Source organism: Erpetoichthys calabaricus, chromosome 14, assembly GCF_900747795.2.
Source record: "Erpetoichthys calabaricus chromosome 14, fErpCal1.3, whole genome shotgun sequence".
Taxonomy (NCBI): Eukaryota; Metazoa; Chordata; class Cladistia; order Polypteriformes; family Polypteridae; genus Erpetoichthys; species Erpetoichthys calabaricus.
The window spans coordinates 72,045,726-72,189,904 of record NC_041407.2 but is presented as its reverse complement, the minus strand read 5'-3'; positions in this window follow the sequence as shown (position 1 = coordinate 72,189,904).

The following is a 144,179-nucleotide window of genomic DNA, read 5'->3' as shown; positions in this document are numbered from 1 at the left end:
GGCCAGAGGTCCACATGACCATCATCGTCTAATTCTTCCATGTGAAGCCTGTAAACTATGAGGACTGATTGACATCATTGATGTTTGGCAGAATGCCCAGTGGGGGGCTGGGTGGTCTTGTGGCCTTGGAACCCCTGCAAATTTTGTTTTTTTTTTTCTCCAGCCCTCTGGAGTTTTTTTTGGTTTTTTCTATCCTCCTGGCCATCGGACCTTACTTTATTATTTGATACTTAGTATACCTAATCTTATTTTTATATTCTTCTTTATTCATCTTGTAAAGCAATTTGAGCTACATCATTTGTATGAAAATGTGCTATATAAATAAATGTTGTTGTTGTTGTCACATCTGCAGTGTCAAGCGAGAACAGGACAACAAGTGAGTGGCAATGGCTTTCAAGACTATGTAGACTACTCTAAGGCTGTATTTCTTTTGCATTAGAATTCTGTTTAAAAGAGTGTTTTTCCTGTGTCTGAAGCTGTGCCAGGGAAGAGGGTACAGTGCTGAAAATTTCAATACGCACACAAGCTCGCCCCTACAATGTCAAACAAACTCAAACTTGCTGGGGCAAGTCGCAGACTTTTTGGACTGAGTCGCTGGGTATGTCAGACTACACGACTAAAGATCACAGGTGTGCACCGACAAAATAAGATTATGTAAATGAAGTCTGTGACTGAAAAATCTCTGAAGTCGTAATGTGACATGGAGTTACATTGAAAATGTATAGATGATTGATGGCAGCTTGTAACTGGATGTTAAAAATGACATACAGTACAAAAGTTTGTCTTTTTGCAGGATATTTTGGAGAGCAGTAAAAAAAGACAATAAGCTATTAATAATGAATTTTTCAGAACATGTTCATTTCAATAGAGAGTCACAAAGCCAGAGTCTATAATTTCTGCAATTTGCATAACTCATGGAAAAACTCCTGGCTGGGGCCCAGTCCATTATAGAAAAATTAGTTCATGTAATATTTCAGGGTAATGGGGAACTGTAGCCTCTCATTACCAGGTGCGAAACAGGAACCAGCCATGCAAAGAGCACCAATTAAAAGCTAAAATGTACATAAGTAAAGAATATTTAAGCAGTACAGTGAAGTTGGTGAACTGCTTAAGAGATAGTATTTTAACCTGAGTTAGCAGGTTTCTTTCAGAAAAAAGAAATAATAACATAGTTATAATGAAAAAGTTTATAACATGACAGCGAAGAGGTGAGCCTTTAAGCAAGATATGATCGACCGTCACAGACACACCTAGGGAGAGAATGTCGGAGGACAGGAGCCACAAAGCTGAAAGAGAGCTCCTCGGGAGTTGCAAATCAGTTCTTTGGCCCAACATTAGCTGTTTGACACTTGATAAAATACAGGTAAGAATGATAGGTAATCTGGAATATTTAAATTAAAAGATCTGTAAATCTGAAGGAGGGGTTTGAACATTATCCAGTACTTTATGGATAGTCTTTTTAGTTAAGCCAGATGAATAGAGCTGTGCTTATTGTGTTTGCACTTTGAACTTGTTGCAGTTAACTGACACCTTGAGTAGTAAGACTGCTAAAAAGAATTAAAATAATCTAGTCACGAGGTGATGAGGACAAAACTGTGTTTCTGAAATAGAGAAGGAGAAATGAATTGACATTTTTGATGTCTTGTATTTAAACAAGCCTTGTTTTACTGAGCAGTGCTCATTCACACAGTTGTTTTGTTCTCCAGTTCAGGGTTTCATCTTCAACCTTGACTCTTTGCGTTTAAACTTCCAGGTTAGTTTAATGGCTAATTTATTGATTGACTCTCATGGTTTCTAACCATTTTAGCACTGTCTCCCATGCGCTTGTCTGCTGCCACTGGATTCAAATTAGACCAAACTCTGATCAGAAATCCTTATTAATTCAATCAGTCATGTCAAAACTTCCTAAAGTTCAAGAAGCTTATAACATATGTAAAAAGAAGATCTTTAAAATCTGGTGCTGGCGTAGGGATTATGTCATCACTTAATCACCACCACATGACAAGAACAATATTATCACCATACTTCATTCTCTGTAATATGCTTGTGCCACAGCTAACAAAAAAAGAAATGGGCAGGGAAAATATTTTGTAAATGAAAAAAAGTCATGAGACTTCTCTATAAAGGAATCCCAAAGTTGATGTCTTTATTATAACAAGCTTGAAGGAATTAACTCAGTGCACTCTACCAGTTCACTGTAGACAACTGATTTAAATGACAGATGAGGATACCATATTCTAATTGCTTACATTTATACCAACCAGCACACAGATAAATGGTATATCCTATTGTCATGCTTATTATGTATTTAATATTATCTAAAGGTCCCAACATAGTTAGCATGTTAGAAGTCTTTGACACGCACATTCATCTGTAAAGAGAAGCTTCTTTTTTTTATAAATTCTTAAATATATTTAATTGTAATTATCTTATCATTCCTCTTGTTACTTGTTCAGTACACAATGGGTATAGAATATCTTGGTTTCATAGAAAAGAACACACCCAAAACACTTATAAATACACATAGAATTAACAGACATGGATACATTTTTGTCTTTTTCTGCTACAGCACGTTCTAAAAAAGTTTGTGTTTGCAAAATTGGTGTTAAATTATTTTTTATTTGTTTTTTAGGAAGTGACATTTGTCTTAATACCAAAAACCAAATTTTGCAGATCTGCAATTGACAAGTTGACTGCCAAAGTGAAAATGGGTAAATTTGTTCCTGATGTCATTGTAAAAGCAGGGTGTTATTTTAATATACTAAATTAATTTTGTTATTGAGTAAAACTCACAATAAAAATGCATTTTCTCTTAAAAAAAACATTCAACACATTTACTCATAGTTGACGCTTGGAATAGAAAATTCTCATAGTTGTCAGTCAACATGTTCATATTTAACTGAAGTTTTAATAAAATTAAAAGGTAAAAGCAACAATACAGATGTATGTGCCTTAAAATAATTGGTAAGAGGAAAAGGTTGATCACTTGTTTACATCATTATCATTCCATACTTAATACACAATGTGTTTAAAAGCAACAACATTACTGAAATGTAACTACAGTCTGAATAATACATCTTTCATACATTGCCTTAAAAATGCAATGTGGAAATATATAAGGAAATATTTACATTGTTTTGAACATGTAATACCCCAAATGAATGAATACTGAATTTCAGTTCCTTAGCATAACATCTGTTTGATACACAAAAGCTACTTCTTAGTAATACTACTTAGAAGGGAATATCTACAATAAATATGGCACTAGAATGGATCTCAGGATCTGAGAGTGTGACAGTTTGTTCTCAAGGAATGCTACAAAGATCTGACCACACAATACATTATTCAGTATCATCTATTTTTGCTTTTGAGAAGATATTTATTATTTAAAGTCTTTCTAAAAGAAATATTTTTAATAATTTACTTTTTCCCTTCCAATCAATGAACTAAGAGCTTGTCAGGACTATACACACTAGCTTAAAACACTGTCATCAATGTAATATTTAGTACAGCTTTTGATCTTTCCTTATTTCCCTTCTTTTTTCTCATTCATGAATTTTTGAGAATTTATGATCGAGTTACAAATTACTGTATAATTATATAAACATATATAAAGCTACATATCAATTTTCATTGAAGAAATGTATGATCTAACATTTTAATGTTTGCAGTATGTTGAAAGCAGGTTACATTTATTTCTGAAAGTGCAAAATACAAAAAATAAATCTACAATTTGTTTGATAAAACCAACATTACTCAGTTCATTTTCTTAACAAATTAAAATACTGTAACACTGAAAATTTTAAGTGGGTTTGAGGATGTTATGCTATGTTATATACGACAATGTAAACAGGCAACATAGGCTTTGAAAGAATCTATTTTTCCATATTGTGAGATATAGTTAAAGGAATATTTTTAATTCCAGCTTTAAATTAGCACATTAATAAATATTGTAAGTAGAGAATTTGTGATTATACTTTGCTATATAGTATCTCAAATATAACCATAAACACATTAATAATTAAAACTTTGATAGGTCTTAAAAATAAAAAGCCATCTTTGCCTTATTGTTAAAGGAATAGTACACTCAGAATTCAAAGTTTGTCAGTTTCTTTTATTTAGGAAGTGTCTTTAGGTATTTTGAATCTACATTTTTCATTAAAGTTTACTTAATTTTTCAGTATATTGTACATAAGGGTGTAATAAAACCCTGCGCTCTACAGTTGAAGGCTGTGAATAGAATGTCAACAGCTCCATGAGGCCCATCCAAAGTCAAGTTTTTCAAGGTTAATTGAAGAAATAATATATTGTATATTTCAAATTTAAAAATAAGTTGGAAACACATCATTTAAACTGTTTAAAAAATAAGTAACTTCTCAGTGTTTACTATGTGCGGGAGCCGCTTCACTACATCATATTTTGTCAGGCTGTAAAGTCATCTTGAGCCAGGGCACATACATGTGGAGACATAACAAAGTACTGGCTTGTATTGCCACTGTGGAGGAGGAGAAAAGGAAAGGAGGAAATTTGGTAGGCAAGTGTTTGTTAAGGGGGGAGATCACATGAAAAATTGAAGTACCGTATATACTCGCGGATAAGTTGGGACTTGATTTTACAGTATAATTTCTGGTGTTTTATAATGTCGGTCGTATAAGTCAAATGCGGAAAACACACGCTATTGGTAAAAGAGATTATGATATGCTAACACCACCTGAGAGAGTAACCACGGAGCACACTTCCATTTTATTCTATGTGGGCACGGCAATGCGCTATATCAGCGTGTGCTCCTAACCTCTCTTTCTCTCTCTATCGTGCCTGCTTGACCACACGGTAATACCCAGACTATTCCGAAGCAACGTTTGCACTGATTTGTGCTTTTTGTATCTCACACCCTTATGCACCTTTATCGAAAGAGCATTCCTTATCTACGATATGAAGTTGGTTTTAAATTAAACATCATTGAAATAGTGAAAGAAATTGGTAAATGTGCTGCTGCAACAAAATTTGATGCTTCTGAGAAACTGATGCGAGATTGGAGGAGGCAAGAAGATGTAAAAAAAAAATGTAAGTGTCACATTTTTCAACAGTCGTATAAGTCGGAGTCTGATTTTATGATCAATTTTTCGGGTTTTAAGACCCAACTTATACGTGAGTATATACAGTATTCAAATTTGGCAGCTGAAGCCAAAGCGAAAGGTTGGGTTGCGCACGCGCAAGCAGTTGAGATAAGTTGCTGTGGCTTCATAGAAAATCAATGACATCGCTAATGTGAGAATTCAGCTTTTCATCAAGATAGCTTAAGAGATTAAGAAACTGAGTAATGTAGTCGAAGAAGCTAGGCGCTGGACAGGGCTAAGGGGCCATAATATGGAGTGGAGAAAATACTGTTAGGTTTTTCATTAAAGTTATGTTTTTACTATATTTTACTGAGTTTTAACAGTACCTCTGAATAGCTATGGTTTTTATAAGTTACATGTGGAATTCGTGTTGTGTGACATATATTTTAGGATTGTATGGTTGTTTTAGTTTTTTTTTTTTAAACAGTACTATGTTTTAGGATTTTATGGTTATTTTAGCGTTTTAACAGTATGTTAAGATAGCAATAATTAGCTATTTTTTTAGGTTCATTGTGAATGCATAATTTGCGACATACATTTTAGGATTTTGTTTTATTTATTATAGTTTTTAATTTATTGGGTAGTAGAAGGACAGTAATAATATGAGCGAGTCCGACATGACTCCGATCTGAGTTCACCTCAGAGGTTTCCGGGATGAATCATAGTATGAGCCTGTTTTGTGCAGCTCCGATTAGAGTTTACATCTGAGGCTGGTAGAACAGGCTCATCCAGGAAATAAGTAGGTTGGTTTTATGTATGGATTTTATTTTAGTATTCTATAAAATGATGTTGAGCCTCTGTTATCAGGAAAGGGTGGTGCATGTAAGACATCACACTCACTGTCAAAACCTTTTTGGTGTTGTGGGCCTTAAATTTAATGAAACACCATTTAAGAGAAGGGGACCCACCTGTTGACCTTGGTGATTTTCCTGTGAGGCAGATGGTCAGGCAAGTCACGAAGCCAATGTAAGCAACAGCAGTATGGGAGGCTTTACACTTATAGTTCCATTAGGATATGGTGGACAGGGGTTCCTCTGTGTCACCTGTTTGGTGCAATGCACTATGTGACTAAATTAACTATGGATGGTTTACATCCCATCTGGGACACAAACACATGTCTGATTTCTTTACACTATTTTAAACTTATGTAAAACACTTTACATAGCATATTCGTCTTTCAGCTTCTCATTTTTCACAAGTATGAATGAATTCTTATAGTTTTAAAAGAGATCATTGTCTTTGTGATTGCTGAAAGACACAAAATTGAATAATAACATATGGAAGCTAATGTTTTTTAGGTCAAGAGTATACTTCTAAAAGCAAAATAAAAAAACATACAAAACAAAATATTAAAACCCATGAAAATAAAAAACAAATTGTGAATTTCCCCTTGGGGATCAATAACGTATCTATCTATCTATCTATCTATCTATCTATCTATCTATCTATCTATCTATCTATCTATCTATCTATCTATCTATCTATCTAATGGGCCTAAATATTTTAGAACTACAGTTTGTGTCTATTATTATAACTTAACAGAGTAATATATATATATATAGATATAGATTTGATCAAATTTTGGGCTCATTATGTGTTAATTCCACCCTGAGTTGTGGGTTGGTGCTGTTACTTAATGCTACTTCTTCATTCTCTCTAACAGATCTGATGACCGGCAGCATCAATTACATCACTTGTGTCACAAATCCCTGAGCCTGTCTATTCCACCTCAGCTACCTTTTAACGCTAGAATTACCAAAGCCTACAAAAAAACATGTAATCCCAGCCCACCTTAAATCTGTTTGCACCTCTGCATCAGTGTCTTTTATCTTGTAAATGTGTTGATCAACACAAGCAGCAAGCAGCCTGCTATCACATCCGTTGTATTATACTTGTACCTTTTGTGAAAGTGTTTATTTGATATTTGGACTTCAGCCTTAAGACATTATATAGTTTATGTCTACATTTTGTCATTTATTACTAAAACATGAAAAACGTTTCTGTTTTAACGATGTGCTCACATAGATTGTAGTAGAAACGAAACACACATGAAATGTAGATATTCCAAATTATGATATATTTTTTACCCTCTACAACTCCATGCAATTCACTCCAAGATAAGGTTCTCAGTGCTCAGTGTTTCTTTGTGAATTGAGCAGCATTGATGCATGGGGGGATGAGATAGCAGGCTGCTTGTGTTGATCAACAGATTTACAAGACAAAAGATGCTGATGGAGAGCTGTGAACAAATTTAAGGTGGGCCGGGATTATGAGTTTTTTCGTAGGCTTTGGTAATTCTAGTGTTAAGGGGCTCCACCACCTTCTTGAGTCAGTCTAGATCTTGACTCCCACCTGAAAAGACGTCTTTTGCTAATACTAACTGTTTTGCTTTTTTGTCATCAAATATAAGGGGTGCACCTTCATGGTGCCACAACACTTTACCATCTCATTGTGCTATTCCTAATATATATATATATATTCATGTGCGTGTATACATATATATACATATGTGATTCAGATTACGAATGCCATGAATGTAATTACCCCGATCTACATGCTGTCAAATGAACGAACCACACGCCGTGGCGCAACGTTAGGGGCTTTGCCTCTAGCGCTGACGTCCGAGGTTCGATTCCCGAGAGGAAGTGCAGTGAGTGTGTACGCCTGATGAGCCCAGAATTAGGGCGAAACATGAGTCGCGTACTCTTTGCATTATTTGACAGTAAAACTATTTTCAACCATTCTATGATCTGCTTCTCGCAACTGAAAGAGGGCACCGTGGCAGATGTTAGCCGACTTGCTGACCAACCACAAGCGTTACCTGGTAGATAACCACCCATACAATCAGATTGAGATTCAGACTAGAAATGCCATGAAATATATATATATATATATATTTGTGGGACTCCCGGAAGGATGGATTAGACCATGAGGGGGTGACTGCCCTGGTGGCTATGGGGACCATGGGAAAGGAACTTGGAAGCTTAATCCTATAGGGGCCCGTGGTCACCGCCAGGGGGCGCCCCGATGCCTGAGGAGCCCTGGCCCTCAGCACTTCCGCCACACCCGGAAGTGCTAGGGGGAAGAAGACCAGGGACACGTGGAGTGCTTCCGGGTGCACAACTGGCACTTCTGCCACACTGGGGAGGCACCTGGAGCACATTCAGGTGGATATAAAAGTGGCCACCTCCCTCCATTCGATGGCTGGAGTCAGGAGGAAGAAAGACGGACGCTAAGTAGTGTGCATTGTACTTACTGAATGCAGCGTTTCATTTCCTATGTATCAGATTAATTATTATTTAATATGTCATAATTCCACATCAAATGTGAGCACAAGGAGAACATGGGAACAGGTTAAAGTGAAGTACAAGAATATACTTCAAACTGGTAAATATTGGTATATAACTATTTAAAGAATTGTTGACATAAATAATCATATATAATATAAAAACATTAATTTTAAAGCTAATAAGAAGGCAGACAAGAAAAAAACAGGTGGAGGTCCACGCGGTCCAGACCCAAACCCAGTTGAAGAGTTGGCTCTCCAGCAAAATGCCCATCACCCTGTTTCTGAGGGCATTCCAGGGGGAAGCTCCTCCCCAGAACCAGTGGCAGGATGCAGTGGTCACTTCATTTCAGGTAAAGGATGGTCATTGCATATATTTGTCCTCAATGTGTGCCATAGGTATGTTCCATATAGCCTTCTTTTTTGTTGGGTCAGTTGCAGGGAATGTCATATCCCTAGAACTTGTGTCTGACCAACAAGATATTGACAAAGGTCAAATATTTGATGAAGACACTGTGTCTGATTATTCATCAGGAGGAGAGGTACATTTTCCAAATAATGTTTGATAAAACTCCACTCTGATCAGTCCCATGTGCCCCAATCACATTTGGAAATCCTGGGTAATGAGAATGTTAGGCTGATTGTGAGATTCTTCATGGAACTGTGGGTGTTTTAGCCTGTGTATTACCTACCTGCAATGGCATGAAATGCTCTTTTATTGTCTGCACATGCAGGAGTCCAGGAAACACTATGAAAACCCAAACAAAATATTTCAGAGCCAAACAGACTTTACGAATTGTCTGGCAAACTACACTTTTAGATAGATTTTCCGCATCGCCTACAGTATATTAAAAAAGTGCCGCTTGCAAAAAACCTCAAAGCAATGCATACTGTCTGTGTGGTTGTGAGAGCCCGACTTCGCCTAGTTTGACTTCGAATATAAGGCGGTAATAAATCTTTGATGTACAATATTCCCCCTCGGCTAAAGCGGTATCTTTCGAAAAGAATTTCCTCCGGAAGCAATAAAGGATCTTGCCAATCATGCAAAATCCTCTCTATATGAAATTCTCTTCTTATAATTTGTGCACCAATATCAATTGGTTGCTCATTCATTAACGGTGAAGCCATGACTGAATGAATTCCATGCATGGACACTGATTAAGTGTGTGAGCTAATCCTTGTTTACATCGAACAAACCTGCTCCGAGCAGGTTTGAGGATTTGGATGTGCTGCTATGACAACACATCCAGCAAGAGTTTCGAAAAACCGACAGATCCAGGATCAGGCCAAATCGTCAACAATTACATCTGGCTAAACGAGTAATCCACATACGAAAAATACCCCCCTGGAGAGGCAATTCTCTATATTTGTTTGATTCTATTACTTAACTAATTGGAAGTGTACTTTCCATTTGTGCTTGTACATATTTTCTTTTTAAACTATTGAGAATGCATGGGTTATTATCTACCACTTTTTGCTTGGGCTAAGGTTGTTGTCCTTTCTTTTTTTTAACTCACTGGTGTTTTAATGCTCATTTAGGAGCTAGTTAAACTAGGCTGGTGCCCACACAAAGTGTGTAAATCAAGATCTTAAAAACTCTATTTAGTTTCAGTGTCATTTAGCTTTCTTTTTTAGGTCAGTGATAGAGCTGGGTAGGTTTTTAGGTGTAACAAAATGTACTGGTTTCTGAATTTTTTATCTATGTCATTCCTAACATCAAGACCAATCAATCCTGTATTTTATAAAGCCTCCTGAATAATTTTTACTTTTTCAAATTTCTTCATGCCAGGTGAGTTGATGAACACCTGAAGTATGCTTTTTTTAATTTTAAAAGCACTTTCAGGGATTAAATTAAATTAATTGTTGTCCTGGGATACCAGGGGAAAAATCAATGTAAACACGGAGAGAAAGTGCAAACTCTGCACTGACAGTGACTGGGATTTGAACCCAGAATCCAAGAACTGTGAGGCCAGAGAACCACATTGCCTCTATTACTGATTTGTTAAATGCTAACATGTTTTTTACTACCTTTGAACACACAGTTTAAGCTAACATTTTGGTTAACAGTTCAAGGATCTCAAGTAAGTTAGGACCTGCTATGATTTAAATATTTTCAGAAGTCAAGTACAGCAGTTGTAACTTATACACACCACTCCATCCACAGATATTTCTTTCTTTTGGATTTGTCCAGATGCCCTCACTCCCTTCAGAAAAGTGAAAAATAACATGAATAGACTTGACAAGGTAAATATGACTTTCTAGAGCCGATTAAGATCACAAAGAGATGTAATTATATCAAATACATGGAATAGAGCTATCTGAATGATTCATTTGATTCTATATTATCACTGTGAATAGCCTGTGGTCACAGAGACCCATTTCAATCCCTGTTTGGGATCCCTGCTATCATTAAGTTCTAACTCTGTTAACTGAAATGTTCACCTGACATCCATGTATCAATATGTTTCGGTGTGGTTGACTTGAAACTCTATCAGTTATTGGGCTTTTTATTGTGCACAAATGATGTAAGCACAGATTTGTGATGAATTTGAGTTACAGCATAGAGAAAGCATTTGACTCACAAAAAGGTAGAAGAAATATTGTTCTAAACATGAAAGTAAATTTTTTACAAGATGTTTTAGTTAAACATTGAACCTTCCTGGTAGTTCTACCTCATCAAGGCACCATGTAGTCGCTACATTGATGGATTGTAAACCAGAAGAACTGATTTAGATCATTTATGTTAGGTAGAATGCCCTGTGGGGGCTGGGTGGTCTCATGGTCTTGGAACCCCTGCAGATTTTGTTTTTTTTTCTCCAGCCCCATCGAGTTTTTTTTTTTTTTTATGTCCTCCTGGTAATTGGACCTTAGTTTATTCTTTGTTACTTAGTATTGCCTAATCTTATTTTTATATTTTTCTTTAATCTTTCTTCATCTTGTAAAACATCTTGAGCTACACCATTTGTATGAAAATGATGCTATATAAATAAATGTTATTGTTGTTGTTATATACCCAAAATTATACTAAGGCAACCATAAACTACATATAAAAAGTGCAGTACTTATTATCAAAAAAGGTGGAAAAAGACTTAGATTAAAACAAATGATAAAAGAAAATAAAATCAAATGTTATCTGCCACAAAGACGTAGCTCTTAGGTCTCAGCTCCAGTATGTTCAGTGAGACAGGTCACTAAATAGCCCACTTTCAAAGTACCACCAAAATATTCCTGCTTTTTCAATTCCCAACTGTCTCTTTCGTATCCCTGCCCCTTTATTCCACAACAGAGCTGCCTGCCCCAGGTTCTTCTCTGGAATCCAAACTCAAACTCCCCCTTGAAGGAAGGAAGCTCTTTCTGGGGTTTCTTCAGAATTCCTTCCAAGCTAAGGGATTGTTTTTCTTTGCCACCAGAATTAAAAGCATGTTGCCCCTTGCAGTGGTCCCTACTATCCCTGGATTCTGGTTTCTATTGTACTAGGTGTTAAAAAGGCAACACACTTTAGTTACCACTCTTCCAGTGTGTTGTCACCTTTCCAGCTGAATAGTAATGACATGTCATTTGCAACCTGATATTATGACCTCTTACCATCTCTTCAGGGCATTCCTTTTGCATTTCTTTCTTTGCATAGAGGGTCAGGTATCCCAGATGGCTGCTGGAGTTCCACAATTTCTGTATCCCTCTAGTGTACCTATATAAAGTACCTCTGCCATAAGCACTATGTTTTGCACCATCTTCTTCTTCTCATATACTTGTTGATCACCTGTCTGTGTCCTAAAGGTGTCAACCTTAATCTTGAGAGGCTCCTACCAGACAGGTGATAATTGAAAATGGTCTTCAGTTCATTTCAAAGTTATTTTCTATATATTTAAAAAGGCAAGACACGTTCTTGAGTTGATTGAACAATACAAACTTTTCATATGGTGGCTAAAATTTTGAGTTAGGGAATAATAGGAAAAACTGTGGCATATAAAGGTTACAAAAAATGTAAAATGTTGTCTTAATAAGAATTACATTATGCAGATGAAATGTGTTCATCCCTTTTTTCATGTTAACATCTCTCACATACATTACATGCTGATCTCTGCCCAAATCCTCTCACAGCAGCCACACCCCTAATAAATTATATTAATAGTACAGGTACCTTGAGTTATTAATCTATATTATGGCTAAGAACCAAATTTCAAAGGCAACATGCTACTCTGTAGGTGAATTGGGGCTCAACAATTGGGTGCATTTCTATTGGGAGATAATGTAAATATTAATTTTACAAACACTTTTAATAGTAGTAATCATATTTCATTTTTTCATAATATAAACATGAATTTACTGAATTGCTTGAGCAAGGCCCTTAACTTGTAATTGCTTCCTCCTGCGTATGATGTTACCCTGCATGCAGGTCCTTCAACATAAAGGGAAAACTTGGGGGTTGGTTGGCGGGATTGGCACTCCAGCCACCATAAAAAAACTCACACTTTTCCAGTGTGGTGCCAACCTGTCTCTCTCTCTCTCTCTCTCTCTCTGTCTGTCTGACTCTTGTTGTGATATTTTTAAATTGCAATATAACTGTAAGGTTTGGTTCTTTTGGTCCTAGGTGTTTCAGTTCCACTCAGTGATGTGATCATTTCACACATCTAGAAATATTATAGGGATATTTTTTCACCTTTGTTTTCTTTCTTCCAAAGACATTACTAAGTTGTTGCTGCTGTCACATTTTGTTTATGCTTTCTCTCAGACTATTTTTGCTTATAGAAAAATCAATAAAGCTTGAGTTATCAAAAGCAATGCGTAGTAGGGAAAAGGCAGAAAATCAATGCTGAAATATTGCCTTATTTAATGGCTGCTGTAAATAGTTCTGTTATGATGTTTAGTATTGCTGAAATTATAAGGAGGACAGCAGAGGTCAAGATATGGAAAAAAGAAACGTTTAATGCTTGCAGCATATGCTTACAGAGAAAAAAATTAAAAACTGGTGATTAAATGGAAGTTAAAGACAGTGGATGCTAATTATACAGAGTAAAAACCATGATGATGAAGCACAGGTAACAATAAAAATACAGTAAGTACATACATGGAACAAAACCTTGCCACAGATTACTTTATTTCATTTGGCACTATTTATATGATTTATTTTATATGGTTATTAAAAATTGTGTTTTATACAAAATAAATAGCTTTTAGTAGACACTTTAAAATGGTAGTTATATTACAAATTGTAATTAGCTGGTGTGCTGTTTGTACTTGTCTATTGCCTGCAACAGTAACAGGCCCGGTAATGAATGACGAGAGATTCTAATATTTTAATTTTTTGAAAGAATAGTAGCAGAAATTAAAAGTTTTACAAATCATCAATATACATTTTATATGGTAATTGTCTTGAAATAAAGAAATGCAATTGTATATTTAAAAAGAAACTACTTTGGTTAGTGATTTTTGCTTTGTGACAATTAAAAATTAATTTAATTTTGCATAAAATGGGGTACTCAACCTGTGTCTTGATGGATGTAGGTTTATATTCCAATCAAATTCTTTGTTAGAAAACAATTGTTAAGATTTCCATCCTTTCTATATTTTCTATGAAAATTAAGTGGATTACAGATCTTTTCATTTTTTTTTCTTTTACCATATATAAAATATATACTGTATATACTCATGTATAAGTCAGGTCTTGAAACCCAAAAAATCAAACATTAAATCAGACACCGACTTATATACCTGTTCAAAAATACGACACTTAATTTTTATTTGTTTTTACATCTCCAATCTCGCACCAGTTTCAAAGACGCATCAAATTTTGTTCCAGCAGCACAGTTACCAATTTTTTTCGTCACTTAAGCGATGTTTAATTTAAAACCAGCTTCATATTTTCTTCTGATCGAATGCTCCATTGTAGATAAGGGATGCTCTTAAGATAAAGGTGTATGAGGAACTGAGATACAAAAAACACAAATCAGTGCAAACGTTGCTTCAGAATAGTTCAGGTATTACTGTGTGGTCACATAGGCACAATAGAGAGAGAGAGCGAGAAAGAGGGGTTAGAAGCACCCGATGATACAGCGATTTCTTTTGCTACTTCAATGACTATGAATTTAAAACCAGCTTCATATTTTCTTCTGATCGAATGCTCCATCGTAAATAAGGGATGCTCTTATGATAAAGGTGTATGAGGGCGTGAGATACAAAAAACACAAAATAGTGCAAACATCGCTTCAGAATAGTTCAGGAATTACCGTGTGGTGACATAGGCACAGTACATAGAAAGAAAAGGCAGTGTTCGCTGTGGTTACTCTCTTAGGTGGGCATTAGCATATCATAATCCCTTGGACCAATAGCGTGAGTTTTCCACATTCAACTTATACGACCGACGTTATAAAATATTGGAAATTATATGGTAAAATCAAGCCCCGACCTGTCCGCAGGAGAATTTAAACACAAGTATATACAGTACATAAAAAGGGCACCATTTTGCTAATTAGCTGTTATCTCACTTGTTATTTTAAGAGTTATTATTAATAACCTTTGGTTAATTAAAAAAATAAACAAAGAAACAATAAAAGGCTTTTAATTCTTTAGCTGCAAGCAAATTACAATGAGATTAAAAGGTTGAAAACTAGCTAGTTAATGTTGAGTTAAAGACATCAACGGTTGTGGGAAGTGGGCTCAGCAGAGATACAGTACACACACATACGGGCCAGGTTAGAACCACTGGACAACATACTTTACATTTCCACTCCAGGTATTAAAAAAATATTATTGTGTTCCTTCTGGATATGAAGGTAATTACAATCTGTTATCTTTCATGATCATGTTATCCTTAAGCCTTACTATTGTAACTGACATTTCTGAGAATGTTAAGAATCCTGAAGAGCCGAAGAAGTTCACTTACAATGCTGGGAGTAGTGAATTGATGTTGTACCTGACAAAAACAAGAAACTTTACATATAAAAGGACAGCTGGGGAGAATATTAGTAGCACATCTTAATCCATCCAGAAGCATATTTTGCATGGAGCCAAACCCAACAATCATAAGAGAGTGTTTTAACAATTTGTATGTCCTATTGTTTCTTATCAAAGAGTTGGTGATAGCTATGTTCTTTTATTAGAGGAATAGATATTGACACCATAATGATTCAAATTAAATTGGACTAGATCAAAAGATTACCATTTCAGTTTGATAAAGTAATAGTAAATTACATTTTTGGCCATTCAGTGTATGCATGTTTAAAACAACAAGAGTTTACCAAGATACCAGCCCCTACATCCATTATTACAAGTCTCAAACTGGTATCGACTTCAATTCACATGGCTCCTTGTGATATGTGGAAGTGATTTCAGGAGAATATTGCACTTACTGCCTTAATAGAGCCGTTCCTCTCCTAAAAAAGACGTTTGAATTTGCAAAATTTCATGTCACATTGGCTGCCAAAAATAATGTAAATGACATATTGAAATTGAATATTGAAAAAAACAGAAGAAAATTAAAATGTGCAGAAAAAGGTTGAGTTCTGTTTAATATCCAAGGATGCCAAGCACCTCAAAGTGCCGATTTTATCAGTGTTGATTTTTGCGAGAAACCCTTTGCCAGCTGTGAATTTGGGACATGCATGCATGTGCTCTCCTGCCATCTAATGCTATAAAGCCATTTGAAAGGGTTAATATGAAAGTATGCAGTTAAAAGATTTTGTTTTTCAGACAACTACTGAAATACTTACCTTTTTACATGATGGACAATCATAAATTCCCTGGAGTCCTTAATATCAGACTGACTTTTGCTAAGTGAATCATGGCCTTGGAATATTTTAATTTAGTCCTAACAACAGAAAACACACCTGAAAGATCACATCTTTTCATTACCTGAGAAGACCTTTCTCTGGGCTATACCCTGTTTGACTTTAATCTAACACCAGACCAAGAGTGGATCATTTTTCACTGGTAATAATGGAAATATGAGATTTGAAGTACAATTCAGGATTCCATTACCCTAGACAGTGTGGCAAGCGGCTGCGGGTGGCACCCAGCCGGGATGCCCAGAAGGACCGGAGTAGGGCTTATGCCTCCTCCAGACTACGAGGGGGTGACCACCCTGGTGGTTTTGGGGACCACGGGAACAGAGCTTAGAAGCACAACCCTATAGGGGCCCGTGGTCACCGCCAGGGGGCACCCCAGTGCCTGGAGAGCCCTGGTCCTCAGCACTTCTGCCACACCCAGAAGTGCTGGGGTGAAGACAACCAGGGACACCCGGTGTGCTTCGGGGTATGCAGCCGGTACTTAAGATTATCGGGAGGCACCTGGAGCACGTCCGGGTGGGGATAAAATGGGCCGCCTCCCTCCATTCGTTGGCTTGAGTCGGGAGGAAGAGAGAGAGAGCGCGGGAGGAGAGGAGTGGAGGCGGCCTGAAGAAAGAGAGGCATTGGAAGGGCCTGGACTTTGGGGAAGTACTGCGGTTGTGTGTGGCACTTTATTATTGTAAATATGAACGGTGTAAATAAACGTGTGTTGGGTGATGACAGCCATTATCATTTTTTTTTTGTAATGATGGCTCAAGACACTTCTTCATTTACTGAGAATTTACCCTAACACTCATCAATTTTTTTTCACACATGTCACTTAAGTGGCCCTATAGAAAACTTTGGAAAATAAAGCATTCTGCATATGTCAATTTTCATTCTTGTACCCACTTTTTAATTTTTTTATGCAATCTCTGTATTTGGCATTTTCCTCTTGTCTATCTAGCATAAATCTCATTTAGAAAGTGGAGCCATTCTTGTAAATATTATATTGTTGCTGTGATTGTCAGACTGGCAAAGCACACCCTGAAGTCACTTTTTAAGCCTTTGGGTATTCAAATCATGGTTCACTGGTAACATACTACAATTTTTTATATTTTTTTTATTCTGCTAAAGGCCAGTTTTCTCCTCAGCATGTTTTAAAAGTCAAGATCTTAATCGTTAAAAAAGTAATAATAATAATAAATGTTAGCAACTGACCCTGCAGAAGTATATAAATTTATTCTGTAGTTAGACAGCATAAGCAACCTGAACTGTTTGTATCTTCTGGGTCAAAGCCTTAGCTAGCTCTTTGCCATTGGTGAATCTTGGGCTGAAGGGGAGGAGAATGTAAAACAGGGAGGGGTGTAAGAGGGACTATGAAATTCTGCAGGTCCTTTTAAAAGTGCCATGGAAGAGCTGCAGAAAGTGGAACAGAAGTTGGCAAAAACGTTTTCATAATTTACAGAAGAGCTGCACAAAGTCATCGGACGTGTCATGAAGAAGCTAAATGTGATGGTGCAAGACGTTTAATGGAGATGTTTGAGGGAGTCTTTTGACAGGGTGTGTGCAGGGAGTTCTGTAATGAGAGAGATAAAGGTCAACAGCTGTTAAAGGTGCATGAGCAAGTTGCAAGAGAGCATTGTGGGCAGTTGCAGAGAGACAAAAGTTAAAGGATTCTTGTTATGAGTCACACAAGTATTACTAGATCCTAACTATTTATTTGAGCCGGCAACGCTGCAATGACAGTTGAACCATATGTGCCTGTTTTGTATATATGTATACGTTTAGCTTTTTTGTTGCTTTTTTTTCACTTTGAATAACTGTTTTTCTTATTTTAACGTTATATTAATGTTTTATGACTGTGGATTTTGTTTATTATTGGTAAATGATGTACTATTTCTTTAACTTTCCATTTGTTCCTTGTGCTTTCTGGGTGGTTCCCCATGAGGCGGGACCACCCTGATGGTATGGCTGCTGGGTCCTCCTTCTGGCTTTATATTTGAACCAGAAGCAGGAGTCAGCAACCAGGCATGTTGTTATCTGTGGAGTCATATGTATTGTTATTTGTTGTTGTTGGACTTTTCTGGTTCTCTTACTTTATCTGAGGATTCTGTTTTATGGATAAAGTAATTGGATTTTGTTTATACAGGATTATCTTTTAGGTAATTCCTTTTTGCCTCTTTTTTCTCAGTGCAGCCTTGACTTGTATTTTTCTGTTCTTAAATCCATTAATGCATCTTTCTTATTATAAAGCTCATTTTATTAACTTTTTGATTTTTTTAAATATTTTTTTGAAGGCTTCATTCCATTTTGGGCCTGCTAGGCCTGAGGAAGCCCAGTTGGAACTAGGATTAAAAGCTGTTGGGGTGAGGCCTTTCCAAAGCAGGCAAACAGTAAAGCTGTTAACTGGTGCATTTTGGAGGCCTTACACCCCTAATTTGCCATGTTTGCATCTCCAGTTCCCAAAAGCACCTAAACAACATTGTCGGGTGTAGGCCAAGCTACCCTGAAGAAAGGAAACTGCCAAGTATAATCATGGGTAGAAACACACAGCCTGTAGTGGGTTCATAGCAGCAAATACCTCACTATAAGTGTAGCAGCATACATGGAGAACATTCACAGTATACAGCTGGACACAGCAGTAACTAAAGTCTGCGATCTTGCCTCATTGCTTATTACCTAGTTGTCAGGAACTAACATTTATTGTGAAAGTGAGATAAACAGTGCATGTCTTAGTTTATAAAGCACAAACAACTCAAGAATGATGCAGACCTGCAATGGTTTTTATTGTTAATTGACTTTGTTTATACATTACAAAGTAATGTAAGGCTAATAGGTGTAAATATAGTTTTTTTTCTTCCAGAATTTTCTTCATGGATTACATGTTGCTTTTGTTTAACACATACATACTTTGTAAATACAACATGCATACTGCAATTGATAATGTAATGATTCTGCTTAGCCTAACCAAACACAAGGCCCAGGTGTACTCAAAAACTGGACACAAGACTATAAATATTACATAGTTACAAAGTTCAGCATGCCCTCAAGCTCAAGAAGCAAAGGACCAGAGTGAAAAACGTATGTATAAAAAAAAATGAAGGACAACCATATATTCTTTTGTTCCTAATTAACAAAAGTAAAATTTCTTTATATTTTAAAGAGTATATTAACAATAGTAAAAAAGGGATATGCCTACAGTCAGAGATCAAAAGGGCTGGGCTAGGAGTGGTCCCACAGCTGTGACATCAGGATGGCCTGTCTGCCCTCCAGGTTTCATATTCAGAAAACAAGATACATAGAAAGAAAGTCTAATAAAAACACACTTAACGTTATTCAACAAAATGATACTATTAGAACAGTGGTGTCCAACTCCAGTCCTGTAGGGACGCAGTGACTACGAGTTTTAATTCTAACCATCTTCTTAATTGGTGACCAGTTTTTGCTGTGGATTAACCTATTTTGTCTTAGTTTTAATTAACTTGACTCAGACCCCTTAGCTGTTTGTTTTTCCTTAATTAGCAGCCAAACAATAATGAGACACAAAATGAGCAGCCACATGACCACCTAACTACAGTGTCTGAAAATAAAGAATGGTGAAGATCTCACTAAGGTTGGTTAGCTGAGGTCACCAAAATGTTTTGATGGTGTTCTTAGACAAAAGAATAATACACATAATTTAAAAATGGAATAAGAATGTGAAAATCTAACATCACATTAAAGTTTGATAAATTCTGAAAAGAATGATACCAAACATATATATGTAGGTTTTGAAATAAGCCCGGTTTAAAGCATGACAAAAAAATGTGACAATAAAACGTCACATAAAATCATTGCACATTTAGGCTTAGGATTTTATATACAGAGAGTATATATATATATATATATATATATATATATATATATAGGGTGGCACATTTGCGCAGTGGTAGTGCTGCCTCGCAGAAAGGAGACCCAGGTTCGCTTCCTGGGTCCTCCCTGTGTGGAGTTTGCATGTTCTCCCCGTGTTTGCGTGGGTTTCCTCTGGGTGCTCCGGTTTCCTCTCACAGTCCAAAGACATGCAGGTTAGGTGCATTGGCGATCCTAAAATTGTCCCTAGTGTGTGCTTGGTGTGTGGGTGTGTGTGTGTGTGTGCGCACCCTGCAGTGGGCTGGCGCCCTATATATATAGTGGCGTACAGCCGGGTCCCATGCCCGGCAGGAACGCCCCTGCTGCATCTGTTCCAGGGGAGCAACCATGGGCAGCTCAATACCTCCCCCGGGTGATCCCCCAACCTGTCGCATGGCTCCTTGGGAGATGGAGTCTTCCACAGCCTGGTTGGGGTCTTGGATGGCCGCTAGGGGGAGCTGCATGGAGTCAGCAGCCCGGCTGGTCGATTCTTCAGCCCCACCCGGAAGTGCAATTAGGACCAGGTGGTCAAGCACCTGGAACACTTCCGGGTGGGCTATAAAAAGGGCCAGCCACCACCACTCAGGAAGCCAGGGTCGGGAAGAGGAGGACTACGCTTGCAGAGGAGTTGTGGTAAAAGAAAGGTTGTTGTTGTGTTGGACTTGTGCTTTGTGGGACTATTTTGTGGCTGGAGGGATTACGGGGAAGACGTGCCCTCCAGCTGAAGAAAAATAAAAGTCTTTGTTCATTTCATACGTACCTCTGTGTCCTTCTGTGTCGGGTCAGGCGCCGATATAGCGCCTTGTTACAATGTATATATATATATATATATATATATATATATATATATTCATAGCATTCGTAGTCTGAATCACAATCTGATTATATGGGTGGTTACCAACCAGGTAACACTTGTGGTTGGTCTGCAAGTCGGAAAACATCCGCCACGGTGCCCTTTCAGTTGCGAGAAAAAGATCATAGAATGTTGCATAGTTTACTGTCAAATAATGCAAAGAGTACACAACACATATTTCGCCCTTATTTTGGGCTCATCAGGCGTACACACTCACTGCACCCCTCTCAGGAATCAAACCTCAGACGTCAGCATCAGAGGCAATCTGCTTCTCGAAACTTAGAGGGCATCGTGGCAGATGTTTGCCGACTTGCAGACCAACCACAAGCGTTACCTGATAGGTAAACACCCATACAATCAGATTGTGATTCAGACTATGAATGCTATGAATGTAATTACCCAGATCTCCAGGCTGTCAAATAAAAAAATTAACCACATGCCGTGGCGCAACGTAAAGAGGCTTTGCCTCTGACACTGATGCCCGAGGTTCGATCCCAGAGATGGGTGCAGTGAGTGTGTATGCCTGATGAGCCCAAAATAAAGGCGAAACATGTGTTGCGTACTCTTTGCATTATTTGACAGTAAACTATGCAACATATATATAACTAGCAAAATACCCGTGCTTCGCAGCGGAGAAATAGTGTGTTAAAGAGGTTATGTAAACATATATATACATAAACATATATACTTATATATACATATCTACATATACACATATCTACATATATACATATATATATATACATATACACATCCACATATATATACATATATCAACATATATATACACATAAATATACACACATACATACATACACACACACATATATATATATATATATATATATATATATATACACATACAGACACATATATGTACATATACATATTTACATATCTACATATATATACACATATATACATATCTACATACATACACATCTATCTATCTATCTATCTATCTATCTATCTATCTATCTATCTATCTATCTATCTATCTATCTATATATATATATATATATATATCTACATATATCTATCTATCTATCTATCTATATATATATATATATATATATATATATATATATATATATATATATATATATATATATATATATATATATATATATCTACATATATCTATCTATCTATCTATCTATCTATCTATATATATATATATATATATATATATATATATATATATACATATATATATCTATCTATCTATCTATCTATCTATATATATACATCCCCGTGCTTTGCAGCGGCGAAGTTCTGCTTTTAAATTTTTATTAAGAAGAAAAGAAAACCTTTTAAAACTGAGGGAAAATATACCAATAACAGTTTGTTAAGGATCTGTTTTTTTTGTGAAGCTGCCTTCACTCGAGTGATCACTTCGAGCTTTAAGCCTGAGAAATCACCCCGTAAATGCACACGTTTAATTGCACATCTATCTATCTATCTATCTATCTATCTATCTATCTATCTATCTATCTATCTATCTATCTATCTATCTATCTATCTATCTATCTATCTATCTATCTATCTATCTATCTATCTATCTACATCCCCGTACTTTGCAGCGGCGAAGTACTGCTTTTAAATTTTTATTAAGAAGAAAACCTTTTTAAATTGAGTGAAAATATACCAATAACAATTTGTTAAGGATCTGTTTTTTTGTGAAACTGACTTCACACAGCCTCTCCGCTGTTTTATAAACGAACGTCATATAAGGTCTTCCTTTTTTGTTGCTTTGCCAACGGAAGCAGCCTTTTTATTTAATCCTGTTTTTACGATTGTTCTGTTTGTATATCACGTTGTCAGTTCAGCACTCCGGTTGTAATATGACCAAGCCGTGCAAGCACACTCTTGAGAATGCAACGTATAGTTGTACAGGAGAAAAGCAATCTTGCCTGAAATCAGTGGCAACCTTTTGTAGGTCTATGAACTTAATTTAAACTTTAGGTTTACACGGTGCTTTCTTTCCGAAGTACCTGCACTCATGAATATGTCTGTATGCGTCAGTCACTCAAATCCCTGCGGTTCGTACCGGCGAAGTTCTGCTTTTAAATTTTTATTAAGAAGAAAAGAAAACCTTTTAAAATTGAGGGAAAATATACCAATAACAGTTTGTTAAGGATCTGTTTTTTTTGTGAAGCTGCCTTCACTCGAGTGATCACTTCAAGCTTTAAGCCTGAGAAATCACCCCGTAAATGCACACGTTTAATTGCACATCTGTTAATATGTATGCTTACAAAGTATTAAAAGACACTCAACAATTACACAGTATTAAAAGACACTCAACAATTAATGTCATTTACCTTCGTTCCCGCATATGACTCGTGCTGTAAATCTCTTCCTTGTTTTCACTTCACGTGATTACGTAGGAGGCGTAATACGTGATGACGCGATACGTGACTCCGCCTCCTCCATTAGAGTATATGGACAAAAAACAGGTTCCAGTTATGACCATTACGCGTAGAATTTCAAAATGAAACCTGCCTAACTTTTGTGAGTAAGCTGTAAGGAATGAGCCTGCCAAATTTCAGCCTTCTACCTACACGGGAAGTTGGAGAATTAGTGATGAGTCAGGCAGTCAGTCAGTCAGTCAGTGAGGGCTTTGCCTTTTATTAGTATAGATATATATACGTACTGTATATAGTGGAGGGCGGCCCAGAGAGTGGAAGGACCAGGGGAGAGAGTATTTCTTACTCTTTCTTACTCTTCTGGGACAATTTCTCAGACAGAGGGCAGCCCTCTTGGTTTCCAGCAAAGCCATGGGTCATTAGCATGGGAGCTCAAACCTGTTGGAACCCATGGCCACCACCGGGGGTGCATGTACCTTTCCATGGCCTTATTTGGCCACACTCCTGCCACAAAGCAGTGTACTAGTGTAATGATTTATGATTTGCTTTGCATATTATTGGCTTATTATTGGTAGTTCTGGTGGTGGAAGATTCTTTTATGCCTTTTGTGATCATAGTGCCTTTAACAATGACTATGAGGTTCTCTCTGTGTTCATTTAGGAACAAGTGGATTAGCGCAGTCATTCTGTCTGCTCAAACTGATGCGGATAAGCACATCAAGTCCAACTTAAGGCATACCCCAAAACTAGGCCACAAGACTATAGATACGGCCTAGAAACAAAAATCAAACAAAACAAAACAAAACTCTTTCATGCTCAACTGCAATGCCTTAGAAAACTGAACTAATAAATAAAATGTACCTGTTTTCATTGTTTTGTCTTCCTGTTGCTGTTCAAAGCCTTGCCATATTAGTCGTATAGTTTGTGATTTTTTTTTAATTTCATGTGCCTGTGTTTTAGCCTTTGTAAAACTAGCTTGTTCCTTTTTTTATTGTTTATGATACTTGCCATTTTGGACGCTTTTGAACTCGTGTATGTTCTTATGATTGTTGCCTTACTCTTGATGCATTTGCCTGTATTTTTCTCTACAATCCTTTTTTTTACCCAACTCCGTTCCCTTTATTTTAATTTGGACTAGGAATAAAAATAAATGTTTCCTACCTGAGTCTCTTCTTTTACCTTCCATTGAGCTGCTGCCTAAATGTGTCAAAAAGAACATGTATTATTGATTAAAGTTTTTTAGTCAGAATATACTGGGCATTAAATGAATTATCAGAAATTATAAAGTAAAAATTATCCTCTATTTCGGTGATGTTTCTTTAACAATGGAAGACAATGGAATTGAACTAGGCTAAAAAATGCCAATTATTATTTGGCCAAATCTCTTATTTTGTATGTTGACTAACCAATGTCTGTGTTGTATTAAATAATAACTAATTTTTTTGTCATTTTTTTCTACTTTGCAGTATTCACAGTATTTAAAATGTTTGCACAAACCCCTACTGTATGATCATGTTTGCCTGGTGAGGGATTTCTTTAAATTAATTTGTACTTGAACATGAAGCATAATTATGCCATAACCAATTGCTGTCTCATTTATATTAAGTGTATTATTTGAATTTGTAACATTTTAAATATGTTGTTAAATACAACAGTTTACTTCTCTGATTCTCTGGATCAAGTTGATTAAAAAATCATTAACAAGGAGAGTCAAATTGATGACATCTCCATGTTCTATAACCTGTGTCAATATGTGCTGTTGTTTTATGTTAAATGTTGTCTATAAATTAACTTCTTACATAGGACTTTTGTTTCTGCAGGGGCTCGTAAACTAAATTTAGCATTCTAATTACAGCAAGCTCTCCCACGCCTCCTAGTCCAAAAGGTGAACTGGAGATTTATCCAAATGTCCATTTTGCTCTATTAGTATGTGTTACAGTCAATGATTAGTGCAATGCTGTTGTCTGTGAACAGACTGGCCCATAAATACACAGATAAATTGATAGATAGCACTTTATTTGTCCCTAGGGGGAAATTTTGCTTTTCACAGAAGAACAAAAAATAAATACGTATTTTTATATTACGACAACCAATAATAACCCCTCTCAGATAGACACCAGAATGACTAAAATGAAAGCTATGGTTTTGAAAATGGACTTTATTGTAATAGTTAATCCATTGTTTGCTTGCTCAGGTCAGAGCTATAAAAGTATATGGAAGTGGAGATACTTTGCTCTTCTATAATCAGGGTTACATTAGAGACTTTTTGAAATATCACTGGTGTTTGTAAATGTGAACATAATAATTATGTGTGTGCTAGGGCAATGTTTGATATGTTAGAATTTATATGATACAAATATGATACGACTAAGCAAAAGCAATACATACAGTACTTCTTTCTACCCAGTAGTTTGAGCTGAAGGATGCTTAAAAAAATAGAGTGTACCGTTAAGGAAAATGGGAGACCTGCCAACATTTGTAGGAAAGTCTATCACCTTGAAATAATGACAATGTTTTTGCTTTTTTTGCTCAGTTCTGCTCTCTGCTTAAAGAATCTCTCAAGCATAATCCAATTGAAGAGAAAAAATGGACTTTTAAAAAGAAAGCATGTTTTTCTTCTTGAAACAGGCTTGTTGCAACTGATTTTAAGAGATCAACATTAAAAAGAAAAAGGCTAACTGCAGGTTTTCATTTTATTTATTTATTTTTTTAGAGTTTTATGCCTTTTTGCCAAAGGGCAAGAAAGAGACATTTTAGTGTTTATTAACGGAATACTGTCCTTTAAAAGAACTGAATTCTGAGGTTAACTAGCATCCCCTGCTGGATGTAGTATCTCTGAAATGGTTAAAGCATTGGCACCTTGCTACTCCAGATTAAGTGACGTTGTATTCATGGAATTCAAAATTTCTTTCCATATCTGTGTGGGGTGTTCAATCTGCCTTTTATTTGTAATACTTTATAAAGTTTCCATCAAGGCTGGTTAAGAAGAAGTACAAGTTGTAAAAACCTGAACAAGTAGAAGGCTAGTGCTTACAAGTGTCCTTCACAAGTTGAATCAAATAAAGGCTATATTTTTAGAGGAGTGAGATCTATGAGATGTTAAAGTTTGAAATGAATGGTGCAAAGTCTTGCACAAATAAAGGAAGAACATATTCTGAGTTGCATTCATTGCTTGATAATCTAATTGCAGCATTCCATTCTCAGCACTGTTTCAGATTATCTTGAGATACTTCCATTTACTCTGCCTGAATGCCAATCATCGGAGCAGTCAATTGCCTGAACATCCATCCATCCATCATCCAACCCGCTATATCCTAACTACAGGGTCACGGAGGTCTGCTGGAGCCAGTCCCAGCTAACACAGGGTGCAAGGCAGGAAACAAACCCTGGGCAGGGCGCCAGCCCACCGCAGGGCACACACACCCACACACCAAGCACACACTAGGCACAATTTAGGATCACCAATGCACCTAAATTGCCTGAACAACTGCCACTAAAAAAAAGGACAGTGGCTGTTTTTACTGCACTGGCTGTTATGCAGAATTATTGCTCCTGCTGCTTAATGCCTTCATTTCTGATTGTTTATGCAAAGATTTATGCAGTACAATTAGTGATGTGCGAAACAGCTGTAAGACACTAGGGGTTGCTGTTGCCCCTTAAACCCAACTGAGAGACGCTCAGGACACAGGGTAAAAGCACTCAGAAGTATTTTATTACTTTTTCTTCTTGAACCCGTGCTCTCAAGCACCACAGCCACAGTAAACAGGCAATTATATAAACACAATAAACACAATACTCTCCTCCACATCTCCCAGCAAGCGTTGTCCACCTCCTCCTGATGTGCATGGATTGAGCTCCAGGTTGAACTGAACTGGTGGTGGAGAAGATGGCAGTTTTAAAGGGTGAGACCGGAAGTGATGTCATCTAAGGCCAGAAGCCAGAAGTGACGTCTTTCTTGGTACCGGAACCAGAAGTGATGTCTGCCTTGGCGCCGGAACCAGAAGTGATGTAATTACCTCCACTTGGCCCAGTCAGCTTCCTCCTAGTTGCACGTGTGTGACACCTCAGTGTTTATTTTAAGAGAAACAACTTGTTTTGAGACGTGATATCATAAACGTGAATTGTGAAAATAACTAAAGTGATTTTTTTTTTTGGTGGGGGTGACATCTAAAGTTGCAGGAATTTGCTGGGATGGAAGGATGCTTTCAAAGCTGACAAAGTGGGATCTCAATTAATACAGCAACATTTTCTTCTAATTTCATTTGGACTACTTCTTTTGTCTAGGGATAAAACTGTTTGTTTTGTTGATGGTTGTGTTTTGCCATGTTGAATTCCCAGAAGACACTGCCACACACTTGCACGTAAGGAAGTTTAAGGCTTGGGTGATGGTATTTCTCTGCCGAAACACGGGTTGGCTGACTGATGTCACTTCTGGGGTCCGCCCACCTGGACCCGCCCCTTCTCATAACCAGAAGAGCTGCCATCTTGGACTGTCTGAGAGGACGCAAGTCTGAAAAAGGCTTGTTTTGTGCGTACAATGTGTTTTTTTTCCCCATTTTTGATCATTCAATTATATAGGGTTTGCTGCAAGGTGCTGTAATGCGCTGACGTTAAATTTGTCTTGTGGTATAACACTTATTCCTTGTTTATTTTCATTTGAGTCTTTTTCTGAGAAATTTATGGAGCCAAAAGGACTGTACAGTGTTATCAAACCCTTAAGGAGCAATATGTTCTTTTCTTTCTTCCCCTAAAAAAACATTTTTAGTAAGTTTCATGGTTGTATAATCACAAGTGAAATGAATTCTAGAGTCCATTTTGTGAAATGTCCATTTTTCATCACTATCTGTTATATTTTTGTGAGGTTGTATTTTATATGCCAGACTGCCAGACAAGAGCAGTGGTGCCTAGGTGCATGTTGGTCAAATGTGCAGATTTTTGCTGCATTTTGTACTCTACACTTTTTTTTTTAACATTTTTAACATTTTTCAGCATCTTGCAATGTTATAAGAGGTCTAACTTTCACTATATTTCTTAAGTGAAAAAATGCTGTCCTAGAAATCTGATTAATATGTGATTTAAAATTCAGGTCAGAGTCAATAATTACCTCTAAATTCTTTACCTCCATCTTGACTTTTAATCCTAATGCATCAAGTTTATTTCTAATAACCTCATTAAATCCATTATTGCCAATCACTAAAATTTCTGTTTTCTCTTTATTTAGTTTGAGAAAATTACTACTCATCCATTCAGAAACACAAGTAAGACATTGTGTCAGTGAACCAAGAATGTCGGGATTGTCAGGTGCTATTGGTAAATACAGTTGTGTGTCATCAGCATAGCTGTGGTAGCTCACATTATGCCCCAAAATAATCAGACCTAACGGAAGCATGTAAATCGAAAAGAGCAGTGGACCCAGGATAGAGCCTTGTGGAACACCATATATATATATAATTCACTAAAGCAGCTGACCATGGGCAGGCAAGACGCAAGACAGAGCCCCGCCTGCCAACTCACCGAGCCCCCGCCCACCAACAATTCACTAAGCAGCCGACCATGGGATACGCACGACAGAGCCATGCCCATGGCAGGCAAGACGCAAGACATAGCCACGCCCATAATTAACTAAGGCAGCCCAAGCAGCCGACCATGGGCAGGCAGAGAGAGACACACACACAGGCACGCGAGAGAAAGAGACACACACACAATGCAATTCACTAAAGCAGCCGACCATAGGTAGGCAAGACGCAAGACACAGCCACACCCATAATTCACTAAGGCAGCCCAAGCAGCCAACCATGGGCAGGCAGAGAGAGACACACACACACACACAGACAGAGGCGCGTGCGAGAGAGAGAGACACACACACACACACAGAGGCGCGCGCGAGAGAGAAACACACACACACACACACAGGCTCGCGAAAGAGGCACACACACACAGGCGCATGAGAGAGACACACACACACACACGAGAGAGACACACACACACACACAGGTGCACATGAGAGAGAGACACACACACACAGGCGTGCGACAGAGACACACACACACAGGCGCGCGCGCAAGAGAGAGAGAGACAGACAGACAGACAGAGAGACAGGCAGAGAGACAGACAGACAGGCGATAGAGAGGGGACTGGATGCATATGGCAGAGAAGGCAGTTAAAGAATGCACCGGGCTTGATTTGATTTCACTTCTGTTTACAGCGATCGGTTCGTAGCATGCATTGTTGCAATGTTACTTTTCTTGGTAGTTTATTAAATTACAGATTTTTCAAATATTCATTTTTTTCCCTGTGATTAAAACTCATTAAAAAAAGTGTTTTTACCGAGTGATTCGTAGCGCTATAGCGCGAACTCTTGCAATGTTAAGTTTTCTCTGTTCTTCAAGGTTTTCTCAGTGTTATTCAATGTTTTTACATTTAGTTTACTATATGCTGTGCATTCTATGGTGTACTCTTCTATCTATATATATAATTCACTAAGGTGGCCGACCATGGCAGGCAAGATGCAAGACAGAGCCAGTTTTCAGTCACGGACAATGGTATGTTGCTCTCTCCAGAGTTCCATCTTTTCATTCACTCACAGTCGTATTCTCAAACCCACCCCATTTGGACAACTGTGGCTTTCAGGAAGTCTTCACACATCAATAAATAATTATGCGGCGTATGCTACGCCGCAGGTTGGCTAGTATAGAATATCATGTGTCTTCGAAGTATAATTACCACAACTAACAAAGAATTCTCAAACCAATTTAAGGCACTGCCTGAGAGGCCCACCCACTGACTAAGGTGATTTCTAAGAATATTGTGATCAATGGTGTCAAATGCAGCACTCAGATCTAAGAGGATGAGAATAGATACACGGCCTCTGTCTGCATTTACCCACAAGTCATTTACTACTTACTGTATGTGAAATTTCCACATTGAGTTCATTAAACAAAAAAAAAAAACTTTGATCATGGATTATATTTTAGATTGTTGCACGTTTTAAATTAAGCACAGTGTTAATATCAGGTATACAATACCAGATTCTTTTTAGTGTGATATTAAGAATGAGTGGAAATGGTAGCGTGTTCTTATCTTATGGGGACATCACCCATAAAAATGCTTTCCTGTCCATGGTATCTACTGTGACCGTGAGTTGAGTATTGTAGGGGATATGCAGTAATTCCATATACATTATAAACTTTGCACAAGATTTTGTAGAATTTGAAAGTGGATTGTCAACGATTTTTTCTTACTTTTTCTTGATGTTTTCAGAAAAAAAAAATCACTTTAAATGAATGAACATAAAATGTACTGTATATTTAGCCTTTAGGGATTATCACATTTTCAACAACAAATATGTTTAAGCTGTCTTTGGGAGTAGAGCAGTAAATTTTGAGGTTTAGAAAGCGAGTGAGACTAGGGACATAATTAAAAAAAAACAGTGAGCTAAAAAACAAGGAAACCTGGTCAAAGCAGAGAAGTCAAACAGGCAAGGATTTAGTTGCTAATGCAGACGGCAAAATCAAGTGAAAGAGCTTGCCAGAAAAAAATTGCACAAGTGGATGTGGTATGAGAATATTTAATAGAGCTACTCTGTAATAGGAGTAGGACCCAATATTCTTGCCCTTAAGCTGCTTTATAGGGAGGTTATAATAAACCATGACCAAATTATCTCCAACAATAGGCATACAGTGGATATAGTTGACCCCACTTTTTCCCTGTAAAAAGCCAAACATCTGTAGTATGAAATGTTGTCTATCTTGCAGTCTCTTGTGGTGTATTACAAACATACAATGGGGTCTTCCAGGAAAATTTCTCTTTTGATTAGTACCATTAGTACTTTACCAGTACAAATTCTAATGCTCCCTAGTGGCCCCTGTGTTCCTTTAATGCGATACAGAGTTGCATTCTGACTCCCAATTAGACTGCATCTTTCTCATGGAGGTCTGTGTTCTGATGGTCCCCCTGCACCCTGACACCTTGGTGGCATCCATGTCCTTGTTACCCTTTACCAATGCAAACAGCCCCATACAATAGTTTTTTTTCTTTTACTGACCTACAAAAATATCTTAATTATTTAAAATAACCAATTTTTTAGACTGCAGTGACTACTTTTTTTTTTAGAACGTCTAAACCGTATTTACATCCTGTATGTTACACCCTTCCTCCCACAGTCCAAAGACATGCAGGTTAGGTGGACTGGCGATTCTAAATTGGCCCTGGTGTGTGGGTGTGTTTGTGTGTGTCCTGCGGTGGGTTGGCACCCTGCCCGGGATTGGTTCCTGCCTTGTGCCCTGTGTTGGCTGGGATTGGCTCCAGCAGACCCCTGTGACCCTGTGTTTGGATTCAGCGGGTTGGAAAATGGATGGATGGATGTTACACCCTGAACCTTATTTACGTCCTCTACATAAAGGAATTACATTTCACGACCTAAGCGAAGGAGCTCTTCTCTGTGGTAACAACTGCACATTAAACAAGAGTGATAAATGCGCAGTATACATAAGCATTGATTGATGATAACAAAACACATTTTAGACTTCTCTTCCTTACCACGAGGTTGCAACTTAAAACCCAGTTTTATTTTGTTCACAGAAACACAAAGAGAAAAAAAATACCAGCAATTAGAATCTCAGCTCACATCATGGAATGTAATTAGTAGGAATATAAGTAGTTTATAAAAAGAAAAATGTCCTTTCTAATGAGAATAGCAGTCTTTTTTTGGAAACAAAGAAAGACTGCCACAGATCTTGGTAAGTAAATAAAGTTGTAATCAGCATGATTAATTTAGGATCGCAGAATGGGATACATTAGATTGATGCTTCAAAAGTTAAATGACTCTCTAAGGATCTCAAAAACTCAGCTCACTAGAAGGGATGTGGATGGCTCATCAATTGCAACCAACAAGGTAAAATATAAAACTGACAAAATGTTTGGCACACATAGTCATTGTGCAGAAAAGATTTTTATACTTAAATTTAGCATAATAGGCACAACAGATTAAAATAAGGAAGCGGGAAACAAAGTAATCCTTTGTATTGTTAAAATATTCATTACTGTATAAAAATAATAATTGCATTTGGTAAAACTATAGTTGATATGGAACAGTCATTCTTTAAGCAAAATAATTCATTTTAAAGTTACATTGAGAACAGATATTGATTATTAGTGTGTTTTTTCCATCCATCCATCCATTATCTAACCCGCTGAATCCGAACACAGGGTCACGGGGGTCTGCTGGAGCCAATCCCAGCCAACACAGGGCACAAGGCAGGAACCAATCCCGGGCAGGGTGCCAACCCACCGCTAGACACACACAAACACACCAAGCACACACTAGGGCCAATTTTGAATTGCCAATCCACCTAATCTGCATATCTTTGGACTGTGGGAGGAAACCGGAGCGCCCGCAGGAAACCCACGCAGACACGGGGAGAACATGCAAACTCCACGCAGGGAGGACCCGGGAAGCGAACCCAGGTCCCCCGGTCCCCCAACTGCGAGGCAGCAGTGCTACCCACTGCGCCACCGTGCCGCCAGTGTGTTTTTTTCTAAATCTAATTCTTTTAATATTCAAGCTTCCAAAATAAATTTTGCAACTCTTCACAATTTTAGGGGTTTCAGTTATAAATTAAACAATAAAACAATATATTTATGGTTAAAACCATTAAAAAAAAATAATAATAATATAACTATACATACCATATTTTAAAAATTGATATAGAATTTGTTCTATTGCCCCAGCAATTGGCTATCAAACAAGTACAGCTAAAGAAAATATTGGCAGAAGCTTTGGGGGATAAACAGTATACCTGCTACTTACAGAATTTCTACTTTATAATGACTTTTGGAAAATGTCTGTGAATTTCAATAAGTTACATTCACAATGGATATTAGCAAATGTTGGCTAAGCATTGTCTTTACAAAAGTAATGTGTATTTTGCTGTGTAGGGGTTATTGTGAGGTGATCACAAAGGTGATTATTTTCATCCAATGTATGGAACTGCTGGCTAAGGCCTGTGTAAGTGTGGCCTATACGGTCTACTGTATATTAGCATCCAGAAAGTTACCAAAGAATTGCCTTCTTAAATGTGCAATTTGTATATTTGAATAATTTCACTATTCTATATTCAGTAGATTCTGAAGGTTTTCTGACCCCCTTCACTTTCTGCACACTTTATTGTGTTGTAGATATAATTTTAAGTGGATAAATTTCACATTTTGCCCATCAATCTATACTCAATAACCAATAATAACAAAGTGAAAACAAATTTTCAGAGGTTTGGCAAATTTATTAAAAGCAAAAAACTGAAATCTCTCATTCGTATAAGTATTCAGACCCTTAATTCAGTACTTTGTAGAATTCCCTTTGTTAGTCTTCTTGAGTAAGTCTCTACAAGCTTTGCACCTTTGAATTTCGGCAGTTTATTCCATTCTTCCTGTCAGATCATCTCAATCTCTGTTAGTTTGGATAGAAAACATCTGTAAAATGCCATCTTCATATCTCTCCACAGATCTTCTGAGTTTTGGCTGGACTACTCAAGGACACTCAGAGACTTGTGCAAAAGCCCTCTAAATGCCATCATACAGTTTGGTCCATAAATATTTGGACAGAGACAAGTTTTTTCTAATTTTGGTTCTGTACATTACCACAATGAATTTTAAATGAAACAACTCAGATGCAGTTGAAGTGCAGACTTTCAGCTTTAATTCAGTGGGGTGAACAAAACGATTGCATAAAAATGTGAGGCAACTAAAGCATTTTTTTTAACACAATCCCTTCATTTCAGGGGCTCAAAAGTAATTGGACAAATTAAATAACTGGAAATAAAATGTTCATTTCTAATACTTGATTGAAAACCCTTTGCTGGCAATGACAGCCTGAAGTCTTGAACTCATGGACATCACCAGATGCGGGGTTTCTTCCTTTTTAATGCTCTGCCAGGCCTTTACTGCAGCGGCTTTCAGTTGCTGTTTGTTTGTGGGCCTTTCTGTCTAAAGTTTAGTCTTCAACAAGTGAAATGCATGCTCAATTGGGTTAAGATCAGGTGACTAACTTGGCCATTCAAGAATTTTCCACTTCTTTGCTTTAATAAACTCCTGGGTTGCTTTGGCTGTATGTTTTGGGTCATTGTCCATCTGTATCATGAAACGCCGCCCAATCGATTTGACTGCATTTAGCTGGATTTGAGCAGACAGTACGTCTCTGAACACCTCAGAATTCATTTGGCTGCTTCTGTCCTGTGTCACATCATCAATAAACATTAGTGTCCCAGTGCCACTGGCAGCCATGCACGCCCAAGCCATCACACTGCCTCCACCGTGTTTTACAGATGATGTGGTATGCTTTGGATAATGAGCTGTTCCACGCCTTCTCCATACTTTTTTCTTGCCATCATTCTGGTAGAGGTTGATCTTGGTTTCATCTGTCCAAAGAATGTTTTTCCAGAACTGTGCTGGCTTTTTTAGGTGTTCTTTAGCAAAGTCCAATCTAGCCTTTCTATTCTTGAGGCTTATGAGTGGCTTGCACCTTGCAGTGCACCCTCTGTATTTACTTTCATGCAGTCTTCTCTTTACGGTAGACTTGGATATCGATACGCCTACCCCCTGGAGAGTGTTGTTCACTTGGTTGGCTGTTGTGAAGGTGTTTCTCTTCACCATGGAAATGATTCTTGTGACTTGCCCACACCTTCCCATGAAATAGCTTTTGAGTCAATTGTCCAATTACTTTTGAGCCCCTGAAATGAAGGGATTGTGTTAAAAAAATGCTTTAGTTGCCTCACATTTTTATGCAATCGTTTTGTTCACACCACTGAATTAAAGCTGAAAGTCTGCACTTCAACTGCATCTGAGTTGTTTCATTTAAAATTCATTGTGGTAATGTACAGAACCAAAATTAGAAAATAGTTGTTTCTGTCCAAATATTTATGGACCTAACTGTATGTCTTTTACACAAGAAACCTAAAGATTTATAATCTATTTTGTCATAAAATCGTATCACAATTCATTCCTGATCACATCTGTAATGTTCAGTGGACTTGCATGAACCCATGGCATCTAGATAACAGAGGCCCTCAGAAGCAGTTTCTCTATAGTGAGAGCAATAAAAGGACTTTTATTCTTGGCCACTTGGAGCAAACACTGTGCGGAGTGCTTCCTGATGATGTCAGCTGAGCTCTCCCTCACTCACTCCCTATCTTTCTGCACAGCGCCACCACTACACATAAAGTATACACCCCAGAGTCTTGTAATATGGTCTTCATTCTCTGTCCAGATGGCACCTTTCTTAGTTACTGGGAGTGTCCAGAGGCAGACTCACAGAAGCTTGTGTTGTTCTCAGATAGAAAAGGAGATCCTCTCGCCAGGTTATTTTTTGCTTTCCATCTCATATCTATTAGGCCTGCCCACCCTGTGAGTGTGGAGACACACCTTCTTGTTATCCATATTATGAATGAAACTTTAAAAAATACTCAGCAAATAATCATCAGTCACTCATTTTCTAACATGCTTATTCCTGAACAGGGTTGCAAAGGCTACTGGAACCTATCCCAGCTAGCATAGGACACAAGGCAGGAACAATCCCCTGGACTGGGCTCCAATCGATCGCACACACCAACCACAGACTAGGGCCAGTTTAGTTTAGTTTTTACTTTTTTATTTATTTAATAGCACATTAAAACAACTAGAAGATGACCAAATTGCTTTACACAGAAAAAGGTAACAGTATGAAATAAAAGCCAGATAAAGAATTATTAAAAAGAAAAACAAAAAGGAAACATTATACATACATGAACACACATATAGCAACACACAAACATAAATAACTTGTATAAAATTTAGCAAAATAAAAACACATACATAAGATGAATACAGTATTAAAAATATAAATAGATTTAACCACTCAAACTCACTAGCTAAAAGTGAATAAAAGTGTTTTTTTTGCAAAAACTTAAAACTATGAAGTGTGGGAGCCGACCTTATTACAAGGGGCAGACTGTTCCACAGTTTAGGACCAGCCACTGCAAAAGTGCGATTTCCCCTCAGCTTCAACCATGTGCATGGGACAGTAAGCAATACCTGATCTGAAGACCTCAGCTGCCTGGCTGATGAATATGGAACAGTAAGATCAGCTAAGTACAGTGGAGCTGACACATGTAGGGCTTCAAAAACAAACACTAAAATCTTAAGTCACCCTGTAAATAACAGGGAGCCAATGAAGAGAGGCCAACACCGGAGAGATGTGATCCATTTTTTTGCTGCTGGTCAAAACTGTAGCAGCTGCATTCTGCACCACCTGCAGGCGAGACAGTGTTGTACGGGATACCCCAACATACAGGGCATTACAGTAATCCAAATGAGGCATAACAAAAGCATGAATAAGCTTTTGTAGGTCATTGAATGACAAAAATGGCTTAGCTTTATTGATCACCCTAAGGTAGAAGAAACTCCTCTTTACCACAGCATGTATCTGTTTATCGAATTTCAAATTTGAATCCAAGATCACCCAATGTGCTAACAATGTTTTGTGTAACAGTAGGTTGACTAAATAGAATGACTTCAATTTTGACTCATTTAACTGCTGGAAGTTAATTGCCATACAGTGTTTTATATAATTTAAGCAGTCAAAAAGCTTTGTCACAGAATCAATTTCACCTGATTGTAAAGGGAAGTAAATCTGGATATCATCAGGGTAGCAATGATACAGGATGTTATACTTGTTATACTTGTTTAGTAAAGAGCAGGATTTAGCCTTGCCAATTCACCTAACCTACATGTCTTTAGACTGTGGGAGAAAACTGATGCACCTGGAGCAAATCCATGCAGACTTGGGGAGAATATGCAAACTCCACACAAGAAGATCCCTGGACATGAACCAAGGTCTCCTTACTGCGAGGCAGCAGCACTACCACTGCACCACAGTACCGGTTTAGCAAATAATTCATATACAAAAACAGCAATCAAATGATTGAACCTTTTGTGGGATAGTAGAACAATCAATTGTTCAACCTTAACCAAATTGAATAACTATGCTGAAACAAAAGCTAATTGTTAAACTGCAGCCTAGTTAAGCAATTCTCATATTGGCAGTTTAGGATTTCAATCTATACAGCAATGCTCATGTAATTAGTCCTGTGAGAATGACTTGATTCAGTTATAAATTATGAACACTTCCAAAATTTTCATCCACATATCTCATGCAAAAAGAAGATAACTGGATTATTTTAATTTTGTAAGAAATGTTTTGACTCTATATATAACAGGGAGAGATCCTACATTTCTTGTACTCTTGATACCTAAGTACATTTATTACTGATTTTCTACAGGCAAGGGTTATTCCCTGAGTTAATTTAATTTCGTTATTATTGTAATTTTTGTATTTTTTGAATTATTTTTCAAGTTATTTATAAAGTAAATTTTGGTATTATTGTTACGTCTGTTATTAGTAGTTATGTATTCTCTGTTTTCTTATGTTTCTTGTGTTTTGAGGGTGGCACCCCAAGAGACGAAACCACCTTGATGTCTCTGCTGAGAGAGTATTTGAGTATTTACAGTATTTGAGGCTGGCTAGTCGGTCCCTCAAAGGTTCATTATTTATCATTGAGTGATTTTTGTCTCTGTGTAGAGCTCTCTGGATTCTTCTGGTATTGCATTTTTGCTTATTGTTCTTGCATTCTAATTAGTGAATTGTGAATTGGACTTATCCGTAATGTACCTTTTTAGGCAAACCCTTTTTGCCTCATGTTTTGACTTTTCTATTTTTTCCTTATTTTTGTGCATCTTATAAAAATATAAAAATTATTGTTTGTCTCATCTTTCATGTCAGAGGTTGTATGGTTTAGCCTTTTTTGTGCTTTTTGAGTATGTAATTTTTTGAACCTTAAAAGCCATTCCCCCACTTTGAACCTGTTGCAGGCCAAAGCCTGTCTATTGAGTTTTGGGGTCAGGTTACCTGGAGTGAAGTCTGGTTTGTGGGTCTTTTTGGATGTCTTTCACCCTGTTCACCATATTTGTGTCACCAACTCACATCAGAATCAAACACTTAAAAAACTTCTACTTAAGTAGTTTTATCCTGGGTAGATATTAATGTTATTTAGATTACTTTCCAGTGAACTATCTGTACTTTATATAACACTGACTAGAAGTCGAGTAAGTATGGAGAGTTTAATTTACAAGGCGATAAACAAAACCAAAGGGTGAAAACCTTTTCTGACTTAGTTACAAAAATGACAACTAAACCTATTTAAAAAAGAAAAATCAAAGATTATATTAGAATGTCTTAACTTTAAAGCAAAGAGCAGGCACTAATCATACAGTTATATCTTAGGTAACATGGAGACAATGTCTCAAAGAGACATGCTTTGACATAACAGGGACATGTTTTACAGTGACAAAATATAATATTTTAAAGGCAAATATTGGTTGCCAAAAAGCAGATTGAAAATTGACACTTTGAGTATGATGTCCTCTTACTTTTGTGATATCACCTGAATTATAAACATACAGAATAAATCATTATGTGAATCAAAATGGAACTATACAGATGACTATTATATCACTTTTTGCTTTCTTTTTGTTATCATTTTGTTTTGTATTGAATGTGATAAAATGGCATACAAATGAGTTTGTATTCTATGTCATACAATGACAAAATATGTATACAATTTGGCAGACTTTGGTGAACAAAGCTATTTCAATTTCATCTTAGGACTAATTTAAGAGAAGGCAGATGTGCCTGATATGCCTTAACAGGCAGGGAAATATCCTGTAGTTCAACAACAACAGAAGGCTAAGTAAATAAGTGAAATACAGGAAAGAAAGAATGAGCAGTAAGGATGCACTCACTTTATACAAGTCTCAGAACCCTCCAATTAAGAATAAAAACAGTACCTCCTATATAACCACGAATGCTTCCCACATTCAATATTCTGAGCACCTTTTTTTGTGCTGCTGACTGTTTATGTTTTGTGTAAGGCTGTTTATCCTATTCTCTTTGTTCTGTTTTTACTGCTGTAGTATTTGTAGCCATTAGGGGTTGGTTAAAACTGTGCAAAGTAAGATCATAACAATAGTTTTGACAAGAATGTGCCTTTGAGACCAAGACAGCTCATCTATTCCTATTCACCTAACTTTTCAAAATATCATGATTGACATTTAAAAGTCACAAAAGTACTACTGCTTAATACACAAATTCATGTATGAACGGTTCTCAGTGTGAAGGAAAACAGTTATCTGAAATTCATTCTTAACCAGCTTCCATCTTTGTTGTTGATTTTGTGTTGAAAAACGTGTTCAAAATTAAGGCTGGCATCTTTCCTTCAAATTCCCCTTGTAACTTTAAACCCTTTTATCATGTCATCCCTTAATCTCCATTTGTTTATGCTGATGGGATTTAGCCGTGTCAATCGGGTCATACCCTGATTCCCTGGAATAGGTCTAGTAGCTGTTCTCTGGAATTCGGAAGGAGTATAATGTACTTTTTATTACACTGAGACTGAAAATACACATATATTCTACTTGAACCCTCACAAATGCATTGTATAGCTTAAGAATGATCTCCTTTGTGCATACCCATTTTCAAGGTCACTGAATTCACTTTTTCCATTTGTTTTTTTGGCTTCAACTGTATTAATGATGTTAAATTGTTTTTGTGCCTTCCTGTGACGGCACATTAAGTTTAATGGCCATTGCCAGTTTCTATAGGTTTGTATTCTGGTTGCTATGAGACTGACATGAAATTATGTATGGGGCTCATGTGCTGTCGCAAATAATTACGTATAAAAGACGACAACCATGACCTTTTAGTTATCCGAGGTAGCAGAAATAAACCTAAAAAACTTCCAAGTTTTTGCTTGCAAATTAAATCTAGCGTCTTTTTTTACAGTAGAGATTTAGGGGGTTGTGGGGGCATTTTAAAATAGAGAACCAGGGAGGAGTTCTTCAAACAAAAGTTTGGTGAAATCTGAAACAAACTACTGAAGTGGAAACTATGACAACTTTTTTACCATATCTGACTGGGATAGCAGGAGAACTATAACTATTAGCTAAGAGGATGAGCATAAGGCGCTCTCATCTTGTTTGTTAAACATCTTGTGTTCTTTGATCCATTTAGTGTTGTCTTATTACCTTGGAAAGATCAAAATGTAGCAGGCTCTCCGTCATGTTTGCACTGCCAGGCTAAAAACACTCACTGTTACAATGTAGCTGTGTTTTTTTTAACTTTGCCTTCCAGTTCTGTTTCAGGTTTAACTATAGATTTCTTTTCAACTTCTCGGTTATGACCTTAGGCTACATTTGGCTTCTGTTTTCCCCATCCTGCTTTCCTTGTCCTTGTGGCATTCCTTTTCTTCCTTAAAACAACTCTTTGATTTGTATTTTACTACATAAACCAAAATTCTAGTAGCCCTGCCCTCAAGGTTTACTTTCAAGTGGCAGACCGACCCACTGTGTAATTATATTTAGTATTTTTTATTTCTGTAATGATTTTAATGACTGTGGAGTATCCATCATTCAATAAATCTTAATGTCATCTGAAAATGTAAACATTTTATTATTAACTTTTACTCTTTGAGATGATCTTAGAAATCATAAGTTGCCCCAGCACTAATCCCTGTGGGATGTTTTAAAATCAACTACTTTGAAAAAATTCCTTTCACCATAAAACATACGTTTCTGTGTTTGATCCTGTTTTGCGCACATGTGCCAGTCTCATTTTATATATAGTGGAACATATGTTAGCTTCGACTGTTTGTTTTTCTAGAATGCCTAATTTCTGAAAAATACATAAGGTGTAAAGCAAGCTCAGTGCAGAGCAGTTGTTTAATTATTACATTCAGCCTACTTTTAGGGCTTGTTAAGTTTTATGCAGCCATGTGGTATTTTATTTGTTTGAGTCTTTGTGTCACTGTGCAGATTCAAATAAATCAGTAGAATATTTGGTGAGACCAGAAAAAGAATACGTATTTTAACATGCCTAGGACGGCTAGTGTATATATATATATATATATATATATATATATATATGTATACACTGTTGTATACAGTGTTAGTAAAGGGTTGGGTCATTGTTCACATTCAAAGAAAACTTATAGGTTATTTTCACAAAAAGAAAGTAAGAGATGCAACATTTTAGTTGTATTGTGTGTGCACACTTGATAAATGCTATACAGATGAAGCATTGTGTCTCTTACCATAATTTGCTTTCAGCACAGAAACTACCGTTTAACTTTTTTTTTTTTTATCTGTGACACTAGTATCCATTGCTTTAACTGTACTGGAGTTGAACACAGAATTCTAATGATGCTTATTTTGTGTCTACAGCATATTGATCTTAAATTTTATATTCCTCAGCGACAGATATATATTTTTACCTTTCTGTAAGGATTGGTGGTCAGTCAGGCAAATCACAACACATTCATGTAACATGTAATCTGCATAGATATGACTTTACTGGTTACAGTGGGTGCAGGAAGTGTGTAAATCGACAGTCCTTTCTTCTTAATCCAGGTAAGGTGTTCTTTAAAATTGTAAGTTTTACTTCTTTCATATCAAAAATGATGCGTCTTCTCTCTCATGTCAAAAGCTGTGTGTGCCATTGAGTACTCTTTATTAACAGGGCCTTTGAAGCAGATTGCAGAATTTAGTTACACCAGCTTAAGTCAGACAACTGAAAATTTCCCATTGTCTGCTTATTTGTCAGTTAATTTACTTTTAGCTAACTATATGAAACATATTAAATGCAAAGACCCAATCCAGTATTTCACATCTTCTTACAAGCACACTGGTTAATTTATCTGAGTTTAAATATATACAGTAAAACCTCGATTATCATTCACTCAATTAACTGTCAGTCTCCATTAACCATCAGGGCCAAAAAAAAAAGCATTGTGCACGCTAGCGCCTACCTATTACTGTACTACTACTGCCATTCAGCATGCTGTGAGCTTTGTTCATTGAAACAACTTTCCCTTGTGCTGGCACGTAGTGTTCTTCCCTAGCACCACACTGTCAGTTACATACGTTCAGTTTTAATAGCGTTTTGTAACTTTTTTCTTTTCTTATAACTAATCTGCTATAAATTACTATTTCCAATAAATGTGTGCCTGTTGTACTGTCACTCCTCACTTTTCCTTTCTCTTTCTTCTTCACTCTGACTATTTATCCCCCCATGATACTCCCCTTCACCTGAGGCCTCTCCAACCACTTCTGTTTTTGGCTACAGTGACACAAGCCCAGCAGTCACTAGTGGCCCTAAATACTTGAATAGATTTAAAATGGCCATGTCTCTAAGGCAGTCGTGCTGATGGCAGTTTTCTGAAAGGAGCAACCCATTCCCACCCATCTCAATCAGGCACTGTGGCCTGCCTTCTGAAAAAACCTGAGTGACAATTCCTAACCTTCTGCCACACCTGCCTGACCTCATCTTTAAAAGGCTATCATGGTTCACCCATTCTAGCGACAAATTGCTGCTTCTTATCATCCAAGAGGGTGAATGGCTTCATGGTAAAATCCTCACTTTGTCCATATATAGAAGGACTGCCCACCCTGTCTAGTCCCACTCATGTTCTTAATAAAAATGTGGAATAATGGTGTGTTGCACATTATTGATGTGGCATGAAGCATCACAACTTTTATGGAATCATAGAATTTTGGCCAACATATGATAAGCATTTGGAAAACACTGTATGTATATTTTTGGAGCTTTTTATAAAGTGCCTTTCTGTTTATTTGCTACCGATCTTCTGTTTATATGAACTAACATTTTAAAGTATTTGCTTAATGAGAAGACTGTTAGTTTCTCTGATTTTTATAAAACTCTATAAGTTGTAGCATCTTTATTTTCCCCCAAAAGCATTTCTGATACTATAGCATTTACATTTTTTTTCCAGTAAGCATTCAAGCTGAAATAATGGCAGTCTTAAACAACAAAGAAGAAATACTGCAGGCATGGTAACAAAAATGCAAATGGCAGTAAATTTATACTGCACTAAATTAATTTTGAATTAAAGACGGAAGCTTCTATTTTTCAGCAGATGGATAGATGTTTTGTAAACCTCCATTGTCATATTATGTAGTGCTGTAAATGAAGTTATCTCTAATGTTACAGTACATTTTTATGTTGACTTCACTGTGTGCAGCACATCTGTTCCTTAATATTTCATGGTCTTTAACCAACAGAGGTGTAATCTGTATTAATAATCCTGTGAGACAAAAATGGACCCGTGATTCAAGAAGTTACAGTTTCAGCATTACCAGCAAAAGCCAACGTTCTGATTATTATTATTCTCTATTTATTTAGTGACTTGTCATATGTATAGATCTTCTCAAACATGAGCACCACAATGTTCTGTGAAATAACAGATCTTACAAAATATACATTTGCAGTGCCAAGAAAAGTTTAATTAAGCCAAGCATTACTCCTTGGCAGTTTGGATACAAACCAGAAATTCTCAAAGATGAGCATTTCTTCTTTTCATTGGGGCATTTTAAACTAAGGTCAACGCATAAAGCTGAGTTAATATAATAAAACTCTTGTGAAGGATTTGAATTGATAATATTCACATTATAATACTGTTAAAAGCTCAGTTGCATTGCAAAATTTGGTGTATTATTTATTAAATGAATTAGGTTTAAATAATAAAAGAAATTACTATTGTTAGCACCCTTTTTTAATTCAGAGGCACAGGGCCATGCCCCACCATCCCTGGGTGTAAGTCAAGAACCAACCCTGAACAAGGGTTCCAGTACACCACAGGATCCACTCATGCATAGATGGCCAATTTGTACCCAACAGTTAACAATATCATTTTCAATAACTCACACAGACACAGGAAGATCTCGAGATCTTCACACAGACAATGCAGTGTTTCAGAATCCAATCCTAGGACGTGGTGAGGCAGCAATGCTAAGCACTTTGCTACCATACCTTCCTAAAATAAAACAAGTTTATTATTAAATCAAAAGATGCTCCTCCTTCGGGCTAAGTAATGCTGGTTTAATTGAGATCAATGTGAACAAAATGCATTCAGTAGCATACACTTTACAAAAAGTACTTTTTAACATAAGTGTTTGTTAGTTAGGTACAGCTGCAAATATATGTATACTCAAACATTATGCAATTTCATTTTTACTTCCTATTTGTTCCACTTTTATTCACGTGAGGGTTACAGCAGTAGTAGGTCTAGCAGGGCAGACTCGGCTTTTCTTTCCATTTCCAGCATTTTCCTTATTAGCAGTTTGGCATCCCCTTTGTCCTATCACAGCCGCCATATGTGGCAACCATTCCTTTTTTTTAGAATAACATGAGCCTACCTGCCATGCAAACTGTACAAGAGTAATTGACTCCCCACTCTCATTCACTGAAGTTAATGCTAGTTTAATTAATCTCATCTACTGACGCCCCCATAACAACTTGTCAGAGGACTTTTTTCCTCGTCACTTCCTCTTTGAAATGAAACTAATTTAAGAGAGTATAGCACTGCCACCTCGCAGTCCTAGGTTGATGTTTGGGTTCGAGGAGATAAACATTATGTTAATCCGGAGGAAACAAGGAAGCATCCAGTGAGTCCATCTGGGTTAAAGGTTTAGTTTTGTTTATTGGGTATGTCATTTTTTTTATAGAAAAATGGCAGCAATTTAATTTAAAAAATATCTGTGTGTTCCCCCTTCTCCCACTCCATAACTTTACATCCACATTGTTAGCTGCTAACTTCTATTACCTGTTTAAATCAGAAGTCTTTATTTCAAACTGCCATACAAAATTTGCTGATTAATGCAAAATCAAGCATATGAAAATATAGGTAAATTACAGAACCATCAAGTCCTAGAGACAAACCTGACCCAGTTACTATATTAATACTTGAGTGCAGAGTGTGCACTTTTGAATTATATTTCAAGGCAGCTAGTTTAATCATTTCAGAGTCTGATTTAAATATAAAACTGTTACCACTTAGAATTATAGCACTGCTCCTGAAAGTTTGGTTGCGCAGTTAATGGAAGTGACTTCAGGAACGCATAACACATAAAAACGGCTACAGTGAATTCAGAAAATATTCAGATCCCATCATTTTCAACACACTTTAATGTCTTGTGGATTTAATTTTAATTACGTAAATTTGTCATTTTCTACTCTGAATAACCCATAATACAAAGTGAAAACATGTTTGTAGAAATGTTTGCAAATTTGTTAAAAAATGAAATCTTTCATTTATATAAGCAGTCAGACTCCTTGCTTTATCATTACAAACTGTGGTCAGGTGCATCCTGTTTGTTTTAAATTATCCTTGAGATATGCTGAGAATTTGATTGGAGGCCACCTGTGGCAAACAGAATTGATTGGACATCGTTTAGAAATGCATTCCTCTGTGTATGTAAGGACCTACAATTAACACTGCATATCACTACAAAAACCAAGAATGAAGTCCAAGGAACTCACCGTAGACCTTTGTCATTAAATTGTGGTGAGACATAGATCAGGGCAAGGGCATAAAACTGTTTCTAAAGCTTTGGGTGTTCCTAGGAGCACAGTGGTCCCAATACTCGTGAAATGGAACAAGTTGGGCATTTGGCCAAATTGAGTAATTGGACAAAACGGTCTTTGGTCATGGTGATGACCAGTATTCCACGGGTCACTCTAAGAGAGCTTCACAAGTAATCTGTTGAAATGGGAGAATCTGTTGGAAAGAATGACCATCTCAGCGGCACTAGATGAAAGCCACTCTTCAAAGAATGGCGTTTTGAAAGTTTAAAGAACTATGAAAGCATGAGGGAAAAGATTCTCTGGTCTGGTGAGACAAAAGTGAACTCTGTGGAAAAAACTTCAGAAACTATGTCTGGTGAAGACCAGGCACTGCTCAACAATTGCCTAATACTATCCCAACAGTGACACATAGATACATACATACAACTTTATTTGTCCTCTGGGGGAAATATGCCTTTTTACAGAAACTCATTAAACAAATAAACACACACATATATATACTGTACATATAAATATATATATATAAATATAGTGAACATTCATCGTGACTACAGACAGACACCAGGACATACAGAAGTCCAAACACATGCTTTTATTTGTTTTTACAATGCACAGTCCTTTGCACAACACACACAGTGCACAATCCACCAGCACTATTACTCACAGTCTTTTTCTTCTCCTTTCTTTCTTTCTTTGTCTTCTTCTCTGCCGCCCTCACTCCTCCACTCGCAAGCTCTGTCCTCTGCCTCCCGACTCTGGCTCCTCGAATGGAGTGAGGCGGCCTCTTTTATACTGCACCCAGAAGTGCTCCAGGTCCTCTCCAATCACCTTCCGGCAGCACTTCTGGGTGTGGCGAAAGTGCTGCAGACCATGGTTCCAGAGCTGTCCAGGTGCCTCCTGGCAGTGGCCACGGACCCCAACAGGGTTGAGAATTTAAGCCCCAAGCCCGTGGCCCTGATGTAACCCAGGGGGCTTCCCTTTCATGACTCGGGGTATGAATTGCTGTTATCCCGGCCTCCCAGTAGGGCACAGCGCCCAGCCATCCATCACAATATATATATATATATATATATACTAGCAAAATACCCGCGCTTCGCAGCGGAGAAGTAGTGTGTTAAAGAGGTTATGTAAACATATATATACATAAACATATATACTTATATACATATCTACATATACACATATCAACATATATACATATATATATATATACATATAGACATCCACATATATATACATATATCAACATATATATACACATACATATACACACATACATACATACACACACACATATATATATATATATATAAATATATATATATACACATACAGACACATATATATATATATACATATAGCAAAATACCCGCGCTTTGCAGCGGAGAAGTAGTGTGTTAAAGAGGTTATGTAACCATATATATACATAAACATATATACATATATATATATACATATCTACATATACATATATATACATATATATATATATATATATATACATATACAAATTTACATATCTACATATATATATATATATATATATATAGATATAGATATAAATATAGACATACATATATACATTCACATATATATATATATATATATATATATATATATATATATATATATATATATATATATATATATATATATATATAGCAAAATGCCCGCGCTTCGCAGCGGCGAAGTACTGCTTTAAAATTTTAAATAATAAACTGAGGGAAATTATACCAATAATTATTTGTTAAGGATCTCTTTGTATACCATGTTGTCAGTTCGCCCCTCCGGTTGTAATATGACCAACTTGTGCGCTGAGCTTACTCTTGAGCATGCAACGTATACTTGGCCATGTGAAAAGCAAATCAAGAACAGCAAGACCGCGCCAGCTGCGGCGCTCAGCTTGGAGCGAAATGAAGTGAATGAAATGAGGTGAATGGGAGGGGAGATGATCACATGACTCCAACACCCGCCTTAACTCTCCATCCCTCCACAAACACACAAACACAGTCTCTCGGATCCCAACTCTCGTTTATATATATAGATAAATAGCAAAATACCCGCGCTTCGCAGCGGAGAAGTAGTGTGTTAAAGAGGTTATGAAAAAGAAAAGGAAACATTTTAAAAATAACGTAACATGATTGTCAATGTAATTGTGTTGTCATTGTTATGAGTGTTGCTGTCTTTTATATATATAATATACACACACACACACATGAACATATATATACATATACACATCCACATATATATACATATATATATATATACACATATCAACATATATATACACACACACACACACATACACACACACACACACACACGCACACACACACATATATATATATATATATATATATATATATATACACACACACATATATATATATATATACACACACACATATATATATATATATATATACACATACAGATATATAAACACATACAGAGATATATATATATATATATATATATATATATATATATACACACACATATATATATACACATACAGATATATATCTATATACAGTGGAACCTCTAGATACGAGTTTAATTCGTTCCAGCACTGAGCTTGTATAGTGAATTTCTCGTATCTAGAACAAACTTCCCCATTGAAAAAAATGGAAATCCAGTTAATCCGTTCCGCACCCCAAATATATTAACATAAAAATCAATTTTCCTAACAAATAACACTGATAAATTATATATACTGTAGTCTACCTTTAATAAATAACACTGGTAAATAATATAACTGATTATTAAAAGAATCAAAACAGGTGTCTAAAGTGCAGTAGAGCATTCAATAAATCTTTAAATAAATAACCCTTAAAACAGTTGTGAAGTGGAGGTTTAAAATACACAAGATGACAATCCCCGGTGTTTCTTCTCTGTTAGCGTCTCACCTGCGGGCTCTGCAACAGGCGAGACACTCTTAATGCAGCTGACCTTCTCTACACCGTCCTGCTTCAGCTGTTTGGCTCGTCTGTTCAGCTACACGCGAGCCTACACTCACTCGCTCTCCCGCACCGACTCCCTGCCTGCGCTCTCTCTCTCTCTCTCTCTCTCTCTCTCTCTTCTCCCCCTTAACCGGCTCGCGCTTCTCTATATATGCGGGGAGGACATGGCAGCTGCAGCCCATCAGCCACAGGAACAATCATGGATGTGAGCAGTTTCCCACCTGTGCACTTAAGTGAGAAACGCAGACACCGCAGATCGCGGCTCGCAACTGCTACCACGCCCCCTCGCTAAGCCGCGAGCTATACCCACAGCCTGGGTTGTGGCTCGTTACGCGAGCCAATGCTCGCATTTAGATCTGAATTTTTCGCTCATACTTTCCTCGTATTTTGAATTTCTCGTATACGGAGGTGATCGTATCTCGAGGTTCCACTGTATATATATATATACACACACATATATATATACACATACAGATATATATCTATCTATCTATCTATCTATCTATCTATCTATCTATCTATCTATCTATATATATATATATATATATATATATATATATATATATATATATATATATATACATATATATATATATATATATACACACATATATATATACACATACAGATATATATCTATATATATCTATATATATATATATATATATATACACACACATATATATATACACATACAGATATATATCTATATATCTATCTATCTATCTATATATATATATATATATATATATATATATATATATATATATATATATATACATACACATATATATATATATATATATATACACACATATATATATACACATACAGATATATATCTATATATATATATATATATATATATATATATATATATATATATATATATATATATATACACACACATATATATATACACACATACATATATATATATATATATATATATATATATATATATATATATATATACACACACATATATATATACACACATATATATATACACATACAGATATATATCTATATATACCGTCTTTTTCCGAAAATAAGACACTGTCTTACTTTCTTTTTTGGTCCAAAATACGCACTAGGGCTTATTTTCGGGGGAGGACAAAAATAAAAGTATATTTATATATTTTTATTTAATATTTATTTATTTTACACAGAATACAGAAATTAAAATTGATTCAATTACAGTCATGTCATCTTCTTCTGGAACATCGTCATAAATCAAGATTTACACCCCTGGAGTCTTCCACAATTCCCTTTTTGTACTCGACGGAATAGCTCTTTCGTTTTGTACTCATTTTAACTGTGGTTAAAAATTATTCACTTTATAAAAAATAAAATTACGTATGAGGAAATAATCAGACTTACAAGACTGAAATGAACAAACACTGTATCTGCACTGTCGCTCAATGTAGACTGCTGCCTTAACGAACAATTATTTATAGTGTGCGCCAACGACGCGTTCCGTCGCATTCCGCATATGCATGCCCCCCTCCACCCCCTCCCCACCTCATTCGACCATACTCTGCGATACGCGCGACGCAGTACAACACAGCAGAGCAGAGCGGACACAATATTTATGTATTCATGCTGCCTTATGTTGTATTTTTAAGATAAATTCCAAGAATTAATTTGAAACGAACTGTAGAGGTAAACAATGAATTTCTCGGAATATTTTATTTCAAACATTTCTCTGAAATACGAGTATTAGGGAAGCTAAACATACTTAATAAATCAACAGCATTTTTTAACGAATTCTTTTTTTCACATTATTTTAACTAGGGCTTATTTTCGGGGGAGGGCTTATATTACAAAAAGTTCCGAAAATCTCGATAGGGCTTATTTTCGGGGGATGTCTTAATTTCGGAAAAAGACGGTATATATATATATATATATATATATATATATATATATATATATATATATATATATATATATATATATACACACACACATACACATATATTATATATATATATATACACATATATATGTATACACACACATATATATATATATATATATACATACATATACACACATACATGCAGTTTCAATAACATAGAAATCAATATAAACAACATTAACATCATTATCATATGAGAATATGAAGTAATATATAAGAAGCACATTTCATATAAATATAAATTATTAAACAGTAAAATCCATCCATCCATCCATCTATTTTCCAACCCGCTGAATCCGAACACAGGGTCACGGGGGTCTGCTGGAGCCAATCCCAGCCAACACAGGGCACAAGGCAGGAAACAATCCTGGGTTTTTATCTTTATTTTATGTTATTGTAGAATCAACTCCTATCTGCGCACACCAGGGCGGCCGTGGGCGGATGCGTATGGTGTATTCACTCCATGTTATCGTGCATTGCGCTGTCACTGGTATTTCGATAAAAGAATTTGAACAACATATAAGAAGCGTATAAATTATTAAACAGTAAAACATTAACATTTAAGAAGTAAAGTTACATTAAGTACTACTGCAGTGCCTTCGGGTATACCTCATTTTTTGTTTGCCCATTACATGCTTAAATGTATACATTTTTTGGTGCACCTACCCGAGAACACGCGACATATAACCGAGCATGGGAGAAGCATGGATTTTAAACACACGAGTAAAACGACATTACCTCCAATTTTTTTTTTTACGATCTCTGAGATCTTGCTTTTTTCGGTTCAAGGCTTCATAAGCTCTTTTATGTTCTATGGTGTACTTATCCCAAACCATCATCTTTGAATGTTGCAAGACTTTCGCCTTGTATGTAGATCGGGGTAATTACATTCATTGCATTCCTAGTTTGAATCACAATCTGATTGTATGGGTGGTTACCTGGCACTGTAGGGTTGCCACCCGTCCTTTAGAATACGGAATCGTCCCGTATTTGAGAATGAAATTGCGCGTCCCGTTTTGAATCAATACGGGACGGGATTTATCCCGTATTTTTTTAATCATTTTTTTTAAAGCAGCGTCTCATGCAAATCATCCCACACGCATTTTATGAAGATGCCTCCTTTCGTACTTTTGATTGGGTAATACTTGACGTCATCATTAGTTTGATTGGTCTTTTTAACTGTCCAGTGAGGAGGGCGGGTCTTTTAAGTAGAGTCTGCAAAGTGTTGGCACTGGGATGTGGCACCCGCTGCAGTATGCGTCCCTTATTTTTTTGTATTAAAAGTGGTAACCCTACCTGGCAGGTAACAGTTATGTTTGGTCATGAAGTCGTCTAAAATCCGCCACGTGCCCTCTTTTAATTGTGAAAAGCAGATATATATAGCCAAATTCTCGCACTTCGTTGCGGCGAAGTAAAGCTTTTAATTTTTTAAGAAAAGAAAACCTTTTTAAACGGATCTAAAATACAGTATACCAATAACAATTTGTTAAGGATCTGTTTTTTTCTGAACCTCGCTTTTCACAGCTGTCGCGCTACGGCGTGTGTTTCATTTATTTGACAGTATGTAGATCGTGGTAATTACATTCATGGCATTCGTTTTCTGAATCACAATCTGACTGTATGGGTGGTTACCTGCCAGGTAACGCTTGTGGTTGGTCAGGAAGTCGCCTTACATCCACCACGTGCCCTCTTTCTGTTCCCAGAAGCTGATCATAGAATGGTTTTAATAGTTTACTTTCAATTAATGCAAAGAGTATGCGACACGTGTTTCTCCCTAATTCTGGGCTCATCAGGCATACACACTCACTTCATCCCCTCTCGGGAATCGAATCTCTATCGTCAGCGGCAGAGTTGAAGCCCCTAACGTTGCGGTCAGCAAGTCGGCTAACATCCGCCATGTGCCGTCTTTCAGTTGCGAGAAGCAGATCATAGAATGGTTGAAACTGTTGCCCCTAACGTTGCGCAACGGCGTGTGGTTCGTTTATACCTTGTGTCTTCTCATTAAACTTTTATCTCGCGAATATGTTATTGCAATCCGCAGCGGGAGCGTTTCTATAAACTTAATTTAAACTTACGTTTTACACCGTGCTTTGTTTCCCTTATGAAAATGCTTGTATGCTTCACTCGCTGGCTTCTTATTGTTTCGCTCCCTTCTCAATTGTTTAATGAATTTTTTGTTCTTTGCTGTTTGCGGCTCTTCCTTCATTTCTCCCTACTGCGTTCTTTTATCTCGCGAATATGTTATTGCAATCGGCAACGGGAGCGTTTCAATAAACTTAATTTAAACTTACATTTTACACCGTGTTTTGTTTCCCTTATGAAGATGCTTCTATGCTTCACTCGCTCCCTTCTCAATTGTTTAATTAATTTTTTGTTCTTCGCTGTTTGCGGCTCTTCCTTCATTTCTCCCTACTGAGTTCACAGTCTTTTCACGTGATTACGTGGGAGGCGTGATGACGTGACACTCAACTCCGCCTCCCACGGCCATCAAGCTGCCGTCCATTACAGTATATTGTCAAAAATGAGGTTCCAGTTATGACCATTACGCGTTGAATTTCGAAATGAAACCTGCCTAACTTTTGTAAGTAAGCTGTAAGGAACCAGCCTGCCAAATTTTAGCCTTCCACCTACACGAGAAGTTGGACAATTAGTGATGAGTGAGTCAGTCAGTCAGTCAGTCAGTCAGTCAGTCAGTCAGTCAGTCAGTGAGTCAGTGAGGGCTTTGCCTTTTATTAATTAGTATAGATATACTGTATATATATACATATACAACGGAACCTCAGTTGTCGACAAACACTCATCTTGAACAATTCGCTTCCTGAACAAAATGCACTGGTTTCCAAACAGAATCTTAGTTCCCAAACAGGCAAACTGGCAACCACATGATCTGTGGGCTGAGATGTATGGTGGGAAAGCGTCGGTTACGGCACTGTTTCCACTCAGTGCAGACTCCTGCTCGAATTTTCAGTGCCTTTTCTTGATTTTCTTTGTGTTTTGTTGTTTTTTTATATAAATTATTATTAAATCAGCCATCATGGGGCAGAAAAAGGACAGTGATAGCAGCAAAGCGAAAATGACCCACTATAGAGGTTAAAAAAAAAACATATCCAAACATGAAAATGGCGTTCGTGTCTTGGGTCTTGCTGTGCAGTTCTGTATGGCGAAGTCAATGATCTGTACTATAATTCAAAGTAAAGATTAAGAGAGCTGATGTTGCAAAAGGAGTGAGAAGTTTTTTACTAAACAAAGATCACAGACGATTGAAGAAGTGGAAAAATTAATTCTAATTTGGATAAATGAGAAACGGTTTGCTGGCAATAGTGTTTCTGGGGTTATAATTTGTAAAACCGTACAGGTGAAGTGAAGTTAAATTTTCCTCTATATTTTATCTATTTATTGTGTTTATTCTTTTTGTGTAATATTTTATGCATTTTCATTGTTTTTCTATACGCTTTTATGCATGAAGTACAGTTATAAAGGTTTAAAAAAGCAATCACGTTTGGTCTGGGAACAGATTAATCTATTGTACATTCATTCTTAATGGTTTCAGTTTACAAACAAATCAATTTCCGAACTGCCTTTAGGAATGAATTATGTTCGTCAACTGACGTTTCACTGTACTGTGTGTATATATATATATTGTGGTATATGGCTGGCCGTTCTTCCCGGCCAATACCCCCATGCCGCCAGATGGAGCCCTTCCGGCAACATGGAGGTGCCCCGAATTCCAGCAGGGCATCATGGACCTTGGAGTTTTTCTTCACAGCCCTGCTGGATACCGTGGGGGCCGCCAGGGGGCGCTGCAGGGAGGCCCAGGGACTTGTACTTTCCATATAGCCTAAAGAAAAAAAGAGTTTTGGTCTGACCCGGAAGTGTTAAGAATCACATGGACTGGGGGGATCAGAAGCACTTCCGGGTCATGGACTATAAAAGGACTGGGAGATCCCAGCAGTGAGCCGAGTTGGAGGGAAGGGTTACTGAGCTGCTGGGAGTGGAGGAATTGTGTATTGTGATTATTGTTTATTGATTATTGGAGTATTGTGGAGTGGAGGGTGCTTTGTGCACAGTATTATTATAATAAAGTCATCATTTGGACTTTTACCTGGTGTCTGACGTGTGGTCTACGGGTTCAAGGGGACGACAGTGCCCCCTATCTGTCACAATATATACATATATAGTCACACACATGTGCTTGGGAGGCAGTCAAAGGGTTCAAATTGGGGTATTGACACGCCAGACTGAGGGTTGGTGCTGAATACTTATGCCTCTTCTTCTCTTCCCACAGACCTTGAAAGGAAAAAAAGGAAAAAAACACTTAAACAACTCACTTCCGGATGTTCCTGATCTTGTTTCTGGCCCCCACAGATGACTTCACTTCTGTCACCTGCAGACAACCTCATTCTACTTCCTGTCCTGTAAACATGCCCTTCCTGCTATAAATTCACTCAGTTAACCCAATCAGTCAGTCATCATCCAACCCGCTATATCCTAACACAGGGTCACGGGGGACGCTGGAGCCAATCCCAGCCAGCACAGGGTGCACGGCAGGAACAAATCCTGGGCAGGGTGCCAGCCCCACCATAGGACACACACACCCACACACAAAGCACACACTAGGGACAATTTAGGATCGCCAATGCACCTAACCTGCATGTCTTTGGACTGTGGGAGGAAACCCATGCAGACACGGGGAGAACATGCAAACTCCACGCAGGGAGGACCCGGGAAGTGAACCCAGGTTAACCCAATCAGTCAGTCCTGATACATGGTATTTGTATTAGTCCTTGGAGGATACTCAGTTCTACAATACAGTATATGGGGTGGATCCCCAACTCTTTTTTGGCTTGTTTTGTGTTTCTTATCATGTATAATTCTGATACACCACAGTTATAAGGCAGGCTGAACCAGGTAGATAAGTAGATTGGGTTGGTGCCAATTGTTTGCTGAGGTCTGGGGCATCTCTTATGTAAGCATTGTTTAATAAATGTTTTGGAGTAGCTGTTTGATGTGAACAGATGGAACAGATAACGTCTTTCATTCTTTTTAGTTTTTTTTGTATTACAGTGTGTGCATATCCTTTTGAACAATATCTTAACATATCTCCATTTATGTGATAAGTGGTGATTGCTGCCAAAGTGTAATATTTTGTCCTCATAACGTTCTTTTCAATAAAGACTTGTAATCAAAATGGCGTTGAAACCTCTTTCAAAGGAAATGTCCAGGAAGTTGATGCGTCCGTTAATTTCTCTTAACATTTGTGATTCATTTTCTCCCTTTATATATATATTGTGAGGGATGGCCAGCCATTTACCCTGGCCAATAACCCAGGCCGCTAGATGGAGCCCTCCCTGTAGCATGGAAGTGCCCCGAAGCAGGGAATTATGGACAATGGAGTTTTTATTCCCAACCCTGCTGGACACCATGGGGCCCACCAGAGGACGCTGCAGGGAGGCTCAAGGACACTTACATGCCCTATAACCCGGAAGTGCATCGTGATCACATGACAAGAAGAAACGACGTGCTTCCAGGTTGAAGAAAAGGACTTTTACCCTGACCCAGAAGTCATAAGGACTTGTGGATTGTTGGACAGGAACACCTCCGGGTCAGGGAATATAAAAGGACGATGGGAAATCCCAGACGTTGAGCTGAGTTGGGAGGCAGGGTGGCTAAGCGTCTGGGAGTGGAGGATTGTGATTATAGTGGGTTATTGATTTATATGAGTGTTGTGGAGAGGAGGGTGCTTTGTAAACATTATTATAATAATAAATTCAATATTTGGACTTTTATCTGGTGTCTGACGTGTAGTCTGAGGGTTCAAGGGGTCACGGAGACCTTAAACTGTCACAATATATAAAACAGTATATATACAGGGTGGGCAAAAGTAGGTTTACGGTTCTGAATATGCGAAACACAGAGTTTATTCTTGTATTATTATTTATTTATTAATTATTGTATTATTTATTTGTATGACTTATCTTCTTATTTTATTCTTCTCCTTAAAGCTATTGAGTTAATAAAGCTATTGTAATAATCATAACCTGCATGTCTTTTTTCATATTAACACACAAACCTAGGTTTGAAAACACACCAGAATGACTAAAGAAAGAAAATTTCTGACTGACAGTCGCAGTGACGCATTATGCAGGCATATTATTTTTACTATAAAGAAGCCCCAGTAGTGTTGCTGAAAGTCCTCACTGTTAGTGTGTCAGGATGTGCAGCATTGTTCATAATGGCACTCAATTTTATTTTCATTCTCTCTTTCACTATCAGCTCCAGGGGGTTGAATGTGCATTTCAGACCTGAGCCTGCCTTTTAGTTAGTTTATTTATTCAGTGGGCCCCTCTTGAAGTGATGCTACCAGCACACTACACCATAGCAGAGAAAATCACACAGGCCAATCCCATCCCATCCCATCTACCAGAGCTTAAGAGGATCTGTAGAATGGGATAAACTGCCCAAATCCAGTTTGTAGAGACTAACCCAAGATGACTTGAAGCTGTAATTTCTACTAAAAAGGTTCTTCTACAAAGCATGTAATTAAAGGTCTAAATGCAGAGATATAAATGAGAGATTTCAGTTATGATTCTTATTAATTTGCAAGCCTTTATTGGTTACTGACTGTAGGTTGAAGTGCAAAAATGGCAAATGTATCCTTTTAAAAGTAAACATAGTAAGAGGTCTGAAGTAAGGAGTCCAAGTACTCTGTAAATGTACTGTAGGTCTGAATTCTGGCTCAGTCATTGTCTGCAAGGATTTGGCATGTTCTCCCCACAGATTTGTAGAATATGCATCTAAACAAGTATGCTATCGGCTTGTAAAGTGTCTCGTTCAGTAGAAAGGTACTATATAAAATAAAGCTTGGATGCCCAATATTCATTGAGAGGTAAGTGGATGTTTTCTGTGCAGGCCAGTTTCCTCCCATATTACAAGGATGGTATGCAGTTGGTTGACATGTATTTGCTGGCTCTGGCACTCCTTAGTATTTATTTTAAAAAAAAAACAGGTTCACAAAATCAGTGAACAAATACAATTAAAAAAAGATCCTTACTATTTCCATCTTTCAACCAGCCACAATCAGAAATAATAAGTGTTGCCTTTAATTCTTGTAGTATGTATCTTAAACTTAATGAATATAAACTGGTACAAGGGAACAGTTCATATTACTATGGATCGAATATGTAGGACTGCTAGCATTAACAGCTTCTGTCTTCTCATTTAGTTATTTTTGAACAGGTAGTGAATGATAAAATGCACTTGGAATATTTAAAGACACTGATGATTTCCTGCTTCTTTCTTCAGCCTCTGGTGCTGCTGGCCTTGCTCACCGCTGTTTGCACTTTGCAATTGCCATACAATGTAGAGGATCACCTTGAAGCTCCAACCTTACTCCATTTGAATGCAAAGGGCCGGAATGAAAATAGCTCCTCCATAAATAAAATTTAAAATCCCTAGAGCCTCAATGGCAAATTAATAAAAGAAAAACATTATCAAGCGTCTGGCAGTTTCAGGCAGCTACTTTCCTGAGAGGTTCTGTAAGCATTGGGACCATGGAGCAATGGCAAGAAAAATTACAACTGTGCTTTGGTACGGTAGTTTCCGTGCGCATGCCAGACTCTGCAGAACACAATTAAAACAAGCCTGTTATTCTCAAAACAAGGCTACAAATAGCAAAGAGGAAAATGACCTCTCAAGCCATCTATACTGCTTGCTGTTAACTCCAGAGGGCTTACAATAAGCAATACTCACTCAGGTTATTACAACAACATATGTACTACATTTAAGTATTTGTCATTGTGGTAATATAATTGGCTGGATTAAAGGAAAGAAAAATAGTTAAACTGTGAAAAAGCAAACAACACAGAGAATGTATTTCTGTTAGTCTACAGTATGTGTATTGGAATACTGCAGCACCACCAGTTTTCTGTAACATGCTGTAAAATTGTGGTACCTTCATAAGCATTTTAAGCCAGAGTGTCTAAATGAAATATGTTAAGCATACTTTGGTGACAGAGGCATAAATATGTAAAATGTTAAACTCTGACAATTTACTGTGAGACAGTAAGGATTTTGGCTGATTTACATTCACTGGTCAAGAGAGGTTATGTCCAATATGTAGAGGTGATGCCTGATTAAAGTGGTGAATGTGTCAGTCACAACGTTGCAAAATCATGAATATGGGTTAATATGAGAAAGAGTATGGGCAGCTGTGTGCTCAAAATGTTTAGGAAAGAAACTGGGTTTATAAAAGGAATGATTCAGACATGAAATATGTTGGTTGCATCTTTAAAACCTTCATTATTATTATTAATAGTACTAGCACAGAAAAATGCCCTTTTGGTAAAATGGCCAGAGTGGTACAATGGAACGAACCTCTGTGCAAAGGATATGCTAGCCCTTATGTTCCTCTTTCTTTGTGCATCTTATTGACTTTGTGGAAGCTGCTAACCACAAAATGCCCGGACACAGATGCCAGAGGCTCTGTCATTTTATACATATATATATAGATTGACTGAACAGACCTGTTTACTGCAGATGGCTTTAAAAAATTAAGATACTTGTAATGCATCCAGTAAATGTGAACTGGATTAAACAATGTAGGGGTACCTAGTCAGGACCAGAAGTGCAGATCAAAGGACTACCAAAGGGCAATGGTTGGATTTTATGATGTACTGATAATAAAATAAAAACAGGATGGAATTGTGGTGGGGCAGTAGTCCATATCCTTTTAATGAGTATCCAGTAGTAGCAACACATGAAGAACTGCAGTGGGGAATGAAAAATAATTTAATAGAAGCCCCATTGTCCACTAAAAAGCAGCAGGAGGCCACTTGACAATATACAGGGGTAGGATTCAAAAGTAATGAGCCTTTGTTCAAAAAGACAAATTTATCGAGCAAATCGGTACAACTAATTAATAGTCTTCAAAATAGGCACCTCCTGCATCAATACACTTTTGTAGGCGGCTTTTCCATGACTCGAAGGCGTCCACGTACGCCTGTTCCGGGATGGCTGCAAGGGCTGCCTTGACATTTGCTTGGATGTCCTCGATCGAGTCGAAGCGTTTTCCTTTCAGCGCTGATTTTAAGCGTGGAAACAAGAAGAAGTCAGAAGGCGACACGTCCGGACTGTAGGGAGGCTGGGGGACCACCGGAACGTTCACCCGGGCCAGGTAGGCGCTCACGATGAAGGCGGTGTGGCTGGGCACGTTATCGCGGTGAAGCTTCCAGCTGTCCTTGATGTCCCTTTGCTTGCGCGCGACGCTTCTTTTCAGCCTTTTCAGGACTTCCAAGTAGTAAGCAGCATTCACGGTTTGTCCTTGCGGGACAAACTCGTAGTGGATGATCCCCTTCACTCCGAAGAAGGCAATGAGCATGGTCTTCGTCTTCAACGTGTACCGTTGCTCTAACGAACTTTCCATTCCGCCGTGTAACGCGCTACCGCACAGGGGTTCCCGTCAAGGCCGATCCTACCGCTCCGAAAGCTCGGAGCGGTAGGAGCTCCGTTGCGTTGTGAAGCCAACACCCACCGTCGCCGTCGCTGGCAAGTGGGGCGCGCAGCGAGGTACGTTCGCGTCAGAACAAAATGAGGCTGATTACTTTTGAATCCTACCCTGTATGTTGACCCATGCTTAATATAAGGGAGAATGAAATACATCAGGGCTGTCTAACAATTTGAATGAGAGCAGGGGCTCAGGTCTGCAGATATACCTGGAGCCACTGGAAGGAACGCCAAGTGGATGAGCCCAGGGTTATCAGAACTCAATTCTGACATGATTAAACCCAAGGATGAACATAAAACCAACACAAGTGCAGAGTCTAGTTAAATCTGAAGAAGACTGATGAGTAGGACAAGGGTACGGTCAGCGGAAGAGAACCAAGGCAGGGGATCTGAGAGTGAAAAGTAATTAGGAGGTGAAAGATGCAAGGGAGCACTCTGTTGTGCTACTATTTGATGCACAACAGGCCAAGCCAAGCCCCCTGGTAAAGAAGGGTACAAATCTATGTAGGAAGGCCCAGAAATGTAGAAGTATTTGTTTTTGTTTTGTTAAGTCTGTACTTCATATTCTCTCATTGTTCAATTTCCCTATATATTAATTCTTGTATTATATCCAGGTGGATGAGCATATGGTGCCACGGATAATGGACTATCTGTCGGGTAGAGTGCAGCTTGTGAGACTCAAAAAATGTGTCCCCAATGTGGATGTGAGCAACAATGGAGCACCTCAAGGAACATTCCACTCTCATTTTCTCTTCTCTTCCAGCCACTGTAAAAAAACCTTGCACTGTTCCAGTGTGATGCTGCTGAGGTGTCACCCATTGCACGGCTGCACTCGGGTCCCAATCTGGGGTGGTTCATCGTGTGGTGGGTGTGGAACACGCTGTAATTAGCGCATGTGTCCAATCTAATCCTCCCCCTTATAAATATAATACCAGGTCCATGTCACTTGGAGAAATTCTATAATGATCCTACACTAACACCCCATAAAGGCACTCAGTTTTGTTTTCATTCTCTTCTTTGTTACCACCTCCTGAAGGTTGGGAGTGCATCCAGTAACTGAGCTTTTTTAATTAACTTGTTAATTTGGTGAGCCCCTCTTGAAGTGATGTAACTGGCACAGCACACCATAGTGTAGAAAATGGCACTAGCATACAAAGAGTTGTAGAATGTGTAAAGGATTTCACTGCCCACATTATAACACCAGACCATGTTATATACAGAAATTTTCAGATGATTCTGCACTAATGGGGTGTTTTCACAATGGAGATGAGTCAGAGTATAGACATCAGGTGGAGAACTTTGCCTCTTGGTGTAGAAAAATTTGATTGCAACTTAACATCAACAAAACCAAGGAACTAGTTATTGACTTTTGGCACATGGAAGAGCCTCAATGCCCAGTCACTATTCAGAGAGTGGCCATGGAGGTTGTGTACTCCTACAGGTACTTTGGATTTTTACGTCAGTGACAGGCTGGGCTGGTCTCATAACACAGAGGAGCTAAATATGAAAGGCAGAATGGACTCTGTTTTTATTAGAGGACTGTGCTTCTTTAAACCGGCAATGACATCCATCTTTAACTCTGTGATGACCAGTGTCATTTCTACACTGTGGTGTGGTAACATAATTTGAAGAGAAGCCCACCAAATCAACAAGTTAGGCTCAGTTATTCTCAACACTCTTGACTCGCTGGAGATAACAGTGAAGTACAGAATGCCTTTATAGGTTGTGAGTGCAGAACCATAAGATAATTTCTGTGAGTGACATGACCTGGTGTTATATTTAAAGTCAAAGGTGAGAGGACAGTTCCTTGTGGTGCCTCGGTGTTGCACATCCACATCACATCCACACCAGTTCTTGAGCCTCACAAACTGTGGTCTGCTGGACACACAGTCCATTATTCAGGACACCATAGGCTCATCTGTTTGCATTTCTCTGAATTTAGCCCTTAACATGGATGGCTGGATGGTATTGAAGGCACTGGAGAAATCAAAAAACACAATACACACAGTGCTGCCAGCTATGACTATCAAAATGAAGGTGTCAGAGTGCTTCTTCATAGGGTAACCATTTTTAGTTCCCAAAAGGACCATCCATATGAAGGTTCCAGACAGAACATTTATTTATTTAGGTCTGCAACACTCTCTATACAGTACAAAACTATAAATAGATGATAAAAGATTTGTGAAATACCAATAAGTCATGATTGAAAAGGACTACTAGGTAGCCTCTCATGCATCTCTCATACAGTTGCAGTTTTTTTTTCTACATTTAAGAACACTTTTCAAAGCACAAAGAACCAACTTCATATGCAGAGAACCTTTCCCATAATGAAATTATGCTTTGTCAGGCATTCGTTCTATGAGGAACCACACAACTCTGTAAAAAAACATAAAATGCCATTATAGAACCATTACTATATGACCTCGTGGAGAAGATCGACAATTTCATTTTCCGCTTCAACCTTTGTATAACAGACAAACAACAATGGATCTAAATGGTCTAAATCTCACATAGTTCAGGGCCGATGGTCTATAATCATTAGGTGAATATGCAACTGTCTTTTTAGAACCTGGAAAAATAGAGGTTTTCTACAGCAGCGGCATGTTATGGAGCTCTTAGTGACAGATTGAACTGGTTGCAGAGTATACCACAAAATTGACCAGCATAGGCCTTAAAAATCCAAGGGTTGACTCCTTTTGTATGACCTCCTCAGCTGTCTACTTCCTTGGTCATCAGTTATGGACAGCCCATACTGATGAGGCAGGAGTGGTTGATGCAATAGAAATGGTGTGAGTGGACTAATCTTTGGAAAAAGGTAGAGGAATGGAAGTAGGGGAATCTATAAAAAAAATTGTTCATGGTGCTAGCCTTGTTCACATTCCCTTCTAACACATGAGCCCTGGATTGCTTCAGTCCATTAATTATGCCCAGTCCATTCCAAACATCTGTCATATTATTCTGAGTGAGTTTGTTTTCTTTTTTAGCCCTTTAAGCTTCCTCCCCTTCAATCAGCTTTTACTTTAGCATTCTCTGCATGTCCTTTAGACCCTCTTTGTCACCAGATTTGAAAGCTCTTTTCTTCTCCTTCAGGAGGCATTCTAGATCCTTAGTAATCCAGGGCTGCTTGTTTAAAAAGCCGCACAGTGTTTCTGAGAGTAAATGGTGTTGACACAAAAGTTAATATAGTTTGTGATGCTCTGAGTGAGTACCTCAATATCATCCCCATGTGATTTGCACATCATTCCCCAGCCTGTCCTTTCAGAAGCAGTCATTCAGAGGCATTTCGGCCTCTGGGCTCCACATCCTCACTATCCTGGTGGTAGCAGGTTACTGTCTAATAACAACAACAAAAAAAGAGATGTTCTTTATAGATTTAAGGGGGCTGAATACTAATCTGGCAACAGAATTGCTGCTGCATATCCAGTGTTTGTGAAATGATTACAAAAAAAACACTATTAAAGAGAAAAACATGATTATATTTTAAATGAATTATATAGACTTGAAAAATGATATATTATACATATAATTGTTTTAAGTGTAATTATTACTTATGAAAAGCAGTCAAGGTGTTTCACTGTAGAATGACCAATGGATGTCAGCTAACACAGACTCCACTTTCCACTATAACGTCTCCCCATTTCAATAACGTCCTTGGTGGAAACTCTCCTCATGTTCACCAGAGACCTCTCCCATGTTCTCAGGGTAAAAATTCAAATGAGAGGAAAGGAAATGGATTTTTAAATACATGGCACACCGAAGTGCTAGGTAGGAAGAAAGAAGCTCCTCCATTAGTTCCTCATTGTTTTCTGCCTTTGTCTCCCCCAAAAAAAAGGGTGCATATTCTTTTACTGTCATATTTACCTGTTACCTAGTCAAGACAATGGATGGATCAACTAAACTTTCCCAATTTCAGTAAAAAATTTAAACAACAATCTTCTCTCTTATAGACCATTAATAGACATTGTCTAACCTTGCCCCATATAAATTCCAGGCTAAACACTAATTGAGAGAAAGAAATGTGATAGATAGATAGATAGATAGATAGATAGATAGATAGATAGATAGATAGATAGATAGATAGATAGATAGATAGATAGATAGATAGATAGATAGATAGATAGATAGATAGATAGATAGATAGATAGATACTTTATTAATCCCAAGGGGAAATATAACAAATACTTGATTTTGGGTTGTTGCTATCTCAACTAATGTTAAGAATGATGTTAATGTAATGTTAAGACTGATATTTTCCTTGGCTTAAAAATAATCTAGTTGCTGTAGCCAATCTCTGCATGCATAGAGACAGGGCGCCAGTCCATTGTAGGTTGAACATATAGACACACACAGACCAATTTAGCATTGTCAATCCACCAAACCTGGATGTCTTTGGACTGTGGGAGGAAACCAGAGCACCTAAAGGAAATCTACAGGCACACAGGGAGAACATTCAAACTTGGGATGTGAATCCCAGCCTACTTGTTGCAAGGTAACAATGCAACCACTCTGCTGCCAGTGCCTCACTGTGCCGCCTGTCATAAAACAAACATCCCATCCATCCATCCATTTTCCAACCCGCTGAATCCGAACACAGGGTCACGGGGGTCTGCTGGAGCCAATCCCAGCCAACACAGGGCACAAGGCAGGAACCAATCCCGGGCAGGGTGCCAACCTACCGCAGGACACACAAACACCATGCATACACTAGGGCCAATGTAGAATCGCCAATCCACCTAACCAGCATGTCTTTGGACTGTGGGAGGAAACCGGAGCACCCAGAGGAAACCCACGCAGACACGGGGAGAACATGCAAACTCCACGCAGGGAGGACCCGGGAAGCGAACCCGGGTCCCCAGGTCTCCCAACTGTGAGGCAGCAGCGCTACCCACTGCGCCACCGTGCCGCCTAAAACAAACATTTTTTTTTAAAAATCTATTTTTTTAAATGGCATTTCACTGTCCAATACCTCACAGAAACACTTTGTGGTAGATCAATTCCAATTTCAGAAATGGATTCTGCACACCTAAATCTATGAAGTACCCCAATTTTTTGGTGCAGGTGGATTTTGGTGCAGACCAGTGTAGCAGGCTTGTAGGTGGCAGTAAGATGGATCAAATTGTGAACAGATCTGCCCAAAGCTGCCACAGGTTTACATTTAAAGTCATCTTTAATATCTGAATAGAGCAGATTCAGCTTATTGTTTCCTCGAGTAGAACATGGTACATAATGGTGGAAGTTTGTCATTTTTCCCTTCCAAAGTCACAAGGTTGAAGTTACCACATATTGTAAGTGCAGGGTCAGAATGATTCATCATTGGAGATGTGGTAACTGAGCAAATCATTTCTTTTGTGGAGTCCTCATTTGCAACATTAATAAAAATGATCTAACTTATTTCCCTGGGCAAATAATGTGGGCAAATTCCGACAGCCAGAATTTCAATATCTGGATTACAAATTTTACTTTTTAACTGTAATATGCTCCCTTTTACACTATGTCTCATTCACACAGACAGTCAAACGCCCTCCTGCCTAGTTTTCACACTGCATGAGGTCTCTGTCTGCTTGCAAAAGATTAAATCTGTCCAGCATTATAATAGTGTCAGGTATATCAAGTTTCAGCCAAACCTCCGTAATTCACTGTAATGCCCCAGTACTTGTATGCACTATGACCTGCTATGACAGCAGACAGTTCATCCATCCTATTAGAGAGTGATCAAACATGCCCAATACAACAGATTGCAGACCAGTTCTGAGTCCTTTCTGCTTTGCTTTTATTGTTGCTGTAGCTCTTTGCCCTCTGAGTCTTTGGATAAACAGCTCCACCGTTAGAGTGAAACAGAATGGGTTAGATGCTTGAGACTGAAGTGCTAAGAGTTAATTATTGTAATATTTAACACACCCCACTTTTAGTTGCTCAGTGTCTCTTACATTTCTAGGTGCTGCAGATGTAAAGAGGCCTTCAGATCTTCTTTGCCAAGTTTGTAGCTCGTCCAAAAGGTAGCAGAGACGAGCCAGCACTTGGGTTTGCAATAACAGCAGCATATCATTAGTAAATTTACAATTTATTTATATGATTTTCTAGTGGCTTTTATCATAGAAAAGATAGATAAGATTTTGTACTAAAATTATTTAAAACTAATGACTTGTAAAATAAATAAACACTTTCTGTGCTGTGCAGTGCAGAGAAGTTAAGAAAAAAAGTAAAGAGTTTGGAGACACCTATGAAAACAATCAGAAGCTGAACATGCTTTTAAATTTAGTTCCTTCAGTCTTCCTTGATTGCTGAACAACTGTCCAGTCCTGCCAGTTATAGAACAGGACAGTCATATTTCACCCTTTCTGGTCTCTGTTTTCAGTTCTTTTTCACCCCTTCTGTCATCTAATTTCTTCCTTCCAGGACATGCCTAATAAAGGTGTTTCTATCTTGTTTATCTTTTCTCAATATGGGCTTATTCTCACCCTTTTTTCATTTTTTTAGATGCCCTCTGATGCTGCCCTACTATAAATCTATTTACTGGTAGTTAAAGATGTGATATTGATTTTAACTCGTTCATTTTAATGTTGCATTTTCTCCTAAAAGACATTGTTCTGAACAAATGTATCGAATGAAAGCTGTGATGCGACGGTGAGCAAATTCAAACTGTCAGTCAATAGGAAACACTAACACTAGATAACAAGAAGTTAAATGGATTGTAAATGTGATAAACCTTCACTAGGTTGAACATAAAGAGATCTTAGTTGCATTAGTGTGTCTAATGTGTCTGCTCCGACAAGTCACTGGAAGCAATACATCAACAAGTTATTTTCATTACATTTTCCTTGACAAATCAGAATGTAATCCAAAATATATCAAGGGTCAACAATACATTCCAGCTAACACCAAATGTATAAAGTGCTATGTTGCTTCTTATTTGGTGAGCCCTAAATATGAGGCCAGAGATGTTCAGCTTCAAAATAAATAGTGTATTTTTATTCCAGGGGAGAAGAAGTAAGCCTTCAAGATTTTCTACATAATCATATGAAATTTCAGCACTCTTTTTCATGCTTCCTAACCACTACTTTAATTTATTGCTGGTTGTTGTTTTAATAGGTTCTGATTATTCCATTCTAGAATAGATAAATATTTATAAAGTGTGTTAAACCTGTTTCCTCACTGCCGCCTGCTCTGCTCTGACACTGAGGTCCTTATGAATTCATGTATGATTTACGGGTGCCCCCTAACATATAGTAACAAGTAAAAATCAATAAATACATAATAACAACATAATAATGAAGACATTTTTTTGGATTTCTTTGTTTATATTACAGTTTCTCATTATTGGGCTCAAATATGTTTATTATTTTTTAAATAGTACATTCAGAAATTTGGTTCTCACATTTATCCCCAAATTAATCATTTTCTAATCATTGCACTGATTAAAAAATCCATAGTTGACCCATCTCAAGCATTCAATTGCAGACCAGTCTCTTCTCTCCTTTTTATCCAAAACACTCAATTACAGGAGCAATTGCTGAATCCGTAACAAGTCCGGCTTCGAAAGGGCCCATTCCATCAAGACAGCTTTATTGACTGCTACAACTGGCTAAGGCTACCATCACATCACCCATCCTAAAGATCTCCTTGATCTGTATTCTGCCTTTGCCACATTTAACCGTTAGATTCTCCTTGCCAGTCTCTCTGACCCAGGCATCACTGAGATTGCTCTCAGATGGTTTGAATTGTACCTGTCAGCACAGATCCTACTTATGTGTCCTGGAGAAGAGAGATGTCTAAGTTGTGCCAGAAAAGCACACACCTGCCACAGGAATGGTGCTGAGTCCCCTCCTCTTCTCCTTGTGTACCATCTGACTAGGCTTTCTCATCCAGGCTCATGGTTTCTCATATCAGTGCTATCCCAATGATACTCAACTGTCATTCTCTCTAGAGTTCAACACCCTATCTCTGAAAAGCTTTATCACTATCACCTACCAAGTCAGTACGCAACCTGGGATCAACAAGCAGATATCCTTTACTGACCACACTGCAAATGTCTCTCGTTCATAAAGATTCACTCTGTAACAAGATCATGCTGTATGGAGAATACAGCACAAAGGGGGAGTATCCTGGGGCTGCTGAGTTTTCATCATGAGAATATAATCATCTGGATAATTATATAATTAGCATGTTAGTTACGTTTACAGATGATACCAAAATAAGTGGAAGAGCAAGTATTGCAGCATAAGCTAAATTGTTACAGAGAGACATGGACAGCATACAGGCTTGAAGAGAACTGTGGCTGATGAAATTAAATGTAAGTAAATGTAAGGCACATAGAAATTACAAATGTTAGATTTGAATAAACAATGGGATGTCTGAAACTTGAAAGCATACCTAAAAAGAAGGATCTGGAAGTCACAGTGAAATCGACACTATCTACATAATGACAATGTACAGAAGCAATCAAGAAGGTTAATATGATGTTAGGTTATATATCATGATGTGTACAGGACAGGTCAAGGGAGGTTATGCTTAAATTATATAATGCACTAGTGAGGCCTCAACCGTAGTATGTGGAGTTTTGGTCTCCATATTACAAAAAAGTTGTAGAAAAAGTGCTAGAAAAAGTCAAGAAGAGCATCACAAGACTGTCTCCAGGACTGAGAGGTATGAGCTACGAGAAGAGACTGAAGGAGTTGAACCTTTGCAGTTTAAAAAAATGGAAGCTAAGAGATGACATGATGAAAGTGCTTACAATTATGAAGTGAATTAATAGAGAGGATCTCAGGTATTACTTTAAAATAAATTCTTCAACATGGGGCATGGTTAGAAACTTGTTAAGGTTAAATTTCACACATGTTAGAAAGTTTTTCTTCATACATGTTGTGAAGGAACCGGGCTGTCAGTGAGCCCCAAACCCCAACACGAACACACAGAGAGTCCTGGGTTCAAATAATGGTTGGTTTATTCACCACAAAAACCTCCAAAGTGTTGTAAAAACAAAGCACCAATCACAGGTTCTCTCTCTCTCTCTCCACACTACCTGCCTTCTTTTCACCACACTGGTCTTCTCCAGTCGAGTGTTGTTCTACGTCCTCCCAGCTCCGACTTGCCTAAGCAAGGGAGTACAGTCTCTTTCATTAAAGACCTGGGAGTACTTCCGGTGCTAAGGCCACTGCCCAGTGGAAATACTTCCGGGTCATACAGAAGTTCTGTGAATAGGGGAGCACATCTCCCCTATTGCGGCACCCAAGGACCCCAGCAGGGCTGTATTGCTGGACTCCAACTCCCAACATGAATTACTGGTTCCCAAATGGGCGCCCATATGTAGGGCTGCTGCCATCTAACGCTTGGGGGAATATAAAGTCCCCAGCGACATCTTCCAGTTCTGGTGGCCATCTACTTTGGCCATCTCTTTCAGGTCTTGCCCCTGTCTCTCTTCCCTGGCTGGGATGACTATCTGCCTACCAGGAGCCTTCCATCTGGGTAAGAAACCATCCCCCCTTCTGGTCAGGATGATTGTCCAGCCCAGGTGACATCTACAGGATAAATAATCAAGTAGTTCTTTAGAGAGTAAATGCCTTCAAATCTCGACTTGATATTATTTTGGAGACTCTAAGTAAATAGGTTTTAAGAGCTTGTTATGGTGAATGGGCTGTTCTTGTCACAATTGTTCTAATGTTCTACTCAAGGCATTTTCTGATCCTGCAGTTTTAGACCTTGTAATACTCATTGCCCTAACTCAGCCACCAGGGGTTGTAGAAGCCAGCACAGTCTTAAGTGTCAGTCTCAACCCGGGCAAATTGGAGAACTTTGTGTCAGGAAGGTCATAAATCCTGTGCCAAATCAAACTTGTGGATGAGGGACAGAATGTCAATACCAGATTGGTTGAGCCCCGGGTTACTAACGACTGCAATCAATGCTGTTGTCCAGCAGGGTATTGGTGGAAACTATGCTATTGCTGAGTTGGAAAGTTAAATGTTGATACTATGACTGGTAAAGGGGGAGAGATGGCCAATATGATACATCAGCAAAAAGTAGATTAACTATGTGTACAGGAGACCAAGTAGAACGAGAGTAAGGCCAGAAGCATTTGAGGAGGGTGCAAACTGTTCTACCATGGTGCGGTATGGAAGAGAAACAGGGCTGGGATAATTGTGAAGAAAGATATATGTTAGGAGTGTTTTGGAGGTGAAGAGAATATCTGACAAAGTGATGAGCATAAAGTTGGAAATCGAAAGTGTCATGTTAAATGTCATCAACACATATGCCACACAAGTGGAATGTGAGATAGAGGAGCAAGAAATTTAGACAAAATGGTGGAGAATATACACAAAGAGGAAACAGTGGTGATTGGTGCGGACCTTAATGGGCACCATGTCAAGGGAACATGGTGATGAGGAGGTGATGGTCAGGTATGCTGTTAAGGAGAAATGTTGAAGGGCAGATAGTGGTTGACTTTGCAAAAAGGATGGAAATGGCGATGGAAAGTACATATTTGAAGGATGAACATAGGAAGGTGCACACAGGTGGACTATGTCCTATATAGGAGATGCAATGTGAAAGAGATTAGAGATCTATAAGATGGTAGCAGGGCATAGTGTAGCTAGACAGCATAGATTGGTGGTATTCAGGGTGAATTCTGATGTGAAAATGAGGGACAGAATGAGAATTTAACCAAGGAGCAGGTGGTAGAAGCTGAAAGAGGAAGACTATTATGTGAAATTCAGAAGGACATGAGACAGGCGCTGGGTGGTGGTGAAGACATGATAGATGATTGGAACACCAAAATCAGCTGAAGTCATAAGGGAGAGAGCAAGGAAGGTGTTTGGTGTGACATCCAGACAGAGGAAGGCAAAGAGACTTTGGGGGTGGATTGAGGAAGTACATGAAAGCATAGAGAAAGAGGTCAGCAAAATAGATTTGGGATAACCAGAGAGATGACAAAAGCAGACAGGTGTACAAAGAGATGTGGCACAAGGTGAAAAGAGAGGTGTCGAAGATTAAGAAAAAAGAGTATGTCAACCTATATGAGAAGCTGGACACAAATGAGAGAATTACTTGTACTGATTGGCAAGGATGTGCTGCAGATCAGGATGATAAAGGATGAAGAGGAAAATCTGCTGACAAGTGGGGAAAGTGTATTGAAAAGGTGAAGGAGTACTTTGAAGAACTTATGAATATAGAAAATGAGAGAGAGAGAGTGAAGGTTTGATGAAATGGAGATAGTAAGTTTTAAGTACCAGGGATCACCAAGGCTGAAGTGAGGGAAGCTATGGAGAGGATGTAAAGTGGAAAATCAGTTGGCCTGAATGATATAACAGTGGAAGCATGGAGATGTTTAGATGAGATTCTAACTAGATTGTTTAACAATTTCTTGAAAAGCGATAAGATGCCTGAGGAGTGGATAAAAAGAATATTAGTACCAATATTCAAGAATAAGGGGCATGTGCAGAGCTGCATTAACTACAGGGGTATAAAGTTGATCAGCCACACCATGAAGGTATGAGAAAGATTGATGGATGTTACACTGAAAGGAGAGGTGGCAATCTATGAGCAGCAATATAGTTTAATGCCAGGAAAGAGTACTACAGATGCAATGTTTGCTTCAAGAGTATTGATGGAGATGTTCAGTGAATGTCAGAAGGAATTGCATTGTGTGTTTGTGGAGTTAGAGAGTGTATGACAAAGTGCCAAGAGAGGAGTTATAGTACTGTGTGAGAAAGTCAGGAGTAGCAGAAAAGTATGTGAGGGTGGTGCAAGATGTGTATGAGGACAGTATGACTGTGGTGAGGTGTGCGGTAGGAATGTCAGCCCGATTGAAGATGAGAGTGGAATTACATTATGGATCACCTCTGAGCCCTTTTCTGTTTGCAATGATGATGGACTGGTTGACAGATGAGGTCAGACAGGAGTCTCTGTGGATTATGATGTTCGAAGATGACATTGTGATCTTAAGTGTGAGTAGACATCAGTTTGAGATGAACCTGGAGAAGTGAAGGTACGCACTGGAGGGGAAGGGGAATGAAAGTCAGTAGGGGTAAGACGGAGTACAAGTGTTTGAATCAGAGGGAAGGTGGTGGAAGAGTGCGACTGCAAGGGGCAGAGGTGGTGAAGGTAGACAAATTTAAATACTTGAGTTCAACAGTCCAAAGCAATGGAGTGTGCAGCAGAAAGGTGAAGAAGAGAGTGCAGGCAGAGTGGACTGAGTGGAGAAGTATGGCAGGAAAGATTTGTGATAGTAGAGTACTTCTAAGAGTGAAATGGAAGGTCTGTAAAATTGTAGTGAGACCAGCTAAGTTATATGGTTTGGAGAGGGTGAAAATGACGAAAACACAGGAGGCAGAGCTGGAAGTGGCAGAGTTGAAGATGCTATGATTTCTGATTGGGATAACGAGGGTAGACAGGATTTGGAATGAGTATATTAGAGAGATAACACAGGTATGATAATGTGGTGACCGTGTGAGAGAGGCAATATTGAGATGATTTGGGCATTTGCAGAGGAGAGTTTAGGGGTACATCGGGAAAAGAATATTGAGGTTGTAACCGGCAGGCAATAGGAAAAGCGTAAGGCCAAAGATGAGGTTTGTGAATGTGGTGAGGGAGGACATGAAGGAAGTTGGTGCAGTAGAAAATGATATCAAAGATAGGGGTACGGATGATCCACTGTGGCAACCCCTAAATGGGAGCAGTTAAAAGAAGAAGAATACTCATTGCCCTAACTAAAATGGCAATAATTAGGTTCTTTATGTTTTGCAATCTGTCAAATTGAGAACACAGACATTTCCTTATGTACTATGTAAAAAATAAAACATATTTTTATGCAATCAGTTGTCATACTGCTTTTAAGAATTGAGTCATATGCAGAAAACCTAGTTTAATTTACTCTACAACAGTGCTTTTCTGTGTGAGAGACAAGACAAGCAATCATGGTCATTCAATGGTGTTCAGGGGGACTGTTGTGAAAAATGCTCCAGGAAGCAGAAAGAATCACCCTTGGTTTCTTACAATAACATTTGGACAATCACCATAAAACTAAACAAACCATTAACTCTTTGAGGGCTGAATATTTTTTCCAAAAAACATAGTTTTCTGAAAAGCAATGGCTTCACACAGAAATCAATATAAAACATCTGTTGCTGCATGCAGTGGCTGCCAGTTTGCCAAGAATGTGCAGCAGGCTAGCTACCAGGCTGTCTTCACGTGGTTGGGGAAGCAGGAGCGGTCACAGTCGCAGTTCATTGCAATCTGGTTTCTACCTTTTAAGTGGCAGTCCTCCCAGGCGAACAGTGCCATAGGCCATGTCAGCTACATAAACCTGTTCAGCACCACGATTAGCTGGGGACCAATCAGCTGAAGCTGCAAAACCTCATTCATTTTCGATCGCTTGTATCAAAATCGAAGTCCGACAAGTCAAAGTCCAAATCAGAGAGAATAGGCAAAATGTCGTCCATGGAGTATTTTGCTTTACGCATCCACTTTGATCTCTCTCCAGATGTCAGTACTATTTTTGCCGTTATTTGCGCCATGCAACTCACGGAAGCGCAGGAAATCTCGGTCAAAACCAATGAAGTTAACTTTCCTTCTACCAATGAGAGTCTAACTAAAATGTACCGGTTGGTTTTGTCACAGTTTACGGCTGATTATGATTATTGTCAGCTCCTCCTTTTCACAAAAGTCAACATCAACCCTGAAAGAATTAAACAAGAGGTCCACATGACAAACAGTGTAACCTTCTGATATCTGACCTAGCATTTCATAACTTATGTTTGACTTGTGTCTGCATGTTTATCTATGCTTTGCTTATGTGACTTCAAAATGATATCTCACTTTACATAGTTTTCACTGACTGTTGACTTACTCTGTTGGTCATGAAGGTTTTACCTGGTTATCCTTTGCACTTATGAGATTGCTAGTGTAGTTTATGAATACTGTACAGTGTTTCGTATCGGCTCATGTTGTCTATATTCTGTGTTCCTATATGACAAACTGAGGGTGAAAAAGAAATCTACTGGGACAATAGCTGTTCTGGCTGCATATGACAACAAACAATTTTAAGCTCAACTAAAAAAATGCAGTGATCCTGTAGTTAACAATCAAATAAATGACTAGCTGAGACTTTGCAGTAAAGCATCAAATTTGTTTTAAGCTGAAAGGATGTCCAGCCATAGCTGAGTCTATTCCAGCTCTAGGGCTAGAAAGAATCAATAAAATACAAATGTTATTTCATAATACATTATCTTTTGTTAAGCTTCTGCACTGTAAATTGCACAACTGAATATGCTGAGATGGATTACAAAAACGAGACACACTTCAGATGTTATTATAAAAAATATTGACAAAAATGGGTAATAAAACAGAACGGATCATTTAATAAAAGAAGGTAATCTTTAAAGAGTGATATTGTCACAGTTTGAGCTTCTCCTTTACTCTGGTAACGGGATTAGATCCACTAACGAGGAGATTAAGAGGACTGAGTGAAGAACAGCCTGCAGTGGCATAACCATATGCATTGGGATGTCAACCCAGGCCAAGAATTTTAAACAGTTTGTAAGAGAACTGCCCACTCTGGGAAAGTGCTCCCCCAGGAGTATAAAGTGGACTGGAAGTCAGGAACGGCAATTTATATATGAAATGTCAAAAGGGAGAGAACTTCTCCTGAGAGACTACTCAAAGCAAATAATTCAAAGAGGATCCAAGTCTGCTAAGTTGGAAATGACAATGCATGTTTAACTGATCCATTTTATTCAACAACAACAACAACATTTATTTATATAGCACATTTTCATACAAAAAGTAGCTCAAAGTGCTTTACATAATGAAGAAAAGAAAAATAAAAGACAAAATAATAAATTAAAATAAGACAACATTAGTTAACATAGAAAAGGAGTAAGGTCCGATGGCCAGGGTGGACAGAAAAAACAAAAAAAAACTTCAGATGGCTGGAGAAAAAAATAAAATCTGCAGGGGTTCCAGGCCACGAGACCACCCAGTCCCCTCTGGGCATTCTACCTAACATAAATGAAATAGTCCTCTTTGTAGATAGGGTTCTCACGGAGTCACTTGATGCTGATGGTCATACAGACTTCTGGATTTTAATCCATCCATCATTGTTGGAACATCACGGTGCTTTGAGTAGATGGTGGTGGCGCAAGCCACCACCAAAAGGACACCGGAAAAGGAAACAGAAGAGAGAGTAGAGGTTAGTACAGATTTTAGAGCCACCATGAATAGTTATTATAATGAATTGGATATACAGAGTATCAGGATTTAAATTACAGTGAAGTTATGAGAAGGCCATGTTAAAATAATGTGTTTTCCGCAGTTTTTTAAAGTACTCCACTGTATTAGCCTGGCGAATTCCTATTGGCAGGATATTCCAGATTTTAGGTGCATAACAGCAGAAGGCCGCCTCACCACTTCTTTTAAGTTTTGCTCTTGGAATTCTAAGGAGACACTCATTTGAGGATCCAAGGTTACGATTTGGAATATAAGGTGTCAGACATTCCGATATATAAGATGGAGCGAGATTATTTAAGGCTTTATAAACCATAAGCAGTATTTTAAAGTCAATTCTGAATGACACAGGTAACCAATGTAGTGACATCAAAACTGGAGAAATGTGCTCGGATTTTCTTTTCCTGGTTAGGATTCTAGCAGCTGCATTCTGCACTAGTTGCAAACGATTTATGTCTTTTTTGGGTAGTCCTGAGAGGAATGCGTTACAGTAATCTAGTCGACTGAAAACAAACGCATGAACTAATTTCTCAGCATCTTTCAATGATATAAGATGTCTAACTTTTGCTATGTTTCTTAAATGAAAAAATGCTGTCCTAGTGATCTGATTAATAAAACAGTCAACAGTTACCCCTAAGCTTTTTGCCTCCATCTTGACTTTCAATCCTAATGTATCCAGTTTATTTCTAATAGCCTCATTGTATCCATTATTGCCAATCACTAAGATTTCAGTTTTCTCTTTATTTAACTTGAGAAAGTTACTATTCATCCATTCTGAGATACAAGGTAGATATTGTGTTAGTGAATCAAGAGAATCGGGGTCATCAGGTGCTATTGATAAATTCAGCTGTGTGTCATCAGCATAGCTGTGGTAGCTCACGTTGTGCCCTGAGATAATCTGACCTAATGGAAGCATGTAGATTGAGAAGAGCAGCGGACACTGGATAGAGCCTTGTGGAACACCATATAGGATATCATGTGTCTTTGAGTTGTAATTACCACAACTAACAAAGAATTTTCTCCCTGCCAGGTAGGATTCAAACCAATTTAAGACACTGCCAGAGAGGCCCACCCATTGACTAAGGCGATTTCTAAGAATATTATGATCAATGGTGTCAAATGCAGCACTCAGATCTAAGAGGATGAGAACAGATAAATGGCCTCTGTCTGCATTTACCCGCAAGTCATTTACTACTTTAACGAGTGCAGTTTCTGTGCTGTGATTTATTCTAAAACCTGCCTGAAATTTATCAAGAATAGCAGGTTTATTGAGGTGGTCATTTAACTGTATAATGACTGCCTACTCCAGAATTTTACTTAAGAAAGGCAGGTTAGAGATGGGTCTAAAATTTTCAAGAGCCGAGGGGTCGAGATTATTTATCTTAAGTAGGGGTTTAACTACAACAGTCTTAAGACAGTTTGGGAAGACCCCCGTATCTAATGACGAATTTACTATGTCAAGAACATTATCAATTAGCATGCCTGATACTTCTTTGAAAAAATTTGTTGGTATTGGGTCAAGGACGCAGGTGGAGGGTTTCAGTTGAGAAATTATTTTATGTAAATCAGGTAAATCTATCCTAGTGAAAGAGTTTAATTTGTTTATAACGGAATGCTGGGGTTTAGGAGGATCCTTAGTGTTGGGGAGATATTCGTCTTGTTAGTTAAAGCTCTTAACATTTAATAGTGCCATATTTAATGTTTCAGAGGGGCAGAGATGAATACTATGTACGTTATTGATATTTGGAACGGGAACTAAGTTATTTTTATTAGCGCTGCTCTGAGTGTATTTTTTGTTTAATCTATAATCTGTTTTTATAGTTTTAATACATTGTTCATCTAAAGTAATAATTTTAACTAAATTATTGGTGTTTATGCCGTATTGCCTAGATTTTATACGTGCATTGAGATTGGTTATTATAGTATTAATGTTGTGCACTTTTACAGAAGATTTTATTAAACAATTATGTCCTAGCACAGCAGTAGCATTTCGGAAGGGGTTAAGAGTAGAGATAGATAGTCAAGATAAATGAATTACCTTAGATATGTTTTCGGAGAGGACCCGGGCACCGAAACTGGAAGAAACACGGCCTTTCCCAAAAGAGGTCCCAGTTGTTGATGAATCCGATGTCTTGATTCTTGCAGAAGCCCTGCAGCCAGTTGTTTAATCCTAGCAGACGACTGTAGTACTCGTTTGATCGTCTGACGAGAGGTAGTGGACCTGAAATGAAGATCTTTGTCGATGGGGTCCTCTCCTTCATGTCTTTAATTAATGCTGCAAAGTCAGCCTTGAGGATTTCCAATTGTCGGTGCCTTATATCGTTTATGCCGGCATGCAAAATAATTGCTCCAACTGCCCTCTTCTTGTGCTTCTCGTAGATTGCCGGCGCACGTCTCATGACATCTCGGACACGAGCACTGGGAAAACAAGAAACAAACGATTTTCGATTAGGGCATGTAATATTGAGGTTTCTAACAATAGAATCACCTACCATTATTACATCACCAGGGGCTGAAGGCAAACTGGGGACGCGGAGAGGGTCGAACCGGTTCTGAGTCAAGATGCTCGCCTGTGCCGATGGAGGTGTTCTGGTCTTGAACCCCCGCTTGCATAGCTGAAATACGCCAAGGTCATCATCGTTGTCGCTCTTACGAGGCGCGGGGGTGGAGTTCACTTGAGCGGCACAACGGGGGGTTGATGTTACGCGGGTTACAGATGGCGAGGATGTTTTATCCAGCAGCCGAGCCTTCAGATCTCTAAGGTGTCTTCGTCTGGACAGGAATTTCTGAATCTGTTCGTCGAGTGCCTGGAGTTCTTCTATGACCATGGCAACGCGATTCATCTTACTGTCGGCCATTGTCTGCTTCTGCTTCCGCTTTGTGCCCTAGGAAGAATGAGAGAGAGAGAGAGATTGGTTAGTCAATTTGATTGGTTATTCATTTTATAATCAACAGTGATCACCCTGTTAAACCTTTGGAGATAAAAATAACCGGTGTTAAATCATTCCTATAGAACCTCCTAAGGTCAGGACTAGGGCTGAAGCTGACTACACTGAAGTAATTGAAATGCATAAAGTTACTATGGTATGGAGTTCACTGACATTGACAATTTTCACAGTGATATCAGAGGAACTGAGCTACCACTGATAAGGGGGTTCCTTACCCTATAATTATACAGAGCTTCTCGGATATACTTGTAGAAGAGGTGTTAATAAAGGTAAATGTCACAGGGAATTGTGCCCTAACATAAATGTGGTAACATATGTGCCCTGACAAAAACCCATTTCCTACACTCACATTTATTTATTTTTTCCCTGAGAACATGAGAGCAGTCTCTGGAAATGGTGAGTGGGTCCACCAGGACATCACTCAAATAGAGAGCCATTATAGTGGAAAGTGGAGTGAGTCTATGTTAGCAGACATCTGTTGGTCATTCCGCCATAAAGTACCTTCATAGTATTATAAGAGGGAAAAACTAAACAAAAAGTGGCTGCTTTCTGTGAGTAAAAATTAAAACAAATTGTGGCAGGTGGCCGGGTGCGGCCCTCAATCAGCCGCCTACATAAGGAGCCGCCGCCCTACAATCAAGGCTGGAGTCGGGTGAGGAGGCGGACGAGGTCAGAGGAGGCGGCAGGAGAGGCCCTGAGTGTTGTGTTGGAAGAGAGAGAAGAAAGTGGCTGCTGGAAGCCTGGACTTTGGGAGTCGGTGGGAATTTGTGTGGTGCACTTAAGACATTGTAAATAATAGTAGTACTGGGTAAATAAACGTGGGGTGATGGTTTGCAATGTGTCTGCCTGTCTGTGTCCAGGCTGTTCCCTTCTACAAAATATATGTGTAATTTAGAATTGTGTATATTATTTAATATTTTATTTTAAATATACTATGTGTTTTTCTCTAAAATAGTGGGGTTTTTTTCACTTTAAACTTTCATCTCTCAATAACTGGGTGTAATAAATTTTATTGGCAGATTTGGATTTAACTTAAAATGCCTTAATTCTGACTATATAGAACATTTAGAGGTGTTTAGAAAACATCCTTACATACTTTTATTATTTCATTCATTTTATTTACCCTCAAGTGAAATGATCTGCATTATCCACCAAACCAAAAAAGTTCAATGTTCTTTTCTTTTTCAAAATTCAGGTAGTGAACATGTTTTAGTGTCAGCATAAAAACACATCTGGGTCCAGCGGACACCTGCAGTCACACGTACTAATCAATCTTCAGCACTCCAGCTAGTGACGTGGTTGTCTGTGTCCTGAGTGAGAGAGCTGAACATGATCTTAATGGGAACATCTTAAAGGAAAGGGAAAGAGTCAGATGGGTGCCTCATTAAACTGGAAGCCAAACTTATCTTTACGTCTACTTGGAAAAAGGAATGATTCATGTTTGTGAAGCTCCAAAAGTTGATTTTTTTATCATGTTTCTATTCCCACTCAAATCATGGAGCCAGCCATATTTGTAACAAATGGGTTATTCCATTTAAACTAAGAATTATCCTCTAAGCTGGAATTGTGCTGGAAGTACAACAGCAACCAATCATTTTACGGCTTCCTACTCCTCCGTCTGGTGAGCTCAGAGTGACAAGTGGAGCTACAGCAAAGGAAGGTTAGAAGGAAGAGGATTGTTATGGAAATGGTACACAAGCAGGTAAGAAGAAAACCTTGTGTGGATTTTATGACAGTGAGGTCAGGTATTTATAGGAAAGCCTTAAGGAGTTTTGTTACTTTTTTTGTTAATCCTTCCATTTTTTTTCTCTTTTGTGATTACTGTTTTGTCATACTATTTTTATTAAACTACCCTTCTCCTTCATAATCATAAACTGGTCTGTACTGGTGTCTATTAGGCACAGGAACAAATCTACAGTGTCCCACATTGTTGCATAATGTGCATACAGAATAAATATCTTGATTACAAATTCTGTTAGATGTGTAGATTCTATATATATATATATGTGTGTGTATATTCATTTCTGCATTCCTAAAAAAGTTTTTATTCGTATTTATATAAAAACAATTCAACAAAATGTTAACTGGCATTTTTAAGAATACACTTTCTGTTCTCCTGCCAGGATTCATCAGTGCTGACATATCATTACTCATCAGAGGCAATTCAAATGACAAGGTGGAAATGAACAGTAAAACGCTCCAACTATAAGGATCTGTGGCCATAACTGAAGCCTCTTCATTCACTGCAGACTCAAAAAATCATTGACATGTTACTTTGATTTTTAAACTGAATTCTAAAACACTTTTTTTTCTTCTCCTAATTTGGCTTTGTAAAGTCCCATCACCACACAACAGAATTCCTAATGAGTTGTGAGGGTCAGATTCAAAAAGCTGCATAAACATGTATTGTTTTCTGTGAAAGATGTTTTATTTTAATCTGGCAAAACAGAAATGATTCAAATCACTTCAAAAGCAGCTGCTCATTAAAGACACTTTAAAAACTGGCATCTATAGGGTATGGGCTGGCAAATATTTTTAAATATTATTTGCTTCTTACTAGACTAAATTTAATTGTCATAAATAAGGAATACGCAATAAACCAATAAGTGGTTTATTCATTGATTTTTATAGTGAACCCACTAAAATAGCACTTTAAATGATAATAAGTGTGACAATGAAATCAAAATAGAAAACTTTAATAATGACTGTATTGTGTCACCCATTATCCAAATTTACGTTTTCCATTATAAAGTTAAAGGGGGGTCAGGGCCTGTTTAATCAGCATGTACATTGCTTGAACCTTTGCATGACACCACAAACACACACAAACATAAAAGTTGAACAATATTTTAGCCACAAATGCACATTTTTCACCTTTTGTGCATGCAACTGGATAACAGACATGTGGATTATATGACAAGAGAAGGCAGTCATTATGCAGCTAAATGACCACCTCAATAAACATGCTATTCTTGATAAGTTTCAGTCGGGTTTCAGAACCAATCACAGTACAGAAACTGCACTCGTTAAAGTAGTAAATGACATCCTCTTAGATTTGAGTGCCTCATTTGATACCATTGACCACAATATCCTTAGAAATCGCCTTGTCAATGGGTGGGCCTTTCTGGCAGTGTCTTAAATTGGCTTGAATCCTACCTGGCAGGTAGAAAATTCTTTGTTAGTTGTGGCAATTGTACTTTGAAGACACATGACATTCTATATGGTGTTCCAGAAGGATCTCTCCTGGGTCCACTGCTCTTTTCAATTTACATGCTTCCGTTAGGTCATATTATCTCAGGGCATAACGTGAGCTACCACAGCTATGCTGATGATACACAACTGTATTTATCAATAGCGCCTGATGACCCTGACTCACTTGGTTCACTGATACAATGTCTTACTTGTGTTTCTGAATGAATGAGTAATATTTTTATCAAACTAAATAAGGAGAAAACAGAAATTTTAGTGATTGGCAAAAATGGATATAATGACGGTATAAGAAATAAACTTGATCCATGAGGATTAAAAGTCAAGATGGAGGTAAAGAATTTAAGGGTAACTATTGACTCAGATCTGAATTTTAAATCACATATTAATCAGATTACTAGGACAGCATTTTTTCACTTAAGAAATATACAAAAAGTTAGACTTTTTATAACATTGCAAGATGCTGAGAAATTAGTTCACGCTTTTGTTTTCAGTCGGCTAGATTACTGTAACACACTCCTCTCAGGGCTACCCAAAAAAGACATCTATCGATTGCAACTAGGAAAAGAAAATCTGAGCACATTTGATGTCACTACATTGGTTACCCGTGCCATTTAGAATTGACTTTAAAATACTGCTTATGGCTTGCAAAGCCTTAAATAATCTCGCTCCATCCTATATTTCAGAATGTCTTTCACCTTACACTCCAAATTGTTACCTTAGATCTTCAAATGAGTGTATGCTTATAATTCCAAGAGCTAAACTTAAAAGAAGTGGTGAGGCAGCCTTCTGCTGTTATGCACCTAAAATATGGAATAGCTTGCTAATAGGAATTCGCCAGGCTAGTACGGTGGAGCACTTTAAAAAAACTGCTAAAAACTCATTATTTTAACATGGCTTTCTCATAGCTTCATTTTAGTTTAATCCTGATATTCTGTATATGCATTTAATTAGCATTATCATTCATGGTGGCTCCAAAATCCGTAGTAACCCCTACTTACTCTGCTGTTCTTGTTCCGGTTTTCTGTGGTGGCGATCTGCACCACCACCACCCGATTAAAGCACCGTGATGTCCCTACATTAATGGATTGAAGGCCAGAAGTCCACATGACCATCATCATCAAGTTCTTTCATGTGAAGCCTGAAAACCATGAGGACTGATTGAGGTCATTTATGTTAGGTAGAATGCCACATGTTACTAACAGCTGTGAGTTGTTTACCTTGTTGTTATTAATTTTATTTTAAAATTATTCATTTTTAATTAGTGGGAAAAAAATGTGTTACTGACTACCAAGTCTTATATGACTCTAAAGCATAATGACACAACTTAGACATGACGCTGCTGTAGGTAGTCGGTTTTACTGTTTCCTTAACATAACATTGCATTTCAGGACACTTCATTCGTTAGATTCAACATTATTTTGCAAATTTTGTCAAGGCAATGGACAGAAAAGGCAATGCATTTCAGCATTTAAGAAATAAATTTGGTCTCGAGAAAAGTGAAGCCAAAATTAAGGAAGGTGTTTTTTGTTGGTCCTGAAATCTGTGAACTGATGCTTGATGATGAGTTCAAAAGGAAACTGAAGCCAACTGATTCAGCAGCATGGGAAGTATTTGTGCAGGTTGTCCACAATTTTCTTGGCAGTCACAGAGCAGAGAATTGTGCTGAGCTTGTGGAGAACATGCTGTAGCATATCAGCTTATGGGAGCTAGAATGTCACTGAAGATGAATTTTTTACATTCTCATCTTGACTTTTTTCCACCATATCTGGGTGATGTCAGCGATGAGCATGGGAAAGATTTCCTCAAGATAGAAAGGTGATGGAAAACCGATATCATGGAAAAATCACACTGAGCATGATGGGTGATTGCTGTTGGTTCTTGCAAAGAGAGACAAATGTGCAGTACAAGTGCAAAGCAAGTGCCGCAAACATTTTTGAGTACGCTGACCTCACTTTTATATTGAGGTAAATTGACATAACATGTTTTAATGTGTCTCTGGTATCGTCTTCTGGTTTGTTTTTATAATAAACACTTCAAAACAATTTTGGTGGGACATAGTTCAAACTCCAGATTATTGTGTTGATATACTGTATTATATTGATATTCAAAAGTGTCAAAATGTCAAAGATGTGTATCTCAAGAACCTGATGTGCTAGCTTAATTCCGATTTCATATATGAAATCAGTGTGGAAAACTTAATAAAGGGCTGGTCCCAGTTCCCAGTAGCAAATAAAAAATACTTTTTGTAGACCAGTGTAATCTGTTGGAACCAGAGAAAGAGACAAACACACAGCGATCTTGTAGAGGACTGGTAAGTACCCAGAACAACTCCTTGCTTATAGGAGTCCACAGATATGCCCGAGTCAGCAAATGTTAGAATCATGTTTTGTATTTAATGATGAGATTTGGGCAATTTCTACCTTCTAGCCCTCCAGCAGAAAGCACTAGGAGAAATGTGGCTATGTTGCTTATTTAAGGCAGGTAGTCAATTTTATTTGTATAAAATGGATATACTGTACATAAGAATATATAAAAAAAATACAGAATTTTTTTTTTTAAATCTCAGACAGTGTGGTAATGTACCTAGCCAGGCATCACCAAAGCAGGGAGAAAATTTCTTTAAAGTCAAGCAAATGAGAACAGAAAATAAAAAGAGCATTTTAGCACTGCTTCAGCTGGGTGACGTGGAGAAGTGCTGGCAGCTCAACATCTGTGGCATTATGGAGGCCTACATAGCTTCATATGGTGCCCATTTTCAATGGTAGTGGTTTGTGGCCACCCTCCACTGGAATAAGAAAAAGTTGCAGAGAATTTAGTTTAGTTTACCATGGAAATTAAAAGAGATTCCAAAGGTTAACTTAAGTGGAGGATAGGAAAACAAGGTAACTTACCTTCAGAGAGTGCTTGAGCTTGAAGCCCGTGAGTTTGCTTGCACACATCCAAAAAGATACTTGTATTTTAATTATTTAAGGGCTGAATATTTTTTCCATTAAACTCAGTTTTCCTTAAAGCACACAATGCAATATTTTCACACAAAAATCAGCATAAAACATATGTTGCTGTGAGCTGTGGGTGCGAGTTCACCATCTCTTGTGGCTTGAGCTTCTAACAGTTGGCATGACGGCTGGCAGGAATGCATAGGTCATGGCTGCAGTGCAATGCAATCTGGTTTGTATATCTTGTTATCCTAAGCAGTGGTCCTCCCAGGTGAACGTTGTGTAGGTGCGTCAGCTACACGCAATGAGCTGATGCCGGTATCTCACTTTCGTTTCAATCTCGATCTCTAGGTCATTCGCATCAAAATTGGAGTCTGACAAGTTTGATTCCAATTCAGAGTATATTGCTTTGTGCTTTCGCTTCAATCTCTCGCTAGATGTCGATTCCATTTTTGCCATTGTTTGCTCTCCGCTACTCATGCAAGCGCAGGGAATCTCGGACAACTCAACAAAGCTAACTTTCCTTCTAGCACAGAGAGTTGAACTAACACGTAATGGCGGGTCTGGTCACCATTTACTGTTAACTATCACCCTCGACTTCTCCTGTTGACAAAAGTCGACATCCGCCTTAAAAGAGTTAAAGGAGGCCCTGCAGAGGTGGGATGTAACATGTACCATGAATGTGCCCGAGTCACCCGCAATTGGTTAAAGGGTAACGTAAAATTTCAGGATTGCTCACCGAAATGATGCAGGGTATAAAAGGCACTTCCTGCCTGCAGGGTTCATCTTTTCGACTGAGTCATAGTAGTGAGAGTTTGGTGTAGCTAAGCTCCTAAAGTACATCAAGAATGTGCCAATTTTTTCATATATTTTCTTAATATTGTAAATATCTCCTAACTTGACAGTTCTTTTTTGGTGGAGGTATTTATATAGTTTGGGTTTTCGTGCACTTTTTGTCTTTTTGTATATACATAAATTTTTTCTTTTTAAATATTTTTATGGATCATACTATTTTTTGTGGATCATCTTCCTTCTAGCATTTTCATTGAGGAATACTGACTATTTATTTTGGCAATATACATTTATTCTTCTTTATTCACTATAAATATTGATCATTTTAACTATTTTTGGGATATTAATTCTTTATGTGTTTTTTGTGTCAGTTGCAGTGTTAGCCATATAAAAAGCCCGCATGACACTGTTTGATGTGCACCTGTAAATAAAAAAAGACATTTTTGTTTTTGAAAACCAAATCTTCTTCATGTCTGTGCCTCCCCATCTTATATCTCTCATTCTGATCCTGATCCATCTGAAACTACAAGGCTCCTAGTGTAGTCCGATACCCTCTTTCCCTCTACATGGATTGTCACAGACAAAGACTCAGGGACCCATGATCTAATCTGCTGTCTTAGTAGCTGAAAAGGCTCACCAATTACCCAGTGTGTAATTCTGAGCCTTGTCCAGAAGTGATCAGAGCCAGAAAGCTAATTAATTTCAGAGGTGGGAGATGAGTTACAACAAAGGCCAATTGGAAAAAGAAAGAAAAGGCAGAGTTGGAGTGAAATAAAAACAGACAACAGTGAAACCCATGTTCTTGTTCCTGTATTGCCAATTTATTTTGATACTTAAGAAACAACAAATTGCAGAGATGAGCTGTTTAAAATGACACAAAGTAGGGTCACAGGAAACAAATGCTCACAATAAACTAATATAACATCTTCCTTGTTTTAGGGATTGATTTCAGAAAACATAAGGCCTAGTGAAAAAATGCATTTAAGGATCCCAGTGCATAGAAATGCTATAATTGAATGTTCATCCATTCATTTCAGATAAAGGATTTGGGAATGATGTTATTACGAACCTCTCAAGTTGATGTATTCTGGTGTATTAGTTACTGCTAGAGAACAAATGTGTCTTACTACAGAATTGTATGTTTGTCCATAATTGTGCACATGAATGCAAGTGTGTGGAAATGTTGGTATGTGCCTTGCCACTGAATCTCTCACATATGTGGCCGAGAAGGCTGGTTTTACATTTGTCAAGATAAAGACCTAGCACCACTTTCTTTTGTCTGTTCTTTGATCTTGCAAGTTGCAATGCAGGTAGAGTCAGTTCCCTGTGCTCAGTCTCAGTAACTTCTGTGACCGGATTGTAAGATTTTGGTAGACACTCATCCTACTTGTTCTGGTCATCTCTAATTTACAGTAAGTTTGTGTCTTTGTCAGTGGGTAGGTCTTTTGTTTCTCTGTTTGTGAGGATTTGAAAGTTCTGGAGTGACATATTAGTTTAAAAAAATCCTGACCAGCCTCTCCATGCTAAAGGATTTTGGTGGCCTTATTCCTTGACCTGTATATCAACTGCCCTACAGCTGTTACTGTACACATATTTCCACTCCATGTTTGCCATGTCATACATTGTGTTTTTAATTGTTTTTAATTTAATTTTAAAAATAGTTTACAGTAGAAAATTGTATTATCAGCACATCTCAACTGATAATGTTCTCATCTGATGTTCTGTCTTGTCTCTCCAGGAGAAGGATGAAGATCATAAGAAAATCCTGTTCTTTTATTGGAATGTAACATCTAACTTAGCAGTACTCTCTTCCTTATTAGCTGATTCTTCCTCAGAAGTTTATTAAATGTGTTCACTGTTGTCCTCTCTTTAAGATATTTCCTCAACCATGAGTTATTCAGATTCGTTTTTATCCTGGCTTCTTTCCTACTCACAAAAGCCATGATCAAATATATAATCAAGAACCTTGCACACAGTAAACTGCTTAGTCATTATACTGCTATAGAATGAAATGTCAGCAAGGCCCCTGTAAACTATATTTCTACTGTATGCCAGACCTGTGAGAATAGATCTGTGCAGCAATGAACTAAGTTTTTGCTTTATGTAGTACAAAATATATTCCGAGAACAGAAACAATGCTTTGTCTGATAGGTGGGTTAATACAGAGAGAAGGGTACATTAGCCCAAGATGGACAGTTACATGGGGTCAGCTATAGTTTTGTAGGGATGTGTCAATGTGTTTGTATTGTGTGAATTCACAAATTCTGCATTTGATAAATAAATCAAAAAATATAACTGGTCCTTTATTTCATAATGTTGGTTGCATTTGTAGTTGTATATGCATATATGTGGTTTGTTTATCTAAGTTACTGCAATATAGCAACAAACTGGTCTGGTTAATAGTTAGAGCGTCATATCATTATGGCTGCTTCTCACTCACTTCTTCTCACAAAGAAGACCACCATGTTGTTATTCATTTTTGTGGGCTTAAGGCATATTAGGAGGATATATACATGATTTTATTTTCAATAAACTATGGAAACAACCTTTTCCTCAGAAAAAGACTGAAAAATTCATGAAGGGCCTCATGAGCGTCACAGGTGAATAACAAAAGATCACTTGTCCACATCTATTGTTATGCATCCTCAGGGCTCTTCTGAGGTATGAACTTCCACCCCAGGTCCAGAGGGGCTCCTGGCTCTAACATTATCCTATTTTGTCCCCTCTACAGTACAGAGAAGTCGCCCAGTGAGGGCAATTGACTTTGCCCCTTCTGGTCCCACTGCAGCATATCCTGCAGTTCCCATAAGGAGGCATCACTTGTTAAGAGAATGCACCGCAGGACAGAGCTCATTTCCCACCATGACTTTAAGAGGCTTTATCAACTGGAAAAGGTTCCTGAACTGAAGACCCTGAATTTTTCATTTGTTTCATGTTATCGAGTGCACCTTTTATTTATTCATTTGTCTCAATGAAATGGGAACAAGCAGGTTGGCTGATTCAGTAGTAATCTGTAGTTGTGTAAAATAGGACTTGTCATTTAATATATTTTTTCTATTATGTAAAAAGATATTTTATTGTATTTGTTTTACAGTGTTACAAAATATGTGCTGATAGTCTTTTGCATTTGTCTTGAAATGCTGGAAAATACACATTGATAATGTTCTGTTAAGTCAGAGATTTGTTTAAAATGTTGTGAGGCTGAGGTGGACCCATTAAGTCAGTTCTGTCCTGGACCCTGATGTGTACTGCAGTGTCCCTCCTTACAAGGCTCTTTACATTAATTTGATGATTTACTGTACCTTTGGAAATTCTTTTACACAACCCTCAACATCTTACATTAAATAAATTATTTAACAAGTTTGTATTGCCAATTGAAGATTATTCTGAAAACAAAAAAACAGGTTAAATTGTGAGTCATCTATACCGATTCTAATTTTTTCATCCTGTAATTTAGTGGTAAGCATTAATCTTCAGTCTTTAGTATTTAAAAAGTTTGTATGTGTTGGAGTTAACGGCCTTGTGTCTCTCTCTCTCAGAGCAGCTGACTTCCTCTTCAAGCAGCTGTTGTAGGTTATTGATGGCCTAATTAGGATGCTGCCTGAGGCGTACCAGCAGACTTTGAAGGACTTCCCATATGTACCAGTGTACACCGTTGCCTTACCACATCAGACTTACCTCCAAACTGTTTTAATGCCTGCATTTCAAAAGGCAACACATCAATATCAGGTCTTTAGGGATGTCAAGAAATAATGACAGAAAAAATACTAGATTTTAGTTCAAACAACAAGACATAGATGGTGAGGAAAATCCTTTGTTCTATTTCTGTTTGTCCACTTTTTGAGATTTTTGCAGCTGCAATGGTTAATTAGCTGATTTCCATTGCACAACAGGCATTTCAAAGATCCTCTCTCAATGTCACTTGTTGTCTGTCATTCATCCTTGTCTTGGCATTTGCTTGTTATTACAGAAAATATAATCTACTAACATATTATGCATGACTGTGATAGCTATTGCTATTTTTATTGTAGTATTGTTCTCATAAAAGCAAACCAACAAATACAGGTTAGCATCATTTCTTTTGTCAGTCCTTCTGCCAGATGTTCATATTTTGAGAAGAAATGTTTGATGTTTTATCACTTAGGTTATTTTTTACGGTGCTTTACAGTGGAGCTGTAATGTTCTTGAACTTTTTTTAACTATATTGTGTGGCACCCGGACAGGGACCGGAGGAGGGCTTGTACCTCCTCCAGAACACGAGGGGGCGACCGCCTTGGTTGTACTGGGGACCACGGGTACAGGGCTTGGAAGCCCAACCCTGTAGGGGCCCATGGTCACCGCCAGGGTGCGCCCCAATGCCTTGGGGGCCCTGGACCTCAGCACTTCCGTCACACCCGGAAGTGCTGGGGGAAAGAGGAGCAGGGACACCCGGAGTCCTTGCGGTTGCGCAGCCGGCACTTCCGCCACACAGGGGAGTGTCGATGGAAGAGTGTTCGTTAAGCACCTGGAGCCCATCCGGGGGTGTATAAAAGGGGCCGCCTCCCATCTTTCAATGGCAAGAGTTGGGTGGAAGTGGACGAAGCTCGGTGGAGAGGAGTGGAGGCGGACCAGAGACAGTGAAGGCATTGTGTTGTGTGGCCAGGACTGAAGGGATGATTGCTGCTGCGGCACTGGGTATTGTGCACCAATAACTGTAAATATTGTAAATAAACGTGTGTGTGGTGAAACCCTCGTGTCTACCTGTCTGTGTCCGGGCTGTTCCCCACAATGGCATCCCAGATGGGACTCTCTGCATGCTACAAGGCAGGGACCCCAAACAAATACTTTTGTGGGCAGTCCGGAGCAGCAGGTTAGCCCACACACGCGCCGTGGGAGCGGCACCTGCACAACCTCGCATGAGCGAATCACCTCACGGACCGCCACCGGTCCACCAAACTGCCATATTCCCCTGGTGCGGGGAAACGATCAAAGACGTTGCCGGAGTGCAGCGGGCTCCAGCAGGCACACTGTTGCTGAGGACGTCTGGGACGGCAGCACAGCGAGGACGGCGCCACAGAGAGACAAGACCCGGGAGGTGAGTGCCCTGCCCAATGGCGATCGGCCCTGCGGGGGCAAACTTACTTTTTGTGTTGCAGGCAGGGACTGCCTGGGTCTGCGTTAGTGGCAACGGCATGCCGATCCTCAAGCTGTCGTCGGCGCAGAGGCGGCAGCATGCGATGCTACGAGGAAGGAGTCGCTGCAGCTCGACAGGCCGTAGCAGCTGCTCGGCTCCTCGGAGGCACGTCGCCGCACCAGGAGAAGAGGAAACAGAGCCAAAATGGCTGTGGACCGGAAGTCCCTCCACGGGACAGGCACGGGACTGGGCGGTGTGTCTTGCGTGTCCGCCGATGATTGGATGGAGGCAGGCCCGAGGAATGTCCATCCCGGGCCGAGGAAGGACCCGACGGGGCCTGTGGGAAGGCCCCTCAGAGAGCAGCCGGCGGATATGCCTGACAAAAAGGTAAGGCAACCGCAGACTGATGATCTGTGCTTGCTAGCAGCTCTGCGTGAGTTGGAGGAGTGCCTCCAGCTCGCTGAGTCGCTGTTCCAGGTGGTACGCATCCTCCGCAAAGGATTGAAGGAGCTGGAGATGAAGGCGGTCGCGTCCGTGATGACGCTGCGACAGTGGGCAGATCGGCGCGGCGCTGGAGTCTTCAGCCGGAGGGACGCGGCGGGGAAGGTAAGTGAGACCATCCCCGTAAAAGAAAAGGGAGATCCCACCGAAGGGGCCCGGGATGTTTCTGAACGGAACCAAGTAGGTGGATCTCCGACAGTGGATGCGGCGCCGAGTGCTGTGCGCATGACGAGGGGAAAGTCATCGAGAGGGCTGGCAGGACACGGGCTGTTGTGTGCCCCAGGTCCTAGCGCCCTACGCCCGAGTCAGTGGCAGTCTCACGTCGCTCTACAAGGACGCAGACGGGAAGGAGTCTCTTTTTATGCAATAAAGAGATTCAGACCGTCATGGCATCCCAGAGTGATAGGAGGAATCGAGGGGTGAATGCCAGTTCCTCCGATAGAAAGGGACATGCAGATGGGTGTGCACGTCCAGAGAAGGGCCATCCTCTGTGGAAGCAGAAGGAAGCTCCGATGCCGGTGGAGGAGACGACAGTGCGAGCGGACACGTCAGATATGAACAGATGGGCAGGGAACCTGTGGAGGAGGTGCCGAACAGGCAAGTCGCGGGGTGCCGATAGGAGGGGAGAACGCTGCCAGTGCGCGGCACAGAGGGACATCAGGTGGTGGCGTCCAGGCAGCGCTTCTGCCCCTCTTTCTGTTTTGGTTGCAGGAACGGACCCCAGATGCACAGTACGGCCTGCTTCGTTGGAGACCTGCCCTCCCAGGACATACCGCTGCACTGGAGGACTCTTCACTGGCGATTGGGCAGCCCCACGACCGGCAGAGGCTACGAAGGCGCGAGCGGCGCAGCAAAAAGGGGCACAAAGACCTTGGAGGGGGTGCCGAAAAAACGAGTTCCAGGGTGTCAGATTGGACCCTGGACAAATAGTAGGACCCACTTCGGGGTTGAACCGCCCCCACGGGTTGTGTCACTCAGACCGACGTGTCTTTGCTGGCGTTGGGGCACTGTGGCACCAACGCCCAGGAGGAACAGAGGAGGGCTTGTACCTCCTCCAGAACACGAGGGGGCGACCGCCCTGGTTGTATTGGGGGCCACGGGTACAGGGCTTGGAAGCCCAACCCTGTAGGGGCCCGTGGTCACCGCCAGGGGGCACCCCAATGCCTTGGGAGCCCTGGACCTCAGCACTTCCGTCACACCTGGAAGTGCTGGGGGGAAGAGGAGCAGGGACACCCGGAGTCCTTCCGGTTGCGCAGCCGCATTTCCGCCACACAGGGGAGTGTCGACGGAAGAGTGTTCGTTAAGCACCTGGAGCCCATCCAGGGGTGTATAAAAAGGGCCACCTCCCTCCATTCAATGGCAAGAGTCGGGTGGAAGTGGACGAAGCTCGGTGGAGAGGAGTGGAGGCGGACCAGAGACAGTGAAGGCATTGTGTTGTGTGGCCAGGACTGAAAGGGTGATTGGTGCTGCGGCACTGGGTATTGTGCACCAATAACTGTAAATAAATATGTGTGTGGTGAAACCATCATATCTACCTGTCTGTGTCCAGGCTGTTCCCCACAATTGCAAAAAAGATTTGCTATTCACCTGCTGTAATTTCCCATTTTCAACCCTGAATGTCCTCTACAAGTTGCTATAAAGTATCTATCTATCTATCTATCTATCTATCTATCTATCTATCTATCTATCTATCTATCTATCTATCTATCTATCTATCTATCTATCTATCTATCTATCTATCTATTCACTGCACAACCCATAATCCTTTAGTATAAGCTGTCAGTCTGTAAAGTCCTGAGGAGACTGGCCGAAGAACTTTTGCCCTGCCCTGGAGTAGATATCCGCCTGAGAGTTATTGCATCAGACAATTCTAGAGAAATGCCTAACTCATAGTATTTTCTGTGAAGTTGTCTCCAGTTAATCGTTACTAGAGACTCATCTGCACCAGGATTCATTATATCAATTTCATTCCAAGAACATCTCTGAAACTTAATCAGTGTGCATCCACAATAAGTGGGTACAACGTCCTTATAATAGGGCTTCATTGTTATGTAAAAGTAAAGTCTGTATACATATCGTAATTGTTAAGAAATTTTACTGTATGTTATTTCATACTCATTTATTATTTATTGTTCAGATAGTTTTAGTTTTATATGTATTTTACTTGTAACCAATAATAATGTTTATGCTTAAATATTGCAGTTCATGAATAGCACTTCTTGTAATGTAGTTTAAACTGCGTCAATCTTTCAAGCTTGTTTAATGACAGCGCCATGTACATAAAGTATTAAGTACTAAATAACATTTTATTTATTATTACCCCTTTCAGTATCATAGTGTTCATTGCAGTTTGTATTCTATATTATTACCATACAGTATTTAGTGATGTTCTTAGTTATTTCTTGCATTTATTATAGTAGTTTTAAATGGATATTTCATTTTTTCTCTGTCTCTCTTTTTTGTTAAAGGAAACAACACACACATTCACAAATATATAGTATGTCACTTATATAATCATCATTATCTAACCCTGGTGGAAACAACTTTTGAATATTTGAGTGGCATGGATTTGCGTTGTAATAAATAATTATTTGGACATCTCCTCTTTCGGACTGTTCTTACTGGACAACCTGTGGCGATTGTGCTTGTTATAAAGAACTTCATCTAACGAATCAGTGAGGTCACAAGTTGAGTCAAACTATTCAACACCTCCGTAACATATACTGAAGGAAAAGGGGAAAAACAACACCCCTTGTTAGACTGAAATTTTGAGGTTCACATAATACAAAAACAATGGCAAAACAATAATTATGGACATTAACATCAGTATTTTGTGTGACTGCCTCTTGCAGCCATCACTGCTTGACCCTTCTCGCCATAGAACTAACAAGCCTCTTAATATGCCGTTGTCAAATGTTACCTGACTTCTTCAGCAGTTCCTCATAAAATTACTGGGCATTGGCAGGCAGAGGGTTGTATCTCTGAAATCTACAATTTAGGGTTAACCAAAATGGGTTAAGGTCAGGAGAGAAGTCAGGCTGTTTTATTATTTTAAGGCTTTTGGGGACACCTCTCCTTAAACATACATCTCCTTTATCAAATGCAATAATTCTTTTTAATATGGAACTACAGTTTGATATTCTCTGTTCTTATTTTTATTTTCATATTCTTAACTCTTTGGGGATATGTAATTCACAATTGCAATGCACTTGCATGCAGAACCACAGTATATAACCTTAATGTCCTCTCAGACTTCACCCAGGTTTGTCTGTCACTGTAGCCTTTCCATTGAGAGTGTGCTCTCTCCATCACAGCCTGGTTGACCTAGCTGAGAAAAGAGCTTAAACCCTTTGTGGCAGAATAGATACAAGATGCAGGCAGGAAAGGCAGGCTTTAAACATTGTTCGAAAAATAGTGCCATAAACAAAAGCAAAATAAAGTGTAAGCACCATACAACCTGGCACCATTCAAGATCTGTTCTGCCAGGCTAACTAAACCTGTGCAGCATTTTAAATCTTAGTGTGAAGCAACACCTGCCCATGACATGACAATCAGGAGCATAACAATTCCTAATCCCTAATATCCCTAATGACAAAAAAACATGACAAATCATGGCCTTTGTCCAGCTGTGACCAGAGCTTTGAATTAAAACCTTTTATAAAGTGACTTGATTATGCAATGTTTCACCTTCATTGAAGAAACAGGCATGTAAAGAGCTTTTATTCTGAGTTTTCGTCAATTTGAAATACCTCATTGCAAAAGCTGTAGTGCTGATCAGAGGGTTTAAAGAAAATTGATAGCTTTTTGTGAAAGTAAACAAGCTATAACTACAGTTTTATCATTCCGGAAAATGTGTTTGTTTTTCCTATGCATTTTTGATATCCATTTAGTTGTTGGTCATATACAAATAGAGTTAATAATAGTTGTAGACTATCCAGACTTCAGTGCATGTTAGATCTTGCTTACCCTTCTAAGGGTTTGCATTGAACAGTATATAAGAAGCAAAGGTCAGGATGATTATTGTTAACGGAAAAACATAAAAGGCAGGGCAAAGATGCCTTGGGGGGAATGCTGTACGTGCAGCATAAAATGACAGCCAGGATTCATTGCTCGAGGTAAAAGACTGAAAAATCTCTGATTGATGCTTCTGCATTACTATTATATTAATGTTACTATTTACATTTGCGACTCGTGTTTTGTAACAGTCCAGGCATAGTACAGTTAATATGTATGTATATTGTAAAGACATTTTATTTTTAATTAATTTTAAATCCCATGTGACTAGAGGAGTATTTCAATATACTAATTACAATTTTAATGTGCATTGCTCAAAATGGGCTAAAATGAAATTTCTCACTGCTGTTGGCCTTAGCATTGACTCAGCCCAAAGGCCTCTCTCATGTAAATATGAATGCTAGGATGATAATTAAAAGAGTATTAGAAACTATAAAGTTTATATTTGACTTGTTCTTTGTTATTATTAATTAAGTTCACTAGTTTGTCCTCTTATGTCAAGCCTTTAAAAATTTCTTCTGTATAGAAATGGTTTACTTGCAGCGTAATTAAGTTTCTATATCAGCAGAATGTGCTATTTATAAATACATAAAAAAAAACATTTTTTCACTTTGGCTTATTATTTCTGTAAACCACATATGAATGCAGGTAGAGCTTCACTAATCCAGCACCACTGGGACCTGAGAGGCGCCGGATTAGTGAAAATGCCCGGTCAATGAAGGATCACCTCTAAATACCCCATCATACCTTTAAAATATTATGCAAATCAGCATAAGTTGGATAATAAAAAAACAGAAACATTAAAAAAAAAAGCAAGTGAAATTTTAATGAAGTACGATACCATGTCCCACGGGATTATTGGGAGCTTCAAGGTAGCCTGGATATTTAGAACGAGTAGCCAGAGAAATAATTGAAAGGATAAACCTGAAGTCAGAAGCCCAAAACACAGAAGGATACCAACCGATTAAAACAACAAAGGAAAAAAAAGAGAAGAAAAAGATTTTCAAGACTCAAAAAAAGTAGTGATCACCTCCAAATTTCTTCACCAAATTCACTGCTAACTAACACACAAAGGTTAGTTGGTTTGTTCGTCTTTGTTTTGAGGGATGTTTCCAATGCAGCCATATTTAACCTGGAGGTAATTGCCTTGAACCCTAGTTACATGAAATATTCTTCCAGTCGGAGACACTGAAACTGGAAGACAAAGATAGATCACATGATGCATGGGTCGTGATTCCATGTATTTCACAGTCATATGGTAAACAAGAAAACAAAAATGAAATTAAAACCACACAAATTATGATGTAGCACAACTAAATAAGAACATTGTAGGTGAGTGAGGTGGCCTTGGAATTTTGAAATTACAATGGCCTGAGAATTTTGGGAATTTTGAAATTGATGCCAGATTAGTGAAGGAACCGGATTATATGGAGGCAGATTAGTAAAGGTCTACCTGTATAAGTAAATAAGAATCTGAGAAGTCTGACAGAGCAACTATTCCAGAAAACTTGTTTGGCTACCTGCTAGTCAAGTTGTCCTAATACCTAATCCCTACACCTTTAAAAAGTTGGTAAGGTTTCTGTTTCAAATATTGTGATAAAAATCAACATTTTAATCAAAGAAAGAAATGTATCCTGAAATAGGACAAGTCTCATAAAACCTTTAAATCTTTAATCAGGCAGGAGAAAGAGCTTGTCCATCTGCATCTTTTATTATTCTTGTATCGCCAGGCTGAAGAGGGAGCATCTCTCACAGCACTCTGCCACAGCAGGATGAGAATGGTCACAGAGACAAAGCATACAGGTTCATTTTATAAACTATTGATTTTACATACAGTGTCAATCAGTGCTTGCATTTACTCTGGTTGGTTTGTTGGTTTGCACCTAAATGATCTATATAAAATAAAAGTCTGTTTTACTATATGCTTATTATTCTTATATCCTTTAGGTTCAGCTACCACCCTTGAAGTTTCTGTGTATATAACAACAGTCCAATCTTTTTGATTACAGGTCATCTGATCTCATAGTCGTCTTTCAGTACATTTTATGTATTACATTTCTGTCTCTGTTGTTCACTTGATCTATGGCTTCCTGATATGCTTGAACAGGTTTCTGACATGTATTAATCCTTCATGTTATTTCTTTAAGATGAATGTAGTGTTACCCAAAAAGTATTCTTCCACATTACATATAGTAATGGAGAAGTGTGTTCTCGATTAACATGACCCTTTATGTGAAGAAATGTTACCTGGATTCAGTCTTCAAGGCAGGACTTCTGCACGGCTAAGCTGGTGTATAGTCCATGGCCCCAAAAGTTACAAGGGCCCCAGAATTACTCACATTGTATGAAAAAATATTTTGTGGGGAACAGCCCAACAGACCAACACACGTTTATTAATATTTTATCACAAGTAAACAGTACACACACCCCAGTGCCTCAGCACCAATCACCCCAAAGTCCAGGCCTCACAATGCCTTTTCTCTTTTCAGGTCCACCTCCACTCCTCTCCTCTGAGCTCCGTCCTCTTCCACCCAACTCCAGCCATCGAATGGAGGGAGGCGGACTCTTTTATAATCACCCGGACATGCTCCAGGTGCCTCCCAATGAGCATCAGCCGGCACTCCCTGGTGTGGCAGAAGTGCCAGCTGTGTACCCGGAAGCACTCTGGGTGTCCCTGGTCTTCTTCCCCCCAGCACTTCCGGGTGCGTTGGAAGTGCTGAGGGCCAGGGCTCCTCAGGCATCGGGGCACCCCCTGGCGGTGACCACGAGCTCGTATAGGGTTGAACTTCTAAGCTCTGTTCCCGTGGTCCTCAAAGCCACTAGGGTGATCACCCCCTCGTGGTCTGGAGGAGGCGTGATCCCTCCTCTGGTCCTTCTGGGCATCCCGGCTGGGTACCACCCCCAGCCGCTTGTCACAATTTGTTCATTGTTTTTCAAAGAAATATTCCTGGCACTGGAATGTCCGGTCAAGTCCACTTGAACCTATTTACCGTTAACCCAGAGTACTGTTGAGCAGCGAAATTTACCAGGCATTTTTTGCAGCAGATTTGCTGGGTTTTTGTCAGTAAACTTTTGCGGCCTGCTTAGACAAATTATTTTGCCCAGCAACTCAAGATGCTTTGCAAGGCCAGAGCTGTAGCAGCCAATGTTGGATGGGTCAGCACTCAAAGTTGTGGGAAGTATACCGTATCAACCACTCTAATGGATAAAATCTTCATAATGTGTGGATTTATAAGATCTATTTTTACTGTAAGGTAAAAATTAGAGGAAACGTTGAGATCACATTTAAACACAAAACACACACACAGAAGGAAACTGGAAATGTGTCATTAGATTCGTACCTTAATGGTAATGCCTTTTTTATGGACATACTGTATATGTGACCTGTGTGTAATATGTAAGCATACCTCTTTAATAATATTACCCAGAGTGCTGTGCAGTCGACTCAAAGAGGAAGGAGTGAAGAATCTGCATGCTTTAGTGTTGTGCTTATTTGGTATCAGCGGCAGTGAGTGAAAAGCATCAGGGAAAAAATAACTGTACTGTTCATTTCAAAACAGGTGACAACTGCTCTTGAGGGATTTGGTTTCATCCGTTTATAGGAGATGGACGTCTGAAGCAGAGCTCCGCTAGCAACGGCTTTATTTTCCCACGTATTTCATATTATTTAGAAGTATCCGGTATTTAACCCGACCAAGGAGCTTCCACTACAATATACAAGCATGAGTAACAAGAAGAAAAGTCAGAAAGAACCGGAAAAGAAACTTAAAGCTGTATCAAAGTCTGGACAGACTTCCGGCCTGAGTGCAAGTGCAAGGTAGGGCCTCACGGAGACTGACCTGAAACAGGCAGACGAATGCGCAGATTTCCTGGGACCCCGCTCCATTGTATCGTCTCCAGTCGAGAGTGAAAATGGGAGCGAAGGTGCAAGTGATACAGTCGCGATGGATCGCCGATTTCTGAGGATCATTCGAGACTAGAAAAGGCCCTGCAGGATGTGCTCTCATCTACTCATCGCGAGCCTGCAGCACCTGCTGTAACAGGAGCTGCATTTCCACTCGCGGAGCACGAAAGCCGAAGCAAACTGTCCGAACTGAAAGAGATGGTCGCTACACTGGCCACTGTCATGGTTACAGCCATGAATGAGCTTAAGAATGAGCTTAAGAAAGATAACATGAATGATCTTAAGAAGGTGACCATTGAGCTCAAGAAGGATAACAAAGATAAGGAAACGCGTCTATTTAAACGTTTTGACGTGAACTTTAAAGGCATGTTGGAGAAATTAGTGGAACACATCGAAGAAACTAATTCCAAACTGAAAATGCTTGATGACCATATTAATGACGTTTCAGATCAGCTGGAAGACGTTAAGCAGGGACTCACGGCTCGAGTTGAAACAGTGGAACAACTGGCGTCTAACGCCGATGAAAAAGCCACAGCTGCGAACTCCGAATGCAAAAAACTTGGAGACAGACTTGTAGCCCTGGAGGATGGGTGCAGAAGAAATAATATAAGAATTGAGGGTATACCTGAGAAACGAGAAAGCTCAAGCTCAAGCCCAGTGAAATTTGCAGTAGAATTACTGTCTAAAATAATTGGAGATGACTTTAAACTCGACATTGAGATAGCCACGGCTTATCGCACAAACATACCAAGCGCCTTTAAACCTAGGTCTTTTATTGTCCGCTTCGAGCGACTACGATGTAAGCTTGATGTGATGGCACTTCTCAGACACAAGCAAGAGATTATATTCGAAAATAATTTTATTTGTATTTTTCCCGACTTCTCACCATCAACAGCTGCAAAACGCAGATCCTACATCGACATTAAAAAGTTGCTACGGAAAGCTGATATCAAATACAGCCTCTTGTATCCCGCCAAACTGAAAGTGGAAGTTCAAGATCAACATCATATTTTCCTAAGCAAAGAAGAGGCTGAAAAGGAACTAAAGAAGCTGTTTCCGACACTTTTTTGAAAGTTAATAAGGAGCCGTATTCTATCAAGGCACGGGAAGGACCTATGATCTGCTCTCTGGATCCATGTTTAAAGAGACTGGTATTATAATTATACATCCTTTTCTTTATCTGGACTTTATATGTTTATGTTTTAATCAGAGTTATAGAGTTATAGACGTGAGTGTGAAAATGTGGAAGTAATTAAAGTAGGATTCGTTTTTTTTTTTCTTTTTTTATTTTACTATACCTTAAAGTAGACTGTTTAACATCATACCCTTGGTTTATTGCTTTTTCTACTATTTATACTATTACCATTATACTATTACAGTAGGAATTACCAGGTTTATCCTAGACTAGTTTTTAAAATCATTCCCAGGGTTGATTCTTTTTTTTTTTTTTTTTTTAATCTTAATATCTTAACTTAAAAGCGCTGAAGATTATTTCAAGTTTAAATACTGTTAATGAGAACATTTTCGGCAGATAGTATTAAGAATTTAACTGCAAAAGATATCTCTGTTTTAATTCTGTAACACCGCTGCAGGGTGGGGTTTGTTTTGTTTTGGACATGCTCTGTCTCTTCGTATGTCAGAGGACTGGAACATCGCGAAGTGGGATCTAGCCTCATGTGGGGAGGCAAAATGGGGGGGTGGGGGGATACTCACCAGTTTGTCCAGGCGTGAGGCGTCCTTCTTCTTTATGCTGCCTCCCCAGCACACTACTGTGTAGAAAAGGGCACTCGCCACAACCGTCTAATAGAACATCTGCAGCATCTTATTGCAGATGTTGAAGGAAGCCAGTCTTCTAAGGAAGTATAGCCGGCTCTGTCCTTTCTTGCACAGAGAATCAGTATTGGCAGTCCAGTCCAATTTATCATCCAGCTGCACTCCCAGGTATTTATAGGTCTGCACCCTCTGCACACAGTCACCTCTGATGATCACAGGGTCCATGAGGGGTCTGGGCCTCCTAAAATCCACCACCAGATCCTTGGTTTTGCTGGTGTTCAGGTGTAGGTGGTTTGAGTCGCACCATTTAACAAAGTCCTTGATGAGGTTCCTATACTCCTCCTCCTGCCCACTCCTGATGCAGCCCACGATAGCAGTGTCGTCAGCGAACGTTTGCACGTGGCAGGACTCCGAGTTGTATTGGAAGTCCGATGTATATAGGCTGAACAGGATTGGAGAAAGTACAGTCCCCTGCGACACTCCTGTGTTGCTGACCACAATGTCAGACTTGCAGTTCCCGAGACGCACATATAGCACATTTTCATACAAAAGATGTAGCTCAAAGTGCTTTACAGGATGAAGAAATAGAAAAAAGACAAAATATAGGAAAAATAAAATTAGGTAATACTAATTAACATAGAATAAAAACAAAAAAAAATCTAATAGTAAAGGAGAGAATTAAAACAAAACTAAGTGCCATTATAAACAGTGGCAGCACATCCTCTCTCTGACACACTAACACTGAGGACTTTCAGCCAAGAAATTATTCAGCAGAAGTGTGTCAAGAAATGCCACGGGGCTCCTTGATGGCATCAGCAATATGCCTGCATAATGCGTCACTGTGACAGGTTCTGCATTTCTGTTACATGCCATTTCATATGGGATTTGTAAAAGCAGTGCTAATGTTTGTGATGTGGCATCTGTTGAACTTACTACATGCACGGCAAAATCTATTTCAATAGATGATGCACCACAAATATTAATGTAGAGTATGGCCAATAGAGAATAACTACCAAAGGGACAGAAATCGACTTATCCTTCTTAATAAAAGAACAAGTAACTGTGTCCAATAGGTTGATAGAGTTAGGAAGAAATTTTTAAAAATAGGCAAAGCATATAGAAGAATAATAATAGGATCAAAAATAATTAAAGTAATACCAAATAAATCAGCCTCTAATCAAGGTGTAGTATGTGAGAGACAAATTAGAAGCATAACAAAGATTCTAAATGCAATACTTAACCAACAAACACTTGACAATGAAAGTCTCCAAACAGTGATGTGTGAAGTGGAATCAATCATCAATAACAGACCCCTCACAAAGACATCAAATGACTAAAATGATTTGGCGGCACTCACCCCTAATCACTTGCTGTTGTTGAAGACACAACCCAACATGCCTCCTGGACTCTTTCCTAAAAATGGCCAGTACACTCGAAGACACTGGAAGCAAGTTCAATACATGGCCAATTTGTTTCAGAAAACATGGTCTAAAGAGTGTTTGCCAACACTTCAAGAACATCAAAAATGGCTAGCATCAAGAAGACATTTGAACCAGGAGACATTGCTTTAAATGTAGATGATGCTGCACCCTGCAATTCTTGGGTAATGGGACGAGTCATCAAGACAATGCCAGATGCCAATGGAGTAGTCAGAAGAGTTTGTGTCCAGCAAACTGCACAGACCTGTGAATAAACTGTGCCTGCTTCAAGAAACAGCCAAAGTTTGTAATAAGAAATGTTTAAATGTTTGTTTGCAGTTAGATTACTAGTTATTTAGAGTATTGGAATAATTTATGGCTCTTTTGAAGTGAAATATATTAATTGTCTCTACACCTGCATAAACAATTAGGAGCCGGAAGTGTAAGAGCCAATCTTAGAAAGATAAAGGTTTAAGTTAAACTTATATTAGTGTTTGCTTAAGTAGAATACAATTTTATTTCATACCTATAGAATATGGTATAGTCTTTACCCCTTTTAGTTAATATGAGATAGAACTTTCTTAGCTATATCTGTAATACAGTGTGTTAATGAAGTCAGTGTGTTTTGGAATAGGCTCATAACTAGCATGGACTAAAAGACCTATTTGTAAATGGGATAGACATACAGTTTTCTGACCGTTTAGAAATGGTTCAATTGTATGAGCAAACTTAAAGAATGAAACAAGATATATAAGCTTTAAACAGAACTTTTATTAAACAAGAACTTTTGTGTTCTTTGCTATATCAATTTTTTCCCTATTTTTGTGTGAACTGTTTTACTTTGAATTTTTACTAAAGCTCTTAAAACGAAGATATTTTGTCTGTGGAATCATTTAAATGTGTCAAGCTTTTGCCAGAATCCCACGGAGCAAATTAAAGCTGCAGAACTTTGGTAATGTTGGGCAAACGCAGCTACAGTACTGTCTGATGACTTTGCATGGTGGGCAAGGAATAAGTGAAAATGATGATAAATTGACATGCATGTCAGGAAGCCAAAGCCCCAACACAACTAGGCTAGAATTGCTAAACCAGGTAAATGCAGTAGTGACCACCACCACATTTTGCCAGCAAAACACATTCACTATGAGTGATCACTTTGATAAGTGGTGCTGAGAGGAACCAATGAAAACAACCAGCTCTATTCAAAGAGGAAAAGCTGCCGTGAGGAAAAAGGATCAGGTGCATATTAGTATACCAGACCGAATGGACAACCCATGTATTAAATAAAAACCACAGGGTCTACATTGATTACTTAGATTTCAATCTGTCTTAGACAGGTAGCACAGCCAGTATTCTAGTATTCCAATATCCTCAATATCAATGATACCATGATACATCTCTGTTTCTAGCACTTCTTTAGGACTTCATCTATCATGATTTCCATCATAGCTGGCAAAGAGGACATTGTCTTTGTAGAACACAACAACATATATTACATGGTCCTAAAAAATGTCTGCACATGACAGAAGATGAATCCAGTGATTTTTTTCCACTAGATAACTTTATTTAAACCTAAAATACCAGGCAGAAAACATGTTGAATGAACACATAATATGCAAAACACGTGTTAATGCACAAAAAACATATGGAAATCTTGCAGGTCTCTGTATATTCGTAGATGTCAAACAGGCCTTAAGGTTAAATATTGTTAAAAATATAAAAAAATTACTTTTTTTCAGAAGTGATCATACCAAAGGTTTGTCTAATAAAGATGGAGAGTAGGGCAGAATCGTAACATTCCTAGAGAATTGTAAGACTTATTTTTAACGATCTATGATATAGAGCCCAGTGGTAGGTATAATGACATGATACTTTAGGGGTGAAGTTCAATTCCTGATTATATTGTTTTTTTCAATTTAAAAAAAAAAGCTAACAATATGTTATAAAGGCTGAATATTGCACAGAAAGGAATTTACCTTATCACATTTCATATACAAAGAAATTTCAATATAAATCTTCTTTTATTGTATTTATCTGTGTATTTAAATAAATAAGAAAAATGCTTTTTAACATTGGTCTAAACTCAAAGATTGTCACAGGCCCAGGTGTGGAGATGTTAACCTTGGATTTTCATTAAAGGCTGAAGCAATTTAAGCTGCAAGAGCTACAGGACGACAGGAGCTTTAGGCCTATTACAGGTAATCAAACAAGTTAAAAGACCTATCACCAGGTCCTAGGGTCAGAAGTCTGGAATTGTATGGTGAATTTTAAAGGCCTTGTTTATGGAACTGAATTTCATTCAGTGGAATGGGGCATAAGAATTTTTAAATGATACATGTCTAATTTGTAAATCACAGAAAAAAGCATTTCTGCATTAAGTGATGTTAATCAGGAATTGTTAAAATCATGTAAAAGTGTAATATCGGGATCATTAATTAGCAGTCTGCTGATCAGATTCATCCTGCATGCCAGTGTTCTCTGGTACCAAGTCATCAACTCCAATAAATTTTTTCAGTTATACTAATACTAGCTACAGTATCTGTCACAGACAAGTAATAGTATCGTTTAAAAATATTTGCTTTCTCTTACTATATGTACTTTCAGTGCCTTTCCTCGGTATTTGCTTGTGTCAGAACGTCTCTTCATCAGTGCGCCTTCTCTGAAGCGTGTTCTCAATAAGTCTGCATCTCAGAATCTGTCATTATTTTCAAGGTGCCTTTCTCACCTCCTGTCCGGTTTTATACTTCCTGTTTTTAAAGTGACTCTCTCAGCATGCACCTTTACTCTACCTTGTGTGTCTCACACTTACACTTATTCTTTTTTACACGTCACCAAAGCCAAACTAACCAATCATACCGAAGATAAACTGACCAATCAGATTGCTCTGAGGGACTGGACACAGACCTTAGTGTTTATTATATAGTAGAATCTATAAGTGTCAGGGATCTATAAAATCAAGCACATGCTGAGAGATTGAAAAGGGCAGGTGCTGAATTTATGTTACCAAGGTATGGTAGGCATGGCACGGAATTCATAAATTAAATGAAAAAAGAGTTAAAGGTTATTTCCATGCTGAAATGGACAGAAACCAAAACGTAATGTTTCGCATGTGCAGTCTCCATCAGGTGTGCAACTGAAAAGGAAAAAGCAGGTAACATATATAGAAGGGAAAGGTGAAGGAGAAAAGGTGAGAGTAGATGAGAAACAGCATCCATTAGAGAAGAAGAAGGGAGAGGTTAAAAAGTTAGTCAGTCCTGGAGAAATATGTTATCCCAGACTGAGGCTGAGCTTGGCGTCATCTGATTTTCTTTGAAAAGTGTCTTTGAAGCCCAGTGAAGAGAATGCAAACAGAGAGATCAGTGTGGCTATCTTCCATTGACGTGAAGTGTTCCACAATCAGCTTACTAAGGTCTTTGATCTTAATGGAGTAAACGTGTTCCCTGAGATGGTCTCTGCCAGCCATCTCCCTTGTTTCACCTAAAGTACAATGAAGGCTGGACACTTCCTAAAAGAAATGCAGGGAATAAGAATTTTTGACTGGCCAAGTGTCAAAGCCTATTCTGGAGGAATTAACTGCAAGATAGGAACCAGTAGTGGATAGGATCCAGGAAGGTGCTTGTTCACATTTGCCCATTGGATTAGCCATTTAACCTAACACAAATATGGGGAAATAGAGAAGATACCTGGAGAGAAACCTATATGGCATTAGAAAAATCTCAACACTGCAAACAGGTAGTGACCAGCCTGGGGTTTAAATTTAAGTCCAAGATGTCATAAGGCAGAAGTATTATCTACTGCACCAATTTGCTATCCATGAGTTCACATACAGCATGTAAATCCATACAGTTATAAAACACTGTTTTCTTTTTAGATTAGATTAGATTAGGAACATTTTATTAATCCCAGTGGGAAATTTAGATACATATAGCAGCTGACTCACAGGAATGATAATACAGCCAATCAATCAATCAATAAATGTAGCAAGAATGTCAGGTGGAATAATTGAATTGCCTGATGGCAGTGGGCAGAAAAGACCCCCAGTGCAGCTTCTTAGAACACAGTGGTGGAATGAGCCTATGGCTAAAAGTACTCCACGAGAGTATCTTCTGGAGGAGATGTAGGGGATTTTTCATGATGGCATCCAATTTTGCCATCATCCTCTTTTCCACAACAGCTTACAATGTGTTCAGGTTTTGTGCTGTGATGGAGCAGGCTGTCCTGATAAATTTGTTCAGGTATTGTGCTTCTTTTGAGCTCAAGTTGCTTCCCCAGGATATTTCAGCATAGAACACCACACTGGCTACTATGGACTAGTAAAAACTTTTCCAGCATCTTGCTGTACAAAACAAATGCCCTGAGTCTCCTTAGCAAGTCCAGACTACTCTGGCCCTTCTAGTACAGCTCCACTGTGTTGCCAGACCAGTCCAGTTTGTTGTTCATGTGAACCCCCAGGTAGTTGTAGTTCTGCACAACTTCCACATCCTCCCCTGAATGGTGGCTGGTTTCAGAGGCCCCTTGGCATGGCAGAAATTCACCCCCAGCTCTTTTTCTTGCTGATGTTGAGTAGCAGGTTGTTGTCCCTTCTCCACAAGACAAAGTCCCCCACAATCTTCCTGTACTCTGACTCATCTCCATTATTAATGCAGCCTATGATGTTGTGTTCACTCATAAAAGATTACACCAAGTATTCTATATAACCAGTTATTATTAAGTTAGGTAGCACAAAATCTTCCATAACTGTGATTTAAGCAGTGTCAGGTTTACTTCTCTTGCATCTATATGATAACTTTTATAAAATTCCCTTTGTATACTGTATGCTGTTTAAACTAGTGAAATCACACAATGTATTTGTGGTGGCAGAGCTCTATTATTAAAAATGTACAAGCAGATTTTCTGAACAGACTTCAAAAGCTCGAAGCCAAAGGATGTTAAATTGCAACATTGGCACCTTGCATCTTCTAAAGGTGTTAATATCAATGAACCACATTGTTTAAAATCTCATCCATGCATCAACAGCTGAGCTCCTCCCGTTCCCTGAAGGCTCACAGTGTTTGCCAAAGCCCACCAACTGTCACCTCCTTATGCAATATTAATGAATTATTCATGTTACAAACTGGTCGTGTAAAAGTTGGTCCCCTGGGGCATTAAAGATGTTGGGCCAAGTCATTTCCATACATAGTCTGTATGTCATTAGCAATATTGCTCTCTTAGAAAAGCCTGATGTGAGCAGATCGAGGCACTGACACTACAAGCTTGAGCTCCGTCTGTGCGAAATTCAAATTAGCCTTCACACCTCATAAACTTCTTGCATGCCACCAGCTCATTTTCAGCACATTAAGCAGAGCTGCTTATTCATGTGCTTGATTGAAAATATTTACCTGATATTTTTTCATCTCACATTTTTTCCTATCCTCAATCTAAAGAAAATAAACAAACAGAAAAGTTCATTAGTAGATTCCTGAACAGCTTAGCATCTTCTTCAGGATAAGATTTCTGCACATTACCAGATGCCGCTATTTGATTTGATTTATCCTTATTTTTGAACCCACTTGTTCTGTTTCAGAATGCTGGAGATGTGCAAAATCCTGACAGAACTGGACACAAGGCAGGAGTCCTTCCGAGCGGAATGATAGTCCATAACAGAGCACATTTACATACAGTTTTTTGAATGTGGGAGGAAATTCTTTTATATGGAAAAGCTTCACTAGACCACTGGGAGAATATGCAAAATCACTGCAGATACCAAGGTAGGACAGGAGCTCAAGTCTCTGATGCTGCAAAGCTTCACTTCTGGCAGCATATTTCCACACTCCCCATTGTTAACACTGACAGTTGCTGACATTTTCAGTACTGTTGCTTCTCTGGGTTTTATGTTACTTACTTAAAAGACTTCAGACAGGAACTGTTTGAATGCTCTCACTCTCACACTTTATTTCAAATTTAATACATATTGTAGAAGGGGAAAGTGGGAAAACGTCACTGCTCAGGAAACATATAATGCTGCAAAACTGGGCAGTGGCAATTGACAGCAAAAGCACACTCCTTCATGCACTCATTGCTCAGTAGAATTCAATCAAGTCATCTTCAGAATCCATTTCGGGGATATTTGGTGCCAAGTCCAAAAAGACAGAGAAAACCTGCCAAGACAGATCCTCCAGAGCGCAACAAAAAGGCCTCTCCTAAATATAATGGAGTATCCCTTAAACATGTTACTTACACATGAGTAAATCAAAAAATGTCTGGTCCTCTGTAATTTTGTTTGCAATCATACAACTGAGTTCAAGTTTCTGAGTGGCTTACACATGAGAATGGGAAAAGATAGGTTAAGGTTGGCAGGAACTGCGGCTGCTTTATTTAAAATAGCATTGGCAGGAAGAGTAAGATTCCCAGGTAGGGAAGGTGGATTGTGCTACTGAAGGCCATGCCACATTAGATGACTTTTGCAACGATTTTCAGTTGTAGCCTTCATTTATATAATCTTAGCAAGTTGGAGGTATTTGGTGTCTGAATGAAAGAAATTAACTTCAAAACACAGAAATCACCACTTTAGTTTTTCTAAACCCTTGATGACTTAACTCTTGCAAAAGGGCACCTGGCTTTGTAGCACACGCTGCCATGAACCTCTTATGATCTTCTTTTAATATTCAGTAAACCACAGACTCGCATGCTTTATTTCCTTCCACTTTGACAAACTAACAAGGCAAGGTCATGTTTCCTACAGTTTTCATTTTTTTATACAGGATTAAGTCATTTGTGTAATGTGACACGCTCAACAACTCACCCGAACTAGTCCACAATTTGCTCCAACAAAATCAAATAGGTTTGTCTTTAGTTGTAGAGACAGGCTCTGTGTGCATGAGGGCTGACAAACAATGAATGCTCATATGGGAGTACAATTCATGTAAGACAAAGATGGGGAATAATGAGCGTGGGTGTTTTGAACCTCACAAACAGAAGAGATGCTCATTTGTCTGATATGTCATGTTTTATATTCCATGAGAGAATGGAAAAAGGGAAAAAAAAGGCAGCAATGGCGGCTATAACTCGCCCTACCTGTTAACCATGCATGTACCATCAGCTCTTTCAGGCTGTCATTAAAAGAGGAGAGCAAGACTGTGCTCTAAGATTGGCACTCAGTCAGTAAATGTGATGTGACCAGTGATTTTCAGTCATTAAAACTGCCAAAATCACCAACTGTGATCAGCAAGTCTGAGAATACCCCACACTAAAAAGTCACGTAATGTGACATTGGTTTTAGCAAACTAGTCAAGATGACTGCCCTTTTGTTTGCAATATATAGCCCCATTCGTTAACTCAAAATGAACTTCTTAAATTGTCCTTCAATCTTCTAATCGTCTAATGCAGGGGTGGGCAAATTCATTCCTGGAGGGCCGCAGTGGCTGCAAAATGGATAACTGCTGGTTTCTTTTGTCATTTACATCTTATTGCTAATAAGGAGCAATTAAAAACCAAGAATGCAGCTATTTAAGACTTAAATAAGCAATAAGGGTTCATAATCTTAACGAGGGAGATAACTAAAATGAAGCAGAAGTGTTTCTAGAGCAATAAGGGCTTCTTATTAAGCAATTGGGTTGGAACAAAAACCTGCAGCCACTGCAGCCCTCCAGGAATAAATTTGCCCACCCCTGGTCTAATGTGATCTACCTAATTCTCTATGAAATGTCCCGACACTGCCCTCTATGTGGGAGAAACTGGACAAACACTCTACCAAATGTTTCTGTTCAAAACACAGCAAGAGAGAAAAGAATGGGAAGTTAAACTCATGCTAAAATGTAAACCATTACAACATGGTTTAAACAGAGACAAGAGTTTTATAACAAGACATGAGGATTGTTTACAGCTCTCGGACTGACAAACAATATGACTACAGATCCAAAATGTATGGAAAGCTCATCAAAATCTTGAAAAGGCTATTTTTGGACAGTTATCTTACTAAAAGATCTTAGCCTGGAGAGGTCTATTAATTTTTTACTTCTAAGAAGTCTCACTCTAAGGTTTTCTAATACTGTACCTGTCCTGGTGCCTATATAAACATAGGGAATTCCAGTCTCTGAAGAAGGGGCCTGAGTTGCCTTGAAAGCTTGCATATTATAATCTTTTTAGTTAGCCAATAAAAGGTGTCATTTTGCTTGACTTTTCATTACATCCATAATGGCTAATACAATACAACACCCTAGTACTTCAAAACACAGAAATCTCCATTGTAACTTTTCTAAACCCTTGATGACCTTACTCTTGCAGAATTGCATGTGGCTTTGTAGCACACACTGCCCTGAACCTGTTATGATCTTTTTTTAATATTCAGTAAACCACAGACTCACATGCTTTATTTTCTTCCACTTTGACAAACTTACAAGGCAAGGTCATGTTTCCAACAGTATTTTTTATACAGGATTAAGTCTGCTATGTCTTTTGTGATATTGCTTTCGATGGAAATTGAGAAAAAATCATTTAGTTTTCTGTGTCTCATCATGATTTTTTTGTTTTGACATGGATAATGCAATATAATGTTAAAAAATACACAATATAGCATATTTGAGTAGAAGGGATTTTATGATATTTGGCTCAGTATTTCTAAAGTGGAAGGCACTATTTGGAAGCTGAGAGCAGCAAGAGTTTTGCAACAGCTTAGACACAATTAATATCCTGGATCAACACTTTTGACAAAATAATGTGTTTTGCTTTAAAGCATAGCTGTCTATCACCAGAGTAGTTACCCAGTTTTCTGTGTATACTATCACAAGGTCCAAAACCTCACTTTGCCATTAGCCATAAAGAATGGCCTGCCTGAAGATCAGAGACATCTGTTCCATCTGAGACTTCATTCCATAAGAGAGACAGAAAGAGAACCTCCATTCCATCTATATGACAATCCACCAGGACATCGAAGACACCCTATGTATTAGCCCAACTGCTAAATCTAAAAGCCGCCCAGAATGAGGCTCCTTCTCACACATTTATTTCATTTAGTTTGTTTTTATTCTATATCTATTTTACACTGCATTGGTTTTAAGTTTCTATTCTTTTTCTGAATATCTTGAGGGATGGAAATAATAAAGTAGATACAGAACACCTGGTTTGGGTAGATTGTCATTTTTTTCTCATAAGGTTTGCAGACTGAGGAGGGGATGCCTGAAACAGAGAAAAGCACAGTTAAGAGTAACACATCTTTGGTTGGTAAGTGGCATTAACCAAGATACATCAACCTGTATCGCTCTCAGATCCGGCACGATTATAATACGCACTGCCCTCTTTGAGAGGCAGCAAAAGAAACAAAAAAAAAAATCCAGGGCGTGAGTGACCAACAATACTTTTCTACTACACCACTTCAATTATGGAGACACACCAGTGAAAGCAGGGTCAAGAAAAAATGATTATTGAAAGACAATACACATTATCACCGTGACAACAACAAAAATAAAAAAAAAAAACTTATATGCATAATATCGCACTGCAGCGCTTCCCCTCCCCACACAAATCACGACACAAACACTTGAAAACTTACATTACTAATAAAGATTTGAGCAGATGAAAACACAAAAAAAAAGAATGGATTTATAGTTTTTTAAGTCTTATCTGTACGGTAGCGTTGAGCTCAGTCTGTAGTGGAGAATGAGGCGCCGACCATATCTCTTATTCCGGGAAATGTACTGATTAACTGTTCCTTGTGCTGGCCTGTCAAGTCCTCTCCCGTATGCCTTCCTCCCGAAAGTAAAAATTATTTGACTGGCAATGAACCTGGGTTCACCTGACGATATCCAAGAGGTGTTAATCCTTTCCCTAGTGCCTTTTCCTGTTATAGCCTCCTCCTCTCTCCTAGCTCTTCTCTTCTTTTTTCCCACCACCTATTTACATACGGATAGCTCCTCCCCGTACAGTCTGTTGGCCCTCCAAGCCAGGTGCTCCCCTCCCACTGTATAAAGGGCCGGCCCTACACATAAAGGCATACCACTAAAACAGGTATGGGAAAAGGTACAAACTTACAGGTACATACACATATTCCGGTCGACCGTTACAAACCTCTATATGTCTAGGTCAGTGGTTCCCAAAGTCGGTCCTGAGGACCCACTGTGGCTGCAGGTTTTAATTCCAGCCAAATTCAAAATTAGTGATAAAAATTGATCTCATTTATTTGGATGGTCTTTTTTCCCTTCTCTTATTCTGCCTTTAGAAAAGCACAGAAGTATGATTTTTACATTTATAAGACATTTAGAAATATTTCTACTTTTGCTTTAAATGCTTACCTCTCTTTTGATGTTGCCCTATTGTTTTCTTATTTTTTTGTGCAGTTTGTACCCTTCATTGTAACCCTAATACTGATAATTAAAACAAACAGAACTGACAGCCAGGTAAGCAACACTGAGTGATGAAAGACTACAATAACGTTAGCATCAGACCCACTAATTAGTAGATGATAAATTAAACAATCAGAACACCTGGAAAAGCAGAATGAAAATCAGGCTGAAAATTGTTTAAAAGTTAAAATATATAAATATTATAAATATATAAAATCAGTACTGTTTATTCAAGTTCTCAACACACAAAGCATTATTGTACTATCAAGGCAACCATTTCCATTGTTTGATAAAGATTTTGTTATGATAAAGGTTTAATTGTAGCAGAGAGAACCTTCTGAAAAATAAAAATTAAAAAAAAAAATATCATTTATATTCCTATCCCATTTGGTTTTCCATAGCAAATCTTTTTATTGTTATATTAGAATGCTCTAATACTGTGCAACTATATTTTTTATAAGTATCCTCAATCTAAAGAATCAATTAAAGGAGATTTGTTAATGTTTCAACCACAATCTCTGACTTTTCAAATACCTTATTCATATATGAGACGAATGGAATTTGATATCCTCTCTCAATTGCTCTCTATTCTATTGGTTTTAAGTAAAATATAGCTTTTTTGCTGAAAATGAATAACTGAATAGCCGTGGTATTAAAGTGTATAAGCTGAAATAGTTCCTTTAAAAAGAATGTTTTACAATGTAGGTAAAAGCTGAAGCATCTGAAACATAAAGCACGCCCTGAGCAATGAGCCCCAGGTGACAGCATGGTAACGGCCCTCTTAAAACTCTAGCACACTCAAGTGACCTTTCATGAGTTTACATCTGTTGGGAAGTAGACAGCACGCTCATATCTGCAGTGCGTATTTACAAAACACTTTGCTCAATTACATCTCAGTAAAGACTCTTGTGCACCTTTAGATTAGCATTGCATCAATGAGGCATTTGAATAAACCTGGCTTGGTATCTTTGTTATCTTATTTAAGACAGCAACAATTCTCAGAAACGTTCTTCAAATATTATGTGAAATATTCTGATATGGTGTTGAGAAAGAATTTTTATATGGCACATTGAACCATCTTAGAAACAGCACTTGAAAAAGATGGACATTACTGTATGTAAAAAGTGCTAGGGTGTTGTACCATGTTAGCCATTATGAATGTAGTGAGAAGTTAAGCAAAATGACACCTTTTACTGGCTAACTAGAAAGATTACAATATGCAAGCTTCCGAGGCAACTCAGGCCCCTTCTTCAGCCAAGATGCAGCTAATTGGTTTTAGAGGTCACATGATTAGTTCAAAATGAGATCATCAGTCTGAAGTCAAGTGGTTTCAGTTCATTGTAGTATAAATGCACCTTAACTGGAAGGTTCAACTTGGGATGAGTCAGTATGATAGCCTAACCTACACAATGAAGACAAAAGAACACTCCAAGCAGCTCGGTGAAAGACGATTGAAAATATACAAGTCACTGAAAATCCCTTTTATATCATTCATTAAGAAATGGAAAGAGTGTGGCACAGCTGCAAATCTGTCTTAGAGCAGGCCGTCCACAAAAGCTCAGTAATCATGCAAGAAGACTAGTGAGGAAGGCCGCCAAGAGTTTAATGATAACTCATAAGGAGTCACAAGTTACAGAAGATGAGATTAGAGAGACTGTGCAGACAACAACTGTTGTCTGGGTGCTTCATCAGTCACAGCTTTATAAGTGTTTGGCAAAGAAAAAAAACAGACATGACATCTTGGCCAGAGTTTGTCAAAAGGAAGAATGTTCTGTTGTCTGATAAGACCAAAATTGAGCTTTTTGGCCATTGGATTTGATGCCACATTTGCATTGCACATTACAAGAAACAGACTATCCTCACTGTGAAGTATGGTGATGGCTGTATCATGCTGTGGAGATTCTCTGCAGGCTTGTGAGGATAGGAGGTAAAATGAAGTTCAACAAAATACAGGGAAAACCTAGTGCCGTCTGCAAGAAACTTGTGCCTTGGGAGAAGATTTGATTCCCAAGAAGACAAAGACCCCAAGCATAACGACAGAACTACACAGGAATGGCTTAAAAACAAAAATGTTAATGCCCTGAAGTAGATCGGTCAAAATACAGATTTCAATCCAATTAAGAATATGTAGCTTGACTTGAAAAAGGCTGTTCCCTCTAAATCTCCATGCAACCTGACAGGGCCTAAGTAATTCTTCAAAGAAGAATGGGCAAAAAATGTAGTGTCCAGATGCACAAAGCTGACAGAGACCTGTGCACACAGCTTCAAGGCTGTCATGGCTGCCAAAGTTGCATCTACTAAATACTGAGTGAAGATGGTGAATATTTATGCGATCAATCATTTTGTGTTTTATATTTGTAATAATTTTAAACCACTTTGCAGAGATCTGTTCTCATTTTAACATTATACAGTCTTTTTTGTTGACAAACGTCACAAAAACCAAATTAGAACCACTGTGATTCAATGTTGTATAACAATAAAATGTGAAAACTTCCTGGGTGGTGAATACTTTTTAAAGTCAATGTATCAGTTGCATGCTATGTATGTATTTATTTATTGTTTTTTTTGTTGATTGTTGGTATTGTATTCTGCGATGGACTGGTGCCCAGGGTTTGTTCCTGTCTTGTACCCTATGCTAGCTGGGACAGGCTCCAGCAGACCCTCATGACCCTGTTCAGGACAAATGTTCTTAGAAAATGATTGGCTGAGTGACTGGTATTGTATTACTTTTAGTAGTTTGAGGAGGTCACATCAGTAAGAATTCGATTGTGCTATACATTGTGGCAAACAGGGGGCATATCAGCTCCCCAACCCCAACACAGACAGACATGGACACAAGTTCAGCACACACTTTTTTTTATATTTTTCCCGTGAGAAACACCTTCCCCCAATTTCCCACGTGCACAGCACAGTTCCAAACACAATAAACATATCACACACCAATGTCTTTTCTTCTCTCTTGCTCTCTCCCTCTCTCTCAGCCTGCCTCCACTCCTCCTAGCAAGCTTTGTCCTCCACCTACCGACTCTGGCTCCTCAAGTGAGGTGAGGTGGCTCCTTTTATGCTGCACCTGGGAGCATTTCATTCGGCTCATCAGCGTCGTCTGGAAGTGCTCGCAGGTGTGCTGGAAACCAAAAGTGGGACTCTGCAGATCCCCCTGGTGGTGTGCCAAACTGCAACTTCCAAGGAGCCCTGTTTGAATCCAAAGTGCTGCTGCAACCCAGGGCGGCTGCCATCTAGTGCTCTGGAGGAGGCAGGGTCCTGTGTACATCTGCTCCCCTGATCCTTCCAATATATTAGCCTCCTGGCCAGAAAAGGGCTGGGGCCGTCCATCACAAAAAATAACGATAAATGTGAAGTTGATTTCATCCATTTTTATTATAATTGTTCTTTAAGTTGAAAATTACTTTTTAGGTGTAAAAATTTAACATACTTCTTTATACCCCATGACCCTGCTCAGGGTTAAGCAGGCTTAGACAATGGTATGCTATTGTATATTGCTTTAAAACAATTAAATACATGCTATTAATTTATTAACTCCACATGTATTTTTGTGCTATTGAGAGAAAGAATTTTAGTCCCAGGACTGATTGAAATGTTTTGGTGCCTGCTGTGTGGAATTTGCATGTTTTTTGTATGTTTGCTAATGGGTCCTCTATGGACTGCTGTTTTTTATCACAATGTTTACAATGGTTGCTCGGTCAAATAGCTCCTCTAAATTGCCCAGGTGGACATATGCACATGTTTGCTCCATAGTGTACTTGTTGACAGCTGTGCCCGTTTCTGCCAGGTTAGACTCCAGCTCTCGCACACACTGCAATATGTGAATTAAAAAATGTATGCATAGACTGTAGTAGAACTTTATCAATATGCACGCTGAGCAGGCTAAGTGCAGCTTGCTATTTGCACAACACAAGTGAAGCAATCTGTGGGTCTTGGATAAGAGTTGAGCCAAGGACCACATCAAAAGAATGGCTCATTACAGTTGAACAGACAAAGCTCCGAGTAGAATGAAGTCATTGTAAGGCTTGCAGAAAGATGCATATACCGTATCTCAGGTGATTGACATCATTTTGTGTTAGCATTTAAAAATAATATGAATTGGCACCGTGTATAGCATTCATGGTAAACTGGTCAAAAACAGGATGCAAGCCACAAAGAGACTGCATGTCTGTGCTTGCATTTCATTTTCTCCAAAAATTCAAGTTTTATACTAGAGTTAAAATTTATTTGATTAACTTTCATCTCTGAACTCTGCATATGCCACTCCAGATGTGTTTGTATGAGCCTGGTTATGGATTGTACTTTCTTCTTTTGGTTTACCTATTTTCCATAAAACTGTTTAAGCAATACATTCTGAATCCTGATTCGAGACACATTTATACCTTATTGAAAAATTTGAAAATATAAATTTTATAGGCACAGTCAATACCAACAAATATAATCTGTTTATGGTACTTTACTATGAACAGAATATATTTTCTACCTCAGACATTTATTTATATCAGTAATTGTTGAAAATTTTATTATTGGGATCAACTTTAGATGTACATTACATTTACATGTTCCACTGTAATTAAATTTTGTTAAGAAACACAGGAGAAACTGGCTTCTTAATATTTTCTTTGAATGTTATGACAATGAGGAGGTGAGATACAGTGCATCCGGAAAGTATTCACAGCGCATCACTTTTTCCACATTTTGTTTATTCCAAAATGGATTAAATTCATTTTTTTTCCTCAGAATTCTACACACAACGCCCCATAATGACAACGTGAAAAAAGTTTACTTGAGGTTTTTGCAAATTTATTAAAAATAAACAAACTGAGAAATCACATGTACATAAGTATTCACAGCCTTTGCTCAATACTTTGTCGATGCACCTTTGGCAGCAATTACAGCCTCAAGTCTTTTTGAATATGATGCCACAAGCTTGGTACACCTATCCTTGGCCAGTTTCGCCCATTCCACTTTGCAGCACCTCTCAAGCTCCATCAGGTTGGATGGGAAGCGTCGGTGCACAGCCATTTTAAGATCTCTCCAGAGATGTTCAATCGGATTCAAGTCTGAGCTCTGGCTGGGCCACTCAAGGACATTCACAGAGTTGTCCTGAAGCCACTCATTTGATACCTTGGCTGTGTGCTTAGGGTCGTTGTCCTGCTGAAAGATGAACCGTCGCCCCAGTCTGAGGTCAAGAGCGCTCTGGAGCAGGTTTTCATCCAGGATGTCTCTGTACATTGCTGCAGTCATCTTTCCCTTTATCCTGACTAGTCTCCCAGTCCCTGCCACTGAAAAACATCCCCACAGCATGATGCTGCCACCACCATGCTTCACTGTAGGGATGGTATTGGCCTCGTGATGAGCGGTGCCTGGTTTCCTCCAAACGTGACGCCTGGCATCTAAACCAAAGAGTTCAATCTTTGTCTTATCAGACCAGAGAATTTTCTTTCTCATGGTCTGAGAGTCCTTCAGGTGCCTTTGGAAAACTCCAGGCGGGCTGCCATGTGCCTTTTACTAAGGAGTGGCTTCCGTCTGGCCACTCTACCATACAGGCCTGATTGGTGGATTACTGCAGAGATGGTTGTCCTTCTGGAAGGTTTTCCTCTCTCCACCGACGACCTCTGGAGCTCTGACAGAGTGACCATCGGGTTCTTGGTCACCTCCCTGACTAAGGCCCTTCTCCCCTGATCGCTCAGTTTAGATGGCCGGCCAGCTCTAGGAAGAGTCCTGGTGATTTCAAACTTCTTACACTTACGGATGATGGAGGCCACTGTGCTCATTGGGACCTTCAAAGCAGAAGAAATTTTTCTGTAACCTTCCCCAGATTTGTGCCTCGAGACAATCCTGTCTCGGAGGTCTACAGACAATATTCCTTTGACTTCATGCTTGGTTTGTGCTCTAACATGAACTGTCAACTGTGGGACCTTATATAGACAGGTGTGTGCCTTTCCAAATCATGTCCAATCAACTGAATTTACCACAGATGGACTCCAATTAAGCTGGAGAAACATCTCAAGGATGATCAGGGGAAACAGGATGCACCTGAGCTCAATTTTGAGCTTCATGGCAAAGGCTGTGAATACTTATGTACATGTGCTTTCTCATTTTTTTTATTTTTAATAAATTTGCAAAAACCTCAAGTAAACGTTTTTCACGTTGTCATTATGGGATGTTGTGCTGTAGAATTCTGAGGAACAAAATGAATTTAATCCATTTTGGAATAAGGCTGTAACATAACAAAATGTGGAAAAAGTGATGCACTGTGAATACTTTTCGGATGCACTGTATGTTGGCACATCAGTTACTGCTGTTTCCTCACTGCTCCTGAATCTTGTGTGGAGCCTGCATGCTCTCAATGAGCTTGTATGTTTTTTCTCTTGGTTCTGTTTCTCTTGCCACATGCAACAGTTGATATAACTATGTAAACTAACTTCACAAGCAGAATGCACACCAAAGGATCACTCATTACCTAATGCATGGATTATGGGTGGCACTGTGGCACAGTGGTAGTGCAGCTGTCTCACAATAAGGAGACTAGACTTCACATTCCAGGTCTTTCCTGCACACACATGCCTGCATGGGTTTCCTCCCACTGTCCAATGACATGCGGTTTAGGAGAACTGCTGACGCTAAATTGTCGCTAGTGTGTGTTTCTGGTGTTTGTGTGTGTGTTTGCATGTGATGGACTGTGCAGGGTTTGTTCTTGCCTTGTGCCCAATGCTGGCTGGGATAGGCTTCAGCATGTCCACCAACCCTAGTATGGATTAAGCAGATTAGACAATGACATGACATGTGATTATATCTTCAACCATTAAAAAACATATCTGACATATGGGTAGCCTTGGAATCATCAGATGGAAAGATTTTCTCATCAGACTGAATGATCTAGCAAAGTCTCTACTAGATACAGTAGATAGATAGATAGATAGATAGATAGATAGATAGATAGATAGATAGATAGATAGATAGATAGATAGATAGATAGATAGATAGATAGATAGATAGATAGATAGATAGATAGATAGATAGATACTTTATTAATCCCAAGGGGAAGTTCACAAATTCACTATAGAATGCCAAGGATGGATGGGTGGCGGGTGGCTAGTTGGTCGTGGTCTCCAGGACTCTGACTGTGTCTGCCTTTATCATTGACTTTGTCTCTTATAATTGACCATGGTCCCTCTAGAGGTTTATTTTCTTCAGCTTTGCTGCTTAGTGAAGCTTTTGTTTTCCTCTCCTCCTTTTTCAACTGGCCATAGTTCAACAAATAATTAATGGACAGATATTGTCTGTTTCCTGTGTGTTAAAACAAATCTGTCTTTCTATATGTACTAATTCTGTATTTAGTCGTTTATCAAATTTATGCTTGCATTTTACCTGAAAAATTGTCATAGCACTCTGCGACTGCATTAATTGTAAAGCTAAATACAAAACTAAATGGAGTTAAATTGAATTAAACAGGTGTAGACTAATGCAGTTCCGCTCTTTTGAATCTTCATTAAGATACATCATAAAAGCCTAAGATCAATTTCCAAATAGCATGGCATCAATTTATAAAAATGTAATTTATGGAAAACTTCAATAAATAGCTAAAACACTCACTGTTAACAGATGATGTTTACTTGGTCAAATCTTCTTGTGAGCTGTAGTTACCATATAGAGGAGAGAGAAAATATTGCCATAGTTTGGTGCTTCTTTAATTTAATATGCTAGATAAGCAAACAAGCAATTTTCAATACTATGATACGTATTGTAGGGTGGTTCAGTGGTGCAGTGGTAAGCTCTGCTGCCTCACAGATTGCTTGAAATCCTGTACCTGGTAAGTGTTTGTACATCCTTTCTGTGACTACATGGGTTTTTCTCCTACATCTACAAAGATGTATGTGTGTGTTAAATGAATTTAGTGATTCTGTTGGCCCTGCATAAGCATGAGTGTGGATTTGTGTGAAAGTGAGCCTAAATTGTCCCTAGTGTGTGCTTGGTGTGTTTGTGTGTGTATGCTGCCTCACAGTTAGGAGACCCCGGTTCGCTTCCCGTGTCCTCCCTGCGTGGAGTTTGCATGTTCTCCCCATGTCTGCGTGGGTTTCCTCTGGGTGCTCCGGTTTCCTCCCACAGTCCAAAGACATGCAGGTTAGGTGAATTGGCGATTCTAAATTGTCCCTAGTGTGTGTTTGGTGTGTGGGTGTGTGTGCCCTGAGGTGGGCTGGTGCCCTGCCTGAGATTTGTTTCCTGCCTTGTGCCCTGTGTTGGCTGAGATTGGCTCCAGCAGACCCTCGTGACCCTGTAGTTAGGATATAGAGGATTGGATAATGGATGGATGGATGAATGGATGAGTCCCATGATGAACTGGCACTCTTTGTTGAGCCGTTTTTTGCCTATTCCCCATTGCTATTGGGAGGAGCCCCACCTTGACCAGGATTAAGAAGGCTTCAGTGTGTGATGTTATGTTTAAGATTGCTATTGTCCTCTTACTGAACTAATCCTGATTAAATGGATAATTCAGTTTTTTTTACTACCTTGGTTAAAATTTAAGCCCGATTTAGGTAACCTGTGTCAATATAAACCTGACTAATTCTGGACTCTGACACCAATGCATTTTTTAGCACACGGATCCCACAGGGACATCAGGCTGCTATCTAAAGATTGTTCTGAAGCTGTCCACAAAACATCGCAGGGTTACAAATGCATTTGGTGCCAGCATGGAGAAATATAGACTGCAGGTAACTATCCTTGGAGAGACAGTCTAAGTGAAATCCCACAAAAGCACCAAATCTTAAAAAATTGTAGAATGACATATAGTAATCTGCTGGCCTTTTCCAATTGTGCAAGGTCAGTGCTCATGACTCTACTACTATACTGTGTCTTCGATTGAGGGTAAGACAGGAGTCAGCATGAAATGTTGGGGTGCCAACCGGGTCACCCTATTAGCTCAAATTAACAAGCTTATGACTTCATCAGATTGCTCATAGGTCTCTTGGGGGTCTCTCTCACTAGCCTTCATCTTGCACCATGATTTAGTTTTCGTGGATGACCTGCTCTTGGCAGATTTACAGCTGTGCCATAATCTTTCCATTTCTTAATGACTGATTGAACTGAATTCTTAGTCATATCCTGATTTATGCTTTCAGTCACCTTTTCGTGGATTTCCCTGGAGTGTTTGTTGTCTTTGTTGAATAGGTTAGGTCACTGTACTGACTTATGACAAGCTGGGCCTTCGAGATAAGGTGCATTTATTCTACAATCAATGGAAACACCTTGACTACAGACAAGTGATCTCCTTTAAACTAATTCTGTGACTTCTCAAACCAGTTGTCCTCACCAGTGATGGTTTCGGTGCATAGTAAACAGAGTAAAAAACTTATGTGATCACATACAGTAATCCCTCCTCCATCGCGGGGGTTGCGTTCCAGAGTCACCCGCGAAATAAGAAAATCCGCGAAGTAGAAACCATATGTTTATATGGTTATTTTTATATTGTCATGCTTGGGTCACAGATTTGCGCAGAAACACATGTGGTTGTAGAGAGACAGGAACGTTATTCAAACACTGCAAACAAACATTTGTCTCTTTTTCAAAAGTTTAAACTGTGCTCCATGACAAGACAGAGATGACAGTTCTGTCTCACAATTAAAAGAATGCAAACATATCTCTTCAAAGGAGTGCGCGTCAGGAGCAGTGAATGTCAGAAAGTGAGAGAAAACCAAACAAATCAATAGGGCTGTTTGACTTTTAAGTATGCGAAGCACCGCCGGTACAAAGCTGTTGAAGGCGGCAGCTCACACCCCCTCCGTCAGGAGCAGAGAGAGAGAGAGAGAGAGAGAGAGAGAGAGAAACAAAAGTAAGTTGGGTAGCTTCTCAGCCATCTGCCAATAGCGTCCCTTGTATGAAATCAACTGGGCAAACCAACTGAGGAAGCATGTACCAGAAATTAAAAGACCCATTGTCCTCAGAAATCCGCGAACCAGCAAAAAATCCGCGATATATATTTAAATATGCTTACATATAAAATCCGTGATAGAGTGAAGCCGCGAAAGGCGAAGCGCGATATAGCGAGGGATCACTGTATTGGGTGTTTTAGATTTGTAATGAATTTAGACAATTTTGCAGACCGATCATGAAGACCCGTTTCTGTTGATTGGTGTCAAAAAAAGCCAAATTAAATCAACTTTGATTAAATGCTGTATAACAATAAAATGTGAAAACTTCCAAGGTGGTGAATACATTTTACACTGGGCAGAAATAGAATCCAAGGTGGAGTAGGTGGGACCCACTGCTTATTAATAAAAATAGAATGCAGCTAAATCATCAAGAATTCTGAAACAATGTTCATTGAGTGAGCTACAGTTGTTCTATAAATAGTTTAGATTTATCCATCCATCCATTATCCAACCCGCTACATCCTTACACATGGTCACGCGGGTCTGCTGGAGCTAATCCCGGCCAACACAGGATGCAGGGCAGGAACAAATCCCGGGGAGGGCGCCAGCCTACCGCAGGGCACACACACACACACTCACACACATACCCACACTAAGCACACACTAGGGACAATTTAGGATCGCCAATACACCTAACCTGCATGTCTTTGGACTGTGGGAGGAAACTGGAGTACCCGGAGGAAACCCACTCAGACATGGGGAGAACATGCAAACTCCACGCAGGGAGGACCCAGGAAGTAAACCCAGGTTTCCTTACTGCGTGGCAGCAGCGCTACCACTGTGCAACCATGCCATCCCTGTTTAGATTTATCAAAGTGAGAATTGTTGTTATAACAAGTTGCTCCATTTCCATAATATTGTAATTAGCATTTCCTTCATTCATCTCAAACTTAACGCAAAACTATTTTGTACTTCTGTGTTCTTTCAGTCTCTTATTACACTACTGTTAATTACAGTAAACAGATCCGGTCTTGGTTATAACAGTCCATACATGCTGAACAGTTTTAGTGGTTCACAAATTATGAGTGGAGGAGAACATTCGTTTTTGTAATTCTACAACTTCAGCTGAAACAAGTTACATGACATACTCAGGGTCATATTGTGACTCAGTGGTGTGAATTGAACTAGAAACCTTTTAGCACAAAGCCTTAGCCACTAGACCCATTTATTTTTAAGAGAGTGCAAATGGTGTAGTGAATAAATCACAGCTGAGCAAATGCAGGTATAATAGATAAAGCTGAAAAAATACTTAGCAAATCTGCACGCCGCATGACAGTAGCCACTACTGCTCAGCTAAGCGTGATGCAGACTTCTGATCACAGTGAAGTATCTAGTGTTAAATTAGCCCTGAACAGGGAGCAATCACCTGTGCTCATTCCAAACAGATCTGAACAACCACAGAAGTTGACATTAGAAACATATCATTGAACTTGTGATAAAAATTCTTTCTCAATAAGCAGAACTTCATGAGTCAATTCCCCTGGTTTTGTTTAAAGGATATAACAGTATTATGTAAGGCTTGCAAATATGTATGCTTCTTTACTCTGCCTATTGAATGCTCAGCTGATTTATTATTCATTTTTATGGGAACAGCATGCTAGTACATCACTGATAAACACAAACATTACATCAAATGTACTGTAAAATCTACTCCAAAGCCAAGCTGTGTGAAAAATGAACAGTCATTGCCACAAGTTTTCACTGCCACAGTAAGCATTTGGATTTTTTTGCTACAAATAAGTGCTTTAAGTGCCCAGGTGGTACATGGCTACGTCATAGTCTTTGAGTCCAAGGTTCTGTTCTAGAATGATGTGCCTTCTGTGTGGTGTCTGCATATCTTCTCTGGCTTTAAATGAGTTTGCTCTGGGGACTCTGCCTTTCTCAGAAAGATGCTCACTTGGCTTCTTTAAGTCTTTCAGTTATTAATGTGTGTGAATTTACAGAGGAAACAAGATGCATTCTATAAAATGCCCAGTGTATTTTAAATTGCTTTCTTAAATAATGTATTAGCAAATATTGATTACTAGCCATAGTACCCAGTGTCACCCAGGTATATTTTTAGAACAGGTTAAGGAAAGAAACCAAAAGTTTATGTGTTTTTTTAAATGGTGGCCCCGATGGCATTGCTTGCTGTCCCATCTGTCATCCACACTGCATCTCTATCAATGTCTCTGCTCTTGTGAGTCAAGAATTTGTGTTTTTTTTGGGTCCAATTGGATTACAGAATTGTGGTAACTCCTTGCTGGGTTGTAACCATGATCTCTGTCATGTCTGACTTGTCTTCTTAGTTCAAGACTTGCAATTTATAGTACTTATATTATGACAAAAAGCTGACAAAGCAGGAGTTAAACAACAACCCTGTTATCCTGGTCTGTGTTGCACTGCACTTCCACTCTCGATCAAGCCTGACCCAATACTCCCCTACAAACATGTGAAACAAACAGCACACAGTGTTTCTCAGGTAAGTACTGCGATGCTCAGGTCATTTCGCTCAGTCTGTTTGGATGTTTCACTTGCTATGAGCACACCAGTGGCACTGGTATGCAATCTGTAGCACACAGAGAAAAAAAGAGAGAGACCCCTCTCTAGGGGGTCAAAATGTTTAATTCCAAGGTAGTCTATCTTGTCTGCATAACCCTAGAAGGCAACTATACAAAACCTGGTCCAGATCTGTCAAAGGGTGAGGATTGTATAGGATCAGACATTCTGTTTTATATATAGATAGTCATTGTTACATTATATTTAATACATAACTGAACCAAATAAATTAATAAGACACTGTAAGACAAATGGATATGTTCATCAGCAGCATTGGCATCTAAGTGTTACGTTTTATGCCTTCTGTATGGCAGCTTTTGCATGTTTTCTTCATCTCTGTATTGGTTTCCACCAAAGATCAACAATCTGATGTGATTTAAATTCTTATTAAATTATTCTGGATGCTAGTGTGTGACTGCTGTTGAGTGCATCCAATGGATTGGTATCCTTAAACAAATGAAAAAGTCTTTTTGAAAATGGATGAAAAAATCAATAAAATTCGATAATATTCATATTGAGGTATGATTTGCCTGACATTAGCTTTACGGTGTCCATTTTATTACATTCTCCTCCCTCCAACAAATCTTCAGCCTCCCTCCTGCATCTTTTAAAGCGGCATTTGTCCTCCGACAATTCTTCTGTGCTCACCATGGCAAAAATCCACCCCCCTTTTTACAAGCAGCACTCATCCTCTGATCTCTGATAAAATCTACATCAGCATTTCCTACAGTGCCATCCTGCTTCCTGCCTCCAACCACTGCCAAAATCTCTGTCCTCCCTCCTACCTCCGGCAAAAAGATGATAAAAAAGGTGGGTGCTTTCAGAAGAGGGCATGTTATCTTTCAATCATTTTCACATGGGTGGGAATACGTATTAGACTGCCTTTCACGTTCATCCCCTTTAAAAATGTTTTTTTGAAATTCTTCCACACTGGAGCTTAATTACACCATATGGTGCTTTTCTTATATGACATTATTTATAGAATGCATTTTTATAATCTGCTTTTTTGTACATCATAAATAATTCAAAGTGTAAAAATATGTCACCATTCTAAAATGTGTAATGTACTGCTTCTACTTTATATGATAGAAAAAGAAAACAAACAATACTTCAAATGTGAAGGAATTAAAGGTTTACATGTTTGAAAGAAGCAGTAGGGAGGATGGAGGTTTGCCTGAGAAAGAATGGAGTTTTGTCAGTAGGAGGAGAATGTCCTAAAATGGACACCGTACAGTCCGCCCTCAAGTTGTGTCATTCTCTATTAGCCCCTTTAATAATCTCTTTCTAACCACTGGGCAGTGTTGGTGAGAGAATTTTAGGTTAAAAATTCTTGAAATACCTGTGATAAGATTATCCATAAAACTATTCTAATGCTAGTGAATACTAATATTAGCCATTTGCTGCTTCCAGGTTTAGGTGCTGTTTTGTGGAGATCAATGAAAGGTGGGAAAACCAAATGTCTCTTTTAACACTAGAATTACCAGTGCTGGTGGCGCAGTAGGTAGTGCTGCTGCCTCGCAGTTAGGAGACGCGGGTTTGCTTCCCGGGTCCTCTCTGCATGGAGTTTGCATGTTCTCCCTGTGTCTGCGTGGGTTTCCTCTGGGCGCTCCGGTTTCCTCCCACAGTCCAAAGACATGCAGGTTAAGTGAATTGGCGATTCTAAATTGTGCTTGGTGTGTGTGCCCTGCGGTGGGCTGGCGCCCTGCCCAGGGTTTGTTTCCTGCTTTGTGCCCTGTGTTGACTGGGATTGGCTCCAGCAGACCCCCGCGACCCTGTAGTTAGGATATAGCAGGTGTGATGGATGACCGGCTATGGACTCCGGTCGCCACCCCCAGGCCACTAGGAGGAGCCCTCCGGACAGCATGATGGTGCCCCGAGTTCCAGCAGGGCCTCATGGACTTTGTAGTTTCTATACACAGCCCTGCTGGATACCTTGGGGACCACCGGGAGTCACTATAGGGGGGCTAGTGGGCTCTTGTGTGCCCTATAACCCGGGAGTGCGTCACAGTCACGTGACTGGAGGAAGCGACGTGCTCCCGGGGTGAAGAAGAGGACTGTTTGCCCTGACCAGGAAGGAAAACGGACTTGTGGGTTTGGCCAGGAACCACTTCCTGGTCAGGGGCTATAAAAGGATTGTGGGAAGCCCAGAACACTGAGCTGAGCTGGGAGGTAGGGTGGCAAAGTGTCTGGGCGAGGAGGATTGGTTGGTTTAGAGAGACAGTTGGTTATTTATATGAGTGTGGTGTGGAGAGTGCTTTGTGCACGTGACAACAAAATAAAATATTGTTGTACTTTTACCTCGTGTTCAGAGTGGTACCTGAGGGTTCAAGAGGTGGACAAAGCCTCTATCTGTCACAGTTGGCGTAGTCTCGGCAGGATTCTCTGGCCGTCGGGTTTGGCAGAGGACCTGGATTTAAATAAATTTTACTGTGGACAGAACCCTAAGAAGGTCCCTCTTGAAACCGCGGAGGTGAATATCCCACCCGCGACCAAGAGCGCTACAGCTGCGAGCCGTTATTTAAAGCAGACTATGGGGGAAAAAATCTGGAAAAAAGAAGGTACACACCGACTGGATGAAGACTGCAACCGACGCCGAGCTGACCTGGGCTTACCTGACTGGGTGTGAGGTGGACCGGGAGCCGATAAAGGCTGAACAAGCCCGAAGGGCACAACAGCAAGAACGCTGTCAGCAATCGGCCGCGCCAAAAGCCCTAATTGGACTAGGGACACCGCGGACAAATCGGGAGGTATGTGCCGGGGCAACGCCCGAAGGGCAGGGGATGTATCATTCCTATTTTGCAGAGGCCTGCCTCCGGAAAGTAACCGGTGAATCGGATGCCTGCCTCGTACCGTGGCAAGATGGCCACGATACCCAGGAGGCAAGTCGGGCTGGAAGTAAGCTGGAAGCGGTCAACCCATTCGTGGGATGTGTCCACGTGACCTCGCGCGACGGCGACCAGGAAGAAGGTCAGTTTGGAGCCGTCGGTGAGGTCAATAATTCCCCAACGCGTCTGCGCTCCCTGAAGGGGAAGGGGGCGGCGAGCGAAGCAGTGCCAACCCTAAATAAAGGTAAAGAGGGCCAGGATGTGACTGAAGGATCTGTCGTTAAAGCAAAAAAGGCAGACCTCCTTCGGCTTGTTGAGAGAGTTGGTTATTTATATGAGTGTGGTGTGGAGAGTGCTTTGTGCACGTGACAACAAAATAAAATATTGTTGTACTTTTACCTCGTGTTCAGAGTGGTACCTGAGGGTTCAAGAGGTGGACAAAGCCTCTATCTGTCACACAGGTTAGATAATGGATGGATGGATTACCAGAGCCAACGAAAAAACTTGTAAATCTGGCCCACCTTAAATCCATTCGCACCTCTCTGTCAGCCTCTTTTGTCTTGTAAATGTGTCGATAAGCCCAAGCAGCAAGCAGCCTGCTATACCATCCCCCCACCCAGAACGGCCAAGAAGCTCTCCCAGTTCCTGCCTTGATTGATTATCTGGGAGTGAGCTACCCAGAATTGTAAGGGGAAATAATTTGATGTGTGTTTTGTGTCTACAATAATCTACCGTATGTAAACTCATTATTAAAACAAAAACATTTTTCATGTTTTAGTAATAAATGAGAAAACGTAGACATGAACTGTATAATGTGTGAAGGCTGATGGCCAAATATCAAATAAACACTTTTCACAAAAGGTACAAGTATAATACGACAGCTTCCATGGTGCAGCGGTTAGAACTGCCGATTTATAAACAAGAGATCATGAGATTCGAAACCAGCTCCCCAGCAAATTTACCATTTTGAGTAGTAAGCTACTCTTATTGTTAATATTATACAATAAAACATACACTTGATTTGTGTCTGTAACAGCCAGTGTAAATTTCTACTACTTGTAAAAGTTAGTGTTTTTTTTCACTTTTATTCTCTCAGTCACAATCACGATACAACACCCACCCCCCGCCACAGATCTGACGTGGTTACTTTTTATCTAAAACTGGAAATAACTGTAGATGTGAGTGGTGTTTTGAGACAATAGAACTGGAAATTCTCTGATCTGGATGGATAAAAGCTGACACACAAACGCTGGTGAATTTGCCTGCTTCGTATCTCATCGTCACTTTAATTTTTTTTATTCAGTTTTATTGAGTGTTCCTGCTCACGCTGAATTAGTATGCACCTTATGGTCCATGATTTCAAAGCCGCACTGACAAAAAAACAGAGACATAGGTATAAATTATATTTGGAATAACTCATTTTATGACCTGTATAGTACATTTCGGAAAACATTGTGGCACTGATGCAACATTATTCATATTCATTCATTTGCATGCCTCCTTGCGCTTGTAATCAGTGTTGGTTTCCAACTCACGACCTCTGGATTATAAGTCAGCAGTTCTAACCGCTGCACCACGGAAGCTTTCGCATTGTACTTGTACCTTTTGTGAAAGTGTTTATTTGATATTTGCCCATCAGCCTTCACACATTATACAGTTCATGTCTACATTTTATCATTTATTACTAAAACATGAAAAACGTTTCTGTTTTAACAATGTGTTTACATAGATTGTTGTAGACACAAAACACACATCAAATCTCCATTGTTGACCTGGGAGCCCATGTGAGAAGGTGTGTGTTTGATTAAAGGAGAGAGGAGTCTGCTGCAAGGCTCCATATTACAGCACTATTAGTTATATATGGTAACAATATAAAAATGATTCAAAGTTGATTTAAAATTGAGCAAAGCATGACCCTGTGCTGACATCAAAGCCTGCAATTAGAAAAGCCTCATTGTAAAATGGACTTGAATAAATATCTACCAACAAGAAAGAGCAGAAGTTAGTAAATACCTACACTCATGCAAAAACGCCATCCCCAGTCATTCTGTTTCTACCATCTTCTGAACATAAGTAACTCAACATGCACTATATAAAAAAATCAAGCTTCATGCCGTTTCTTCATGGCTTACCTCAGTCACTTAATTTTCAATTTTTTTTTTTCTGTTTGTATTTAGGACCTGTGTTTAAACCTTGCTCACAATGATGAAGCCTTCATCTAATCAGTCCAAGGTGCAAGGCTGCAGATGAGTTGAGAGCTTAGGGGGAAAAATATTTGTGTATTTTCTAAACACCTTTCTTCCTAGTGTGAATGTCATAGATTCACAATTTCTTTTTGCAAATTGAAACTACTAAGTTTCTCTGCTAATTAATTTTTTCTCAAAACAGTGGCTCATCACTAATAGCAGGCATTAACAAAAGTAGTCTGACCTCAGAGCCGGGTGCATACCCCATCCCTCAGGTCCCACAATCGGAGTAACTCTGTTCTTCTTTCTTATTCTTGTTGCACTACCTGCTTGTTGGCACATCACTGTCAGGTTCTGCACAATTTTTCTGCATTATCCTTGATGATGATCTATCATTTATCTAAGATGGTTGTCATGTCATGATGTCATAGGTATACGGCAGTTTGGGGTGACCTGTGGCATCATGTTTTTGGATTTGTTTTTGACATTTTAATAAAAGCACCTTGGCACTTTTTTCAACATCCCCTTGCTCCATGTGAGATTTGTCCTCATTTATGAGCTCATTTAAGTCATAACTATCGACAGTGTTGGGTTCTAGAGACTCCCATATGTGAAGAGGGAGTCTGGAAGGGACCCGCACCGTCACAGCATGGTAGCACAGTTGTTATCAGTGCTGCCTCGTATCTCAGGACACATTTTTAGCCCTAATAATCAGTCCAGCTTAGTTGGCAGACACTTCCCTAACCCTCATGGACACTTAAAACACCATTGCTCCATTATAATCTACCCAAAATGAATTCAGTTCTACCTTCCCCACAGATACATTTTACTGCAATTTTGTCAAGCTCATGACAAAGCAAACTCAGTGGGGTTCGCTCATGACTAATGCTGATGAAAAGTATTGAAAAAAAATCATGTACTAAAGAGTTTGGTTAATCCAACCATCCATTTTCCAACCCGCTGAATCCGAACACAGGGTCATGGGGGTCTGCTGGAGCCAATCACAGCCAACACAGGGCACAAGGCAGGAACCAAGCCCGGGCAGGGTGCCAACCCACCGCAGGACACACACAAACACACCCACACACCAAGCACACACTAGGGCCAATTTAGAATTGCCAATGCACCTAACCTGCATGTCTTTGGACTGTGGGAGGAAACCGGAGCGCCCGGAGGAAACCCATGCAGACACGGGGAGAACATGCAAACTCCACGCAGGGAGGACCCGGGAAGCGAACCCGGGTCCCCAGGTCACCCAACTGCGAGGCAGCAGCGCTACCCACTGTGCCACCGTGCCGCCGTTTGGTTAATTAAATCCAAATATTAATTACTATATCTTTGTTTTGCTGGATCTCACTGTGGCACAGTAGGTATCGTTGCTACTTTATGGATTAAGTATCCTATGTTTGAATTGTGCACTCGGATGTTGTCCATGTAGAGTTTGCCCAATTTTCCCCATGTCCTCCTGCAATCCCAAAGATAACTGGAAATTCTAAACTGGCCCAAGTTTGAGAGTAGAAGCATCCCTCTTCCTGCTGGGATGGATTCTCCTCTCCCATCAGTCTGAATTGGATTATGAGCTATTTAAGAATGTTATGACATTTGTTTCACTTCTCTCATTTTGTTTAAGTGGAAACAGACTACAAGTTAAGGCTTTTTAACAATAATTTTGAGGTTAACTGAAAAGAACATTTGACTTTTGCAACCCAAATTATTCAAAAAATATGTTTTTTTAGGATGCTTAATTAAATAATTGCATGGAACAACTCTCATGAAACATTTAGGCTTTGGTTAAGACTCCATCCTACAACTTGCATGCATCATCAGAGTTCATACTTGCCTCTCCTTGTGTCTGATGCCAAACTCCTTAATCACACCCTTCTCACCTTTTGCTGAGTTCTTCTATTTCTGTCATCCACACACTTTCTTTACAAAATTTCAACCAGCTGCAACAAGTTCATTTTGCAGGTCATGTATAGTAATGATGGCTTGCAACAAATGCAAAGATCACATTACCCACGGCTCTACCTCAGCTGTACTCATCTTCAGTTAGTTACAGAATCATTTAGAAAACTGCTATTAACTTACTGAACTCCTAACACCTTAAAGAAATACTCTACTCAAAAATGTTTTACATGTTAATTATAAGATACTTACCCCATGTAGTTTGTAGTGAAGGCTGAGAAAAAGTTTTAATCTGTTTTCAGGAAGAACCAAGATAACAAAGTTTTAATAAAATGGACATCTGTAGACCATAGCATCATGGACTGGCTAACAATAGCCAACAAAAAAAAAATATCCATGAAAAAAATCTCATGTTACTCATGTCATGTAATCCACATGTTAAGTTATGGTCACAACAGGCAAAGAGGCATGCATTTTTCCTAAAATATTATTAAACACATATTTTTAATAAAAAAAAAAAAGGAGTAGAACACATTTATGCTGGGAGAAACCTTTGAAGTTTTTGCAATTTCAATAGCTTGATCCTGTGTGATTGTGTTTCCTCAGTTGTACTACATAATTTCCCGGATTTAAAAATATTTTAGCAAAAAATACATATGTTTTACCTGTTGTGAATATGCAGCTGGCTTCTCCTTTGCAAAAATCTCCAACAAGGTCTACTCACAGGGCCCCATCAATTGTAGCATTTCAATGGAGGTTGTGGACCCACTTTTTCTTTTCTTCCAGGATGAACACCTTAATATGAACTCTACCATGACTATGACACAAGTGACTCAGTTTTCTTGAAGAATAGTATATACAGTATTCATTGAAAAATACCCATTCTAATAACCTGCTTTTCCTTGACAATTCTATATTCAAATTCTGAATCAATTTTTTATAGATGATGGCTGATTTCAAAGTAGAGAATCCCAGCACTTTGGAATTACAGACATGATCCCCAAAATGCAGACTGAATAACAATACAAGCTACTGTTGCAAATGTTCAATTCCAGAAGAAACAAAACAAGATTTAAATGTGGCTGAAGAAAAGACAGCGAATACTAAGGTAATCACATAATTTGATAAGAGTATGTAATTACAGAAACCCCCATTCGAGAACTTGGTGTAGCGGTCAAATTATAAAGGAACATGTAAGATATCTAAGAATGCCTGCTATATTAAAACAGTTGAAAAAAGAATACCCTCGTAGTTAAAATGGGAATAAGTGTTGACCCTGCTGCAAAGGAAATTTGTACAGGCTACATTTTCCTTTTTCACTGCCAATCATCTGACTAATGCTCTCTTAAAGGTCTCGGTATTATCCCACATTTGCTAGATACGTTGACACTGATGTACTGTCTTAGACAGGACCCTCCATATGTGATGCCTTATGTTGAGTTTCACTTTCTGGTTCAGTTTCTTCTTTTTTAAAGTTACGTTTTATACGCTTTCACCTTTCTTGTGCTCACCTTGCTTCTGTACAACATATGTTTAGCAGGAAGCGCATCAATCAAGATTAACCTTTTTCTTTGCTGTGTGTCAAATAACGATCTATTATCAAATGTATTTTATTAATCTAAAATTATTTTAATTACCCTTTCAAACAGAAAAAACACTGGTAGGTTTTGTGTTAGAAATGTATAAACCTAACCATATGGCTTCTGCCAGTAATCTAGTAGTACATTTTTTGCTCCTCTTGTTAGATAGCAGTGAATAAATTCCCATGACAAGACCTAAGTGCGAAGATTAATTATAAATTTATTTCCTATGGAAACGTACTGATTTCCATTACTGAGAAATAGGCTTCAGAATCAAAATTTCAGTTAAAAATCATCAGCCCCGTTTATTTTTCAGCCTATTTGGTCCAGCTGAAAGTTGCAGGTGACCAGAGGCTCCCTGGTACAATCTGAGTAAAAAAAAGAAGAACAAATGACATTGGGGCAAGTTTCATACTGTTACACCTTTTTAAGTTTACACCTTTACAAACTTATTCATTCTTATAAATAAAATGTGTATATTTCCCCTAGTGATCTTTCTAAATATTATTCTTTATTTTGAACAATACCAAAACATACCATTTTAGAATGTTTCCAACCCTACTTAATCCAATTCTGGGTGGTAGGTGGCCATAGCACAACCCTGGCATGACTGGCTGCAGAGCAGGTACCAGCTTTGGATACTGGCACCAGTTCATCACATGCTTATTTTGAGTAATGTTGACTATTAACAAAGTGTCTCTTACATACTTTTTTTTTTTTTTTAACAACACCAAATTAAAGTAAATGAAAAAACCATTTTACCATTTATGTAATTAATAGTTCAACTGATTTTTACTATATAATATTGCTATTTTAACATTTCCATTGTTTTTATTTTAAAGAGGAGCTAGATTTTGCTTTAGGTCAGCTAACGGTAAATAGGATACAATATTTTTCAGAAATGTGTTTCATGGTGTGTTTAAACATACAATGCCTATACTATAAAAAGAATTCACAGGATGTTTTCATATTTTATTATAAAACTTTGAATCATAAATGGATTTAATTGTTTTTTTTGATACCGATCAGAAGAAAAAGGCTGTTCAATGTCAAAGTGAAATATAAAACACACAGTAATTGATCCCATACGTATTCTCCCACTTCATGTCAGGGTTTGGCGGCCATGACAGCCTTCAGTCTTTATGCACAGGTCTCTGTCAGCTTTGCACATCTGGACACTGCAAAGTTAATAATTTGATTTTTCTGGACTCCAAGGGATATTCAGTCACCTTTACCCAGAGTTTCTTGGAGTGATCTTTTTGTCTTCATTGTGTAGTTTGGGCCACAGTACTGATGCTCACAAGCTGAACTTTCCAAATAACAGTGAACTTTTATTACAATTAACTGAAAACTCTTGACTATAGACAGGTGATCTCTACTGAACTAATTATGTGACTTCTAAAACCAATTGGCTGTACCAGTCATACACCACAAAATGCATCTGCAGTATATGAGTTGGGGACTCTGCATATAGATAGATAGATAGATAGATAGATAGATAGATAGATAGATAGATAGATAGATAGATAGATAGATAGATAGATAGATAGATAGATAGATAGATAGATAGATACTTTATTAATCCCAAGGGGAAATTCACATACTCCAGCAGCAAAAAATATTAAATTAAAGAGTAATAAAAAATGCAGGTAAAAAACAGACAATAACTTGAATAATGTTCAACGTTTACCCCCTCTGGTGGAATTGAAGAGTCTCAATAGTTTGGGGGAGGAATGATCTTCTCAGTCTGTCAGTGGAGCAGGACAGTGACAGCAGTCTGTCGCTGAAACTGCTCCTCTGTCTGGAGATGACACTGTTTAATGGATGTAGTGGATTCTCCATAATTGATAGGAGCCTGCTGAGTGCCCGTTGCTCTGCTACGGATGTCAAACCGTCCAGCTCTATGCCAACAATAGAGCCTGCCTTCCTCACCAGTTTGTCCAGGCATGAGGCGTCCTTCTTCTTAATGCTGCCTCCCCAGCACACCACTGCGTAGAAGAGGGCACTCGCCACAACCATCTGATAGACCATCTGCAGCATCTTACTGCAGATGTTGAAGGATGCCAGTCTTCTAAGGAAGTACAGGCGGCTCTGTCCTTTCTTGCACAGAGAATCAGTATTGGCAGTCCAGTCTAATTTATCGTCCAGCTGCACTCCCAGGTATTTATAGGTCTGCACCCTCTGCACACAGTCACCTCTGATGATCACGGGGTCCATGAGGGGTCTGGGTCTCCTAAAATCCACCACCAGTTCCTTGGTTTTGCTGGTGTTCAGTTGTAGGTGGTTTAAGTCGCACCATTTAACAAAGTCCTTGATGAGGTTTCTATACTCCTCCTCCTGCCCACTCCTGATGCAGCCCATGATAGCAGTGTCGTCAGCAAACTTTTGCATGTGGCAGGACTCCGAGTTATATTGGAAGTCCGATGTATATAGGCTGAACAGGACCGGAGAAAGTACAGTCCCCTGCGGCGCTCCTGTGTTGCTGACCACAATGTCAGATCTGCAATTCCCGAGACGCACATACTGAGGTCTGTTTGTAAGATAGTCCACGATCCATGCCACCAGGTATGAATCTACTCCCATCTCTGTCAGCTTGTCCCTAAGGAGCAGAGGTTGGATGGTGTTGAAGGCGCTAGAGAAGTCTAGAAACATAATTCTTACAGCACCACTGCCTCTGTCCAAGTGGGAGAGGGATCGATGTAGCATATAGATGATGGCATCTTCCGCTCCCACCTTCTCCTGGTATGCAAACTGCAGAGGGTCGAGGGCATGTTGGACCTGTGGCCTCAGGTGGTGAAGCAGCAGCCGCTCCATTGTCTTCATCACATGTGATGTTAGAGCGACAGGCCGGAAGTCATTCAGCTCACCAGGACGTGATACCTTTGGGACTGGGGTGATGCAAGATGTTTTCCATAGCCTCGGGACTTTCCCCTGTTCCAGGCTCAGGTTGAAGATGCGCTGTAGAGGACCCCCCAGCTCTGATGCACAGACCTTCAGCAGTCGTGGCGATACTCCATCTGGAATATGTAGAAAGCAGCAGTATAAAATAATATTATAAGGAAAATTCAAGGTTGACTTAATTTGGTACAAATCACAATTATGTCTATCAATGCCTAAAGTTATAATTGCCTCATTATAAAATCCATCCATCCATCCATTATCCAACGTGCTATATCCTAACTACATGGTCACGGGGGTCTGCTGGAGCCAATCCCAGCCAACACAGGGCGCAAGGCAGGAAACAAACCCCGGGCAGGGTGCTGGCCCACCGCATCATTATAAAATGAACTTGAATAAATATCTAGCAACAGGAAAGAGCAAAAGTTTATAACACAGTCCTCTATCATTCTCATTCTACCAAATTCTGAACAACAGCTTGTGGTAAACATACTTCATTCTGTTTCACCATGGCTTACGTATCTCTTAGCACTTAGTAATGGTATGCAGGCATACAAGACTATTGGCTTTTTCATAAATGTAAGGTTTTGCTCTGATGAAAAATGTAGTGTCATCAGTTCTTCTCAGAGTTATAGTCACCTGTACAAAGTGCAATGAAATTTGTATCTTCACCTTTGACCAGCATGCACCTGGCCGCCACTGTCCACTAATGTAAAATATAACATTATGGAAATTTAATAGGTAGTGATGAGAAAAACAGCTGTGCTGTCATGAAACTGATTCTAAATTCTTTTCATTTGCAAATTTTGTAACCACAAAACTCATTTGTGTCATTTTTAAACTTTTTTTTGTTTATGGGAGGAAGAAAGGTACATACTGCTCCTTTCAGATTTAACAACACTGTACACTACTTTTGAGCCTGTACATTTCTCATAAGGGAGTCCAAATGAAAAAAGAAATGGGGAAAAAGTGTGTTTTGGAAATTGAATATGGTTAAAAACAATCTCTGATTGACACAAAAAGACGTATTCCTCCAAATTAGATGAGAAGAAAATGCTGTAGCGGCAGTCTATAATGAGACGCCACTTTTGCAAGTGCTTCCAGATGAGATTAAATATAGGGGGGGAAGTGGGTTTTCAAATATGTAGTACATTGGACTAAATATTTTTCTTTCTGGGTCAATAGTGTGATTTGCACTAGTTCACGACATGGCATAGTTTTGTGATTTTTTTTGCTTCTCTTCTCTTGTAAGTTTCACTGCAAATTCAGTTTTGCTCAAATTACTGGCTTGTCACTAATAAGCTAAAAATAACCCGGATGGCTCCCTGGTTCTGCGGTCTATAGCACCAGTGATGATTTAGGGATGTTATATTAAAGAGGGTGAATACTTACACGATCAACAATTTTGTGCTTTATATTTGTAAGTAATTTAGATCACTTTATAGAAATCTGTTTTCACTTTGACTTTAAAGAGTCTTCTTCTGTTGATCAGTGTCAAAAATGCCAAAATTAAAACCAGTGTAATTCAGAGTTGTATAACAATAAAATGAGGACTCTTCTAAGGGGTGAATGCTTTTTTAGAGGCTGTAACATTATGAACTGCTTCTATCAATTCAAGGTCATATGAAGAAGGGAGCATATTATAGAAGCATCATGTGCAAGACATGAATCAACCAACAGCGTCCACTTATGCCTGCACTTATGCTCATTCTCACACTGAACCAGGCTTGACAGTCAATGTTGTAACGGCCGACTCACTCTCCCAAATCGGCAGCTACACCACCAAAACCCGTGCCTTGGTAAGCTGAGGACGTTAGACCCGGCAAGCCGTATTTCTTCCAAATAAACTTCCCCCAATCGATGATCAAAAATAAGCCAAAAATCAAACAGTATGTAAAATAATAAAGTGAGTATATATTGATAAAGAAAGAAATGAACAAACACCAAACAATATATATACAGTATCAAATCCCAACCAACCACGGCATAACATTCAACCCCAAAATTTCCGGCGGAAAGTAATTATAAAAAGAAAAAGTGCAGTACTAAGTTAATATACAACACAAACCCTCCCTTTACCCCACACTGAACACAAACTCACTAAGACACACAGAAAGCACGAAACGCACATAAAAGTCTACAACAGTGTTTCTCAACCTCTGTCCTGGGGACCCACTGTGACTGCAGGTTTTTGTTCCAACCAGCTTCTGTTTTTAATTGGACTCCTGGGCTAATTAAATTAACTATTATTTCCCAAGTTCTGTGTTTTGGGAACAATATAGAAATTTGAAAACTAAGTTTGGTTAAAAAGAAATATATATATACTAGCCAACCCACAGCGTAGCATACGCCGCATAATTATGTATTGATGGGTGAACACTTTCTGAAAGACACAGTTGTCCAAATGGGGTTGGTTTTGAGGATACGACTGTAGGTGAAAAAGATGTAACTCTGGAGATGGCAACATACAATACAGCGTTTTACACGCTGCATACAGCGATTCACATCGAAGTATAGACACTGCTAAGACCATGGAATACCCCTTGCAAACTGTTTTACACGCTGCATACAGCGATTCACATCCGCGACAAACAAATTGTTTTACACGCTGCATACAGCGATTCACATCCGCGACAAATATGATTCTTCTTAGATGGTGCTGGTGCGTCCACCCTCGCTCTCGAAACATACACACTGCCTGGTCATGTGCCTGCTCGCAAGAGCAACTAACAGAGACCCGTCCACTAACTGTAAGACCATGGGATACCCCTCGCAAACTGTTCTACACGCCGCATACAGCGATTCACATCTGCAACAAACAAACTGTTTTACACGCTGCATACAGCGATTCACATCCGCGACATGATTTTTCTTAGATGGTCCTGTCGCGTCCACCCTCACACTTGAAGCATACACACTGCCTGGTCATGTGCCCGGTCGCAAGAGCAACTGACGGAGACCCACCCACCAACTCTAAGACCATGGGATACCCCCCGGAAACTGTTTTACACGCTGCATACAGCAATTCACATCTGCGACAAACAAACTGTTTTACACGCCGCATACAGTGATTCACATCCGTGACAAACATGCCTCTTCTTAGATAGTCCTGCCACGTCCACCCTCGTTCTCGAAGCATACACACCGCCTGGTCATGTGCCCGCTCGCAAGAGAAACTCACGGAGACCTGCCCACCAACTCTAAGACTATGGCGTGTAAAACAGTTTGCGATGGTGGACGCGGTCGTGCGTCATAACCGAAAAGAATACAGTGGAACCTTGGTTCACGACCATAATTCGTTCCAAAACTCTGGTCGTAAACCAATTTGGTCGTGAACCGAAGCAATTTCTCCCATAGGATTGTATGTAAATACAATTAATCAGTTCCAGACTGTACAAACTGTATGTAAATATATATTTTAAGTTTTTAAGCACAAATATAGTTAATTAAACCATAGAATGCACAGCGTAATAGTAAACTAAATGTAAAAACATTGAATAACACTGAGAAAACCTTGAACAACAGAGAAAACTAACACTGCAATAGTTTACGCTATAGTGCTACCAACCGCTGGCTAAAAACACTTTTTTTTTAATGAGTTTTAAGCATAGGGAAAAAATGAACATTTGAAAAAATCCGTAATTTAATAAACTACCAAGAAAAGTAACATTGCAACAATGTACACTATGAACCGATCGCTGTAAACAGAAGTGAAAACAAAATCAAGCCCAGTGCATTCTTTAACTGCCTTCCTACCTTATGAGTCCAGCCCCCTCTCTCTTGCGCTGCCTGTGTGTGTGTGTCTGTCTCTCTCTCGCGCTGCCTGTGTGTGTGCCTCTGTCTCTCTCTGGCGCTGGCTGTGTGTGTGCACGGCTCTCTCTCTCGCACTGCCTGTGTGTGTGCCTCTGTCTCTCTCTGGCGCTGCCTGTGTGTGTGCGCGGCTCTCTCTCTGGCGCTGCCTGTGTGTGTGCCTCTGTCTGTCTCTGGCGCTGCCTGTGTGTGTGCGGCTCTCTCTCTCGCGCTGCCTGTGTGTGTGCGCGGCTCTCTCTCTCGCGCTGCCTGTGTGCCTCTGTCTCTCTCTGGCGCTGCCTGTGTGTGTGTGCGCGGCTCTCTTTCGCGCTGCCTCAGTGTCAACTGAGGTTCCACTGAGGTTGACTAATGAAAAGTCAACGTGGCTCAGAGGTGCATGTGGAGTCTAGCAGAGACGAACGTGAATGATGCACGGTATTGTGAGTTGCTGCGTCGTCGTATCCAATGGTCTTAGAGTTGGTGGCCGTGGCTGTCTTACGTGCTTTCCATGGGTGGCTACTTGTCGGCGGCTTAGTGAATTATATATATATATATATATATATATATAAATGTACCAAGAAGTTACAGTATATGGGAATAATGTATTTTTTTCTTTTTAACAATATTTTCATCTTGATTTTCATTCTACTTTTCGTGGTGTTCTAATTGTTTAATTAATCCATTATTTACTAATTAGTGGTTCTGATGCTAAAGTACTTGCAGCCTTTGCTTATTCAGTTTTGTTTGCTAGCGTGTCTGCTCGGCTCATTTTTAATTCTCATTAATAAGATACAACAAAGGGGAAAAACTGCACAGAGAAAGGGCAAAATATGATGAAATCAACAAAAGAGAATTAAGCATTTAAATCTACAGCAAAAGCAGAAGTATTTCTAAATGTCTTATAAATGTAATAATCATGCTGCTGTGCTTTTCTGAAAGTAGGATAAAAGAAAAATAATACCAGCTAATTAAATGAGATCAGTGCTATCAGGTGTTGTCACTGATTAGGAATCTGGTTGGAACAAAAACCTGCAGCCACAGGGGATCATCAGGACCGAGGTTGAGAAACACTGGTCTAGAAGATTTAACAGAAAATGGATAATGTTTGTGAAGTTGGTTCTGCTGGAAAAATTGTCCTACAAAAATTCCACAGATGATAATGATGGCTTGCTCCTCTCCCCAAATAACAGGAAACAGTCTCACCGTGCTTGTGCGCAGTACATGGCGTAATCCAGAACCCCAGGGTTTTGCGGTGCAAAGATGTTGTTGTTGAGCGTTGAAAGTGGCAGTTAGACAAAGGTGTGAATAATTTGAATCGGTGTTTTCTCCAGTCTCTGTAATGAAATAGCAGTCTAGTAGAACAAGATGTTTTTTTTTCTTTGTCTTTCCATTTAAATAGCAAAGGATCAGATGCAGGTGATGGAATTGACAGGACCAATTATCGTGAAGGGCCACGGTTCCACAGTGTTATACCCCCCGCCCCCCCCCCATTGTTTCCAGGGGAGCATATTTACATATACATTCAAGCCATGTAATCAGGACAACGCTACAAAACACGGGACTCAGCACAGAATAAATGTACAACGACATTAATCATGTACCACTGCTACAACATAACACTTACATTTTTAGGGAGGAAAATCCATGCAGACATGGGAAGAATGTATAAGCTCCAATATAAATGGTGACAGCCTGAGGGATTAGAATCTAGGATGCTTGAACCATTAAGCAGCAGTGTTAACTACAGTGCCACCATGCTCCATGGTGCTTTTGAGATATTAAACTCTATTTTTTGTAACTGCACATTTGGTAAATGGAGAGTGTGTTGAAGTAGCTTAAACTCGGTTTATTCAACGAGTTCTGTTTCATAGGACTAGGTGTTTATATCCCTAATTGCATACATGAGACCATCAGCTTCGATTCTGAGGAATTGTCAAATGAATGATGGTGCCTTTCTGGGTTATCAAGTGGGTACCCCCCTTCCTCAACGTTTTGCTGATAGGCCCACAACGTCTCCAGAGGGTTCAGCAGTGAATCCCAGCATCCTGGACTCACCCCCAAGATGCCATCTATGCAGTTGGAGCCTAGCTGGAATTCTTTCTCTTGAGCGATATCACATACCACATGTTCAGTAAGTATACATTTGTTATTTAATTTTGTGTAATGAAAATTATTTTGTTTTTTATTGTAATATTATTAGGAATACAATTATAATTTGAGGCTTTTGTAAGTGTAAAAAAGTGTGCTTAAAAATCTTCTGCTTCATTCAATTAGAATGTCTGACCCAGTTTTTCTCCTGTGATTGTTATCTCTTTGTTAAAGTACTATCATTCCTTTAAGGCCCTTTAAATGAAGAAATATAGTCTCTCTTATGTTTAAATACTCCTGTTACTTTCTCTTGCCATAAGATTATCCTAAGGGATTAATTGATAGTGAAAGATAATAAATCTTCCCATTATGAGGAAACTTTAGCCTTAGATTAATTATTCATGCAGGCAGTGTGACTGACAGCTATGGGGTTCTGCGCTCTGTCAAAAAGATACAATCTCCTGAGTGGCAAGGTTAATATTTCTCTTCTATTTTCTTCATAATGCAAATAATGACTGAAATTGACAATTTGCTATTAATATTTAAAAAAAATGCAGATCAATTTCTAGAAATGAGGGGAAAATATTATATTGATCTTATTATGACTTATTACATTTAACCCTGTACATTCATTCTCTGAATTTAATTGAAAATGTAATACACTTCTATGTAAATGAGTCTTTCTGTTCTAAAAAAAATGAAAAAAAATTGTGAAGGAAGTTTGTAATGTCAAAGACACTTAGGTTGAAATTTTCTTGCAGAATTGTATATATTAGTGGTTTACAATTAGATGTAATTTGTTATATTTGATTACTTTAATAAACAAATACTGTACAGTCAGAATATGACATAAGATTGAAAAGCCTTCTTAATGTGATTCATGGGGACATTTAGGTGCACAGCCTAGAAATATTGAACTCAAGGAAGTCCATATCCAATGCCACCTGTGCATAAGGAGAACATCCAACGCCCCCCCCCCCCCCCATAATAAACAGGTGTAGGATTCACAGCAATGTGCCAGACAGTGAGAAGTGTTAATATTTAATTTCTCTGCAGATTACATTACATTATTACATTCAATTTACGACACCGAGGATTATGTATAGCCTACTCTTCCATTTAACCTTCACTAATCCAGTAGTTGCAAATTAAAAGAATGATATGTTCAAGGGTCAAAGATTCTCACATTTGAGAATCAGCCTAGAGGGGGCTGGGTGGTCTCGTAGCCTGGAACCCCTACAGATTTTATGTTTTTCTCCAGCCATCTGGAATTTTTTTTTTGTTTTTTCTGTCCTCTCCAGCCATCGGACCTTACTTTTAATTTTAATTATTTATTTTGTCTTTTTTCTCTTTCTTCATCATGTAAAGCACCTTGAGCTACATTGTTTGTATGAAAATGTGCTATATAAATAAATGTTTTTGTTGTTGTTCACACCTCTACCTGCACTCAGGCCAACAGACCTAAGCAGATGGAGAAGTGAAGCTGCAAAGATAGCAGTCTCTCACTTGTCTTTCTTCTGGTACAGATTCTGTAAACAGAATTCCAAATCTCAGAACTCAGCAGTCAGACTCTCCAGGAACTTTTCAGAAGAGACCAGAAAGTCCATTTTAGGTTTTTGTGGCACTCTGCACTTTTCTAAAAGGAACAGTATGTGTATTCGTCATCCCACTCTGCCACCAAGGTAGCACTAGACCAAGTACCAATATGGACATTTTACTGTTTACATTGCTCTTAGGTAGCTCACTGTCCTTAGAAGGAAGGTTCATTGTTGCCCTACTCATTGGAATTCATTTTTTTACTTTGTTAGGTTTACCATTTTTTATAGGTCCCCTGCAGCTGGCTCTGAAGCTTCAATGATTGAATGCCAGCTCATTACCAGGCGGATGCAATTAGTCAGCACTAATACAGTATTAACACACAACAGATACCAGATAAAAGCATGGACTCCAGAAGGGTGTGCAGCAATACAAGACCACCAACAACCCCAGATTATTTTTAGTTTTGTTTGAAATAATATAGAGTGTGCACTGAAATGGTGGAGTGCTTCATTTCTCCAATTGCTTCACTTTTTTGCACAATATGAGTGAATGAATTAAAACATTCAAAACAGGATCTGAAGAATTGTGCTACTGCATTTGTGATTTTATGGAGTTCTGCACAAAGCATTA